Source organism: Oncorhynchus gorbuscha, linkage group LG24 (assembly GCF_021184085.1).
Source record: "Oncorhynchus gorbuscha isolate QuinsamMale2020 ecotype Even-year linkage group LG24, OgorEven_v1.0, whole genome shotgun sequence".
NCBI lineage: Eukaryota > Metazoa > Chordata > Actinopteri > Salmoniformes > Salmonidae > Oncorhynchus > Oncorhynchus gorbuscha.
Window position 1 is genome coordinate 6,792,188 of NC_060196.1, and position 117,399 is coordinate 6,909,586.

The 117,399-nt window shown below is 44.6% G+C and overlaps 1 long non-coding RNA gene across 2 annotated transcripts; it reads right to left on the minus strand.

The window, feature by feature from the left end:
• Positions 1–39,367: 39,367 nt before the first annotated feature.
• Positions 39,368–92,064, minus strand: LOC124012056. Of its 2 annotated transcripts, XR_006834647.1 has the most exons (5): positions 91,471–92,064; positions 90,881–91,051; positions 89,438–89,608; positions 39,938–40,018; positions 39,368–39,659 (listed from the first exon to the last, which is right to left on the minus strand). It is a non-coding gene; the product is annotated as an uncharacterized LOC124012056 (long non-coding RNA). The 2 variants fall into 2 exon arrangements; XR_006834648.1 differs by lacking the exons at positions 39,368–39,659; positions 39,938–40,018 and adding an exon at positions 54,446–55,090.
• Positions 92,065–117,399: the final 25,335 nt, after the last annotated feature.

Consider the following 117,399-nt stretch of genomic DNA (forward strand, 5'->3'; position numbering starts at 1 on the left):
ACAAATATTAGGCGAAGTAGAAGTGTTTAATGGTCGGCACTTATCTCCACCCTCCTTTTTTTCTCTGCTTTCTGCAGCGCCGCCCAGCCCAACCCTGATAAACAGGACAGGGGGCTCTGTGTTAATCAACCTTAGAACCTTTAAAGCCGCCAGATAAGGAATAATTTGGGATCTTTGTAAATTAGCTTGAGATGTGGCTAAGACTCTGGCCCCCCATCTGCCGCAGAGCGCTCACTCGGCCAGACTAGCAGAGGGAGTGAGGTAGGAGTGGAGGAGGGGAGGGGGGTGTTCGCGGTCTATCAGCGTAATAGCCTAGGTGCCATGGTGGATGGCAGTGGGGAAGTTTGGGAGTAAAAAGTAATTTTTTCTCCAACGGAGGAGAATAGAGAGATATTATTATTATTTTTTTTGCTTTTCTCTTGTGTTTTTCTTTATCCCTTCTGTGGGTTGACCTCCCTTGCCACCGCCCTGGCGATCAGCGCTCCTTATCAGTGACACTGGAGAGCCACCCGCTCGGCTGCAATCATCTAAACAGGAAGACTGGGAGTGGGTCGGCAGCAGGCGGCAGCCCCGCAGAGTGGCCTCTCTGAGCAGGTCAACGGGGGCCTTCACCCCTTTTAAGTCGGGCACAAGCAGGGGCAGCCCCGTGTTTATTTTGCAGATGAGGGGTTGCAGGAGAGAGTGTAGGGGAAGATAAGTCAATTGATCATTGCAGTGCCATTGGACCTTGTCAAAGACGTGCCCAGAATGTCAACATAATGTTCTCTGTGTTATCATCATCATTATGTTTTAGAATGTTTACTGTTCTATGTGTTATCATCATCATTATGTTTTAGAATGTTTACTGTTCTATGTGTTATCATTATGTTTTAGAATGTTGACTGTTCTATGTGTTATCATCATCATTATGTTTTAGAATGTTGACTGTTCTATGTGTTATCATTATGTTTAAGAATGTTGACTGTTCTATGTGTTATTATCATCATTATGTTTTAGAATGTTTCCTGTTCTATGTGTTATCATTATGTTTTAGAATGTTTCCTGTTCTATGTGTTATCATTATGTTTAAGAATGTTGACTGTTCTATGTGTTATTATCATCATTATGTTTTAGAATGTTTACTGTTCTATGTGTTATCATTATGTTTAAGAATGTTGACTGTTCTATGTGTTATTATCATCATTATGTTTTAGAATGTTTACTGTTCTATGTGTTATCATCATTATGTTTTAGAATGTTTACTGTTCTCTGTGTTATCATCATCATTATGTTTTAGAATGTTTACTGTTCTCTGTGTTATCATCATCATTATGTTTTAGAATGTTTACTGTTCTATGTGTTATCATCATCATTATGTTTTAGAATGTTTACTGTTCTATGTGTTATCATCATCATTATGTTTTAGAATGTTTACTGTTCTCTGTGTTATCATCATAATTATGTTTTAGAATGTTTACTGTTCTCTGTGTTATCATCATCATTATGTTTTAGAATGTTTACTGTTCTCTGTGTTATCATCATCATTATGTTTTAGAATGTTTACTGTTCTCTGTGTTATCATCATCATTATGTTTTAGAATGTTTACTGTTCTATGTGTTATCATTATGTTTTAGAATGTTTACTGTTCTATGTGTTATCATCATCATTATGTTTTAGAATGTTTACTGTTCTCTGTGTTATCATCATCATTATGTTTTAGAATGTTTACTGTTCTCTGTGTTATCATCATCATTATGTTTTAGAATGTTTACTGTTCTATGTGTTATCATTATGTTTTAGAATGTTTACTGTTCTATGTGTTATCATCATCATTATGTTTTAGAATGTTTACTGTTCTCTGTGTTATCATCATCATTATGTTTTAGAATGTTTACTGTTCTCTGTGTTATCATCATCATTATGTTTTAGAATGTTTACTGTTCTCTGTGTTATCATCATCATTATGTTTTAGAATGTTTACTGTTCTCTGTGTTATCATCATTATGTTTTAGAATGTTTACTGTTCTCTGTGTTATCATCATCATTATGTTTTAGAATGTTTACTGTTCTATGTGTTATCATCATCATTATGTTTTAGAATGTTTACTGTTCTCTGTGTTATCATCATCATTATGTTTTAGAATGTTTACTGTTCTATGTGTTATCATCATCATTATGTTTTAGAATGTTTACTGTTCTATGTGTTATCATTATTATGTTTTAGAATGTTATCATCATCATTATGTTTTAGAATGTTTACTGTTCTATGTGTTATCATCATCATTATGTTTTAGAATGTTTACTGTTCTCTGTGTTATCACCATCATTATGTTTTAGAATGTTTACTGTTCTATGTGTTATCATTATGTTTTAGAATGTTTACTGTTCTATGTGTTATCATTATGTTTTAGAATGTTATCATCATCATTATGTTTTAGAATGTTTACTGTTCTATGTGTTATCATTATGTTTTAGAATGTTTACTGTTCTCTGTGTTATCATCATCATTATGTTTTAGAATGTTTACTGTTCTCTGTATTATCATCATCATTATGTTTTAGAATGTTTACTGTTCTATCTGTTATCATTATGTTTTAGAATGTTAATAATAATAATATATGCCATTTAGCAGACGCTTTTATCCAAAGTGACTTACAGTCATGTGTGCATACATTCTACGTATGGGTGGTCCCGGGGATCTGTTCTATGTGTTATCATCATCATTATGTTTTAGAATGTTTACTGTTCTATGTGTTATCATTATCATCATTATGTTTTAGAATGTTTACTGTTCTATGTGTTATCATTATCATCATTATGTTTTAGAATGTTTACTGTTCTTATCATGTGTTATCGTCAACGACCCCCCCCCCTGATTGTGGCCTCCTGTTCTATTCATTCTATTTCTATCCCATTAATCCGATCCGATAGCTGAAATCTAGATAGATTACTATTGAAAAACGAGGGTACAGTTGAAGTCGGAAGTTTACGTACACTTAGGTTGGAGTCATTAAAACTCATTTTTCAACCACACTTCTTGTTAACAAACTATAGTTTTGGCAAGTCGGTTAGGACATCTACTTTGTGCATGACAAGTCATTTTTCCAACAATTGTTTACTGACAGATTATTTCACTTATATTTCACTGTATCACAATTCAAGTGGGTCAGAAGTTTACATACACTAAGTTGACTGTGCCTTTAAACAGCTTGGAAAATTCCTGAAAATTATGTCATGGCTATAGAAAATTCTTATAGGCTAATTTACATAATTGGAGGTGTACCTGTGGATGTTTTTCAAGGCCTACCTTCACACTCAGTGCCTCTTTGCTTGATATCATGGGAAAATCAAAAGATATCAGCCAAGACCTCAGAAAGAAAATTGTTGACCTCCACAAGTCTGGTTCATCCTTGTGAGCAATTTCCAAATGCCTGAAGGTACCACGTTCATCTGTACAAACAATAGTACGCAAGTATAAACCCCATGGGACCACGCAGCCATTTTCCGCTCAGGAAGGAGAAGTGTTCTGCCTCCTAGAGATGAATGTACTTTGGTGCGAAAAGTGCAAATCAATCCCAGAACAACAGCAAAAGACCTTGTGAAGATGCTGGATGAAACCGGTACAAAAGTATCTATATCCACAGTAAAACAAGTCATATATCGACATAACCCGAAAGGCCGCTCAGCAAGGAAGAAGCTACTGCTCCAAAACCAACATAAAAAAGCCAGACTACGGTTTGCAACTGCACATGGGGACAAAGATCATACTTTTTGGAGAAATATCCTCTGGTCTGATGAAACAAAAATAGAACTGTTTGGCCATAATGACTATCAATAAGTTTTTGAGGAAAAAGTGGGAGGATTGCAAGTCGAAGAACATCATCCCAACTGTGAAGCATGGGGGTGGCAGCATCATGTTGTGGGGGTGCTTTGCTGCAGGAGGGACTGGTGCACTTCACAAAATAGATGGCATCATGAGGATGGAAAATTACGTGGATATGTTGAAGCAACATCTCAAGACATCAGTCAGGAAGTTAAAGCTTGGTCACAAATGGGCCTTCCACATGGACAATGACCCCGAGCATACTCCCAAAGTTGTGGCAAAATGGCTTAAGGACAACAAAGTCAAGGTATTGGAGTGGCCATCACAAAGCCCTGACCTCAATCCTATAGAGAATTTGTGAGCAAAACTGAAAAAGCGTGTGCGAGCAAGGAGGCCTTACAAACCTGACTCAGTTACACCAGTTCTGTCAGGAGGAATGGGTCAAAATTCACCCAACTTATTGTGGGAAGCTTGTGGAAGGCTACCCGAAACATTTGACCCAAGTTAAGCAATTTAAAGGCAATGCTACCAAATACTAATTGAGTATATGTAAACTTCTGACCCACTGGGAATGTGATGAAAGAAATAAAAGCTGAAATAAATCATTCTCTCTACTATTATTATGACATTTCACATTCTTAAAATAAAGTGGTGATCCTGAATGACCTAAGACAGGAAATTTTTACTATGATTAAATGTCAGGAATTGTGATTTGTATTTGGCTGAGGTGTATGTAAACTTCTGATTGAACTGTATGGGAAGTGGGTAAACAGGGAAAGTGGGTAAACAGTATTCTATGGTGACCACTAACCACATGGTGGCAAGATATTGGAGCATCCAAATATACGTTTGAACATGTGAGCAATTATTAAAGGCCCAGTGCAGTCCAAAACAATATTTCCTGTGTTTTATATATATTACCACACTACGAAGTTGGAATAATTAAATTGTGAAAATGATGGAAATGTCCTTTTAGTGTAAGAGCTGTTTGAAAAGACCGCCTGACATTGCAGCCTGCCTGGTGAATTAGTTCATAGATTCATAAAAAAGAGTTCCAAATCTTTGAACTTGCTCTTTGCTAAGAAGCTATTTTTGTTTGTTTTTTAAAAAACTATTTGAATTGAAACAATCACAGTAAAGTACTTAATTGTTACCCAGAAAGTATTTGATATTGAGATGAAAACGGCTGCATTGAACCTTTATGACGACCCAGTGAAGTAGGAGCCAACACCAAACTACATCTAGTTTTCATTTACATGTGTTTGAGTTGTCAACTAACGTGAATTCAATGTGAAAGTTCAGTTCAGAATCAGTTCAGTTTTCCACACTGATTCAACACCATCTCAATGAATTAAATAAAGTGGAAACAACATTGATTCAACCATTTTTTTGCCCAGGTGGTATGGAGTTCTGATATTAAGGTATTATTAAATGGTATCGCTGTTTTACATCCTCTTACCTGGCTGGAACCAAAACACTGTCATCTCATAACCGTCTAGTAACTCTTGAGCATCACACAGATCAACCTATTTTTCCATACAGATCAACCCATTTTTCCATACAGATCAACCCATTTTTCCACACAGATCAACCCATTTTTCCACACAGATCAACCCATTTTTCCACACAGATCAACCCATTTTTCCACACAGATCAACCCATTTTTCCACACAGATCAACCCATTTTTCCATACAGATCAACCCATTTTTCCACACAGATCAACCCATTTTTCCACACAGATCAACCCATTTTTCCACACAGATCAACCCATTTTTCCACACAGATCAACCCATTTTTCCACACAGATCAACCCATTTTTCCACACAGATCAACCCATTTTTCCACACAGATCAACCCATTTTTCCACACAGATCAACCCATTTTTCCACACAGATCAACCCATTTTTCCACACAGATCAACCCATTTTTCCACACAGATCAACCCATTTTTCCACACAGATCAACCCATTTTTCCACACAGATCAACCCATTTTTCCACACAGATCAACCCATTTTTCCACACAGATCAACCCATTTTTCCACACAGATCAACCCATTTTTCCACACAGATCAACCCATTTTTCCACACAGATCAACCCATTTTTCCACACAGATCAACAGATCAACCCATTTTTCCACACAGATCAACCCATTTTTCCATACAGATCAACCCATTTTTCCCCATTTTTCCACAGATCAACCCATTTTTCCACACAGATCAACCCATTTTTCCACACAGATCATTTCCACACAGATCAACCCATTTTTCCACACAGATCAACCCATTTTTCCACACAGATCAACCCATTTTTCCATACAGATCAACCCATTTTTCCACACAGATCAACCCATTTTTCCACACAGATCAACCCATTTTTCCACACAGATCAACCCATTTTTCCACACAGATCAACCCATTTTTCCACACAGATCAACCCATTTTTCCACACAGATCAACCCATTTTTCCACACAGATCAACCCATTTTCCACACAGATCAACCCATTTTTCCACACAGATCAACCCATTTTTCCACACAGATCAACCCATTTTTCCACACAGATCAACCCATTTTTCCACACAGATCAACCCATTTTTCCACACAGATCAACCCATTTTTCCACACAGATCAACCCATTTTTCCACACAGGTCAACCCATTTTTCCACACAGATCAACCCATTTTTCCATACAGATCAACCCATTTTTCCACACAGATCAACCCATTTTTCCATACAGATCAACCCATTTTTCCACACAGATCAACCCATTTTTCCACACAGATCAACCCATTTTTCCACACAGATCAACCTATTTTTCCACACAGATCAACCCATTTTTCCACACAGATCAACCTATTTTTCCACACAGATCAACCTATTTTTCCACACAGGTCAACCCATTTTTCCACACAGATCAACCTATTTTTCCACACAGATCAACCCATTTTTCCACACAGATCAACCCATTTTTCCACACAGATCAACCCATTTTTCCACACAGATCAACCCATTTTTCCACACAGATCAACCCATTTTTCCACACAGATCAACCCATTTTTCCATACAGATCAACCTATTTTTCCATACAGATCAACCTATTTTTCCATACAGATCAACCTATTTTTCCACACAGATCAACCCATTTTTCCACACAGATCAACCCATTTTTCCTCATCCACAGACCATAGAATCTTGAGCAAAATCTGATTTATCCCCCTCATACATTTGAACTTTCCTCAAATGAAAAGCACATTGACTGAACTCGGCCCTACCTCTTCCACACAACCTTTCTCTCTCTCTCCTTTTCCCCTTCAAGAACATACTGTAAGACAAAAACATACTTCACTATTCACCAGTCAGTTGGAATGTATTGTAGTCTGTTTTACAGGTTAGCTTCGCTACCTTGTTCTGTTAACCTTCTCTGTTGTTTCCTTCCTGCCATTTGGAGAAAGGGACACCGGATTGAAGGTAATTACATTCAGACGTTTATCTGTGCTTGTGGTTTGGGACTTCACAATTGGGATTGGGGCCTGCTGACGATTTTCCCCTTAAAGTAGGCCACTGTGGAGCTACCTAGCTAGCAGGTTGGGTCCTGGGCCTGATACTGGGGCTATGAGGCTGAGAATGAGTCCAAAATGGCACCCTACTACCTACTGTACATAATGCACAACTGTAGGGCTCTGGTCAAAAGTAGTGCACTATGTACGGTGCTGTTTAGGACACAACCTGGTGCTGTAGACTGAGAGTGTTGCCACATGTTGGAGTCGGCCGGTGCCAGGAGCAAATGTGCTGAACAACGGGACTGAAACCATGAACTCCGTGCCTTGGCAGTGGCCGTGCTGCGGAGGCTACTCACAGGGGTAGACCAACAGCACTTACAGTACCAAGTGACGTGTGTAAGTGTGGGTGTGTAATTGTCTTAAGTGTGTATGTGTGTGTGTGTCCATTTGACCTGTGTCAGATTACTGACAGTCTGTCCCATCATCTGTTCCCTCCCATTCTTCAAGTCGTCTCCGTAAAAGTTAGAGCGTGACCCACACAGACACACAGTCTCAAAGCATGGACATCTCCACAGACGACATCTCAGCTCATGATGGGTCACACCTGGCTACGCTTCCTCCCTCCCTCCATCTCTCCCTCCCTCCCTCTCTCCATCTCTCTCTCCCCTCCATCTCTCCCTCCATCTCTCCCTCCATCTCATCTCTCCCTCCATCTCATCTCTCTCTCCATCTCTCCATCTCATCTCTCTCTCCATCTCTCTCTCCATCTCTCCCTCCATCTCTCTCTCTCCATCTCTCCCTCCATCTCTCCCTCCATCTCTCCCTCCCTCCATCTCTCTCCCCTCCATCTCTCCCATCTCTCCCTCCCTCCCTCTCCATCTCTCTCTCATCTCTCTCTCCCATCTCTCCCTCCATCTCTCCCTCCATCTCTCCATCTCTCCCTCCATCTCTCCCTCCATCTCTCCATCTCTCCCTCTCTCCCTCCATCTCTCTCTCCATCCATCTCTCTCTCCCTCCATCTCTCTCTCTCCTCCCTCCATCTCTCTCTCCCTCCTCTCTCTCCCTCCATCTCTCTCCCTCCATCTCTCTCTCCCTCCATCTCCTCTCCCTCCATCTCTCTCCCCTCCCTCTCTCACCCTCCATCTCTCTCACCCTCCATCTCTCACCCTCCCTCCCTCCGTCTCTCACCCTCCCTCCCTCCCTCTCACCCTCCCTCCCCTCACCTCTCACCCTCCCTCCCTCCCTCTCACCCCCCCCTCCCTCCCCTCTCACCCTCCCTCCCTCCGTCTCTCACCCCACCTCCCTCCCTCCCTCCATCACCCCATCACCCACCCTCCCACCCTCCCTCCCTCCATCACCCTCCCTCCCTCTATCACCCTCTCTCTCTTGTTCCCACACAGTCGGCATCTGGAATCTATTGTCGGCGAGAGTCACATGAAGCCATAAAGCCCTCAAAGGCCCACAAACGCACTAGGGGTGGAACGTCAAACAATGTTGGCTCAACAAGCTGCCAACAGACACAGTGCTCCGTCTCGAACCTGAACAAACTCCGACCGTGGCTCTTTTTTCCCTTCTCTCTCTCTCCTTTAGTTCTTCTTCTTCCTTCTCTGTGTTGTTGACCGACCCGCCACCTGGGAACTAGCTCGGGGGGGATTTTTACATTTTTACCCCTAAATGGAATTTTGTATCAGATCTGACTCTAGCCAGGCAGGGAGGCAGAGGAACCAGAAAGACAGACAGAGAAGGCCAGTGTTAGATAGATAAACAGCCGTAGAGGGAGACGAGGTCGTCCTCCTGTAGATTGGATTGGGGATTTAATTGGGGTCTTCTCTGACCCACGGTAACCTGCTACAACAACCCTCCTCGGCCCCCGGTGTCACCGCAGGGTTAATGGCCACCCGCCCGCCGTCGCTAGACAGATAATGTGACCTGCGCTGCTTGTCTTCGGTGATCTCATTGGTATGAAGTAAGCCGTTGTCACTGCGGCCCTTTTAGCCAAGTGGAGAAGTGGAGGGGGGTGGAGAGGCGGTGGTGCTGTCACAGCACTGTAATGCTCTATCGATTCTCCATATCTGTTACGGAGGCTGGGAAGGGCGACCCAAATTCGATATGCTTCTAAGGGGCCAAGAACTCCAAACAACGCGGTGAACGGGTTATCAAAGTGAAACGGAACCAAAGTACAATCACTCCTCCTCGTCAACCAATACATGACAGCATTAAAAAAAACTCCCTTTACAGCAGAACAAAGGAAAACTTGCAATTCGGTAATTATATCAAAATGGAGGTTTTGTAGTTTGTCTGGCAAGTCCCCAGCGTTTGTTTTTTCACTTCTCCCCCCCAATAAAAAGTGTGCTGGCCTACATGTAAGAGCAGAAATAATCTGCTTTCGGAGCCGAGTCAAAGCAGCACTTCATTGTTAACAATGTGCTGCATTTCATAACTGTCTACAAAAGTGCCATACTTCACTGTTTGTTTGTGCTGGAGTGCTGGAGGTGAAAACGAGTTGCTAACATTGTGGGAGAAAAGCTTGTGAAACATAACAACAACAAAAAAAGATGGCGGCTGTCTTTAATGTCGTGCAGGAGCCGGTGTTGTTTTTCCACTCATTAGAAACGGCTTTGAAGTGGGCTGATGAAACCTTAGCGCTGGGAAATTACACAGAGACAGGATTGCTGTGTGCACTTTCTTCTTCTCCAGAAACACAGTACCCACATCCTATCAGTTTGTGGTATAGTCACTTACCATATTGGGTGTAGCCTAGGCTGCAGAATTTGTCAAAGCATCAAGTTGTCTGGTTTAGAGCTGTGGTCTATATTGTATATAATTGCACTGCATTCAGTTTAAACATCATTAACACAAGAAGAAAGCATCCAACTACAAGTCTATTAGTCAATCTCAGAATAATTCAGCTCAGCTCCTTTCAACTGGTCATGAAGACTTAATGTGGAGGTAATGAAGAGGTAATGTGGCCCAGTGAAGAGGTAATGTGAAGGGAATGTGGAGTAATGAAGATGTAACGTGGAAGAGGTAATGTGGAGGTAATGTGGAAGAAATGTGGAGTAATGAAGAGGTCAATGTGGAAGGAAATGTGGAGCAATGAAGATGTAATGTGGAGGTAATGTGGAGCAATGAAGAGGTAATGTGGAGGTAATGTGGAGTAATGAAGAGGTAATGTGGAGGTAATGTGGAGTAATGAAGAGGTCATGTGGAAGAGGTCATGTGGAAGTAATGTGGAGGTAATGTGGAGCAATGAAGATGTAATGTGGAGGTAATGTGGAGCAATGAAGATGTAATGTGGAGGTAATGTGGAGCAATGAAGAGGTAATGTGGAGGTAATGTGGAGTAATGAAGATGTAATTTGGAAGTAATGTGGAGTAATGAAGAGGTCATGTGGAAGAGGTCATGTGGAAGTAATGTGGAGGTAATGTGGAGCAATGAAGATGTAATGTGGAGGTAATGTGGAGCAATGAAGATGTAATGTGGAGGTAATGTGGAGCAATGAAGAGGTAATGTGGAGGTAATGTGGAGTAATGAAGATGTAATTTGGAAGTAATGTGGAGTAATGAAGAGGTCATGTGGAAGAGGTCATGTGGAAGTAATGTGGAGGTAATGTGGAGCAATGAAGAGGTAATGTGGTGCAAATAATAGGTAATGAAGTGGTAATGTGGAGGGAATGAAGAAGTCATGTGGAAGTAATGAAGAGGTCATGTGGAGGTAATGTGGAGCAGCAGACTAAATTAATTGGGATGAGTGGACTGTAATGAATTGGGATGAATGGACTGTTGGGGGGCGGACCCTGTCCCTATTCTCCCTCCCTCCCTCCCACACACTCCCACCGTCAACCGCTAAGCCCGCTGTAAATCAGATAAGTACGCGGATGGCTTCTGTGGCCAATCGTCAGCGAGGATGGCATGGCTGGTATCGGGCAGCTGCAAATCCCTCATCAGAGGGACTACAAAGTACTCCGACTGGGCCCTGGCACCCCAGAAAGCCAACCCCTCGCCCTCCCCTGCACACCCCAGCCCCCTGTGCCTGGGTGATGTCATTATTGAAGTCTTTGGCGTTGATATCCGAGGAGTAAGTTGCCATTGACAGGTTCAGAGCCTCCCTGGCTCCCCCCGGAGGATTCTTGACTTTGAAGCTATTTGGACTTAAGCTGTGAATGATTCTTGACAGGCTTTCCCTCTACCTACGTCGCTAATCCCCCTCCCTCTCAACCAGGCCTGGACTACACCAGCGCTGCACACTCACACACATGCATAAACACACAAGTACACGCTCACTTGCATAGCAACTGAAACAAATACTCTGGGGTACACACACACACACACACACACACACACACACACACACACACACACACACACACACACACACACACACACACACACACACACACACACACACACACACACACACACACACACACACACACACACACACACACACACACACACACACACACACACACACACAGATTCCTTACTAACTCCTTCCTGCTACTCCCCTTCTTGCAATGTGTGGACCCACATAAAAAGGGTCTGACAGCCTAGACTAAACTACCATCCCTTCCTCTCCTTCTCTCCTTCAGTCCAGCCCAGTACAGAGGGCCTGCTCTGCCCCAGAGGTACATAGCTGTACCGGGCCCCACCACCCTCACAGCTCAGCCAGCCCTCCCATTCATTCCTCAGGCTTCATCAGCACTTAGTGGACATCTGTGCAGTGCCAGCTCTCGCCATATGCCACTGTGGTGGGAAGACAAACGACCATGTCGGTGCCGTGCCACGCCTGTGTGTCTGATGCCACCAGGGGCAGGTTGGGTGGGTGGGAGGGACGGGTCTAGCCAGGCTGGGAGTGGCTGGGCGTGCTTAGTAGCCAATCACGCAGCGAATGGGGCAATTAGCTATCTAAACTGGTAGACACGCGAGGCGCAGGACAGCTGCTCAAGCAGCTAATCCGGAGAGCAAAGTGAAGGAAACCACAGCAGACTGGCCCTGTAGCTGGGGCTCTTAAGGTATGACCTTGATACAGCCACTTTAAAGGCTACTTATTTGAGTCAAGATAAAAACCACATTTCAACCTTCATTCAACAGCACTGTGGTCTTGAACATTCACAGTAACGGACATATTTTTCGACCTCAATATCACTTTGATCTAAAAATCTCTAAATGATGATGCAGAGAGGGAAATATGAGAAGAAGGATTCACATGTTGGAGAGAATCTGATTCACGGGATCACATAAGGTTGGTTGGTGTGACTATTTGTATTCCGTCACAGACACTTCCAACAGGGTGGAGGTCTTTGGGGTGTAATGCAATGACTCACACACTACCACACGCACATGCTCCAAACACACCACGCTGGGTCCAACTCAAGCTGAGTGGAGAGAGAGAACAGAGAGGAAGCAGAGAGAGAGAGAGAGAGAGAGAGAGCAGAGAGGAAGCAGAGAGAGAGAGAGAACAGAGAGAACAGAGAGGAAGCAGAGAGAGAGAGAGCAGAGGGATGAGAAGAAGGTGTGTGGAAATAGAGGGGAGGAGGAACAGCAGTAATGCCCAGGCGCAGGGCTCTGGCGAAGGAACTGAGAGGTGTTTTTGGCTTGTGTTGCATTGTGGGGGGTTGCAGTGTGTGTGAGTGTATGTCTCCCAGGAGGAGGCTATAAAAAGACAGAGGAGGCTGGAGAGGCCGCGCGGAGCGACTGTTGAAAGGGAGAGAACACCCACTCCATAATCCAACCACCGTCACCAACCAGAGAGAGGAGACTGGGGGGCACACACACACACACACACACACACACACACACACACACACACACACACACACACACACACACACACACACACACACACACACACACACACACACACACACACACACACACACACCTCCTGACATTACCAAGGACAAGACTGCCACAGACGGTTTCTGACACATACACAAATATACACAGACAGACAGTGGTACAAACATATGCTGCTTTGATAGAATCTGTCCTAAACATGCTCTCCTGATTCTACCCAGAAATACCAGAGCCATGAGCTAAACTTGGCCGTCCAACACGGACAATAGGCATCAAATGAAGGCCTAAATTCCTGACGCAATACAAATCAAAACCAAACTAATCTAGACTCAGTTTTACCCCCCTCCACTCTGTACTAATCTAGACTCAGTTTTACCCCCTCCACTCTGTACTAATCTAGACTCTGTACTAATCTAGACTCAGTTTTACCCCTCTCCACTCTGTACTAATCTAGACTCTGTAATCAGTTTTTACCCCTCTCCACTCTGTACTAATCTAGACTCAGTTTTACCCCTCTCCACTCTGTACTAATCTAGACTCAGTTTTACCCCTCCACTCTGTACTAATCTAGACTCAGTTTTACCCCCTCCACTGTGTACTAATCTAGACTGTACTAATCTAGACTCAGTTTTACCCCTCTCCACTCTGTACTAATCTAGACTCAGTTTTACCCCTCTCCACTCTGTACTAATCTAGACTCAGTTTTACCCCTCTCCACTCTGTACTAATCTAGACTCAGTTTTACCCCCCTCCACTCTGTACTAATCTAGACTCAGTTTTAACCCCTCCACTCTGTACTAATCTAGACTCAGTTTTACCCCTCTCCACTCTGTCCGTCCCGCCTTGGCCAACACACCAGTCAAAACACGGGAACCTGATTTGAGTGAAAAGGATGAGACATCTGACAGGCAGAAAATTGAAGAAAAGAACAGATGAAAAAAAGATATTAAAAAACAATGTGCCACATCCAATAGTGAATGTTCTCCATCTCTCCCCTGTCTCTTTCTCCTCCATGGGAATGTAATGCTCTGGCCCTCTGCCTGCCCAAATGAGTTCTCTATGTGTGGACTCAGTCGCCCCGCTCACTTCTCCTCTGAGGAGAGACAACAGGCCAGCCCAGGTGTGAGGTGCCTTTGGTTAAGAGGACTTTTTATTCCAACACATGGTAGATGAGAGAGAGAGCCATAACTCTGTGGAGGAACCTGATCAATGTGTGGGAGGTCCAGAGAAAAGAGCTCCCCTCACTTCACCTCCCCACCCCCCTATTAAACGACTTTGGAACATTCTGACAACTGGTATGGAGGAAACTAAGCGTATCTGGGAGGGGTGGGGGTTCTTACCTGTATTGTGAATAGTAAACCTCTGGGTGTCCATGACCTGCCACTGCTCTCCCCTCAGGCTCTACCTCTCATTGTTCTGGGTTCCAAACAATCCTTTATTGGCCTATTATCCCGTTAATTCTACCAATCAAAGTGGAGCGGCTAACGCTAACGAATGCTAGCGGTTGGGTTTTATTAGCCCTTGTGTTCAGCAGGGCCCTCCTGGTGTACTGTGGTAGAGGCTGATGGAACAGGTTGTGGTCAGGCCTGTATGGATCAGGGCTGGGAGTCATTATCATTACACTGACTGCACACACACACACCATGTGAGCACACAAAGAAACACACACACAAAGCACTCACACACACACACACACACACACACACACACACACACACACACACACACACACACACACACACACACACACACACACACACACACACACACACACACACACACACACACACACAAAAAGCTCTCGCACACACACACACGTCACTTCACTGGAAGAGAAGAAGCGACGTGGTCCCTACTCCCTACATCTGGCCCTCTCAGTGCACTACGGGGTCTGCCAATTACACATGGTTGTTCTTTTTGACAGATAGTGTTATCGGTAATCATATAATTGCTGCTCGGCCCTAACCCCTCCAAGCACGTTTTTATTATAATGTAGCAGTGTTTTTGTGGGATCGGTTTCAAAAAAGCCCATCATCAAAGCAGACTGGGAGGAAAGAAAACCAAATTGGTTGTGTATGTGTGCATGTTATTTAAGTTGTTTTAGCTGCAGGTGTTTCTGTGCGATGTGATTCGACAAAGAAAGGGCTTGAAAGTGCATGTATACAAGTTACAGAACGGTGAGAAAGAACGCCGTTGGAAATTCACTGGGGCATGAAAATATTGTGGCTACTGGGTATCGTCAGCCAAATAGCCCAGCTAGGGTTATCCACATTCAATCAGCCAAATAGCCCAACTAGGGTTATCCACATTCAATCAGCCAAATAGCCCAACTAGGGTTATCCACATTCAATCAGCCAAATAGCCCAACTAGGGTTATCCACATTCAATCAGCCAAATAGCCCAACTAGGGTTATCCACATTCAATCAGCCAAATAGCCCAACTAGGGTTATCCACATTCAATCAGCCAAATAGCCCAACTAGGGTTATCCACATTCAATCAGCCAAATAGCCCAACTAGGGTTATCCACATTCAATCAGCCAAATAGCCCAACTAGGGTTATCCACATTCAATCAGCCAAATAGCCCAACTAGGGTTATCCACATTCAATCAGCCAAATAGCCCAACTAGGGTTATCCACATTCAATCAGCCAAATAGCCCAACTAGGGTTATCCACATTCAATCAGCCAAATAGCCCAACTAGGGTTATCCACATTCAATCAGCCAAATAGCCCAACTAGGGTTATCCACATTCAATCAGCCAAACAGCCCAGCTAGGGTTATCCACATTCAATCAGCCAAATAGCCCAACTAGGGTTATCCACATTCAATCAGCCAAATAGCCCAACTAGGGTTATCCACATTCAATCAGCCAAATAGCCCAACTAGGGTTATCCACATTCAATCAGCCAAATAGCCCAACTAGGGTTATCCACATTCAATCAGCCAAATAGCCCAACTAGGGTTATCCACATTCAATCAGCCAAATAGCCCAACTAGGGTTATCCACATTCAATCAGCCAAATAGCCCAACTAGGGTTATCCACATTCAATCAGCCAAACAGCCCAGCTAGGGTTATCCACATTCAATCAGCCAAACAGCCCAGCTAGGGTTATCCACATTCAATCAGCCAAATAGCCCAACTAGGGTTATCCACATTCAATCAGCCAAACAGCCCAACTAGGGTTATCCACATTCAATCAGCCAAATAGCCCAACTAGGGTTATCCACATTCAATCAGCCAAATAGCCCAACTAGGGTTATCCACATTCAATCAGCGTTGTTTTATGATGTGGGTAGAAAGGCTGCTCCAAGGACATGTTCCTAACTTTGACGGGAATGTATCAAGTTCTGCATAGGCCCATGTGTACGACGTCCACAGAGTATGTGGGACGTGTCAGAGGCCTGATGAAGCAGAGGGATCCCCTGATTCAACCATGTGGCTGCATACTGGACACTGTAATTACACTACATATGTTGTTCTGAACTCACAGAACCGATTCAATCCACAGAGTTCCTAAAACATCACGTGCATAATGCTGGTATTTAGGCTCAAAATGCCTGACATCCAAACATTATAACATCAAAACACTTCTATTAAATGTCACATCATACTAATATACTGTGGCGATGAAACTATAATCATCTAGAATTGACTTTATTTTCTAGATGAAGGAAAAACAAAAAGGCAACGCATTGGTCAAAGACCCAAACAGAGAAAATGATAGTAATTTGTTTGACAGAAAACAGACCTAATCCAATTGAACTAAAGCCACCTATACAAAACATTTGTGTATGTGTGTGTGTGTGTGTGTGTGTGTGTGTGTGTGTGTGTGTGTGTGTGTGTGTGTGTGTGTGTGTGTGTGTGTGTGTGTGTGTGTGTGTGTGTGTGTGTGTGTGTGTGTGATGATGTGCCATGTGTCTGCACCCAGGAGACGGTTACAACAGACCCTCTGTTCTGTTGAAATATGATGTAAATTGTCTGGAAGGAATCTGTTTATGGCCTAACGGCTTCATCTGACATCAACTTTAACCTAATAAAGATGTCCTTGTTACGGTGGGGGGGGGGCACAGTCTGATAACAGAGCACAGCCATTCCCCTGGCCTGATATCATTACTGTTGCTACTATAGTAGGGCCTGGTGGTTGGACAGAGCATAGAGGATGCCATGTGGCCCAGTGTTAAGACATTTATTTACACACGCGCTCGTATGCAGACTTGCATGTGTTCGCACGCACGCACACACACACACACACACACACACACACACACACACACACACACACACACACACACACACACACACACACACACACACACACACACACACACACACACACACACACACACACACACACACACACACACACACACACACACACACACACGGGTTTTGCTTCATGCCTAGATACAGTAGGAAGTAAGGCCTTGGAGGGGGTTGTCGTATCATGCATATAAAACAGTAAATAGTTTGTGTGTGTTGTAGTTTTTTGTCACTGCTTCCTGTTTGTTTGTGGTCTCATTAGTACCAATGCTGTTATAACCTCCCTCCTAGTCTCTCTCTCCCTCTCACAAAACAGCCTCCCTGCCTATTCTCTGCTCTCCAGATGAAATACATTAGTGGATGCATGGCAAGGGGCACTGAGGAGGAGGAGGGAGGGAAAAAAAGGAAACCTTCCCAGTTCCAACGACATCAGCATTTTCCCTCAAATTTGCAATTAGTCTTAAGGGCCAGCGTAAATTAGGTCTCCTGACAAATGAGCTACCGAGACGGGACAAGAAGTTTCAATAAATCTGAGAGCTATAGCCTCGCTGCTCCTCTGGCAGAGGCTCCCACAGCACCGCGGCAGTCCCATAAGACAGGGAGAGGGGGGGATACAACACAGGCAATCCCAGAGAGGAGCTCTCCACGTGGGGGTAAACTAGCCTGAGTCTCTGCCTCTCCTCCAACTAGCACTGTGGTGAGACATGGAGATGGAGAACACTTTGCCTTGAACAGGAAGTCAGAGTGGTGGGTCCTATTCAGGGGAGTCTGGAGTTACGTCTCATCAGAACCTAAACGCGTTAGGGAAGGGCCTGCACTGTTCCTTGATGTTACTTGATTTGATCTACAGCCCCTCGCAATAAGACGATCAGAAGATACGTTTTTACATTTTCAAAAGACGTAAAACCTTATTTAGTTTCCTACTGTATTGTAATTGATGATGCATCAACTTCCATTGGAAGGAAAGCCTTCTGGACAAGTAGCATAGGACAGCTAATGGGATCCTAACAGTCTCCTGAAACTATCTGGACCAGGATCAGGTACCAAATGGACTCCTGGTTACTCTGCGCTTAATGCAATTGGACAAACTAACACGCCACAATAAAGTGCTGCTTAAAGGTACCAGAAATGTGTTGAGGGGAGAAGACAAACTGATGACGAGGAGCGAAGCGAGGGAATGCAGAGACGGGACTCTGGAATAGCATTAAGGCTCCATTTGTCTGCATTAGGCTACCTGAAGCCCCGCGGAAACTTCCAGCGCTAGCTGGGGATGGGAGAATACTATAATGGCGTGGCAGTGGGGACTGCTTACTAGATTACACTGACATGTACAGTGGAAGACGCCAACCTGATTACACAGAGAGAGTAGATGGAACGTTTAAGAAGTCAACCTCAGGTTACACTGAGGTATACAATTACTGAGGGTACTGATGTACTGCTCAATTGTCAAATGTTCCCCCTGTACTTGTGAATCATTCAGCCATTTATTTATTAAACCAGGATAGTCAACTCTGAAACAAATCGGGCACTATTTTCCAGGGAGTACTTTGTCGGTATATCAGTATCTCAGCAGTCTGAAACTAGACCTAAAGCACAGTCATTTATAACTCAAGAGCTAGCTTTAAAAACTCCACGATCAACATGTCCCCATGCACTTCCCTTAGGGAACCATTCACTTTCATTGTGGTGATTTAGGGCTGATCTAAAGGCCTAGTTTTCCTCTGCACTACATCTGCCTCCGGTTTGTTGGTGATAATAATGCCGCACACACTTAGGTCAAGACAAGCAGCTGTGAGCCGGGTGGGGGAACGGCGGGAGGGAGGGGGGGAGAGAGAGAGACTTTTGTTTATTATCTAGTTCACTTGCGTTGGCAATGTTAACATATGTTTCCCATGCCAATAAAGCCCTTAAATCGAAATTTAATTGAGGGCGAGTTGGATGGAGAGAGAGAGAGGTGATGGTGGGGGGGGACAGAGAGAAAGAAAGGAAGTTGCAGAGAGAAGGGGGGTAGGTGGCGACAGACAGAGACACAAGGCATTATGATGAGTCAAAGACAATGGCGTTGTTTCTCCCTCTGTAGCACGGTGCAGCACAGCCTGGTGTTCCTGGATCTTGGCCGGCGTCGGAGGCGCTTGTGTTCCGCAGACAATACGGATTGACACAAAGTCAGGCTGATAATGAAATTACATGCATTGCAGCAGGGAACCCCGAGATACACCAAATCATTAGCAAAGGGAGCCGATGGAGAACAAACGAGTGAGCAAGGCAGCTCCATCCGATGGCGTTTTCACTCATCTTTCTGGCTCTATTATATTCCAGCTAATAAAGCTCAATGACAAGTAAAACATTAATGACCGGCGTGTTAAAAAGGAGGTTGAAGAAGACGAGGTCATTCCACATTAATGACCGGCGTGTTAAAAAGGAGGTTGAAGAAGACGAGGTCATTCCACATTAATGACCGGCGTGTTAAAAAGGAGGTTGAAGAAGACGAGGTCATTCCACATTAATGACCGGCGTGTTAAAAAGGAGGTTGAAGAAGACGAGGTCATTCCACATCCCAGTGAGCTGCACCTCAGATCTGTCCAGTCTTCAGCTCTCTTTCTGGAGTTGGATCCACTGATCCCTCTCTCCTTCTCGTGAGGAAGAATAAAAGGGGGGGTTCTCAAAATGTCAAGACGTTTCCACTTTGGCATTGGACCATCTATTATAACTATAAATGAGGTTGAAGCATCCCTTTGATGCGTGGGATCGTTGATATGTGCTCGTGGGAGCTGCACGACTGGCTATGGGAGCAGTCTGTCTTGGTGACAGCAACACATAGACCAGATCTACAGGCCTACACTCCTATCAGGGATCTGTTTAGAGGCCATTATCTCTTGGCTTTCTCAAAGTGGAGTTATGGTATGCTTCCAAATGGTTCCAGTCCATTTGTACCAGACTGTATATCTGTAAGGGCCATGTCTCTAGTCTGGTCTGGTCTGGTCTGGTCCCTGTCTCTAACACAGTCACCTCTCCTGGTTCAGTCCAGGTCCCTGTCTCTAACACAGTCATCTCTCCTGGTTCAGTCCAGGTCCCTGTCTCTAACACAGTCATCTCTCCTGGTTCAGTCCAGGTCCCTGTCTCTAACACAGTCATCTCTCCTGGTTCAGTCCAGGTCCCTGTCTCTAACACAGTCATCTCTCCTGGTTCAGTCCAGGTCCCTGTCTCTAACACAGTCATCTCTCCTGGTTCAGTCCAGGTCCCTGTCTCTAACACAGTCACCTCCTGGTTCAGTCCAGGTCCCTGTCTCTAACACAGTCACCTCCTGGTTCAGTCCAGGTCCCTGTCTCTAACACAGTCACCTCTCCTGGTTCAGTCCAGGTCCCTGTCTCTAACACAGTCACCTCCTGGTTCAGTCCAGGTCCCTGTCTCTAACACAGTCACCTCCTGGTTCAGTCCAGGTCCCTGTCTCTAACACAGTCACCTCCTGGTTCAGTCCAGGTCCTGGTTCAGTCCAGGTCCCTGTCTCTAACACAGTCACCTCCTGGTTCAGTCCAGGTCCCTGTCTCTAACACAGTCACCTCCTGGTTCAGTCCAGGTCCCTGTCTCTAACACAGTCATCTCCTGGTTCAGTCCAGGTCCCTGTCTCTAACACAGTCATCTCTCCTGGTTCAGTCCAGGTCCCTGTCTCTAACACAGTCACCTCTCCTGGTTCAGTCCAGGTCCCTGTCTCTAACACAGTCACCTCTCCTGGTTCAGTCCAGGTCCCTGTCTCTAACACAGTCATCTCTCCTGGTTCAGTCCAGGTCCCTGTCTCTAACACAGTCACCTCTCCTGGTTCAGTCCAGGTCCCTGTCTCTAACACAGTCACCTCCTGGTTCAGTCCAGGTCCCTGTCTCTAACACAGTCATCTCTCCTGGTTCAGTCCAGGTCCCTGTCTCTAACACAGTCACCTCCTGGTTCAGTCCAGGTCCCTGTCTCTAACACAGTCATCTCTCCTGGTTCAGTCCAGGTCCCTGTCTCTAACACAGTCATCACCCAGGTCCCTGTCTCTAACACAGTCACCTCCTGGTTCAGTCCAGGTCCCTGTCTCTAACACAGTCATCTCTCCTGGTTCAGTCCAGGTCCCTGTCTCTAACACAGTCACCTCTCCTGGTTCAGTCCAGGTCCCTGTCCTGTCACTAACACAGTCCCTCCTGGTTCAGTCCAGGTCCCTGTCTCTAACACAGTCATCTCTCCTGGTTCAGTCCAGGTCCCTGTCTCTAACACAGTCATCTCTCCTGGTTCAGTCCAGGTCCCTGTCTCTAACACAGTCACCTCTCCTGGTTCAGTCCAGGTCCCTGTCTCTAACACAGTCATCTCTCCTGGTTCAGTCCAGGTCCCTGTCTCTAACACAGTCACCTGGTTCAGTCCAGGTCCCTCAACACAGTCACAGGTCCCTGTCTCTAACACAGTCACCTCCTGGTTCAGTCCAGGTCCCTGTCTCTAACACAGTCATCTCTCCTGGTTCAGTCCAGGTCCCTGTCTCTAACACAGTCACCTCCTGGTTCAGTCCAGGTCCCTGTCTCTAACACAGTCATCTCTCCTGGTTCAGTCCAGGTCCCTGTCTCTAACACAGTCACCTCCTGGTTCAGTCCAGGTCCCTGTTTCTAACACAGTCATCTCTCCTGGTTCAGTCCAGGTCCCTGTCTCTAACACAGTCACCTCCTGGTTCAGTCCAGGTCCCTGTCTCTAACACAGTCACCTCTCCTGGTTCAGTCCAGGTCCCTGTCTCTAACACAGTCATCTCTCCTGGTTCAGTCCAGGTCCCTGTCTCTAACACAGTCATCTCTCCTGGTTCAGTCCAGGTCCCTGTCTCTAACACAGTCATCTCTCCTGGTTCAGTCCAGGTCCCTGTCTCTAACACAGTCACCTCCTGGTTCAGTCCAGGTCCCTGTCTCTAACACAGTCACCTCTCCTGGACTGGGGCTGCATGGTGGAGCGTCATCACATCACACGTTTCTAATTGACCCTCCTAGTTTAATAAGACCTCGACCAAAGTTATTCATTTTCACTTTGTCCACCATCTCTGTCCCAATTAGGTCCCCCGGCTCGGGCCGACGGGGCAGCTAACCCAATTACAAGACATGCTTATTAGTCTGGAGGGGAGAGGGAGAGAGCCTGGCTAAAAGAGTAGACAATCTACTGGGTGATTACCTGAAACATCTGCACATGGAGGAACATCTCTCTCTTCCCTCTGATTTCATAAGAGCACAGTTAAAAGTGTGTGGCGGCCGTGACTGATTCCACAGAACAGTTCCTGGCAACGCAAATCACCTGGCGACAGCCTGGCAACAGCCATTGGGCAATGTGTTAGCTCTAAACCGTCACTCAGAAGTGGTCTCATGACTTTTTTTCAAGACTTCTAAAATGTCAACACACTTCATCCTTGACATACTGGACCACTGATTGACATTGATGATGCATAATCCCGGACCTAGATGTTCCCTCCAAGTTGCACATGCCCGTTGAGACTGGTCAACTTGCCAGGGGTACGTCGGTAGGCTTCCCAGGGAAGGATACAGCTTTGGTTTAAGGAGGAGCTAAGGAGGTTCGTGCTCCATGGAGGTTCGCTGGGTGCCAGGAGCAATGTGGCATCACTCCCAGTCCCTGACTCCATCCTACAGCCCAGCTCAGCACCACTGAGTCTGCCGCCCAAATGACATCTTATTCCCTAAACAGTGCACTACTTTTAATTTAGCCCACAGGGCACTGGTCAAGAGTAGGGGCACTATGTAGGGAATTGGGTGCCATTTGGGACCCAGCCTGGGTCTGAATTAGGGGAACTAGGGAAGACGATCGGGCCCCAATTAGATATAATTGTCCCAGGTCCATCACGGATTGAAGATCTAACCTAGAGGTTTCTCAGTTTCACCTCCTTTTACTGTAGTATTTCTGGTGTCCTTGGGTGGATCGGAGATGTGGTTCAGACCCAGGCAGACTCTTCTGAGCGCGGTCAGACAGGGGAAATAAGGACACCACACTGTAACAATAACTTATCTATGCAGTGATCTATGGCAATTTATGGGTAATTGTACATTTCAAATATGTGTCAAAACTGTCTAGAAGACCACCAACATGTATGAATATTTAGTTCTCAAAACATATTTCAACTGTAAAAATGTCTACATAGTACATTACATTCAAAAAGCAGACTTAAGTACTGCAAGTCATTTGATTTCTGATTATATTTGTAATTTTTTTCTGAAAAGTTGCATTTTCTTATCACACAACATCGGTATGTACAGCAAGGACCAAATGAGCAGATTAGTACGGTGTTAAAATACCTCCACATGTCCCATCATCCACCACAACAGAGTCGACCAAAAAGTAGCTGATACTACTGGAAACACACCAGTGTCTAGTATCTTCAGGCATCTTTTAGTTTAGTTACAGTACTGTCATCCTCCAATATGTTGTGCATTAAAACAGGCCAACTCGACAGAAAAATATTCCTTAGATAGATAGCCCTGAGTACCAAAACACAACGCTGCTACTGCGCCCCTGGGGGACATTTTAATGACAGCAGCCCCTCAACACCCCCCCTTACTCATAATCAGAGGCAAACAGAAGGAGAAATACAAACATTTAGTCCAGGGGAAAACACGGGAGAGATTTGACACACTCAGCACAACTCCTTGTAGAGCTGTGGCTAGGGGCACTACGCTAGCCTGCTAGCTTCAGGCTATGCTAACCAGTCCAAAGTCCTACAGAATGAAGGGTGGGAGAGTAACAAAGACGTAGCCTAGCCAGCTACACATTTTACATCTGCTAGTGGCACATTTAGCCCTCAGATGTCGTAGACATGACAGGCTCTTAGATGACTTAATGCTGAGGCTACACAATTATATATCAAAAGGCTGTTTTCGGTCTTTCTTGCTACTTTTTTGTCAGCATATATGCCAATCGCTATCATGCAGAGATACATGAGAGGTGTTATGAGTGGTTGTGTAGTTTACACCACTGTTCAACTGAACACTGGTAATGTTAACAGATGTTCAATGATGAAAACGTCATCATTGTATCGCTGAACAAAGTCAGACATTATTACTTGCATTCAATCACATCAAATTGGGTTGAGTCACATGTGATGAATACAACAGGTGTAGACGTTACCGTGAAATGCTTACAAACGAGCCCATTATTACAAGGATGTCAACCTGGTTTTGAACTAAGATGATGAACAAATTACAACCAATTCAAGTCACACTGTGTGTGTGTGTGTGTGTGTGTGTGTGTGTGTGTGTGTGTGTGTGTGTGTGTGTGTGTGTGTGTGTGTGTGTGTGTGTGTGTGTGTGTGTGTGTGTGTGTGTGTGTGTGTGTGTGTGTGTGTGTGTGTGTGTGTGTGTGTGTGTGTGTGTGTGTGTGTGTGTGTGTGTGTGTTTTACTGGCAGAATGCTGGAGCTAAATATTTCTCTTATCTGATTTTCCTGGCACATAACAGACATGCCTTATATATGCTACAATTGATCATCTCCACTTTTCAGCACAATAAACGTAATAAACAGCCCCGCTCATTTGATTATTTGGTTTATTCATTCTAGGAAAAATAGATTTGGGGGGTTTCGGAGGTGGGGGTGGGGGGTAACAATGTCCTGTGAGGGGTCCCAGTGGGTAGTGACGTGTCTCTGTTTCAAGTCTTGTTCTGGCTCATTTCAAATATGATTAAGTGAAGGAGAAATAATAAGAGCTGAGCCCTGTGTTCTGCTCTCTGTGTGTTATCACCTGCTGCTCTCCCTTCTCTCTCCCTCCCTCCGGTCTCTCCCTTTCTCTCTCTGGCCTCTCCCTTTCTCTCTCTGGCCTCTCCCTTTCTCTCTCTGGCCTCTCCCTTTCTCTCTCTGGCCTCTCCCTTTCTCTCTCTGGCCTCTCCCTTTCTCTCTCTGGCCTCTCCCTTTCTCTCTCTGGCCTCTCCCTTTCTCTCTCTGGCCTCTCCCTTTCTCTCTCTGGCCTCTCCCTTTCTCTCTCTGGCCTCTCCCTCTCTCTCTGGCCTCTCCCTCTCTCTCTGGCCTCTCCCTCTCTCTCTGGCCTCTCCCTCTCTCTCTCTCTCTCTCTCTGGCCTCTCCTGCTCTGGCCTCTCCCTCTCTCTCTCTCTGGCCTCTCCCTCTCTGGCCTCTCCCTCTCTCTCTCTCTGGCCTCTCCCCCTCTCTCTCTGGCCCCTCACTCTCTGGTCCCTTGTTCACACTCTTCCCCCTCTCTTGCTCTCTCTCTGCCCCCTCTCACTCTTCCTCTCTCTCTGTCTCCCTCTTTATTGGCCTCTCTCTCACTCTGGCCCTTCTCTCTCTCTCTTTTACTCCCACTCTCTGTCTCTCTGAGCAGGCCAAGTACTGACTCTGGCTTGTGTTGAGCTCATTTTCCAAAAGGTTTATTAAAATATTTACCCACAGCTCTGTCGCTTCTCAGAAAATGAGAAGGCCCAATCAATAAACAGCAAAGTCCAATTATGCGAAAGTGCAAATTATAGATTCGGTGCGATGCTGAGGACACGGACACTTCTCTCGCGCACACACACACACATACGTCGTAGACGAGAAAAATATGAAATTCTAATGTTTTAAGCCACAAGCTATTTCAAGTTGTGGTGTAACTGCTGTGTGAGACTCAACATATTTAAATATGGAATCTTCAGTTTTTGGACACTTTTTTTTGTGGAAAAATGAATCTATTATTTCTTTATTTCAGTCGAACCCGTATTATAAAAGGTACACAAACAGACCCATTACAGAGAAGCCGGGATAAGTAAGTCTAGTCTTCAAGTTTTTTATTTCCATAAATTAATTGAGGTCAATAAAGCCGCTTTGAAGGAAAGTCAAAAGTTACGGGGAACTCAAACTCGACCATATGTTTGCAATGACCCTTAATTTCATGAAATGTGTCTTACACAATGCAGCGTGTTTGGAAGGTCAAGCTTGGTGATTATTCATTGAATCCGTCCCAAATGGCCCCCTATTCCCTATTTAGTGCACTACTTTTGACCAGAACCCATGGTCAAAAGTATTGCACTATGCAGGGAATAGGGGGCCATTTGGGACGCAGACATTCACTGCTAGGGAGAGAAGGGGAAAAAGACAGCTGCCTGCTCTGATTCTGACAGCCACATTCTCTCTCCGACCCTCTCTAGCGTTTCAATTTGTCTTGCAGCGAAAAGCCCTTCCGTTTTAAATATGAAGCAGGGCCTTGTTTCCCACACAGGTCCCTCTGAGGTGAACCAGCCCACTTTCTGCCACCACAACAGAGAGATACTGCCGGGGTCTTCAGGGGTGAATGTCTGCAAGGTTAAACATTCCACTGATGGAGGAGAGGAGGAGAGGAGGAGGGGAGGAGGAGAGGAGGAGGGGAGGGTCTCTAGTCTTTGACAGTCAGAAAACAAGTCCCTCACAGCACTTGGCACTCGCTGAAACCTCTGTTACAGCAAAAACACACAAAACTCCTAACAGCAAGTGCCAGGTGGTCACAAGATGAATTCATTGGGGCGATGCATTACGCAAAAGGCTGAGATTATCACATCCCAGCAGGCCGTGGGGCATGGCAGAACAGGCTGATTGGAGACATGGAAGGGGGCCCAAGAGAGTAGAGCGCGAGAGAGAGAGAGAGAGAGAGAGAGCGAGGCTTCCCTCTGGCCATCGGAGGAGTGTCGGTCCACTCCCAGGACACCAGGGGTTTCAGACTGATATGGTGATGGTCCACTTTGCTACAGGCTAGGTGTCCCACAGGAGGAGCCAGGCAGAGCACACACAGGCCTGCAGGCCTGACACTCACTCTCTCATACACAGCACGGAGAGAGAGAAAGAGAGAGAGAGAGAGAGAGAGAGAGAGAGAGAGAGAGAGAGAGAGAGAGAGAGAGAGAGAGAGAGAGAGAGAGAGAGAGAGAGAGAGAGAGAGAGAGAGAGAGAGAGAGAGAGAGAGAGAGAGAGAGAGAGAGAGAGAGAGAGAGAGAGAGACACACATAGAAGCACATACACACATGCAAAGCAACACACATGCACACACACACACTGCGCTCTCACTCCTCGCAGATCCTTGTTTCCTCAGAAAACCTCTTGCTTGTCAAGGGACTGCCGTTCCCAGCCAGCTAAGGGTTAATATCATACAAGATCACTGGTAAGCTTTGCCACTGTAACCCCAACTGTGTTGTTGTTTAATATTTATAGTAACTCTGCTAGTCTGCTGCTGCTACCAACGCTGTGAGGAGTTGAGAGGAGGATGGAGGAGGGGAGATTAGCCACCAACACCAACGCTCTCCAACTGAAGAACTGAGACTGTCAAACAGTAACCTACCAGGACATCACCTCACACCTAAAGGTTACATACAGTCACCAGTATAACTGACATAACACACCAGGTTATAAGTCACTGAGACTGTAACTGTTACAGTAACCTACCAGGACATCACCTCACACCTAAAGGTTACATACAGTCACCAGTATAACTGAAGAACTGAGACTGTCAACCAGTAACCTACCAGGACATCACCTCACACCTAAAGGTTACATACAGTCACCAGTATAACTGAAGAACTGAGACTGTAACCTACCAGTAACCTACCAGGACATCACCTCACACCTAAAGGTTACATACAGTCACCAGTATAACTGAAGAACTGAGACTGTAACCTACCAGTAACCTACCAGGACATCACCTCACAGTCACCAGTATAACTGAAGAACTGAGACTACCAGGACATCACCTCACACCTAAAGGTTACATACAGTCACCAGTATAACTGAAGAACTGAGACTGTAACCTACAGTAACCTACCAGGACATCACCTCACACATACAGTCACCAGTATAACTGAAGAACTGAGACTGTCAAACAGTAACCTACCAGGACATCACCTCACACCTAAAGGTTACATACAGTCACCAGTATAACTGAAGAACTGAGACTGTCAAACAGTAACCTACCAGGACATCACCTCACACCTAAAGGTTACATACAGTCACCAGTATAACTGAAGAACTGAGACTGTAACCTACCAGTAACCTACCAGGACATTCAAAACTGACAAACAGCAACGATGCCATTCAGTCACAGAATTCTCCAGTTCAATTCCTGGCCATCTAATCTCCCTCCACCATTGTTCACCCTCTCCTCCTCCCTGTGTCCTTCTCTTCACTTTTTCTCCACAAATGATTGACTGGTTCATTTGGTCTCCTGCCCCAGCGAGGCACTGCAGCATCGCCATGCCACGTAGTCTATTAGGCAGAGGGCGGTGACAGCCATGTTCCGGTGGTATGTGTGTACGTGTGTGTGTCTCTCATTCTCAGTTGCATTAGGCCTGGGAGCAAGACTGGGACACATCAACATCTTAATCAATACGCGAGAGTCAATTACTGAGGAAGCGCGTGCTTAAGCAAGATCTGATTATTGGGTTCATGTTCAGTCCACCAAATGGACCGAATCAATGCGATGTGATATGTGCCATATATCTCTACCCCCCCCCCCTTCCCTCTGTCTGTCCCTCACATTCATCTGTCCCTCACATTCCTGATGGACATTAGAGCAGGGTTTCTTAAACTATGGGTCTCGACCCAAATTGGGCCCTGGACATGTGAGAGGTGACTTGTGAGTTATGAGAAAACATCTACAGTTACACACTTTTCTTTCCATTTGTGTCGTTGGAGGATGAACTGGGTTACGGGTGGACGGTCAATTTCTCATTTGGACCTTGAGCGTAAAAAGTTGAAGAACGCCCAGAGGAATAAACACACACACTGATGAACACTTGAGGAAAGGAGGGAACGAAGGAGAGGCTGGCCCATCTTTGGACACTGTGCTACCAAACCTCCAAACGAGCTTCAATGCCATACAACTCTCCTTCCAAGGCTTCCAACTGCTTTTAAGTGCAAGTAAAACTAAATGCATGCTCTTCAACCGATCGCTGCCCGCACCTGCCCGCCCGTCTAGCATCACTACTCTGGACGGTTCTGACTTAGAATATGTGGACAACTACACATACCTAGGTGTCTGGTTAGACTGTAAACTCTCCTTCCAGACTCACATTAAGCATCTCCAATCCAAAATGACATCTAGAATCGGCTTCCTATTTCGCAACAAAGCCTCCTTCACTCACGTTGCCAAACATACCCTTGTAAAACTGACTATCCTACCGATCCTTGACTTTGTCATTTACAAAATAGCCCCCAACACTCTACTCAGCAAACTGGATGCAGTCTATCACAGTGCCATCCGTTTTGTCACCAAAGCCCCATATACTACCCACCACTACGATCTGTATGCTCGTCGGCTGGCCCTCACTACATATTAGTCGCCAAACCCACTGGCTCCACGTCATCTATAAGTCTGTGCTAGGTAAAGCCCCGCATTATCTCAGCTCACTGGTCACCATAGCAACACCCATAGCACGCACTCCAGCAGGTATGTTTCACTGGTCATCCCCAAAGCCACCACTTCTTTGGCCGCCTTTCCTTCCAGTTCTCTGCTGCCAATGACTGGAACGAACTGCAAAAATCACTGAAGCTGGAGACTTATATCTCCGTCACTAACTTTAAGCATCACCTGTCAGAGCAGCTTACCGATCACTGCAGCTGTACACAGCCAATCTGTAAATAGCCCACCCAACTACCTCATCCCCATTTTGTTATTTATCCTCTTACTATTTTGCACCCCAGTATCTCTACTTGCACATCATCATCTGCACATCTATCACTCCAGTTTTAATGTTAAATTGTAATTATTTTGCCTCCATGGCCTATTTATTGCCTTACCTCCCTACTCTTCTACATTTGCACACACTGTACATAGATTTGTATATTGTTTTATTGGCTGTACGTTTGTTTATGTGTAACTGTGTTGTTGTTTTGTCACACTGCTTTGCATTATCTTGGCCAGGTCACAGTTGTAAATGAGAACTGGTTCTGAACTGGTCGACCTGGTTAAATAATGGTGAAGTAATAAAACCATACAAATAAAAGTGACAAAGAGGAGGAAGGATTTATGCTACCAACTGGCCCACAGTAGAACCCTCCTATCCAGACAGACAGTACTGGTTGATAAAGACCTCTACCAACTGGCCCACAGTAGAACCCTCCTATCCAGACAGACAGTACTGGTTGATAAAGACACCTCTACCAACTGGCCCACAGTAGAACCCTCCTATCCAGACAGACAGTACTGGTTGATAAAGACACCTCTACCAACTGGCCCACAGTAGAACCCTCCTATCCAGACAGACAGTACTGGTTGATAAAGACCTCTACCAACTGGCCCACAGTAGAACCCTCCTATCCAGACAGACAGTACTGGTTGATAAAGACCTCTACCAACTGGCCCACAGTAGAACCCTCCTATCCAGACAGACAGTACTGGTTGATAAAGACACCTCTACCAACTGGCCCACAGTAGAACCCTCCTATCCAGACAGACAGTACTGGTTGATAAAGACACCTCTACCAACTGGCCCACAGTAGAACCCTCCTATCCAGACAGACAGTACTGGTTGATAAAGACACCTCTACCAACTGGCCCACAGTAGAACCCTCCTATCCAGACAGACAGTACTGGTTGATAAAGACACCTCTACCAACTGGCCCACAGTAGAACCCTCCTATCCAGACAGACAGTACTGGTTGATAAAGACACCTCTACCAACTGGCCCACAGTAGAACCCTCCTATCCAGACAGACAGTACTGGTTGATAAAGACACCTCTACCAACTGGCCCACAGTAGAACCCTCCTATCCAGACAGACAGACAGACAGTACTGGTTGATAAAGACACCTCTACCAACTGGCCCACAGTAGAACCCTCCTATCCAGACAGACAGTACTGGTTGATAAAGACACCTCTACCAACTGGCCCACAGTAGAACCCTGACAGACAGTACTGGTTGATAAAGACACCTCTACCAACTGGCCCACAGTAGAACCCTCCTATCCAGACAGACAGTACTGGTTGATAAAGACACCTCTACCAACTGGCCCACAGTAGAACCCTCCTATCCAGACAGACAGTACTGGTTGATAAAGACACCTCTACCAACTGGCCCACAGTAGAACCCTCCTATCCAGACAGACAGTACTGGATAAAGACACCTGATAAAGACAGACAGTACTGGTTGATAAAGACTACCAACTGGCCCACAGTAGAACCCTCCTATCCAGACAGACAGTACTGGTTGATAAAGACACCAGACAGACAGTCTACCAACTGGCCCACAGTAGAACCCTCCTATCCAGACAGACAGTACTGGTTGATAAAGACACCTCTACCAACTGGCCCACAGTAGAACCCTCCTATCCAGACAGACAGTACTGGTTGATAAAGACACCTCTACCAACTGGCCCACAGTAGAACCCTCCTATCCAGACAGACAGTACTGGTTGATAAAGACACCTCTACCAACTGGCCCACAGTAGAACCCTCCTATCCAGACAGACAGTACTGGTTGATAAAGACACCTCTACCAACTGGCCCACAGTAGAACCCTCCTATCCAGACAGACAGTACTGGTTGATAAAGACACCTCTACCAACTGGCCCACAGTAGAACCCTCCTATCCAGACAGACAGTACTGGTTGATAAAGACACCTCTACCAACTGGCCCACAGTAGAACCCTCCTATCCAGACAGACAGTACTGGTTGATAAAGACACCTCTACCAACTGGCCCACAGTAGAACCCTCCTATCCAGACAGACAGTACTGGTTGATAAAGACACCTCTACCAACTGGCCCACAGTAGAACCCTCCTATCCAGACAGACAGTACTGGTTGATAAAGACACCTCTACCAACTGGCCCACAGTAGAACCCTCCTATCCAGACAGACAGTACTGGTTGATAAAGACACCTCTACCAACTGGCCCACAGTAGAACCCTCCTATCCAGACAGACAGTACTGGTTGATAAAGACACCTCTACCAACTGGCCCACAGTAGAACCCTCCTATCCAGACAGACAGTACTGGTTGATAAAGACACCTCTACCAACTGGCCCACAGTAGAACCCTCCTATCCAGACAGACAGTACTGGTTGATAAAGACACCTCTACCAACTGGCCCACAGTAGAACCCTCCTATCCAGACAGACAGTACTGGTTGATAAAGACACCTCTACCAACTGGCCCACAGTAGAACCCTCCTATCCAGACAGACAGTACTGGTTGATAAAGACACCTCTACCAACTGGCCCACAGTAGAACCCTCCTATCCAGACAGACAGTACTGGTTGATAAAGACACCTCTACCAACTGGCCCACAGTAGAACCCTCCTATCCAGACAGACAGTACTGGTTGATAAAGACACCTCTACCAACTGGCCCACAGTAGAACCCTCCTATCCAGACAGACAGTACTGGTTGATAAAGACACCTCTACCAACTGGCCCACCCTCCTATCCAGACAGACAGTAGTAGAACCCTCCCAACTATCCAGACAGACAGTACTGGTTGATAAAGACACCTCTACCAACTGGCCCACCCTCCTATCCAGACAGACAGTACTGGTTGATAAAGACACCTCTACCAACTGGCCCCAGTAGAACCTCCTATCCAGACAGACAGTACTGGTTGATAAAGACACCTCTACCAACTGGCCCACAGTAGAACCCTCCTATCCAGACAGACAGTACTGGTTGATAAAGACACCTCTACCAACTGGCCCACAGTAGAACCCTCCTATCCAGACAGACAGTACTGGTTGATAAAGACACCTCTACCAACTGGCCCACAGTAGAACCCTCCTATCCAGACAGACAGTACTGGTTGATAAAGACACCTCTACCAACTGGCCCACAGTAGAACCCTCCTATCCAGACAGACAGTACTGGTTGATAAAGACACCTCTACCAACTGGCCCACAGTAGAACCCTCCTATCCAGACAGACAGTACTGGTTGATAAAGACCTCTACCAACTGGCCCACAGTAGAACCCTCCTATCCAGACAGACAGTACTGGTTGATAAAGACACCTCTACCAACTGGCCCACAGTAGAACCCTCCTATCCAGACAGACAGTACTGGTTGATAAAGACACCTCTACCAACTGGCCCACAGTAGAACCCTCCTATCCAGACAGACAGTACTGACAAAGACACCTCTACCAACTGGCCCACAGTGATAAAGACACCTCTACCAACTGGCCCACAGTAGAACCCTCCTATCCAGACAGACAGTACTGGTTGATAAAGACACCTCTACCAACTGGCCCACAGTAGAACCCTCCTATCCAGACAGACAGTACTGGTTGATAAAGACACCTCTACCAACTGGCCCACAGTAGAACCCTCCTATCCAGACAGACAGTACTGGTTGATAAAGACACCAGACAGACAGTACTACCAACTGGCCCACAGTAGAACCCTCCTATCCAGACAGACAGTACTGGTTGATAAAGACACCTCTACCAACTGGCCCACAGTAGAACCCTCCTATCCAGACAGACAGTACTGGTTGATAAAGACACCTCTACCAACTGGCCCACAGTAGAACCCTCCTATCCAGACAGACAGTACTGGTTGATAAAGACACCTCTACCAACTGGCCCACAGTAGAACCCTCCTATCCAGACAGACAGTACTGGTTGATAAAGACACCTCTACCAACTGGCCCACAGTAGAACCCTCCTATCCAGACAGACAGTACTGGTTGATAAAGACACCTCTACCAACTGGCCCACAGTAGAACCCCAACTGGCCCACAGTAGAACCCTCAACTATCCAGACAGACAGTACTGGTTGATAAAGACTATCCAGACAGACAGTACTGGTTGATAAAGACACCTCTACCAACTGGCCCACAGTAGAACCCTCCTATCCAGACAGACAGTACTGGTTGATAAAGACACCTCTACCAACTGGCCCACAGTAGAACCCTCCTATCCAGACAGACAGTACTGGTTGATAAAGACACCTCTACCAACTGGCCCACAGTAGAACCCTCCTATCCAGACAGACAGTACTGGTTGATAAAGACACCTCTACCAACTGGCCCACAGTAGAACCCTCCTATCCAGACAGACAGTACTGGTTGATAAAGACACCTCTACCAACTGGCCCACAGTAGAACCCTCCTATCCAGACAGACAGTACTGGTTGATAAAGACACCTCCCACAGTACCAACTGGCCCACAGTAGAACCCTCCTATCCAGACAGACAGTACTGGTTGATAAAGACACCTCTACCAACTGGCCCACAGTAGAACCCTCCTATCCAGACAGACAGTACTGGTTGATAAAGACACCTCTACCAACTGGCCCACAGTAGAACCCTCCTATCCAGACAGACAGTACTGGTTGATAAAGACACCTCTACCAACTGGCCCACAGTAGAACCCTCCTATCCAGACAGACAGTACTGGTTGATAAAGACACCTCTACCAACTGGCCCACAGTAGAACCCTCCTATCCAGACAGACAGTACTGGTTGATAAAGACACCTCTACCAACTGGCCCACAGTAGAACCCTCCTATCCAGACAGACAGTACTGGTTGATAAAGACACCTCTACCAACTGGCCCACAGTAGAACCCTCCTATCCAGACAGACAGTACTGGTTGATAAAGACACCTCTACCAACTGGCCCACAGTAGAACCCTCCTATCCAGACAGACAGTACTGGTTGATAAAGACACCTCTACCAACTGGCCCACAGTAGAACCCTCCTATCCAGACAGACAGTACTGGTTGATAAAGACACCTCTACCAACTGGCCCACAGTAGAACCCTCCTATCCAGACAGACAGTACTGGTTGATAAAGACACCTCTACCAACTGGCCCACAGTAGAACCCTCCTATCCAGACAGACAGTACTGGTGGTTGATAAAGACACCTCTACCAACTGGCCCACAGTAGAACCCTCCTATCCAGACAGACAGTACTGGTTGATAAAGACACCTCTACCAACTGGCCCACAGTAGAACCCTCCTATCCAGACAGACAGTACTGGTTGATAAAGACACCTCTACCAACTGGCCCACAGTAGAACCCTCCTATCCAGACAGACAGTACTGGTTGATAAAGACACCTCTACCAACTGGCCCACAGTAGAACCCTCCTATCCAGACAGACAGTACTGGTTGATACTGGTTGACAAAGACACCTCTACCAGACAGACAGTGGCCCACAACTGGCCCAGAACCCTCCTATCCAGACAGACAGTACTGGTTGATAAAGACACCTCTACCAACTGGCCCACAGTAGAACCCTCCTATCCAGACAGACAGTACTGGTTGATAAAGACACCTCTACCAACTGGCCCACAGTAGAACCCTCCTATCCAGACAGACAGTACTGGTTGATAAAGACCTCTACCAACTGGCCAGAACCCTCCTAGACAGACAGTACTGGTTGATAAAGACACCTCTACCAACTGGCCCACAGTAGAACCCTCCTATCCAGACAGACAGTACTGGTTGATAAAGACACCTCTACCAACTGGCCCACAGTAGAACCCTCCTATCCAGACAGACAGTACTGGTTGATAAAGACACCTCTACCAACTGGCCCACAGTAGAACCCTCCTATCCAGACAGACAGTACTGGTTGATAAAGACACCTCTACCAACTGGCCCACAGTAGAACCCTCCTATCCAGACAGACAGTACTGGTTGATAAAGACACCTCTACCAACTGGCCCACAGTAGAACCCTCCTATCCAGACAGACAGTACTGGTTGATAAAGACACCTCTACCAACTGGCCCACAGTAGAACCCTCCTATCCAGACAGACAGTACTGGTTGATAAAGACACAGTACTGGTTGATAAAGACACTACCAACTGGCCCACAGTAGAACCCTCCTATCCAGACAGACAGTACTGGTTGATAAAGACACCTCTACCAACTGGCCCACAGTAGAACCCTCCTATCCAGACAGACAGTACTGGTTGATAAAGACACCTCTACCAACTGGCCCACAGTAGAACCCTCCTATCCAGACAGACAGTACTGGTTGATAAAGACACCTCTACCAACTGGCCCACAGTAGAACCCTCCTATCCAGACAGACAGTACTGGTTGATAAAGACACCTCTACCAACTGGCCCACAGTAGAACCCTCCTATCCAGACAGACAGTACTGGTTGATAAAGACACCTCTACCAACTGGCCCACAGTAGAACCCTCCTATCCAGACAGACAGTACTGGTTGATAAAGACACCTCTACCAACTGGCCCACAGTAGAACCCTCCTATCCAGACAGACAGTACTGGTTGATAAAGACACCTCTACCAACTGGCCCACAGTAGAACCCTCCTATCCAGACAGACAGTACTGGTTGATAAAGACACCTCTACCAACTGGCCCACAGTAGAACCCTCCTATCCAGACAGACAGTACTGGTTGATAAAGACACCTCTACCAACTGGCCCACAGTAGAACCCTCCTATCCAGACAGACAGTACTGGTTGATAAAGACACCTCTACCAACTGGCCCACAGTAGAACCCTCCTATCCAGACAGACAGTACTGGTTGATAAAGACACCTCTACCAACTGGCCCACAGTAGAACCCTCCTATCCAGACAGACAGTACTGGTTGATAAAGACACCTCTACCAACTGGCCCACAGTAGAACCCTCCTATCCAGACAGACAGTACTGGTTGATAAAGACACCTCTACCAACTGGCCCACAGTAGAACCCTCCTATCCAGACAGACAGTACTGGTTGATAAAGACACCTCTACCAACTGGCCCACAGTAGAACCCTCCTATCCAGACAGACAGTACTGGTTGATAAAGACACCTCTACCAACTGGCCCACAGTAGAACCCTCCTATCCAGACAGACAGTACTGGTTGATAAAGACACCTCTACCAACTGGCCCACAGTAGAACCCTCCTATCCAGACAGACAGTACTGGTTGATAAAGACCCACCAACTGGCCCACAGTAGAACCCTCCTATCCAGACAGACAGTACTGGTTGATAAAGACACCTCTACCAACTGGCCCACAGTAGAACCCTCCTATCCAGACAGACAGTACTGGTTGATAAAGACACCTCTACCAACTGGCCCACAGTAGAACCCTCCAGACAGACATCCAGACAGACAGTACTGGTTGATAAAGACACCTCTACCAACTGGCCCACAGTAGAACCCTCCTATCCAGACAGACAGTACTGGTTGATAAAGACACCTCTACCAACTGGCCCACAGTAGAACCCTCCTATCCAGACAGACAGTACTGGTTGATAAAGACACCTCTACCAACTGGCCCACAGTAGAACCCTCCTATCCAGACAGACAGTACTGGTTGATAAAGATGAAAAGGCTGGTGGAACTTTGAGCTCAGAGTTGAACTTCAACGAGATATACTTGATTTATGAATGATAGGCATTTGGATTTGATTTTGACACTTCTAAAGGATTCATTCTTATTGCGTTCCACTAACTCATTGTGATTTTCATTGCATTATTTCACACAAAATGACTTAAGTGAGAACTAATTAAGCACAAGATTATATCCAGTGTTCAGGTCTGTATAAACATTTGTGTTTTTGATTGATCAACATATTTTATTTCTGTCAAATTGGACAACCAGGCTCTACTGGAGAATGTGAAAGAAATTACTGGGAATCATAGCAATATCGTTCTATTTTCAGTCAGTAAAACTCTTGTCTGTCTATAATACTTACATAATATCCTTTAAATCTTTAGTGTCAATGCAGGTTTGATTTCAGAGAACCTAGTCGTGCTATTGTAGATTTAAAGGCCCCTGGTCTTCACACAGAACCATTCAGTGTTAATCACACGTCTGGCCTCGCTATATTTTATCTGCAGATACAGTATCTACCTTGATCTCTGATCCATAGCCGATGCTGTGATTCAGCGAGCAGGGAGAGCAGATCCATTACTTCTCATCACTCCTGCTCTCCACCGTAATGATATCTAACATAATATCACGCACACAATAAGGGGTGAAACGTTACTGCCGAGACGTTGCCTTTCGGTTGTATTTTTCAGGGGCTTCATCATCCCATCTTTCAGTTGCAGATTTTTTTCCAGATTTGCTTTCATAGAGGATTCTGTTCGGTGTTGCCTCTCCAGTCTATATCCTGTCAGAGAGTCATCACGGCGGTGCCGTCGGCCTTGGCCCCAGCTCCAACAGACAGAGAGCCCCACCACACCGTGGCCCTTCCAGGCCCCGGTCCACACTGTCAGACACTCATTTATTTACCTGGCTGAAAAATTCAACCAAGAGAGGAGTCCCACAACAAAGGAGAGGAGAAGGGAGTGAGAGAGAGAGCACGATAGAGAGGTGAGTAGCAGGGTGGTGGTAGGGAGAGGACCAAACAACAAAAATCTATAGCCCAACAAAGTTTGGTTTTATTCTCTCTCTCCCCCTGTTTTTTTCTTTATCTCGTAAGCTGCCAAATATCACCAGTGAAACTTGCATCGAGGCAGCCGTTGCCAGAGGGTGAATCATAGCAATATTGATTTGATTATGTAAAAGCTCAGAGGAACCTCAAGCCAGATGCAGAAATAACTCCTCACCTAAGTCCACCGGGGTGACAGCACACTGGTTAGGAGAAGAAGAGAGGAGAGAGTGAGAGTTAAAAAAAAATATATATACATATATATTGTCCCGGATAAAAGCATCATTACTTCCCTCACAGCAAAATACTGTGGAGACTTTTATTCATCTCTTTCTCTCTCTGCTGCCTTTCTCAGAGCGGGACTGACTTGGACGTAATTAACAGTCTTCTACTGTATTGAGGAGAGGGGGTTTGACCTGCAGGGAAGGCCTTTATGAGCTTTGGTTGAGGCTGGGGTAGGTACCCACTCCCCTGGCTGGCGCAGCTGGGCTGGGGTAGGTACCCACTCCCCTGGCTGGCGCAGCTGGGCTGGGGTAGGTACTCACTCCCCTGGCTGGCGCAGCTGGGCTGGGGTAGGTACTCACTCCCTGGCTGGCGCAGCTGGGCTGGGGTAGGTACTCACTCCCCTGGCTGGCGCAGCTGGGCTGGGGTAGGTACTCACTCCAGCTGGGCTGGGGTAGGTACTCACTGGCTGGCGCAGCTGGGCTGGGGTAGGTACTCACTCCCCTGGCTGGCGCAGCTGGGCTGGGGTAGGTACTCACTCCCCTGGCTGGCGCAGCTGGGCTGGGGTAGGTACTCACTCCCCTGGCTGGCGCAGCTGGGCTGGGGTAGGTACTCACTCCCCTGGCTGGCGCAGCTGGGCTGGGGTAGGTACTCACTCCCCTGGCTGGCGCAGCTGGGCTGGGGTAGGTACTCACTCCCCTGGCTGGCGCAGCTGGGCTGGGGTAGGTACTCACTCCCCTGGCTGGCGCAGCTGGGCTGGGGCCGGTGGGTGGAGGGTTCTGGGTGGGTTTCCAGAGAAGAGGAGGATGATGAACAGAACCAGGAAGAGGAAGGGAGGAAAGAAGGAAGGGTAAGAGGAACGCTGTGGTGTGGTGTACCTAGGATAGGATAAGTAATCCCTCTCAGCCCCCCCCCCCCTTTAAGATTTAGATGCACTATTGTAAAGTGACTGTTCCACTGGATGTCATAAGGTGAATGCACCAATTTGTAAGTCGCTCTGGATAAGAGCGTCTGCTAAATGACTTAAATGTAAATGTAAATGTAATGGTGTGCTCACATTTTGATCAGTGGCACCCTCTTCTGGACCTCTTCTCTCTCTCTCACACAGCTGCTGCTGTTCCTCCAGCTAGACTCCTGCCTGACAACAAAGACCAGCACAGGAGCCGTATAATGAGACACAGAGAGGTCGTCTTTAACACAATGATACCGCAGGGCAAATGTGTAAGAAACAGGCTCCATCTTATGATTGGGGAGCTAGAAAGGAAAAATGAAATAGGAGAGATTTCGCTAAAAAGAAAAGCCATATCTTAGCTGAATTAGCCCAGGTAGGGATTTGGGCCGCTAATCACCCGTTGGAGCGAGTAAAGCCGGGTCGGACTCAACCGCTCGTGGGCAGGCACTAATTGGGCCACCTTTATAGCCGAGCATTATGGGAGAGCCAAGGAGCCGCTGCTACTCATCCAGGGTTCTGTCTTAACTGCCCGTAATTACCATTCCATCTCACTGAGCCCCGTCAAATGACTGGAACATTCCGCCAGGCCCTGCTGCTCTCCTCTCTCCACTCAGACTCATGGTTAGATGGGGCGTGGTTATCTAATGTAAAAATAAAAACTCAATCAGATCATAGGAATGATTGGCGGAGATAGCTAGACTCTTCAACAGGGCAGATAGAGGGTTTCAGTTGCTCTGACCGTGTGATTAGCTAGCCTGGCTGCGTAAACGGGGTGGAATAACAGATCTTGTAAAGGGGGAATGCTACTGCTTAGCTTCTTATTCCCTTCATGCCCATTTCCCTCTTCTGGACTTCCTGTGAATCTTAAGTGGGCGCTCTGCGTTTGTTGGTACTGTAATGCAAAGCAGATAGGCTTCCAATAACATAGCTAGGCTCTCTCTTCTTGTCTCACTGTAGCAGTATTAGGAGGCTATATGATAGATAGATATTCTCCAACCCCGTTAAATGTTTCTTTCATTTTCCTTTGTCTGTTATATTTTATTAATTTTGGTTACATTTCAGATTGCAGTCATGGCACTTCTGTATAGTTAGTCGACAATATTGATTTGCTTCCCCTAAAATACAAACACAAATCTGATATGCCTAAATATTGTAAAACATGCATTACCCCTCAAAAGAGGAATCTATGACATGGAACATAACCCTCTATAGAGGAATCTATGACATGGAACATAACCCTCTATAGAGGAATCTATGACATGGAACATAACCCTCTATAGAGGAATCTATGACATGGAACATAACCATGGAACATCTATAGAGGAATCTATGACATGGAACATAACCCTCTATAGAGGAATCTATGACATGGAACATAACCCTCTATAGAGGAATCTATGACATGGAACATAACCCTCTATAGAGGAATCTATGACATGGAACATAACCCTCTATAGAGGAATCTATGATGGAACATAACCCTCTATAGGAATGGAACATAACCCTCTATAGAGGAATCTATGACATGGAACATAACCCTCTATAGAGGAATCTATGACATGGAACATAACCCTATGACATGGAACATAACCCTCTATAGAGGAATCTATGACATGGAACATAACCCTCTATAGAGGAATCTATGACATGGAACATAACCCTCTATAGAGGAATCTATGACATGGAACATAACTATGACATGGAACATAACCCTCTATAGAGGAATCTATGACATGGAACATAACCCTCTATAGAGGAATCTATGACATGGAACATAACCCTCTATAGAGGAATCTATGACATGGAACATAACCCTCTATAGAGGAATCTATGACATGGAACATAACCCTCTATAGAGGAATCTATGACATGGAACATAACCCTCTATAGAGGAATCTATGACATGGAACATAACCCTCTATAGAGGAATCATGGAACATAACCCTGGAACATAACCCTCTATAGAGGAATCTATGACATGGAACTATGAGGAATCTATGACATGGAACATAACCCTCTATAGGAACATAACCCTCTATAGGGAATCTATGACATGGAACATAACCCTCATAGAGGAATCTATGACATGGAACATAACCTATGACATGGAACATAACCCTCTATAGAGGAATCTATGACATGGAACATAACCCCTATAGAGGAATCTATGACATGGAACATAACCCTCTATAGAGGAATCTATGACATGGAACATAACCCTCTATAGAGGAATCTATGACATGGAACATAACCCTAGAGGAATCTATAGGAACATAACCCTCTATAGGAATCTATGATGGAACATAACCCTCTATAGGAAATCTATAACCCTCTATAGAGGAATCTATGACATGGAACATAACCCTCTATAGAGGAATCTATGACATGGAACATAACCCTCTATAGAATCTATGACATGGAACATCTATGACTATGGAACATAACCCTCTATAGAGGAATCTATGACATGGAACATAACCCTCTATAGAGGAATCTATGACATGGAACATAACCCTCTATAGAGGAATCTATGACATGGAACATAACCCTCTATAGAGGAATCTATGACATGGAACATAACCCTCTATAGAGGAATCTATGACATGACAGGTTGTGTTCTTTTGTATTTTTGAATTGTGATTTCTGAACAATTAAAGGTGGGTATAGATTTAATGCCATCATTTTAAAAACGAAATATAATATGATATCAAACTAATACAAACTAAAATAAGGAAACTGTATTTTTCATTTTGTAAAGTACACAACGTTACCTATAACAGCTTGTAATATCTCATTTTGTGCCTAATTGTCTCACACGTCTCTTAATTTGAAGCATAACTGCAGACATTTAGCCCCATATAAAATATCTGATTACCACTATTTTTTTTAAAGTTTGTCACTAATAAAAATCTCTTTCATCCTGCATTACTAGACTTTAATGTGATTTAGTGTGAAAGAATGCATGGTTTCATTTCTAAATCGAATCGACGACTTTGAGAGTAAACGTCAATTCCAGATGCAGATAATTATATTACTGGGACTAATGCAAATTGATCCCAAACCAAGTCAAACGGAAGAAAAGGTCACTTCCTGAACAAAAAGTATATGACCCTGGTAGCTAAGCAACAGCACACAGAATCTTGTACAAAAGATTGGTGGATAAAATGGATTGTTAAAAAAAAGACAAATACACACTTGAGATATTTTGTCGAATATCAAAGGCCTACATTTGAGCAAACACACCCATCTCATTGTTCTTACTCTGTGTCTAAAAAAGACCTTCTCCCCCATGTCAGACAACAGTTCTTCCCCTAAGTTTCCTAATGACATTGAAGGTCTTAATTAGCTGCTCTTTCTCCCCTCGCCCCTCGCCTCTATAAGCCCTCTGTCTGAATAAAGATAATTCCTATTCATTCTAAGAATCTCTTAATGATCACTCCCACCACTGACTGGCTATAGAACCTTCCAGAATAATAGGCTCACACCCTTCTATATCAGCATATTCCGCAATCAATTCCGTTATGGATTTCCTTTGCGGCTGATTACTTTAATAACTTCCAACATATCAATTAGCAAAATGTGTGTGTGTGCGTGTGAATCTTTGCGATGATTATCATTTAAGTATGGAGATGGTAATTAAATTACGGGCCAAATATTGCTTTCCTCAATTATGGCCTTTGCAATACATGCCTCAATTTTATTATCTTAATTGTTATCCTTGGTTATTTTCATAGCGTTTAAATACTGCGCGGTTTGAAAATAAATCAGGGAAAGGAAATGAGTTGAATCCCGATGTCGCTTGAAGTTCTTCTTTATAATGACTGTATTAGGCGTAGTCGTGTTTTCTCTGAGTGGATTATTTAATATGTCTGACACTAACTCCCTACAGAGGTAGCAGCCAGACTAAAGAGCGAAAGATTAAAAGTACTATCGCCCTCCCTTTCTCCAAAAGGTTGCCGGATCGAATCCCCGAGCTGACAAGGTAAACATCTGTCGTTCTGCCCCTGAGCAAGTCAGTTAACCCACTGTCCCCCTCTCTGATTCAGAGGGGTTGGGTTAAATGTGGAAGACACACCTCTCTGATTCAGAGGGGTTGGGTTAAATGTGGAAGACACACCTCTCTGATACAGGGGGGTTGGGTTAAATGTGGAAGACACACCTCTCTGATTCAGAGGGGTTGGGTTAAATGTGGAAGACACACCTCTCTGATTCAGAGGGGTTGGGTTAAATGTGGAAGACACACCTCTCTGATTCAGAGGGGTTGGGTTAAATGTGGAAGACACACCTCTCTGATTCAGAGGGGTTGGGTTAAATGTGGAAGACACACCTCTCTGATTCAGAGGGGTTGGGTTAAATGTGGAAGACACACCTCTCTGATACAGGGGGGTTGGGTTAAATGTGGAAGACACACCTCTCTGATACAGGGGGGTTGGGTTAAATGTGGAAGACACACCTCTCTGATTCAGAGGGGTTGGGTTAAATGTGGAAGACACACCTCTCTGATTCAGAGGGGTTGGGTTAATTGTGGAAGACACACCTCTCTGATACAGGGGGGTTGGGTTAAATGTGGAAGACACACCTCTCTGATTCAGAGGGGTTGGGTTAAATGTGGAAGACACACCTCTCTGATACAGGGGGGTTGGGTTAAATGTGGAAGACACACCTCTCTGATAGAGGGGGGTTGGGTTAAATGTGGAAGACACACCTCTTTGATACAGGGGGGTTGGGTTAAATGTGGAAGACACACCTCTCTGATACAGGTGGGTTGGGTTAAATGTGGAAGACACACCTCCAATTTGTAAGTCGCTCTGGATAAGAGCGTCTGCTAAATGACTTAAATGTAAATGTAAATGTCTCTCTGATTCAGGGGGGTTGGATTAAATGTGGAAGACACACCTCTCTGATTCAGAGGGGTTGGGTTAAATGTGGAAGACACACCTCTCTGATTCAGAGGGGTTGGGTTAAATGTGGAAGACACACCTCTCTGATTCAGAGGGGTTGGGTTAAATGTGGAAGACACACCTCTCTGATTCAGAGGGGTTGGGTTAAATGTGGAAGACACATCTCTCTGATTCAGAGGGGTTGGGTTAAATGTGGAAGACACACCTCTCTGATTCAGAGGGGTTGGGTTAAATGTGGAAGACACACCTCTCTGATTCAGGGGGGTTGGGTTAAATGTGGAAGACACACCTCTCTGATTCAGGGGGTTGGGTTAAATGTGGAAGACACACCTCTCTGATTCAGGGGGGTTGGGTTAAATGTGGAAGACACACCTCTCTGATTCAGAGGGGTTGGGTTAAATGCTGATAACACATTTCAGTTGAATGCATTCAGTTGTACAACTGACTAGGTATCCCCTTTCAAATACACACACTTTCTCTTAATTAAAGCTACTCGTCTCGTACCCTATATGTAGATGTACAACTGCTTATTATTGTTAGAATTACCAGTGTAACTACGGATCATCTGAAAACGTGCATAAATGCAGACTTTTAGAATTTCTGCTATTTGTTATAGTCTGCACTCAAGGGAACCACATGAAACGTAAGTCTGCTAGCAATTAATGCAATTACCTGCTTTTAAGCACACAAGCGTGTTTTTATTCAACTCCTGTAGTATGATATTAGACACGGATGTTACTACACAACTTTGAAGCCGAGTGATTTTTGCAAGAGTCATTGTTATGGTTGGTTACTAAACACATCCAACTGGCATAAAATCACTCTCTCACACACGCACACGGTTCATTGTTCGTCATTCTCGCCAATAGAAGCAACCAGTGTCATAAAAACTGCATTTGTCATGACACATTCTGATTTGTCAAAAGGCCATCATTCACAGTTTCTCTCCATCCCTCTCCGTCTCAATTCAATGGGCTTTATCGGCATGGGAAACATGAAGCCAGTGAAGTAGATAAACAAAAGTGAACTAAACAAAGCTAACAGTAAATATTACATTCACACAAGTTACAAAAGAATAAAGACATATAAAATGTAATAATATTACATCTCACTCTTCTACTGTTGTTGCTACTAATGTTACTACTACTACTGTTACTGCTACTACTACTACTACAGTTACTAATGCTACTACTGTTACTACTACTACTGCTGATACTACTACTACTGTTACTACTACTACTGTTACTACTACTACTACTACTACTACTGTTACTGTTAATTACGTGTAGCAATCTGTTACTACTTCTACTACTGTTACTGTGACTACTACTACTGTGACTACTACTACTGTTACTGCTGCTACTACTACTGTTACTGCTGCTACTACTACTACTACTACTTTTGCTACTACTACTACTACTACTACTACTACTACTGTTGCTACTACTACTACTGTTACACCTGCTACTACTACTACTACTGTTACACCTGCTACTACTACTACTACTGTTACACCTGCTACTACTACTGTTACTGCTGCTACTACTACTGTTACTGCTGCTACTACTACTACTACCTCTGTTGTTACTATTACTAACTGCTAATACTATTAGTTACTGCTGCTACTACTACTACTAGTTACTGCTGCTACTACTTACTACTACTAATACTACTGTTACTGCTGCTACTACTACTACTGCTACTGCTATTACTACTGTTACTACTACTACTACTACTACTACTACTACTACTACTACTACTGCTGTTACTACAACTAACTGCTACTACTATTAGTTACTGCTGCTACTACTTAGTGCTGCTACTACTACTACTACTACTACTAACTGCTGCTGCCACTACTACTACTGTTACTACTACTGTTACTGTTACTACTACTACTACTACTACTGTTACTGTTAATTAAGTGTAGCAATCTGTTACTACTTCTACTACTGTTACTACTCATACTACTGTTACTACTACTGCTACTACTGTTACTACTTACTGCTGCTACTACTACTAGTTACTGCTACTACTACTACTAGTAGTTACTACTGCTACTACTACTACTAGTAGTTACTACTGCTACTACTAGTTACTACTGCTACTACTGCTACTACTACTACTGTTACTGTTACTACTACTACTGTTACTACTACTACTGTTACTGTTACTACCACTGTTACTGTTAATTACGTGTAGCAATCTGTTACTACTTCTACTACTACTGTTACTGTGACTACTACTACTACTGTGACTACTACTACTGTTACTGCTGCTACTACTACTGTTACTGCTGCTACTACTACTACTACTACTTTTGCTACTACTACTACTGTTGCTACTACTACTACTACTACTACTACTTTTGCTACTACTACTACTGTTACACCTGCTACTACTACTACTGTTACACCTGCTACTACTACTGTTACTGCTGCTACTACTACTACTACTACCTCTGCTGTTACTACTACTAACTGCTAATACTATTAGTTACTGCTGCTACTACTTAGTGCTGCTACTACTACTACTACTACTACTAGTTACTGCTGCTACTACTTACTACTACTACTACTACTGTTACTGCTGCTACTACTACTACTGTTACTGCTGCTATTACTACTACTGCTGCTACTACTACTGTTACTGCTGCTACTACTACTGTTACTGCTGCTACTACTACTACTACTACTACTACTAACTGCTACTACTACTAGTTACTACTGCTACTACTAGTGCTGCTACTACTACTACTACTACTAACTAACTGCTGCTACTACTAACTTAGCTGCTGCTACTACTACTACTACTACTGCTGCTACTACTACTAACTGCTGCTGCTGCTACTACTAACTGCTGCTGCTGCTACTACTAACTGCTGCTGCTACTACTACTACTAACTGCTGCTGCTGCTACTACTACTAACTGCTGCTGCTACTAACTGCTGCTGCTGCTGCTACTAACTACTACTAACTGCTGCTGCTGCTACTACTACTACTAACTGCTGCTGCTACTACTACTACTAACTAACTGCTGCTGCTGCTAACTGCTGGCTACTACTACTACTACTAACTGCTGCTGCTACTACTACTACTACTACTGCTGCTGCTACTACTAACTGCTGCTACTACTAACTGCTGCTGCTACTACTACTACTAACTGCTGCTGCTACTACTACTAACTGCTGCTGCTACTACTACTACTACTAACTGCTGCTGCTACTACTACTACTACTACTACTGCTACTACTAACTGCTGCTGCTACTACTACTACTACTACTAACTGCTGCTGCTACTACTACTACTACTAACTGCTGCTGCTACTACTACTACTAACTAACTGCTGCTGCTACTACTACTACTAACTGCTGCTGCTACTACTAACTGCTGCTGCTGCTGCTACTACTACTAACTGCTGCTGCTACTACTACTAACTGCTGCTGCTGCTGCTGCTGCTGCTACTACTAACTGCTGCTGCTACTACTACTAACTGCTGCTACTACTAACTGCTGCTGCTACTACTACTACTACTAACTGCTGCTGCTACTACTAATAACTGCTGCTGCTACTACTAATAACTGCTGCTGCTACTACTACTACTAACTGCTGCTGCTACTACTACTACTAACTGCTGCTGCTACTACTACTACTACTAACTGCTGATGCTACTACTACTAACTGCTGCTGCTACTACTACTACTACTACTACTAACTGCTGCTGCTACTACTACTACTAACTGCTGCTGCTACTACTACTACTAACTGCTGCTGCTGCTACTACTAACTGCTGCTGCTGCTACTAACTGCTGCTGCTGCTACTGCTACTAATACTACTACTAACTGCTGCTGCTACTACTAACTGCTGCTGCTGCTGCTGCTGCTACTACTACTACTACTACTAACTGCTCCTGCTACTACTAACGGCTGCTACTACTAACTGCTGCTGCTACTACTAACTGCTGCTGCTACTGCTACTACTACTAACTGCTGCTGCTACTACTAACTGCTGCTGCTACTACTACTGCTGCTGCTGCTGCTGCTGCTGCTACTAACTGCTGCTGCTACTACTACTACTACTAACTGCTGCTGCTACTACTACTAACTGCTGCTGCTGCTGCTACTAACTGCTACTAACTGCTGCTGCTACTAAGTGCTGCTGCTACTAACTGCTGCTGCTTCTACTAACTGCTGCTGCTACTACTAACTGCTGCTGCTACTACTAACTGCTGCTGCTACTACTAACTGCTGCTGCTACTACTAACTGCTGCTGCTACTACTAACTGCTGCTGCTGCTACTAACTAACTGCTGCTGCTACTACTACTAACTGCTGCTGCTTCTACTAACTGCTGCTGCTACTACTAACTGCTGCTGCTACTACTAACTGCTGCTGCTACTACTAACTGCTGCTGCTACTACTAACTGCTGCTGCTACTACTAACTGCTGCTGCTGCTGCTACTACTACTAACTGCTGCTGCTACTACTAACTGCTGCTGCTACTACTACTACTACCACCTGCTGCTGCTACTACTACTACTACTACTACTACTACTACTGTTACTACTACTATTACTACTGGTTCTACTACTACAGTTACTATTACTACTGGTTCTACTACTACAGTTACTACTACTACTGATGCTACTACTACTGTTACTACTACTGCTGCTGTTACCACTACTACTACTACTACTACTACTGCTGTTACTACTACTACTACTACTGTTACTACTACTACTACTACTGTTACTACTACTACTACTACTACTACTACTACTGTTACTACTACTACTATTACTTTTTATTTATTTCACCTTTATTTAACCAGGTAGGCAAGTTGAGAATAAGTTCTCATTTACAATTGCGACCTGGCCAAGATAAAGCAAAGCAGTTCGACACATACAACGACACAGAGTTACACATGGAGTAAAACAAACATACAGTCAATAATACAGTATAAACAAGTCTATATACAATGTTACTGTTACTACTACTGTTACTACACTACTACTACTACTTACTACTACTACTACTACTGTTACTACTACTACTACTGTTACTACTACTAATTATACTGCTGTTACTACTACTGCTGCTGCTACTACTGCTGCATTACACTAGATACCCTCCATCTCCACTAATCAGCACCTTGGTCCAGAGAGAGGGCCTGTATTAGTCAGGTTAAGGGTCTCTCCAGTCCAGTTACTGGATTAACAAGTCCTCTTAGTGGGGCTTACCATATACACAACAAGGGAGACCTAACCAATACAGTACAATATGTACCAGTACAGTATGTACCAATACAGTACAGTATGTGTGTCTCTCAAATGGCACCCTATTCCCTTTATAGTGCACTACTTTTGACCAGGGCCCATAGGGCTCTGTTAAAAGTAGTGCACTACATAGGCAAAAGGGCGCCAGATGGGACATAGCCTGTGTCTTTTGTAATCGAGTGGGCTTTTCTGGTGGGGTTCTTGCGCATAGATTTTTCCTATATCTGACCTGTGGTCTGTGGTCTCAATGTGTTCCTAAATCTTGGACAGATGTAATTGTTGTAACGTTGGCTGAGCGTGGCCTGTTCTTGTACTGTATATGACACATCTCATTAACTGTCCCACACAGACCACCAGATACACAGTCATGTCTCTGAATCAAATGATTTGTTATTGTTAGCCAGCCATATCACTTCAGATCCTAAACAAAATAGCTCATGAGATTAATGTCACGGCTGATGCGATTCATCTTATCTGTGGCCTTTGTTGAGAAATAAACATGCATTTTGAGGGGTTCCAAGGATGAAATACATTGGACTGAAACTATGAATTTGTAGGACGAGAACACTCCTTTTCTGTTCCAGGTTTCTTTAAAAAAAATACAAATGAGCCCCACGTAAAGGCTCCAGACCTCGGGGAGAAAAATTCAGAACTATCATTATGCAGCTAACACGAGTAATGAGCGGTGAATTTGAAAGGATTTTACAAAAGTCCGATATTATTTTGTCCTAAGACTCTGTTAGAGAAAACCCCATGGGGGGAACTTGAGACTGGACCTGCGTTGATCTGTTGGAGAAACTGTGAGGGTCAACCAAGGTACAACCGACCAGTTTTCCCCCTTGACGCATACAAGCATTTTGAGAAATTAAGGCACTAAAAAGGGAAAACAAGTAATGCGTTTAAAAGCCAGTCCTATAAAGAAAATAAAAGCACTGTACGAAGAGTAGTAAACCTGAGATAATGACCTGGGGATGCCAAAGCAATATTTTACCCCCCTTTTTAATTGTGCTTGTATTCGCCCTCACCGTTTCATGTTATGGGGGCCGAAAGTTTTTAAACTTTTCACAGCTGTGTGTGGAAGGGGACAGTGTCCTGAGGCAGTTGCAGGCCCCGACTAAGGAGTCACCGTGCCAGCACCGAGGACTTGGATTCATTAAGCTGCTTTAGCAGTGCAAACATTACCTTAAATGGCGAGGCCATGTTCTGGCAAGGACTCTCTCACGCCTTGTTTCAATTAAATGGGAATCAAACATTGCAGGTATGCTATGTGCAGAGTGTCTTTATTGAAAGGGGGATGAGGGAGGGATGGAAGGGGGGTGCAGAGCACTTGTGTTCCCCTCCCTTGAGAAAAAGCTAGGTTTGTTTCATTTATGCCGTTGTAAAAACAAAAGAAAGTGGCATTCTGGCAACCAGTTTTCATGTACAGTAATAATCCGGGTTTCTGTTTTTCAGAGCTGTGCTAACTACCAGATGCCTTGTTTTATGGAGGGTTCCTGACTTTGATTTTATGTGGCATGTCAGACTTGTGAAACAGTCTGAAGAGATTAGGCTGTATTACATATGTCAGTCCCCTGCCATGTATGTGTTTCATTATGGGACCAGGCCTGGTCCTGGTAGATCAGCCTCAGACATTCCTGGTTGTATGGTTCACAGCTCTAGTATCAGTGACTGTCTTCAGGTAGTGCCAACAACACAAGGTTCTGTATCTTAGTAACACTGCATCTACAGAAGTAGGATCTTAATTGGATCACTCTTTTCTTGCTGAGAAACTTGTAGTGTATTTAAGTTTTAAAAAGGCTTCTAAAGTTTGATACTTTGAAAAGTATCAACCTCTACAATCATTTCCATTTATTATAATTCACATAATAATTCACAGTTCCTGTTGCTGCAGGATTATTTCCCTGCTGTAGAAAACTGGCCCAAATTAAGATCCTACATCTGTTTATCACTACAAATAAACAACCACACTGTGCCTACAGGCACTATCAGGAGGCAAGAAATATAACAAGTAGATGCTGATTGAAAAGGGGACTCTAACGACCCAAAATGGCGGCAGGAGTAGATCCCCGTAATATATGAATAAATGCATCGACACATATTCAGTCACAGTGGACTATAATAACACAGCGTCGGTCCTCTCCTACCTGCACTAGTGCCACTATCTTGCGTAATCACCAGAGCCGGCGCGCTCAGCTTTACGATTCACCGCCTGCACAGTCATCTCCCACTCTAACTAATACTCCACGACTGTGTTCATTTTATGTCGGTAAAGTGCAGCTTTGACACGGTGATGTAAAAGTTTATAGAGTGTCCTGTCAGCTTTTTAGCCACATCACTTATACCCGTCCTGCCTCGTCGCCATCCCGACCAGGCATCCAAAATCAATACAATATTTTTCTCCCGATAAATAATGTAAAAAGGTCTAAATGAACGCGTCGACAGTTGGCTGCAATTAGAGGTGCAGCCGCGCGGGGTTAGTGTGGTGACAGATGACAGTCCCCCCCCCCCTTCCCTTACAGATCAGCACAAAATGAAGATGTGGAGGAGAGCACTTTGTCACCGCCAAGGGGTTGCAACCTGGTAATGGCTTATAATGGAAAAAGGGTTTTTCACAGATACACTATCTGCTGCTTCAAGCACTTTCTCTGGGCCGATGGGCGAGTCCGAATGGGTTCTCTATTTTCTTTATCTAAGCCTTTAATATCCTCCTGGGCAGCGGACGGCGACCGCGCCGTGCTGAGGTCAGGCCGGCTGGACAGGCAGACAGACGGGGCTGCAGCAGAGAGAGATTGGGAGGCAGCAGAACATTCTATTGATCCTGGCCCCCCATTTGGTGGAAGTGATAAAGGTAGTGTTGTGATCGCTAAACTACAGAGAGATGAAAGGAGGGAGAATTAAATAGAAACGGGGGATACTGATAGTAACTGTTGCCCCACAGGGGGTTTTCCAGACATTTTATCTGGCTCCTGTGGCTCCCAAACATATTGCCCATGAGGGGATTTTAAAACTCACCATTCAATGGCATTGGGAGATATTTTGAGGAGGGAGATAAAAGTTAAGTACCGAGCAGTCCCAGATTACGAGTGAGGAGGACTTGTAGCCCCATTCACGCAGCCAGCTGAATTCTAAAAACAGTAGTATGACGACAGAGCTTAGTAAACAAGCTCTCTAACAGAGTTGGTGGGAACAGAGAAAGACGGTGGAATAGTGCCCCCTGTGAGTGTGTCACTGCAGAGTATCCCAGTGATGGAGAGGGCTCGGGGAAACATTTATATCCTCAAATCCACTTTATCGACCGCGCCCCTGTCAGCGAGGGTGGAGGGGATGAGTGCCCCCCCCCCCCCGAGTGCCTCTTAGCTCAAACACTGACTGCTGGAGGAGAGGAGTCTTCCACTGAATGTGGAACCTCTTTATGGTGATTGTTTTATCAGCGTGTCTGTCCATCCCCCTGGGAACAGCTCTGCACCGGGGAGGAGAGAGGAGAGGAGGATGACCCTCATTTTCCGAAAGCAAAGTGTTCAGTATTGATCAGCGGGGATGTGCACGGCTGATGACACGGGTTCATTTACTAGACACAGGGAAAGTTCATTGTTTCCTGTCACTCCAAGACTCACTCGTGATCTTTACAGCCCTGGTCACCCCCCTCGAAATGTCTCCCTCCTCCGCCACACAGTTCTTCACCGAGGAGAGAGAGACCAATCCCTATACGCCATCCAAAGGGGAAAAGGACACCCTGTTTTTTTCCCAAGCTTGTTTGACGGTGATCCACAGCACTTAGCTACAGGTACCAACAGACATAAGTAGAGACACACAAGACAATCAAAGCTAATATGGCTAACAACAAAAACACCCATTAGCTACTGTGGCACAGTGCAAATAATAATCTTCAACCTGGAATAGGTTGAACTAGTCCGACACATGAGGTAGACCCTCACGTGATCATTTACAACAGCATTATCAATTCATAAGTAGGAAGAGAGGTGCATAATTAACAGTTAGCTGGCTTAAATAATTAATAAAGGTTAGTAAATGAGATGAAACGCTGTATCATACATGGATGCTCAGCTAACGGTCTTTATACAAATGAACCTTTCACCGCCTATCACAACAATATGTCGTCATGCAGTCGAGTCAATCACAGTTGTGGAGAGTTGAACAGGGCTGTTTCACTGGCCTTATTCCAAACCAAAACACAATCAATACTAAATACATAACCGGTACTCACACTGCTGAAAATGACAGGGGTCAGAGGTGCACGTCTGGGGGTGAAAGGTCAATTTAGTTACACCTAAAGGTCAAAGCCATCTTGTGAGGCTCAATTATCCGACTTATTAGGGGCACGGCCTAACAACCCAACTGTCACTTGCTTTGTGTCAGGAAAATCATAAACAAATGGTAAGAATTTGGCTAGTGATTTAATATGCATAAGTACATGTTTTTATAATTGTGGTTTGATCTTTGAGTAACAAAATACTTATGTATATTGAGAACAACAGGATGGAATCAGATGAATTTGTCAGATTTTTTTGTTAACAGTAAATACTTTTAATATAGCTACTAAAATTCTAGTTTTCTAGTGATTCATTTGAATATGTTGGACCTAGTTCTTCATGCTAGATTGAGAGCAAGGTATATTTTATAATGCACATTCAAGTCACTTGTAATATTTTCCTAAAAGGAAAATGTTTAATAAACATTCATACATAAAAGCCCAAATTCCAAACTTTCTAGTTTTGAAAATAAATGTTATGCAAAATAATCATCTCTAATCTACACAGAAATTCAGAACAAAGGCAAACTAGTGTTAATCTTAATTTAAAGAGGTGTCACTTGGCACAGTGTGTGTCGGGCTGGCATTCCAAACATTTGCCATGTTTGTTTTAGAATGTTGGTTAGTCTTATTTATTTTGCCTGTTTTCTGGCGGTTTGGGGCTTCGTTGACGGCTTGCAGGGGGGCGGCTCGGCCTGGAAGATTCCGAGGTAATAAATCTGTGAGGTGTCATCTCTCTCCCCTCCCCTTTCCTCAGTGTCTCCGAGTAGCAACGCCACTTTTGATTAGCGGGGCCCTCCCCTCCTGGAAACCTAGCAGACAGGAACAAACTGATTACTGCCCATCTTGAGGGGATTGAAGACACCGAACAGGAGGATTAAATTAATATATTAACAGCAGCTCCCTCACATACACTCCTCTCACTATCAATTCCCTGTTTAGTTTTTTTATATTTTGGGATGGATTTTTTTTGGGGATAATTTTTCAAAAATAAATAATGGTTAACGTTTCCCCCCGTCGTTTCATGAGGTGCGGTATCTGTCATCTGTCATCGGTGAAGAGGAGACGGGGAGGCTTTGAACTTCTCACACATAAAAGGCGCAAATAAACGCAAATGCATTCTTTCAGCTACTCACATGGAATTAGGGAAGGGGATGGAAGTTGGCCTCCACACAGCAGCCACACCCAATCACTCTGACGGTGGAAAAGAGTTCAGTGTCTCCGCTCTACTGGGACCGAAGTTAGGGCAGTAAGTGGGAAAGGAGGGAAAAGTCTTTCATCTGCCTCAGCTACTTCTCACCCGTTTTTTTTAACAATGCTGAAACAAAACAAAGACAAAACTGGCAAAGAGAGCGAGAGAAGTTGCCACCTTCGCGAATCGATACCACGGAACGGGAGAAGTTTGAGATTGTTCCGAAAAATTGTGGATGATGTCGACTGACTGGCTGTGCGATATCTTCACTGTACTAAAAATATAATAGAATGATCCTATATGGATCAATTACAAGGGTAGGAGTAATGGTACTCCAATGAACCGCTGAACTGCCTCAACTCAGGGTAGAGAATCACACAGAGACAGTTATCAGAAGTGGTGGAGACAAGAGGGGCCCTATAGACCTCACAGCATTATTTCAAGTGATGCTCTTCACTAAATGATCTCTAGCAGCCAAAAGAGATATAGAGGACATAGAGGTTCTGAAGAACCGGAGATTTAAAAATGAACGGTCGAAAGGAAAGGATTTGTCTTTCGTGTTCCTCCAACTTGTGAGCAGAGCGGAGCACTCTTACGTAAAGAGTTTAGGAGACAAATAGCTTTTAGGACAAAGTGTTGGTGAGAATGAAAAAACAACGGGTGAATATTTAATAGGTGGCCACAGTCTCCTCACAAACAAATCAATATGGTGATGCAGAATGAACGGTGGTAGGAAGGACTGACGCAGGCAGTAGTGGCATATAGAGGCAGGAGAGGAGGGGTACTAGTCAGCCGTACTCCTTCAGTTTAGGAACATCCTGACATTTGTGAAGGTTAAGGGATTGTAACTGTCTGTCTGTGTCAATCACCTGGCTCAAAAGGTCACACCCAGTCTATTTTTCATTAATTATACCCTCAAAATATCTCCAGGATGCAGTCTGGGTGGACACTGCTGTAACACACTCCTCCCCCCAGAGAGAAGGTTGAGGTCTCACAAGGTCTCACAAGCTAAATGGAAAGAGGATAAATCATATCGCCAATCTGTACTAATTTGTGACCATGGCATGAATAGCATCCTCAAACAATGCATCTAAAATTGCTCAATTTGACCATGCTGCTGCTTGAGGTTGAGTAAGTCAAGAGGTGGCCTAAGAGGTTCATTTGAGGTAGCCTAAGAGGTTCGTTTGAGGTAGCCTAAGAGGTTCGTTTGAGGTAGCCTAAGAGGTTCGTTTGAGGTAGCCTAAGAGGTTCGTTTGAGGTAGCCTAAGAGGTTCGTTTGAGGTAGCCTAAGAGGTTCGTTTGAGGTAGCCTAAGAGGTTCGTTTGAGGTAGCCTAAGAGCTTCGTTTGAGGTAGCCTAAGAGGTTCGTTTGAGGTAGCCTAAGAGCTTCGTTTGAGGTAGCCTAAGAGCTTCGTTTGAGGTAGCCTAAGAGGTTCGTTTGAGGTAGCCTAAGAGGTTCGTTTGAGGTAGCCTACGAGGTTTGTTTGAGGTAGCCTAATTGCCATGTTATTTTATTATTTGAGAAGAGGTCTTTGACGTCTTCAATGAGGACAGGAAACATTTCCCTTGTCCATTTCCCATGATGCTGACCTCTGACCTGTTCCAGAGTACTAAATGCTTTTCTTGTTACACCACTAGGCGAAACAAGACTTTACACAACAACAACAGGTCTCTTCTGCTCTGGGGCACGATCGCACGCACATGACTCGACCTGAAGTGGAACAATGGTGTGTCGGTGCACTCAGAGCAGCTCTCAAGGCACTCCCACAGCAGCATGCTGCTCCGCTGTGACAGACCCACCCCTAAAGTAGAGCAGTGGTCTCTTCTGAGGCCCATGAAATAGTAATACCATCCCACTTCAGTCTCCCTGCGAGATGGAGGGGGAGGCGGGGGGTTCCATTGTCACCGTCCCCCAATATCTCAGAGACTCTAATGGGCAAGACAATAGGGCCCGGCCTAAAAAGGCTTCCCCATGAAAATTTTATCAATGACTTTGTTTCTCTCTCTGTGTGTGACGCTGTGCGTGTTAAATGACTACAGGGACAAGTAGCCAGCGGCACTCAGAACCCATCTCCCATTCCCTCCCTTGTTATTCCTTTAGTTCCTTCCTTCTTTTCCCAGATTTCTCATTCTTCGGAGAGTCCTTCCTCTTTCCCCAGGTGTCGCTCCCAACCTTCCACGGCACTACACAGGGAACTGGCTGGAAAATGTTCAGGGCAAATTGGATTAACACCGCAAGACCCCAGGATGGGGCACTTAACACACAGATGCACTTTGGGGAGCTCAGTCAGCCCTCAGAATGATTTGTGACTGAACAAAGAACAGGAGAGAAAGGAGAGAAGAGTCTGGGCAAAGACCACAGAGATGGTGTAATATGTTCTTTACCGGCAGAGCCATCACCACCAGCCCAAAGTTATCATACTGGAAAGCGCCCTGAGCACTGGTGGTGTGTTTAGAAGTGTCCGGAAGTGCTTTTGTCTCTCGACTGTGGCTGGTGGGGGCAAATAATGTTTTTGCGTCCGGTTGGAAAAGCTTTCATGTGCTTGCTGATAAGGTCTTGTCCGAATAAAATAATTGCCTTTGAATTTTAAAGTAATCAAAATATTTTTTTTCCAAAAGGTATCTGTAATCTGATTACAATATTTCTGCTGATAAAGTAACTGATTTTTAAAAATCAGATTACATGCAATCAATTACCCCTCAATCATGCATGTGATATACATGCGTTCATTCATACAGTATCAATGGAACCCATGTAATGCACTACCACTGCTCAAAGCCACTTCTTCCCTGACGTCTCCAAGGGAGAAAATGTGTGGTGTGACAGTTATTTATTGGTGAGCTGATTCACTTTACTGCCTCTCCCACCACAAGACTACATCAGCTGCAATACGGCATCTTAGACGGCATCGATTCAAATGAACATCAATGCCAGCTGGGATCTGAGGGCCACGGCGTGTGACGATACAGCAAACTAGGGTTACGTCCCAAGCGGCACCCCTTTCCCTAAATAGTGCACTACTTTTGACCCGGGCCCTAGGGCTCTGCTCAAAACTAGTGCAATAAATAGGGAATAAGGTGCAATTCAGGCCTCAGAGGGTTTCAAATGAGTATTAGGTCTGGGTGGTACATCTCTACATACTGCAGAAAGACCTGTGTTTATATTACTCAAATAAAATAATAAAATATCCAGCCCATCTGGTTTTTTGGTCTGTTTTTTGGGATCCTCTGATAATTACCCTCTAAAAAGTTGTTGTTCTTGTCTACAACTTTCATATCTGTTATGATTTCCTTCTGGACCAGCGAGTGCCACAACAAATCGATTGGCGAGGTTAATATATTGGCATGGAAACCACGTAGAGTTACAGCAGGAAAGCCTGACCCCAATAAACCTCGAATAAATTCCTATATTATGCAGCTGTGGCCTGCTGCAACGGAGAGATTCCAGTGGAGAGCTAGCTCATTATGAACCTGTGTGTGTGTGTGTGTGTGTGTGTGTGTGTGTGTGTGTGTGTGTGTGTGTGTGTGTGTGTGTGTGTGTGTGTGTGTGTGTGTGTGTGTGTGTGTGTGTGTGTGTGTGTGTGTGTGTGTGTGTGTGTGTGTGTGTATCATATATTCTGATTAGGTTTTTATTACTATTCTTAAAATGTTCAATAAAGTATAAAGAAATGCTTGCTGTGCCCACACGTCCTTGATCGGGATCATGTTATAAAATCTGGAAGGGCAGAGGGCCGAGGAAAGGTTTTTCAAAACTATAAGAAGTGGAATGATGATTTATAAGCGGAGGCTCAATGCACACCATTAATGAGGTACAGTGTAAATGTACGCACATATTATTTTAGCAAGAAGTTTCATTTAACCGCTCTCTTGTCCTCGGCACTATTTGAACTCCTCGTTTATTGCCCTTCTACTCAGTATTTGTCAGGAAATAAAACTTCCCAGTAAATGTTGTTATGACAGAGCCATATTGGTTTCATTTAGTTTCATTTGTTCATTTATTTCACAGCAGCAGCGATGTTCTGCCATTGATTACCCCTCTATGCGCTTTTAATTGTTTCTTCAAGGTCCGTGTGGAATAACGTACGGAGGTGAGGTTCCATTTTATAGATCTCACGCTAATTAGGGACGGGCAATTATTCACGGGAGGATCACGCCTGACAGGTCGCAAACAATGACATTACGTTGGGAAAACGCTTCAGCCGATCGATACTGTAGAACAACCAAATGAAGTCAAAGGATCGGGGGAAACAAAGTTTTCCCTCAACGCGGAGCTGGAGACAGAGTCTACTCTACAGAGGCCAGGTGTCAAGATCGACGACACACTCCGCACACTTAACAGGCCTGAGTTCCTCCTCCCTCTCTGGGGCTCTCATCACATGGAGGAGTGATATTCCGTAGGGGTGAAGGGGAGGGAAGGAACTCTGTACTGTTCCATAGGAATGGGTTTATGGAAATGGGGGTTAACCGGAGCGCCGGGAACGTCCTCTGATAGAGAATCTATGAGGCGCTGACATGGCGATGGTGAACCTGTGTTACATGAGAGGGGGTCACCGTGCGCCCTAATCACGGACGTGACATGACATGCTGTAGGTTGGCCCCTCCGTGTTAAATATTTATGTCAGCTCTGACTGCCGTGCCGCTGCTGCCTTGATGGCTGTCAGATGATCTTGACACCTCTCTCTCCCCCTCTCTCTCTCCCCCTCTCCCCCCCCCCTCTCTCTCCCCCCCTCTCTCTCTCTCCCCCCTCTCTCTCGCTCCCCCCCCTCTCTCCCCCTCTCTCTCTCCTCCCCCAATGCTCACCATTAAAATGCAATAGAAATTCAAAGAGAGCAAAAAGACTGGTTTTATTTCTGACAACAAGCAGGTGCAGTGGTAGAGGAGTTGGGAGATTGACGTATTCCTATATGATGTACAGTAGGTTCTGTGTGTGTCAGCACAGATGTAGTTAGGGAATGCTGAATCTCATTCATACATTTAGCCTAAAGCAGGAGCAGTGTCTAGCCCTACGCAGTTCCCCCATCTATGCCATTAAAAAAAAGAGAGAGCGATCCCATCACTGCCATCTACATAAAACTAGGGTCACTCAGCAGTTTGATTTGGGGGCAATCAGGATCACCGGAGAGAGGAGACACATCCCCACCACCCACCGACTCTGACAAGTGACGACCCCCAATGATGGGTGTGAAAGATATTCTAATTAATGTCAGAATACATTTCAGGGCCGTGCTTCCGCCCCTGCACAAACCACTGGAGTGACCGTCCTTATGGGGCTGCCAAGCCCCCTATTCACCCCCCTCCAAAACCCCCACCATGTTCTAGCGGTTTAGAAGATTAATCAATGTCAATGTCTGCCCCCATTCCCCTTTTGAAGCCAATAAAAGGTACTAGACTGTCTGGCCGTGCCCAACAGAAAATCACTTTGTACAGTCGCACGGCCGCCTCGGCCCGCTTGTCAAAGCCAAGGGGGGGGTTGCCTTGCCTGGTCATAGCCTGAGTCGGAGACTGCCTTCCCTTCCGGATAGCAGCTCTCAGCTCCAGCTTCGCCCTGCTTGACCTTTGATATTTGACCAGTCGGGTTGCAAGACACTTGCTCTTTCGAGCTGAAATGTCACTGGGGCATCTTGTCAGCTCTCAGACACCTCGGCCTGACAAGCGATTTTTACTTCTGTGTGCTACAAGGCAGAAAATACAAGGCCATGGCCTTGACGTGAGGCGCACACCAGACTGTCAGATGCGGTAGTCACATTACTGAGTTTCTGCAGACAAAGAAAGAGATGGCTGGACTGGGGCAGAAGTCCCAGTGCTAAGTCACAGTGACTGATCATTATATTCAGTTAGGATGAGCCACAACACAGACAGAAGGGCTACGTGGTGGGATCATTGATAAGATGCTGAATATGGATACCACTGTACGTATACAGTGCCCATTCACGATGAGTGAGAAAGTTAGACGCACAAATATCATACCCCCAAGACATACTAACCTCTCACTCATCATTATTCATGATTCATTCAGGATTATACGTAATCATGGTAGCATCCACATTAAATGTAGAAGTATTTAGAAACATATTCTATTCTTATTTACAATAAAAGTAACACCAAAATGACACAATACACAATTTACCATTAATTTCTATTGGGCACCAAATAATCTAATACACAACCAAAACAAACAGCAAATGTATCCAACAAGTTTGTACAGTCTCCAGCTTTACATAGTCATTGAGTGCTAGGAATATAGGACCAAATACTAAGCTTTTTACCACTTTAATACAGATAAAGTGAATTTGTCCCAATACTTTTGGTCTCCTACAGTTGAAGTCAGAAGTTTACATACAGTAGCCAAATTCATTTAAACTCAGTTTTTCACAATTCCTGACATTTAATCCTAGTAAAAATGCCCCGTCTTAGGTCAGTTAGGATCACCACTTTATTTTAAGAATGTAAAATGTCAGAATAATAGTAGAGAGAATGATTTATTTCAGATGTTATTTCTTTCATCACATTCCCAGTGGGTCAGAAGTTTACATACACTCAATTAGTATTTGGTAGCATTGCCTTAAAATTGTTTAACTTGGATCAAACGTTTCGGGTAGCCTTCCACAAGGTTCCCACAATAAGTTGGGTGAATTTTGGCCCATTCCTCCTGACATAACTGGTGTAACTGAGTCAGGTTTGTAAGGCCTCCTTGCTCTTTGTCAGTTCTGCCCACACATTTTCTATGGGATTGAGGTCAGGGCTTTGTGATGGCCTCTCCAATACCTGGACTTTGTTGTCCTTAAGTCATTTTGCCACAACTTTGTTAATATGCTTGGGGTCATTGTCCATTTGGAAGACCCATTTGTGACCAAGCTTTAACTTCCTGACTGATGTGTTGAGATGTTGCTTCAATATATCCACATAATTGTCTTTCCTCATGATGCCATCTAGTTTGTGAAGTGCACCAGCCCCTCCTGCAGCAAAGTACCCCCACAACATGATGCTGCCATCCCCGTGCTTCACGGTTGGGATGGTGTTCTTCGGCTTGCAAGCCTCCCCCTTTTTCCTCCAAACATAACGATGGTCATTATGGCCAAACAGATCTATTTTTGTTTCATCAGACAAGAGGACATTTCTCCAAAAAGTAAGGATCTTTGTCCCCATGTGCAGTTGCAAACTGTAGTCTGACTTCTTTATGGCGGTTTTGGAGCTGTGGCTTCTTCCTTGCTGAGCGGCCTTCCAGGTTATGTCGAAATAGGACTCGTTTGACTGTGGATATAGATACTTTTGTACCTGTTTCCTCCAGTATCTTCACAAGGTCCTTTGCTGTTGTTCTGGGATTGATTTGCACTTTTCGCATCAAAGTACGTTCATCTCTAGGAGACAGAACGCGTCTCCTTCCTGAGCGGTATGACGGATATGTGGTCCCATGGTGTTTATACTTGCGTACTATTGTTTGTACAGATGAACGTGGTACCTTCAGGCGTTTGGAAATTTCTCCCAAGGATGAACCAGACTTGTGGAAGTCTACAATTTTTTTTCTGAGGTCTTGGCTGATTTCTTTAGATTTTCCCATGATATCAAGCAGAGGCATTGGGTTTGAAGGTAGGCCTTGAAATACAACCACAGGTACACCTCCAATTGACTCAAATTATGTCAATTAGCCTATCAGAAGCTTCTAAAGCCATGACATAATTTTATGGAATTTTCCAAGCTGTTTAAAGGCACAGTCAACTTAGTGTATGTAAACTTCTAACCCACTGGAATTGTGACAGTGAATGATAATTGACAAAAATATGTCTGTAAACAATTGTTGGAAAAATTACTTGTGTAATGCACAAAGTAGATGTCCTTACCGACTTGCCAAAACTATAGTTTGTTAACAAGACATTTGTGGAGTGGTTGAAAAACTAGTTTTAATGACTCCAACCTAAGTGTATGTAAACTTCCGACTTCAACTGCATGTACAAAAAGTGCTGCAATTTCTAAACGGTTCACCCGACATGGATGAAAATACCCTCAAAATTAAAGCCGAGAGTCTGCACTTTAATAGTCATGGTTTGATTTCAAATCCAAACTTTTGAAGTATACATTCAAAAGAATTCAAAATGCAGAGGGCACTGTATACTATGTATAGGCATGCTGAAAACAACCTTCACGGTTTGGTGGACAAGTTGAAATCAACTGATAAAATGGGACGGACTGTTGCGGACATTGGTTCAGGTCAACTGATAAAATGACTCCTTATCATTACTGATGTTTATAACATAGATTCTGAGAACTACAGTACAGGTTCAAAGGTCAACAGATGACCCCTGATCTTTTCTTCATACAATATCAACTTGACTCCTGAGAAACAAGAGGGAACTCTTCTCTTTTTTGGTATCATTCTCTCTCCTATTCATCTGAGCTTCCCCACACCTATCCAGCCCCATCCCTTATTTCTCTTGGCCCTTCTTCCTCTAAAATCAGCATGTTCCCCCTGTTAAGAGTGGGGGGGGGGCAGACCAGACCCCCTATTTGACCGCGAGTGACATTGGGCAGTGCGGTGGTGTAGCTAAGGGAGGGGTTGTCAGGGAGGTGAAAGAAGCAGCAGTCACATCATTTCGGGTTTGCGCGAGCGGCAACCTGCTCAAAGTTTGCAACTAAATGCTTGTCTTCAGTGGAGCTGACAAGGGAGAAGTGGGGAGCTCAGTGAACCATGGCCGGGCCTGCCAGGAAATGACAGGAATCATTGGCATACATTTCAACCAGCCTGGCGCTACCCTATTAAAGTGCCACGTCCCCGCTTTAAAACAGACAGGGAGGAATCCGCTTTGATAGATAGAGACTAAAATGGCTTATTGATTTTTCTTACCCACTTCTTCTTCCCTTTTCTTTGTTAACAACTTTGGGGGAAATTACAACCGACCCCAAACGTATCAGTGTCTTTTTACAATTGAAAATATATGAGATTATTTATATATTATTCATAAAATCAGCAGATGTGTTTATTATTGGTCTTTGAACTGTAAATGAATGAGTAAAAAAACAATATCTAAGAATATCTCCGATTCAGTCATCCAGTACAACCAACAGGCACAGTAACTAAAGGCCTTTAAAACAGCAAGTCATGGAGTACATATTATTACTATAGGCCTGGGTGGCACTTTCTGATCAATTATTTTGACGATTGCTTAAATAATATAACATACAAGGCTTTCGAACAGTACCCTATACCATAAATGTGAATTAAAAAGTATTTAATTATTCCAGTTCTTTTCAAGTTGCGGATTTCGTCCTCTGAAAACAAGTGCTGATGGTGTTTTAAGTGTAACCATAATGGTTCAGGGTGTGTGGTAATGGGCCTATAAGCAGTTTAGAGACCTACTCCCAGAACAGGAGGAACGGCCCAAGTAGAGGAGCAGACAGGAAGCATCCTGACAATGAGAGAAATGCTGCAGGAATTTGATTTCCACAGCTTTAGGTGATTGGATTAACTTAAGGAGGTGAATGTGAGTATAAAAACTTGATGAAATACTGATATGGTTGGAAGTAGAACTCACTGTACTGTAGGTGTCTGAAGATCCCATCGACTGCCTTAGCAGTCGGCTACAGCACTTTCAACCAGCAATCTTCTTTAAAATGACAGTTTCATGGGTATCGCTGGAACTTTAAAAAAGAAAAAAAGAACAGTTTGATTAAATGAGATGCGTTTGCTTGGTAAATATTGCATTGTTTGCAGAGATAATGATATTAATATAATTATATCTCGACATTGCCCAAGGCCAGTGCTTAATTCATTGTCAAAGGGCCTGTGTCTCGCTGCAGGGCTGGTTTTTAATCAGACAAATCCTCATGCTTGGATCAGCCGCCTCAAATCGTGGAAAAAAATACATCATGCATCCTGTCATTTTCAGCCCAATTTTTCCCTTAATGAATGAATAGCCCTGACTTAATCTCTCTAGTCAAAAATTAAAGCCAACTAAAGCTCAATTCAATGCGGTTGCCTACACCTCTTCTCAGCAGTACCAGCCTCCCCAATCAAAGGAATTAGCCTAATCGACGAGCGGAGCGTTGGCCTGGGCAAGGTCCTAACAACCTTGTCAAATGCTTTGTGCGACACAGAATAGAGACCCTGCTCTGGCCCATCAGTTTCATAAGGCCTCCATTATAGAGCAGTTGAGTGTGTTGAGAAGCCTGTTGAAATGGGGGAGGGGGGGTATGGGACTGCTGCCTGGGTCCATCTATCCCAACCAACCGCTTCCGTACAAATATCATATCACAACCCCAGTCAGACAAACGTGGTGTAAAACACAATGATCTACTGTCCTGGACGGTTGGGACGGGTCCCATTTCTTCACTTCTCATCTATCATTCAATCCGATCTGATTAGGGTCTATTTTGTCGTTTGAGACGAGGGGAGGAGAGGAGAGGAGAGGAGAGGAGAGGAGAGGAGAGGAGAGGAGAGGAGAGGAGAGGAGAGGAGAGGAGGGAGAGGAGAGGAGAGGAGAGGAGAGGAGAGGAGAGGAGAGGAGAGGAGAGGAGAGGAGAGGAGAGGAGAGGAGAGGAGAGGAGAGAGAGGAGGGAGCTGCTGAATATCACTTCTTCATACTATCACTTCTTCCTCTGAACGCTACAAAAGCGATCGTCTCATTTTCCTCTGTCAGCGGTGAGGCAGATTGGATGTGAGCTTTAGGAAGATAAATGGGCAGAGTCCCCGACCGGGCGGAGCACTCACACACTATCTGTGAAGGCACGGTATCCCTCCACCCTGGGGAATCTGTCATTTAAAGAGGGAACAAGTGGGTTCTATTTACATTGAATACGTCCTATTTAGGTAGGTCCGTATGTGTTAGGAATATAGCGTTACAGTGTGGAATATGTTCAAATAGGATTATTTGAAGTCTAACTAAAACTAGCCAAATCCTTTTTGAACACTTTTCTACATTGTTAATGGGTATTCTTGACGCGTTGTTAATACTCTTATTTTTTCTATTACGATTTTTATAATTCCTATATAATTTGTTTGCATGTAAAGCAGCACAGAAAATGAAGCCTCAAATCTAGGTGTATATAACAACATCATGGAGTTTGATTTGATTAAACTCAACACTTCACTAAATAACTGTGAATCAGCGTAGATAAACAAATGGCAGTAATTTATCAACAACTGTCCATTTTGATGTACATACACCATTTTTGAAAACAACACCTTTAAAACCCAAGTCTAGGAGGTATACGTTGTTGTTTTCCCCTTCCGTTAAGCATAGGTGATTTTCCTCTTCCGAGTGTGATGGGGAATGCTGCATTTCATTTTGCGGTATGGGCAATCTCTAGCCGTGCGTCAGACTCTGGGGCTGACGGAAAGGGAATGTGTTTGTGTGTGGCGTGGGGGGGCTCTCTCTCACTAACAGCCCTGGCGGCCCTACGGCAGACCTAGTGACAGCGTTCTGTCTCTCAGTCACACTCCACTGGGTCCTGCTGACACTCAACTGTCAAGCCGGCAGGCCTCAACCACGGCCCTAACATGCTCTACAGCTCCACCCAATTAACTTGCTTTCACTTGACATCGTGGCAAAGAGCTTCATAATAGGTGGTCAAGGTGCAGCATGTCTCGCGGCTCGCCCCGACTGAATACTATCCTCCATCTCCTCTACACACAGAGACTTAACGCTCCCTCTCTCTCTCTCTCTGTCTCTCTCAATGCCTTCCATCTCCCCCCTCTCTCTCCTTTTCTCTCTCTCAATGTCTCCCCCTCTCTCAATGCCTTCACTCTCCACCCTCTCTCTCCCTTCCCCTCTCTCAATGCCTTCCCTCTCGCCCTTTCTCTCTCCCCCCTCTCTCAATGCCTTCCCTCTCCCCCTTTCTCTCTCCCCCTCTCTCAATGCCTTCCCTCTCCCCCTTTCTCTCTCCCCCTCTCTTAATTCATTCCCTCTCCCCCTCTCTCCCCCCTCTCTCAATGCCTTCCCTCTCCCCCTCTCTCTCTCAATGCCTTCTCTCTCTCCCCCCCTCCTCCCTCCCTCTCTCAATTTAAAGGGGCTTTATTGACATGGGAAACATATGTTTATATTGCTAAAGCAAGTGAAATAGATAAACAAAAGTGAAATAAATATCAAATGTACAGTAAACATCTCTCCCTCCGTGGGTCTGGCAGGGCTCCCTTGGCTGCCTCAGCCAGCTGACTGCCCTGTGACAGCAGGAGAGCATTGATCCACACAGTGGATGTGCTGGGGCACAAACATCCCTTATATGGAACCTATGTGCAATACAGTAACTCTGTAAACTGTTCATTGCACAGGACTGAACCTCCCCACTATCATTCGCCTAACCTAAACCTGTGTTTTGTTGGGTGTTTTGTGTGTGTGTGTATAGGGGTCTGTGTGTGTCTTTGTGAGAACATGTGCACGCCTGTGTGTGTTTAAGGCAATCCCTCTCTCTGTTAGAGATTCAGTAAGTTGGAAACAAACACTGCCCACAGCCGAGGAGAGGAGAGATAGCTACTTGACCCCCGACAGCGCGGCGGGCAGCCAGGGAGGAGTGTCTATGAAGCGTGTCAGCCTCTCAGGCTCCACTTCCTCTCCATGTCGTTTCCTATTTTTTCCCCAGTGCCCGGCCCAAACTTTGAAAACATCCACCTTAATAGGACTGGGTCGGCGAGAGGCTGCTCGTCCATCGATCAAACTGTGATCTGAGGTGTCAACTCAGCCCACTCCGACAGAAAGTCTCCAAACGAACACCTAGTATAGGCTACACTGGTAATGCTTCCTATTCCATCACCAAGCACATTCTCCCGATCGATGGAGCCGCTCTCAGCCTCACTACATACAGTCTTTTCTCCCTGGTCTGCCTGCTTGATTTCAGCTCAGAGAACACAGTGTTGGTAGTCCAGTGGCTTGACTGACAAGAACCACGCCGCTAATTGTCTTGTTGACCATTTACGGCAGGCGTGGATGGAATAGAAGTAAATATAATAGAATTGTGTGGGGGTTGATTTACTACAGAAATATCTCAATGGGAACTATGCCTTCATTGTGATGAACAAGTCAATGCTGTGAATTCTCTATTCTGCAACCTATAGATCACGGTCCTAAATGCAGCAATGTTGTAGCTAGTGTTCAGTATTTGTCCCTACCTGGAGTGTGGTTTGACCCCCATCAAATACCTCTTCCCCTAAACTCAAACTAGAAAATACAGAAATAATGAACAGGAGATCTAAATAAGTTCCCGACAAGACATTCTCCCATCACACTACAGCCGCTCTTCACTCCGACAAGACATTCTCCCATCACACTACAGCCGCTCTTCACTCCGACAAGACATTCTCCCATCACACTACAGCCGCTCTTCACTCCGACAAGACATTCTCCCATCACACTACAGCCGCTCTTCACTCCGACAAGACATTCTCCCATCACACTACAGCCGCTCTTCACTCCGACAAGACATTCTCCCATCACACTACAGCCGCTCTTCACTCCGACAAGACATTCTCCCATCACACTACAGCCGCTCTTCACTCCGACAAGACATTCTCCCATCACACTACAGCCGTCTTCACGCCGACAATACATTCACCCATCACACTACAGCCATTCTTCACTTAGAATAATCTAATCCGTAGCTGTCAGTGCCTGTGGCGGCCAAAATGTGAACATTATTGATCTGGGAGGATATTGACCATTCGCCAGACGCAGCTTGCTACTTCATAAGCTATAGTAGTAGTGTGCTGTGGAGAAATAACATCTGCCCCTCTGATTAAACAAGGGCCTCCCCAATGATTTGGATAGGTAAGTCAGGAGGGAAAGGGTGAAATCTACTGTTGAGTGTAAGTTGATTAAAATGTGCACACAGTATGGCAGTAACTTCCAACAGCAATAACGACGATACAGTCAAATGAATGGTGGAATAAATAAGATCCATCTGTTTGATCACGTGAGTCACTAAACATGTGAAAACATGACGTCTAATTGAATGATTCAGTCATCGCCGGAAGAAAGGTTGCAAAATAAATGCATTATATTCCAAAATATCAAAATATTACGTGGTATTGATCAAAGTACATATACCGTATGAAAACTATTTATTTATTATCTACAGTACATGACGGTAACACAAAGCATCAAAGCTCTTTCAAAACACAATTTAATTGTCCAGTAAAAAAAACGAACATATTTGGCGAAACCTCCAGTATATTTCATTACAAACAACAATGATCGAGTGAAACTGGCAGCCTCCCATGGGATCGGCAGTACAAACACACTGAAAGGGTGTGAAAGAAAGACAAGGGAAAGAAAAAGAGCCTGTTAGAGTTGACCTGCCACTGACAGCCTTCTGTCTGATATTATTATTATGTTCAGGTCCCTGATCTCAGTGTTCAGTATTAATATGTAGCCCAGGCCGGATTAAAGAGGTTTAAAACTACTGCTCTCTGATGACTACCAGAGACGGGACTTTGTCCCATAAATTTAAAATAACACGGCCCAGCCAGCTTTGGATAAGAGTCTCTTCAGCGCCCCAGTCCATTTTCAGGGAAGGGAAAATAAAGAGGTACATTTCACAGGCAGTATGCCCAGGAGAGGGGGATGGAGGGCGGGGGGGCTATACCCACTCCACCATGGGTTTTGTAACAGCAGTAGGGAGTGAGTGTACTGGTGGTCCTGGACTGGTCTTGTCTGGGGTCCAGTCAGGGCCCTGTTTTGGCCTGTGTATGTGTGGAGTGGTAATGGCTGCCAGTCCAGGGCAGTTTGTCATTCAAATTGTATGAAATTATACCGTGAGGTGAGAGCTCTTAAAAAATCTACAGCCCTCCAGCTACACATTGCAGACTTCCAAAAGCACCAGTTGATTATATATATATATATATATATATATATATATATATCTCCTTCTCTCTCCCCCTCTCTCTCTCCTTCTCTCCCCCTCTCTCTCTCCCTCTCTCCTTCCTTCTCTCTCCTTCTCTCTCCCCCCTTCTCTCCCTCTCTCTCCCTCCGCTCTCCTTCTCTCCCCCTCTCTCCCTCTCTCTCTCTCCCCTGCCCTCCCTCTCCTAAGATGGCTACACTTGCCCCTCTAACCATTATTGAGTCAACAAACCAGTCGACAGTCAGTCCTTTTGGAAGACGTCCCAGTGGTTTCCCAAGCTGAAGCCAGCAGGGCCTGGTACACACGCAGACACACACACGTACAAACACCAACCAGCCGCCCCAAGGACACTCATGCGGTTTCACAGCTAGTTGTCCACAGAAAGGAGCCATTTAGGTTCTAACAGTTCATTATAACATCAGCTCCAGAAACAGGAAAAATACTGACAAAATATTAATAACACTTAATCATTTCCTTTAACCCAAATGATTTCTTTATGGGTCTGTGGAAACAGTAACCAAAGTAATGAATCAGGTTAGGCACTGGCTGAGTGTCAGTACAGGCATCATCAGAGCGTGCACACACCCACACACACCCACACACACACACACCCACACCCACCCACAGAAATATGCCCAACCAGCTTTGGTTCGTTTCGTGACTCTCAAACCTGAAATATGAGTGCATCCTCTTTAAGGTGTGCTGAATATTCATAATGTGGCTATAAAGAGTAATGTTAGGTTTCTCTTAGTCCTCTCAAATATATCGCAGTTTCATATTTCAGGGTCAATTCTTTGCCATGGCTTGTTCTGTTTTTGACAGTAAACTGTCCATTCTCAGGCGTGCCATTAGAAAGAGGTGTATTTTTGTTTAAAGGGGGAAAAAATGTCTTTTGAAATCAAGCCTTCGTTGTAATGGTAGATCTAGCCACAGAGACAGACAAGGCAAAGACCCTGTTATTCATCTAAGGAGGTTGTGGTTGAGTAACGGTTAACGAAAAGTCAAGTGTAGTTCATGTGTGTGTGGTCCAAAGTCTCACATTTTAAAACGTCTTTCAAGATCCTTATAAATTGCTCTGGTTCGTCCATTAAAGCAAAATGTCATGTCCGCCCAGGTAAAGGCGTACGCCGAATAGACTTAACAATAACAGTACAGTTGTGTAACAGATTTTTAAATACAGTTAAAGTCATGTGCGTTTGACGTAGACTGTTCAGAGCCACCGGCAGACAGGAAAGCAACAGCACGGCAGTCGTGGAAAAGGAATTAGGTCAAGAGAACGGAGAGAAAGAAGAAAAAAAGGAGAAATGTGTATTTTAATGCCTCCTGTCACCACGTGATGTCCTCAGTAGGACAAAACGCTGACCCGGTGGAAACAGGAGACGACTTTTAGAAAATCCTCCCTGGCTGAAACAACCAGACAACCCTGGGACATATCCCTGGGTTATTCCAACTGAAACACATATAAATCTGTTGGGTTCCCGTCCAAGTCCCCGGCTCTGAACCCTTCCCAGACCACGGCTCCCCAGGGCCAGGGGCCAGCGAGTACAGTACATTGTAACACACACCAGGGACAGCAGACAGGTCTAGGCCCTTGTCTAAATTAGCCAGGGCTAGTCTAAATTAGCCAGGGCTAGTCTAAATTAGCCAGGGCTAGTCTAAATTAGCCAGGGCTAGTCTAAACTTGTAAGCGCTATGGTTGTAATAGGATAAGGATAACAAAGGCTGTCCAAGCTGCTAGGCTAGGTGTCAGAGCTCGGCTGTGCTATCGTGTTACCGCTTTGCAGAGCTACATTAACATCAAATTCACTTAGCTACATTAAACGGGGAACAGCAGCACATTTGGGAAATTTGTCAAAGTACCTAAACCTCTGACTCAGTGTTGGAGTGTCTGTCACAGTGCGCATCTCTTTCACTCAGGGAGAACGGAGGTCAAGCTACGTCACAGTCTCGTTACAAGGGAATTCTCCATGAGTAATGTAATCTCCATGTGTAATGTAACCTCCATGTGTAATGTAACCTCCATGTGTAATGTAATGTAACCTCCATGTGTAATGTAAACTCCATGAGTAATGTAACCTCCATGTGTAATGTAATGTAACCTCCATGAGTAATGTAACCTCCATGTGTAATGTAAACCTCCATGAGTAATGTAAACTCCATGAGTAATGTAAACTCCATGAGTAATGTAACCTCCATGAGTAATGTAACCTCCATGAGTATACTGTGATGATCCTCCTTCCATAACCTGCATGAGAATCTGTCTCCTCATCACCACTGTGTCCCCAGGGCTGTAACCTGTAACCTCCATGAGTAATGTAACCTCCATGAGTAATGTAACCTCCATGAGTAATGTAACCTCCATGAGTAATGTAACCTCCATGAGTAATGTAACCTCCATGAGTAATGTAACCTCCATGAGTAATGTAACCTCCATGAGTAATGTAACCTCCATGAGTAATGTAACCTCCATGAGTAATGTAATGTAACCTCCATGAGTAATGTAACCTCCATGAGTAATGTAACCTCCATGTAATGTAACCTCCATGTGTAATGTAACCTCCATGTGTAATGTAACTCCATGAGTAATGTAACCTCCATGTGTAATGTAACCTCCATGAGTAATGTAACCTCCATGAGTAATGTAACCTCCATGAGTAATGTAATGTAATGTAACCTCCATGAGTAATGTAACCTCCATGAGTAATGTAACCTCCATGAGTAATGTAACCTCCATGTGTAATGTAACCTCCATGAGTAATGTAACCTCCATGAGTAATGTAAACTCCATGAGTAATGTAACCTCCATGAGTAATGTAACCTCCATGTGTAATGTAATGTAACCTCCATGAGTAATGTAATGTAACCTCCATGAGTAATGTAATGTAACCTCCATGTGTAATGTAACTTTCATGTGTAATGTAAACTCCATGAGTAATGTAACCTCCATGTGTAATGTAATGTAACCTCCATGAGTAATGTAACCTCCATGTGTAATGTAACCTCCATGAGTAATGTAATGTAACCTCCATGAGTAATGTAACCTCCATGAACCTCCATGTAATGTAACCTCCATGAGTAATGTAACCTCCATGTGTAATGTAATGTAATGTAACCTCCATGAGTAATGTAACCTCCATGTGTAATGTAATGTAACCTCCATGAGTAATGTAACCTCCATGAGTAATGTAATGTAATCTCCATGAGTAATGTAACCTCCATGTAATGTAACCTCCATGAGTAATGTAACCTCCATGAGTAATGTAACCTCCATGAGTAATGTAACCTCCATGAGTAATGTAACCTCCATGAGTAATGTAACCTCCATGAGTAATGTAACCTCCATGAGTAATGTAACCTCCATGAGTAATGTAACCTCCATGAGTAATGTAACCTCCATGTAATGTAATGTAATGTAACCTCCATGAGTAATGTAACCTCCATGAGTAATGTAACCTCCATGAATGTAATGTAATGTAACCTCCATGAGTAATGTAACCTCCATGAGTAATGTAACCTCCATGTAATGTAATCTTCCATGAGTAATGTAACCTCCATGAGTAATGTAACCTCCATGTGTAATGTAACCTCCATGAGTAATGTAACCTCCATGAGTAATGTAACCTCCATGAGTAATGTAACCTCCATGTAATGTAACCTCCATGAGTAATGTAACCTCCATGAGTAATGTAATGTAATCTCCATGAGTAATGTAACCTCCATGTAATGTAACCTCCATGAGTAATGTAACCTCCATGAGTAATGTAACCTCCATGAGTAATGTAATGTAACCTCCATGAGTAATGTAATGTAACCTCCATGTGTAATGTAATGTAACCTCCATGTGTAATGTAATGTAACCTCCATGAGTAATGTAACCTCCATGAGTAATGTAATGTAATGTAACCTCCATGAGTAATGTAACCTCCATGAGTAATGTAACCTCCATGAGTAATGTAATCTCCATGTAATGTAACCTCCATGAGTAATGTAACCTCCATGAGTAATGTAATGTAATGTAACCTCCATGAGTAATGTAACCTCCATGTAACCTCCATGAATGTAATGTAACCTCCATGAGTAATGTAACCTCCATGAGTAATGTAACCTCCATGAGTAATGTAAACTCCATGAGTAATGTAATCTCCATGAGTAATGTAACCTCCATGAGTAATGTAACCTCCATGAGTAATGTAACCTCCATGAGTAATGTAACCTCCATGAGTAATGTAAACTCCATGTGTAATGTAATCTCCATGAGTAATGTAATCTCCATGAGTAATGTAACCTCCATGAGTAATGTAATGTAATCTCCATGAGTAATGTAACCTCCATGAGTAATGTAACCTCCATGAGTAATGTAATCTCCATGAGTAATGTAACCTCCATGTGTAATGTAACCTCCATGAGTAATGTAATCTCCATGAGTAATGTAACCTCCATGAGTAATGTAATCCCCATGAGTAATGTAACCTCCATGTGTAAGGTTGCTACGCTTTACCGAACATGGAGGTGTGTATGGGGCCATGTGTATGGGGCAGCAGGTAGCCTCGTGTTGGACTTGTAACCGAACGGTTGCAAGATCGAATCCCCGAGCTGACGAGGTAAAAATCTGTTGTTCTGCCCAGGGGACAGCGTGGTGACAGGTCTGACCCTGCCTGCAACTGGGTAACCTCCATGAGAAATGTAACTAGGAGGAGAGGTAATGAGTATTTTACCTACTCTGAAAGCTGGGGTAATTTGTAGAAAAGGTGAACTGTAGAGGACTAAGATTACTGTGTGATCTTGTTTCAAACACTAGTTAATAACTGGAAGACCGTGCCACAGTCAGAGAATCACTCTGCCATTGGCCTCCACTCACACACTGCATTCCAAACCACACCATGATTTGTTTTTCATTTACTTTCGCTTCACACTGCTTACATTTTCTCTCCATTTTTCATCTCATTATTCTGTGTGTGTGTGTGTGTGTGTGTGTGTGTGTGTGTGTGTGTGTGTGTGTGTGTGTGTGTGTGTGTGTGTGTGTGTGTGTGTGCTAGTGTGTGTGTGCTAGTGTGTGTGTGTGTGTGTGTGTGTGTGTGTGTGTGTGTGTGTGTGTGTGTGTGTGTGTGTGTGTGTGTGTGTGTGTGTGTGTGTGTGTGTGTGTGTGTGTGTGTGTGTGTGTGTGTGTGTGTGTGTGTGTGTGTGTGTGTGTGTGTGTGTGTGTGTGTGTGTGTGTGTGTGTGTGTGTGTGTGTGTGTGTGTGTGTGTGTGTGTGTGTGTGTGTGTGTGTGTGTGTGTGTGTGTGTGTGTGTGTGTGTGTGTGTGTGTGTGTGTGTGTGTGTGTGTGTGTGTGTGTGTGTGTGTGTGTGTGGACTGGTTTTGTTTGTTTTTTGTCAGTGAATCGCACGCCGGCGAGCTAAGCAGTAACCATCCGTTTTGTATAAACAGGCGAGAAACACCCGGGTCTGAGGGAAGACGAGAGAGAGAGAAGGAAGGAGGTAGGAGAAGAGAGAGAGGGGAGGACAGGAGTTCTCCTGAAGCTCCTGCCAGGATTGGGGGTCATGGCGACAGGGAACACGGCCTCTGTTTCCCACCCGGAGCTTGTCGACAGGAATTTAATGTCGGCTCTAAAGTCTGAACTGGCTCAGCGGGGGTGGGAGGTGGGGGGTGGGGGTTAGCCACCGTGGGAGGAAATACTTTCCCTCCATGTCAAAGCCCGGCCTGTTTGCGACCGCCCCCACCACGCCACCTAAGGGACATATTAACATCTTCTGTTCAACTCCAGTCCTCCACAATCCCCCACACCCTCTCCTTTCCTCTCACCCCCTCTCCTTTCCTCTCACCCCCTCTCCTTTCCTTTCCTCTCACCCCCGCTCCTTCCCTCTCACCCCCTCTCCTTCCCTCTCACCCAGTCCGCCTCCTGAGCTCACTCTGCCTCTTTGTTGTCTAGCGTCCCCGGCCGCCCCAGTTGCAGGCAGGGTCAGACCTGTCCCCACGCTGTTGCCACTTTGGTCCCAAGCCCAGTAAAAAAAAATCCCTTCCCCTCCTGATTAAATCAAGCTGGACATTTCTGTGGAGGTGGGCGGAGGGAGGAAGGAGGGAGGGAAGGGACTCGCTGCCAAACGTTGAAGCAGCGACACACTGTTCCAGTCAAGTCACACAAACTTATGTTCCCCCTGCCTCCCTCCTCTCCACTCCTAGAAAAAAATATACAAAATTCGAAGAAACTAAATATCTGTGGAGCTGAGAGGAAGGGAAGGTGGAGGGGAGCAGAGAGGAAGGAGGCACAGTGGTGGAGAAAACACACAAATCTAAATTAGGCCTAAGGACATGCTGAGAGGATTCTGGCCCTGTTAACACGTGCATGGTCACATAACACTGCCGTGGCGATGCAGGGGTCAGGGAATGTGAAACGCCATCCGCCAGCTGACTACCGGTAGCCACGGTGTTTGGCCACGCTAACAAATCTGTTTTACTGACAAATGTATGCAGCCAGCCCAGAGAAATGAACCAGAGAAATAAATTAACATTATGGGTTAAAGATGCACTATCCAGAAATTGCTTTGCCATTTCATGATTGCTAAAATGTATATATTTTGCCTAATTTAATTTTATGTGATAAAACAAGCATTGTACCATCTAAACCGCTGTGAAATATATTTTCTATAACCAAATATATTGTATTTCCAGATGTTTGAAGCTGGTCTTCAAAACCGAAAGTAAAAGACACAAAACTAAACTTAAAATTGAGAAGATCTATAACGCGCATTTCTTTGTGAATTTTGTCAGGTCGCCCAAAAAGTGACATATTGCAGCTACAAGCTACATTGACAACAACACCATGTCAATGCCTCAAACGTTTTAGGCTAAAATGACAACCCCATTGTAGAAGTGGAAGTGTACTTATCTTATCAGCACACTATACTTGTGATGAATAAAACTACTATACAGATGGTTTTTCAAAACCTAAAACCCGAAATACCATCCATGAATGCAATATGAAAAATCAAGCAAAACAACCCACCCAGTCTAGCTCCTGCATCAGGCTTCCCCACTCCTAACATTTAGTGTTCCAGATCAGCACAATGCTTGGAGGGTAGTGATGATTCAGAGAGGGAGAGATCAGGGCTGTGGCGGTGGGAGCCACATGCAGCAGCAGCGGCGGTGGTTAGTTTGCGGGGACGTTTAGGAAACAGCAACGTACTGTACGTACCGACCGAGGCCTGCGCTCCATTTGGAGCCCAAGTCCCACGATGATGACATCATGTGAGCATCCCAAATGGCACTCTAGTCCCGACACAGGGCCACTACTTTTAACCAGGTCCCATAAAGCTCTGGTCAAAAGTAGTGGACTACATAGGGAATAGGGTGCAATTTGGGCTGCACCCCGTGACACAGTGAGTAGGAGGCGTTAGAGGAGAAGAGCAAACAACATGAATTCCTCCCCGTCAACCTCACAGCTCTGCAGTTATTAGTACAGAGTCCATTGATCTTCCTAACCCACTAAATGACAGAGGCACACAGCCACGTTCAGGACGAAACCTCTGAATAATAGCATTAACACACACGAGCGCCTAGGAACGTATACGAAGAACACATACGTACAGTGGGGAGAACAAGTATTTGATTCACTGCCGATTTTGCAGGTTTTCCTACTTACAAAGCCTGTAGAGGTCTTTAATTTTTATCATAGGTACACTTTAGATGGAATCTAAAACAAAAATCCAGAAAATCACATTGTATGATTTTTAAGTCATTAATTTGCATTTTATTGTATGACATAAGTATTTGATCACCTACCAACCAGTAAGAATTCCAACTCTCACAGACCTGTTAGTTTTTCTTTAAGAAGCCCTCCTGTTCTCCACTCATTACCTGTATTAACTGCACCTGTTTGAACTCGTTACCTGTATAAAATACACCTGTCCACAAACTCAATCAAACAGACTCCAACCTCTCCACAATGGCCAAGACCAGAGAGCTGTGTAAGCACATCAGGGATAAAATTGTAGACCTGCACAAGGCTGGGATGGGCTTCAGGACAATAGGCAAGCAGCTTGGTGAGAAGGCAACAATTATTAGAAAATGGAAGAAGTTCAAGATGACGGTCAATCACCCTCGGTCAGGGGCTCCATGGAAGAAGTTCAAGATGACGGTCAATCACCCTCGGTCTGGGGCTCCATGCAAGATCTCACCTCGTGGGGCATCAATGATCATGAGGAAAGTGAGGGATCAACCCAGAACTACACGGCAGGACCTGGTCAATGACCTGAAGAGAGCTGGGACCACAGTCTCAAAGAAAAACATTAGTAACACACTATGCCATCATGGATTCAAATCCTGCAGCGCACGCAAGATCCCCCTGCTCAAGCCAGCGCATGTCCAGGCCCGTCTGAAGTTTGCCAATGACCATCTGGATGATCCAGAGGAGGAATGGGAGTCATGTGGTCTGATGAGACAAAAATAGAGCTTTTTGGTCTAAACTCCACTCACCGTGTTTGGAAGAAGAAGAAGGATGAGTACAACCCCAAGGACACCATCCCAACTGTGAAGCATGGAGGTGGAACATCATTCTTTGGGGATGCTTTTCTGCAAAGGGGACAGGACGACTGCACCGTATTGAGGGGAGGATGGGTGGGGCCATGTATCGCGAGATCTTGGCCAACAACCTCCCTCAGTAAGAGCGTTGAAGATGGGTCAGGGCTGGGTCTTCCAGCATGACAACGACCCGAAACACACAGCCAGGGCAACTAAGGAGTGGCTCCGTAAGAAGCATCTCAAGGTCCTAGAGTGGCCTAGCCAGTCTCCAGACCTGAACCCAATGGAAAATCTTTGGAGGGAGCTGAAAGTCCGTATTGCCCAGCGACAGCCCCGAAACCTGAAGTATCTAGAGAAGGTCTGTATGGAGGAGTTGGCCAATTTCCCAGCTGCAGTGTTTGCAAACCTGGTCAAGAACTACAGGAAACGTATGATCTCTGTAATTGCAAACAAAGGTTTCTGTACAAAATAGTAAGTTCTGCTTTTCTGATGTATCAAATACTTATGACATGCAATAAAATGCTAATTAATTACTTAAAAATCATACAATGTGATTTTCTGGATTTTTGTTTTAGATTCTGTCACTCACAGTTGAAGTGTACCTATGATACAAATTACAGACCTTGACATTTTGTAAGTAGGAAATCCTGCAAAATCAGCAGTGTATCAAATACTTGTTCTCCCCACTGTACGTGCACACACAAACACACTGGACATGCGCGCGCACACACACACACACCCCCCCAAACATGTGAAAGCTAATACCAACTAACAAAAGCTCTTCCAAACAAACATACTGTACACACATACTGTACAGTTCAAACAAGCAAACACCAAACTATTTCCCCTTCTTAGTGCCGGTGACAGACAGTACTTGACCTGTCCATGTAAGTGCCTGTGAGTGTGTGAGAAAGTAGGAGGAGATACGATGAAACAACTAAACAGACCCCATTGTCTGGCCCCTTACTCAGGAGGCCTTCAAATCATTTACACACCAACTTCTTCCACCTCTTCACACAACCCATGATGTTTAAATTAAAGAGGGCCGGGATTGGAGAGGAGGGGTTTTCCTGAACATAGTTGAAAATTATTTTCTCTGGACAGTTTTAAGAGTCTACATCCTGTGTTGGAGTTCTCTAATCATCACCAGCGCAATTTACAATCAGAACACACAGCAAGACAGCCGGTCCAGACCAGCTCATCTGTTGACATTGGCCCTGGTCCTCCTCCGTCTCGCTGTGCTGGGGCTATGCTGCAGCTGCCATTTGAGTGGGGGACACGGCACCGGGCCCTGACAAGGGTGGGGCCCCACCTCTAAGGGCACCAAAGCAACCGCACACACACACACACACACAGTGTACATGCAGAAGGATATGTGCGGACACACATGGAAATGCACTTGTGCACACATAAGCCCAATGCACGATTGCTCACTTTATAAACACACACATGCAATGCACACTAATACAGCAAAGGCACACAATATCTCATACATAACTGCATAAACACTCAGTGTTACCACAAGAACACAAACACACAAGACCTGCTTCTTCTCAGCATCTGTGCTGTTTTAGTGTGGCCCTAGTTCAGATACTGTGTATGTGTGTGTGTGTCAGGATGCTCTCCCACCCACAGTTCCCAGCTGGCCACCATCCCAGGGCTGCTGCTGCGCCGCGGGGCTGAACAGAGCTCACTGTGTGTGTGTGTGTGTGTGTGTGTGTGCTCCCTCACAGCCCCAGACTGTCCTGACCAATGTGCTTCTGATTAGGTGGCTTAATTACAGCTGTAAAAACAATGTTGAGATAAGCCTCAAAATTGCACAGTGTGTCAGATACTATTAGCCAACCTTGGACGGCAGCCATTGGTATCCAACTCTTCCAACGAACAACCCCCCCACCCCACCCAGAGGGGAGGGGGGGTTGAGTTTGTCTTGGTCTCCGCTACAGACAGGAAAGGCAGAGAGGAAACCTGGTGGAATGTTCACACGTCGAAAACGAGGGTGAGAAGAGAAAAAAAACGTCCCCTCTTCAGCTGGAGCAGGTGTGATTTACACTTCATTAGGATAAACGGCTCTTTAAACCTGGGCTGTTGTCTTTTTGGGGGAGTGGAACGGCCAGCGCCGGCTCCATGGGTAAGCCGATATTCTATTAGCAAACAGACTGGGAGAGAAGAGGGAAGGTTTCCAGGTCTGGGAGCCTGGAAGGTCAGCCTGTGTGGGTGGTGACATCAGACAGTGTTCAGGTCTTTGTGAGTCAGTGACAGTGACTAAAGTACAGGAGGAAAAGGTGTGCCAGAGGCCTCTTCATGGAGACCATGTTCAGAAAGAAATTACAAGAAGTAGAGAAAACCTCTTGCACACAAATCCTGGGTGGTCCCTAAAACTGTCAGACCCGTCCAAGAAAGAGCCAGTCCTTTTTCTTCCCCCCCTGTATCCCTGAGGTTCCTTCAGCCCCAGTGTTTTGGGGGAACCAGGTGTCACGGGTGAACGGGGACATTCATCAAGCTCACTTACAGCTCATCAGCTCGGCTCAGACGACCGATGGGGCCCGCTGGAGAAAGAGAGAGACAAACAGAGAGGGCGGGTTTCAATTTTGAATAAGCGGAGCTGGGACGCGTACGGGCATGTTTCCAAACCTCGGCCGGGCCTACACCGTGGCCTCCACCGTGGCCTACACAGACACGGCAGTATGCCTCTCCACAAGGCTCACATGGCTGTCACAGTCCCACGCAAAGAGAGAGAGAGGGAGGGAGAGAGAGTGTGAGAGTGCGAAGGAATAGCGAGGGAGAACATGGGACCGAGAGAGAGAGAGTGGGCCAGAGAGCAAGTTGCCACCGCCTATATTGATTACTGAGGTCTAGGCCGAGTTGGTCTCACTCTCTCCACTTCCCTTCCTCCTGAAAGCCCCTTTGCCGTGCGTCGCTATAGGTGGAGGCTATCTGCCATCGTTTGAATAATTGATGGCTGATTCAAGGCAATCAGGTCCTCACAAGACAATACACTCCTCCCCTGGGGAAGAGAGAGGAGGGAGAAACGGGCCTCTGTGTGTCCCGGGCACTGTGTTAAAGCTAAAAGCTTTTAGGCAGCTCAGAGAAGTCCAGCAGCAACTCTCGTTGCATAACGGGCCAGTCAGAGTGGCATTCCCATAAAGACAGAGGCAGAGAGAAAGAGAGAGATGTGTACGGCATTCAAAGTGTTTCAGAGAAAGACAGAGAGAGTGTGTGTGCATGCGTGCCTGTCTGTGTGAATTTGTGTGTGTGTGTGTGCTCGCGCTCTGGTATGCGAGACCCCTTCCACCAAACAGGAAACCTGTACAGTTAATAGCGCCACAACCCTTTTCCTCTTGTACAGTACAGGGTGACGGCGGACAGGAGAAAAGGGAATCTAAGCCAATCTGATCCCAAATCAGTCTATGTACACACAGAGGCTGCATTTCGACAGGCAGCACCAATTCTGATCTTTTTTTTCCTTTCACTAATCAGAAAAGATCTGATGTGAAAATATCTGATGTGATTGGTCAAAAGACCAATTAGTGGGAAAAAAAGATCAGAATTGGGCTGCCTGTGTAAACGCAGCCAGAGAGAAACGGATCTAATTTCCACTGGGTAAAACACAAGGCAGCAACAGCAGTGTGAGGCCGGCCAGCCACATATGGAAATAATACTAGCCATCACCTCATTACTAATGGTCATGCTTTGCTATCTGAGAGGTTGTACTGAAGCACAAGGCAATAGAATAACACAGGAATTAGACACTTCTGGGTAGAAGGCCAATCTCGCTCTCAAGTTAAACAGATAATTAACAAAAGTGAAATAAACAATGAGAAATGAACAGTCAACATTACAGTCAAAAGAATAGAGACATTTCAAACGTCATATTGAGTATAGTGCTGTAACAGTGTCTCCCTGGTCCTCATCTCTACATCTCATGAGTGTTTCAGTTACTGGATGTTGTTGCTCTAGGAGAATAAGAACGGCCGGGTCATCAGGTTGGGTTGGGAGCGTCGCTGTCTCTTGATGTGGGAGTTTCACTGGGGTTTACTACTGCTGTCCTGTCATCACTTCCTTTAGTGGGTGAGAGTGTTGGCTGATCTCTGAGGACCACCAACATGGTGTCTTTGTCTGGGAAAAACAGGCTGTTACGGACTGACTGACTGACTGACTGCATATAGGTCTATGCATCACTCTAGACTACAGAGAGCACACAAAGCTTTACCCACACACCACACACACACCCACCCAGTTAGAGAGCCATCTCTATGTTTGCTTTGCATGGTCCCGTGCCTGTCAGTCCACCCAGGTCCTCTCAGACTGACCTCATCATCACACACACTGAGGAACCTACAAACAATTCAGAAGTTCGACACAGGCCTAGATCTACTGTATCTACAGGGGTGTTCAATGGCAAAGACAGAATGAAGGTTCATTCAGGGGGGGGGGGGCACAGCTTTGTCATTGTAACTTAAGCTTTTCTCAAATGAACAAAAAACACACAAAAGACAAGTGTTGACTTAAGTCACAACACAACACAACACATCCCAATCCATTTCTAAACGGTAAAAGACCTCTCAGTACTTGAATTAGATTCAAAGTGCATTAAGCTTTGTACTGTGTACGAAAGTGTTTGGGCTCATTTCAATATCAAAAGACATGTGTTTGTTAATTTGCATTATAGGGGGGGGCAGTTGCAACAGACCAAGTCTGAAACCAAGTCCCCATCGGGCTCAATCGAAATATTGACACAATGTAAAAAAAGAAGATGATATAATTTAGAAATGTTTAAATATTATATCATACATACTACCGAGATGAAAAGGAGTCAGTCCAATTAGATGCGTTACAAAAAACATTCTTACTTTAATTTTCACGTCATTATTTTGTTACAAAGCTGTACTGATTTACTATCTAGTGATGCAACCGACACGGAACTTTTCCTTTTCTACTGGATCATTCTAAAACTGTTGAAATAAAAATGAAATGACCTGAGAGTCATAATGAAATATGCTAAAATTGTCAACACCACCAACCTAAGATGGCAAAATTGCTTATTTTAACTTTCAGCAACATCAACCGGTTTTCCTTTGTTCCGATGTAGTATGGAGGAAGCTATCTTGCATATTCATGGCCTGCCTGTTTTGAGGGCTTGTCACTGTGATTGCTGTCTCCGACCCTGCCTGCCTAGCGCTCAGGACGCCGTCAGCACCGCGGCGAAACGCTCTCTGCCTCACACTTAACACAACCCAACTGACATAACGGAGCGCTTGAACTGACGGCAGATGGAGTCGGCCCCGCCGCTCCCGGTGAATCAACGGGACATGATAAACCACTGACTCAGAGGTCACCATCACCTTCTGGGAGAGCCTCTGTCGCTGGGTGGGAGCAACCAACACACACAAAAACAAGGAAATGTACGCACACACACACAGACCGGCGTACACATCTTCTCACTTCCTGACTTTGGCTGGGTTAAATACATCAAACCCCCACAGCCTGGCGTGTGACCTGCCTCCCACCTCAGCAGTAAAAGGGAAGAGACAGCCGGGGGGGAGGAGGGAGCCCTATAGCTTCTCAGTAAGAGAGCCAGTATGGATTTAGGACTTAAACTTGGGTAGTTATAAGGTCGATATAATATTGAAATGCATGGGAATAATTCCCTTTTGCTGTGGACAGGTAGCTGGGTCAGTCTGAAGGATTAATAAAACAGCTAGCAGTATTTTGCTGTGATGAAAGTTCTCATTGAGCCTGTATCCCCCTGTAGCTCAGTGAAACAGAACAGGAGCTCAGTGATTGATTCATCAGCAAGGCCAATACGTACAGGAAGGTCGTGACCTCAACATGCATACAGTACAGTGGTGGGTTTAGACACTGCGAGGGCCGTTGTAAGGTGTGTGTGTGTGTGTGTGTGTGTGTGTGTGTGTGTGTGTGTGTGTGTGTGTGTGTGTGTGTGTGTGTGTGTGTGTGTGTGTGTGTGTGTGTGTGTGTGTGTGTGTGTGTGTGTGTGTGTGTGTGTGTGTGTGTGTGTGTGTGTGTGTGTGTGTGTGTGTGTGTGTGTGTGTGTATTCACTGCCTTCAGAAACTATTCCCGCCCCATGACTTTTCCCCCCAAAAAATGTTACAGCCTGAATTGAATAAGTATTAAATGTAAATGTGTCACTGGCCTACACACAATACCCCAAAATGGACAAAAAAGGTGGAATAAAAAAAGGAAGAAAGAAATTGAATCCAAAATGAACTACTGAAATGTCTTGAGTCAGTAAGTATTCAACCCCTTTGTTACGACAAGCCTAAATAAGTTCAGGAGTAAAAATGTGCTTAACAAGTCGCATGGGCTCATTAAGTTGCATGGATTTTGAAATGACTACCTCATCTCTGTACACCACACATAGAATTATCTGTAAGGTCCCTCAGTCGAGCAGTGAATTTCAAACACATATTCAACCACAAAGACCAGAGAGGTTTTCCAAAGCCTCACAAAGAAGGGCACCTATTGGTAGTTGGGTAAAAATAAAATAAAAACTGACATTGAATATCCCTTTGAGCATGGTAAGGTTATTAATGACACTTTGGATGCTGTATCAATACATCCAATTACCCAAAGTTAGCTAGATGGAATCCCCGAGCTGACAAGGTACAAATCTGTCGTTCTGCCCCTGAACAAGGCAGTTAACCCACTGTTCCTAGGCCGTCATTGTAAATACGAATTTGTTCTTAACTGACTTGCCTGGTTAAATAAAGGTTCAATTAAAACTCAAATAAATACAGGCATCCTTCAGTTGCCGGAGAGGAAAGAAATGGCTCAGGGATTTCACCATGAGGCCAATGGTGACTTTAAAACAGTTTAATGGCTGTGATAGGAGAAACCTGAGGATGGATCAACAATGTTGTAGTTACTCCACAATACGAACCTAAATGACAGAGTGAAAAGAAGGAAGCCAGTACAGAATTAAAATATTCAAAAACATGCATCCTGTTTGCAACAAGGCACTAAAGTAAAACTGCAAAAAAGGTGGGAAAGCAATTTGTATTCAAGACAAAAAGTTATGATAGGGCAAATCCAATACAACACATTACTGAGTACCACTCTCCATATGTCCAAGCACAGTGGTGGCTGCATCATGTTATGGTATGCTTGTAATCGTTAATGACTGGGGAGGTTTTTAAGGTTAAAGAAAAAGAAACGGATGGAGCTAAACACAGGCAAAATCCTAGAGGAAAGCCTGGTTCCGTCTGCTATCCACCAGACTCTGAGAGACAAATTCACCTTTCAGCAAGACAATAACCTAAAACTCCAGGCCAAATCAACACCGGAGTAGCTTACAGCGAGGACAGTGAATGTTCCTGTGTGGCAGAGTTACAGTTTCGACTTAAATCTACTTGAAAACAGTTGTCTAGCAATGACCAACAACCAGAACAGAACTTTCTAAAGAATATTGGGGAAATGTTGCACAACCCAGGTGTGGAAAGCTCTTAGAGACTTACCCAGAAAACTCACAGCTGTAATCTCTGCCAAAGGTGCTTCTACAAACTATTGACTCAAGTATGTGAATATGTGAATATGTGAGTATGTGAATATGTGAATATGTGAATATGTGAATATGTGAGTATGTGAGTATGTGAGTATGTGAGTATGTGAGTATGTGAGTATGTGAGTATGTGAATAGGTGAATATGTGAATATGTGAATATGTGAATATGTGAATATGTGAATATGTGAATATGTGAATACGTGAATATGTGAATACGTGAATACGTGAATACGTGAATACGTGAATACGTGAATATGTGAATATGTGAAAACTTAAGTCAATGAGATAGTTCCGTATTTCATTTTCAATAAATTAGCAACCATTTAAAAAAACATGTTTTTCCCTTTGTCATTATGATGTATTGTGTAGATGGGTGAGATTTAAAAAAAAATCATTTTTGAATTGAGGCAGTGACAACAAAATATGGAATAAGTCAAGGGTATGAATACTTTCTGGAGGCCCTGTACACACGCCAGCGCATCGCTCTGCTGCTCCAACCCTCTACACTACCAACAACACACTACAAGCACGCTGGTGCCGATGTAAGCTCACTATTCTGTGTGTGCATTCCCCGTGGAATCTCCATGTCAGTACATTACCGTATAAGTGGCGGAACTGACTGTGGGGACTCTTTCATACACATACATACAGTACAAACACAATTGATCTTCTAGCAGCATGCTCCGAGAGAGGGGAGGCTTGCAGAGAGGAAAGATCTATACATTTACAAGTAATAGATCACAGGCACTCATACGGAAATAATAACTCTGCATTGAAGGGGACAAAACACCTGTTTGATAAGGATGTGACATGGGTCCAATATCTCCCCAGAACATTAAAATATAGTGTATCATATCAGCCATTGAACTGTAAAGATGTTTATAGTAAGTAATATATACTATTTTATGAACAGAGTACCATGTAACATTTTGATTCGTTGTAGATTGGCCATTTCTTTTGTATTTAGGCATTTATATATTTTTCTTCACGGACACATTATCCCCTTCGGGATGATCAAATGCTGAATATGTCGTCAAAACATTTGTACCTCAATCAAATGGTGTTTATGTCAATCTTGTGTTTGTGTTTGTAGCAGTAGTTCACTGTGGACACGTCAGTGGGAGGACGTTGTCATCTACTATAAACATGAAGGTTTCAGGAAGCATGGGGACTCAGAATGATAATGCTAGGGTCACTCTTCACATGTTCTGTTAAATTAAATCAATAAACAGATATAGATGTATATTTTCAGCAGTACAGAGGTTGCATACTTCCTTGTTAGTAAAGGGAATTATTTACAAATTGGGGTTTTTTCAACATTAAAAAAATATATATATATATATATATATGACTAATATTGGCTTTGCAGCTAATCGATTCTCCCCATGTATATTTCTGTTGTATAAGAGTGAGGGCATTAGTTACTTTAAAATAAACACTTTCTCTTAGATCTTGGTTGAGGCTGCTGTGCACTCAGACAGCAGTCAATGATATGTTTGAAATTAAAATAAATGGACTGAAGAGAGTTGATCTGTGTCTGTGTCTGTGTGTGTGTGTGTGTGTGTGTGTGTGTGTGTGTGTGTGTGTGTGTGTGTGTGTGTGTGTGTGTGTGTGTGTGTGTGTGTGTGTGTGTGTGTGTGTGTGTGTGTGTGTGTGTGTGTGTGTGTGTGTGTGTGTGTGTGTGTGTGTGTGTGTGTGTGTGTGTGTGTGTGGCATTGCGTTCGTGCGCGCTTGTCTGTGTAGTGAAGTGAGTTGCTCTGTGAGAGACTAATGAGAGTGATCACAGATGCTGAGAGACCAAACAGTCTGAAACAGAGAGGAGCTTGTTCTCTCCCACTGAAATAGAGGAGCCTTTAAAGAATATTATCTTTAAAGAAAGAAAAAAACACAAAGGGTGACAGTTAAGAATAATGATGGAATTATATTTCCTTTAAATGTAGAAACACCCTAAACTACTAGTACTGCGACTAATTCACCATTCAGCTATGAATTGGTTGTATTATATTGAGACCACTGCACATTTTACTGAATGCTTATACTGTTTAATGTACAGTAACAACACTATGCATTGTGTTTGTGTGGTTTTGATCTCTACCCCATCTACAGTAAAAATTTTGTAAGGTACAGTAACAACACTATGCATTGTGTTTGTGTGGTTTTGATCTCTACCCCATCTACAGTAAAAATGTTTGTAAGGTACAGTAACACTATACATTGTGTTTGTGTGGTTTTGATCACTAACCCATCTACAGTAAAAATGTTTGATGGAGAAGACGAGGTCAAAGTGCATACAGTATGTTGTTAATGTACAGTAAAGACAATAATATGGATGTTCAGCAAGTACTGTAGATAAATGAGAGAGAGAGACAGAGAGAGAGAAAACTAGTTGGTCTATTTAAACTCTTCCCCCGCAGGGTAGAGTATTTACAAGGAAACGGTTATCATTTAGTCTCTGTTGCGGATCAAGATGTCAGGCTCCACAGAGAATCTTCCCAGTGCTGTGAGGGGCAAAAGTGCATTTTAAGAGCCTCAGGATCTGAAGGGGAAAAAATTATTTGCAAATGTCCAAATATCTCTAATTGACCTGGACTGTGGCCTGTGTGCAGGAACTGCTTGAAATCGATAGCGAGTGCGTTAATGTGCTTTTTCCTGAAGAAAAAGTATTGTTGCTGCTCAAAGGAAGAGGGTCATACAGAAAAAGCACAACATATCATTAAGTCACTGTGGACCGGATGATGAAGAAGCCTATAACTACCTCTCATAATGGAGGACTGGAGAAGTCTCAATTGCTTGTGTTGAATGAATTGCGATTCCTTTTCCCCCACCAATCAGACAGGGAGTTACCTACTGCTACTCGAGTTGCCTATTCAGTGTTCAGTACTGTGTACATACTATACATGTCATTTATGATAGCGTACACAAACACATTAGTCCCCACTGAAATCCCAGTAAGCTACCTCAGAGTCAGGTGTATTTGTTTCTTTGTGTGTTTAGTGAGATAAATCAATGTGCCGTATTGCAATGGATGATGGGATTCACAATTAGCCCCAGCACAGTGAATCCCTGAGTGTCCGTGGGTGGGTGGTGTGTGTGGATAATGACTTACAGTCAAGCTGACACTCCTTCACTCTTCCCCCTCTGGCCCTCCTGCCTGCGGGTCCCTCTCCTGTCCAGGTGCCTTGTGGAGTAACGGCCAGCTAGGCGAGCTAGGCCAGGTGGGCGAGGAGAGCCCCTCCCTGGTGGCGCTGGGGCGTGACAGCTCGACGCGCTCTTTGACCTGCAAGGAAGGCAAAACAACATCAATGGTAATTCCCCTTCAAACACATTAACTGGGAAGAACCGAGTCCCACCGAGCCCCTCTGAGTGGACTCGCATTGATCGCCCAGACTCCAGAAATCTATGAATAAATTTAGCACTAATTGATTTTTTTTCTCAATTTTTTATTTTCTCAACAGAAAATAAATCTAATAATTCTCTGAATGGAAGCGATGAATGTCAAAGATGGGAAAACTGCCTTTTCTTTACTTAAAATTATGAGGGAAATACAATCTACGAGCAACAATAAATCCTACGAAATTCTGAATAGTAGTGGCCCAATGGCCAGTCCCCTAGACCGGTTTATTTTTACTAGAGCTAGTAATTTTATTATATTGAGACTTGACAAGAGTCAATAGAAAGTCCACCTTGAGCTTCTGTTGCCAAGTAAACAAACAAAGAGAATTCATTGTATCGGCTGCCGTGGCAACAACCCCAGAAATTAACCCATTAGGGTCTTAGGATTCAGCTACCTTTTAATTGCTTTCAATGGGGATTGGAGAAGCCTGATGGTTAGAGGGGAAACAGTGTCACATCTGCATTACAAGGGTTTTCCATCCCCTCGCACCCGCGAGTTGGAGGAGTGATATTGTCAATATTGAAAGAGAAACATTTTAAAAGGATCCAAAATCTCAAGTGTACGGTTGTACATTCTGGCACCAAAGAGAGAGCATTGTTTTTTAAATAATGTTCAGAATCTTTAGAAATAATATATTTCAACATAACATGATAAAGAAGCGATTGATTGAGAGAGCAATATTTTTTTTCCCTGAAAATTACATTGGCAAACAAAAATCCCTGGTCTCAAATACTCTCTCTCTCTCCTGTGATTTCATATTACGTTAACAAAAATACAAACATTCAAATGGTTGTTGAAATGCAGCACACAACTGACAATTGGAGTCCCAGAAAAATAATACTAATTTCTGAAGACAGTTGACCAATATCAGAAAAATACAAGTGTACAGTAAATCAACTTTGGACATCAATGCAGCACCTCAGTGTGACATACTGTCTACATATGTAGTACCCAAGCCTTACTGAGAATACATTAAAATATGAAGCTTTGTATAGTGCTATAAAACTAGCAGAACATAATACCCGTTCCAGCCTTCTTCCAAGACCTACAAATAAACATTCAAACATGGATTGATGTTCTGAATGTAAATTACTACACTAAATAAAGACTGGACACAAAGAGATTGCGCATGTGTGAATAAAAATATATCCTCACATTTTATTCTGATCTTCATTTTTACCCATTTAGGTATTCTGATGGTGAGGTTGTACTTTGCTGTGGTATAAACTCGGCAATCACCAAATCAAAGAGACTGCTTCTTCTAAGACTGTAGGACTCATGGAGTTGAGCTGCAATACTGACCAGATTCAGGTATCATACTGCCACCTGTTGGTGACAAGGCAGAACAACAGGAGAAAAATGATTTTCTTTTGGGGGGGGGGATAACTACCTACAGTACAGAATGTATTAGGATACAATAACTGTGCTTATCATAAATAGCTGGTAAAACACTTTGAATTGCAGGAGACTACTATACTAAGTAGTCACTGTAGGTAAACTGAGATCCCTGGGTCCCAAGCCCCACTGAATGAAACACGTGCTTCTGACAATGGTACCTTATTCCATGTATAGTGCATGGACCCAGGTCAAAGGTAGTGCACTACATATGGAATAGGGTGCCATTGTGGACACACCCATGGGATACATGTGGGTATACTCTCATCATCAAGTGCAAAGAAAGACATCTCCCTGATCGTTCCTCTATGTTTGATGGATGAGTTGTGCATATAATGACTGGACATTACCTCTGTAAATAAACAGGCTTCCACATCACAATGCCCCGACAAGCAGAACATCTGGGGGCGCCATGGAGACAGGATCAAAGGGCTTGTAGAATCTAGCGTCCTCCCCGGGTCTGACTGTACCAGACATGCATGGTGACATCATTCCCTTCAACAAGCAGCTGCAGTGTTTTCCTATCTAACTTACAAGTATGTCATCATCGACTTCATGCTAGTTTGTTAGTCATCAAGGTCTTGTTTTTTTGGATCGCAATTTGTTCATATTGGTTGTCAGACTGTTTAGTGATGTTGTAGCTGCTGGGTTGAAGTGGTGCTGATATACACCATACTGGTCAAACTGAGTTGAGTTCAACATTCCAACACTTGAGGACAGGTTCCCTTAGTGTGGCTGGATAGGGGACACACAGTGCTGTACAGAGAGGCCAGAGGTTTGACATGGGCCTATTTATTCTCCTTTAATCCTGACAGAAAATGGCTGCAAGGATCCAAGAAGAAATACGAATGTTGCCGAATGTATGATCAATGCAATGACAACATACAGGCAGCTTACAAAATAAGGAAAAGTGGACCGAAGAGGAAATAATGACAACTTTTCAACTGAGAAATACACACGATTATGCCGAAACGTTGCTGTAGCCAACACAGTAAAATGCTTAGATACGTATAATACAGCAACAGCACATACTGAGTGTTGTCCTCACCAGCACTTTCCAACTGTCAAATCCAATTGTCAAATCCAACTAACAAATCTCACCAAATAGCAAGCCGATGTTCTTCTGTACTGTTACAATGTGGGCCACAGAACTACACCACGCATTACAGATGTATGATCTTAATTTGAGCCAGTTTGCTACAGCAGGAAAAGAAACCTGTAGCAACAGGAAATTTGAATGATTTTGTGGATTATAATTCATGGATATTTTTGTAGGGGTCGATACATTTTCCGTAAGGGAAAATCAAGTCTGAAATTTCAACGTGGAAATAAAAAACTTCAGAAGCCTTTTTAAACCTCAAATACACGACACATTTTAAAATGTCCTGCATTGCAGGGTGATCAAATTACGATCCGACATATGTACTCTGGGTTGGTGTAGAACAAGTCGGACAAATGCTCTAGACCTTAATCAGTCAAGCTGTATTCACACAAGTGATTACAGGGCCGTGTAAAGTGGTGAGCAAGAGCATCTGTCACTGGGGTTGAAATTATTTCCAAACCAAATAGATGTAGTCTACGTACCTATCTGTAGGCTTTTACTGGGATGCAGTATTACATAAAGAATTTCCTAACAGATAACAAATAAAGTCACCATTTCAAAGCTCCATACCACACTTAAATCTAAATATTTATTGAATGACACATGTTTTACTACAGAAATGTGTTTAATCTGTCTTGTGTGTCAACTAAAGCAATACATCATCTTTCAAACAGTCTTTCAGATCAAACATAAACGTGGTGAAGTATGAATTGGGCTTAAATCATCTTTTCACAGAAAAAGTATTTTGAATTACTGCAATTTAGCATGTGTTGGGGAGAAGGAAGGACTAAATAAACCTAGTTCTGGGAGAAACCAGGCGTTGGAGGGGAAGGACTAAATAAACCTAGTTCTGGGAGAGACCAGGCGTTGGAGGGGAAGGACAAAATAAACCTAGCTTTGGGAGAAAACCAGGCGTTGGAGGGGAAGGAAGGACTAAATAAACCTAGTTCTGGGAGAGACCAGGCGTTGGAGGGGAAGGACTAAATAAACCTAGTTCTGGGAGAAAACCAGGCGTTGGAGGGGAAGGCCTAAATAAACCTAGTTCTGGGAGAGACCAGGCGTTGGAGGGGAAGGCCTAAATAAACCTAGTTCTGGGAGAGACCAGGCGTTGGAGGGGAAGGACTAAATAAACCTAGTTCTGGGAGAAAACCAGGCGTTGGAGGGGAAGGCCTAAATAAACCTAGTTCTGGGAGAGACCAGGCGTTGGAGGGGAAGGACTAAATAAACCTAGTTCTGGGAGAAAACCAGGCGTTGGAGGGGAAGGCCTAAATAAACCTAGTTCTGGGAGAGACCAGGCGTTGGAGGGGAAGGCCTAAATAAACCTAGTTCTGGGAGAGACCAGGCGTTGGAGGGGAAGGACTAAATAAACCTAGTTCTGGGAGAAAACCAGGCGTTGGAGGGGGAAGGACTAAATAAACCTAGTTCTGGGAGAGACCAGGCGTTGGAGGGGAAGGACTAAATAAACCTAGTTCTGGGAGAAAACCAGGCGTTGGAGGGGATGGAAGGACTAAATAAACCTAGTTCTGGGAGAGACCAGGCGTTGGAGGGGAAGGACTAAATAAACCTAGTTCTGGGAGAGACCAGGCGTTGGAGGGGAAGGACTAAATAAACCTAGTTCTGGGAGAGACCAGGCATTGGGGGGAAGGAAGGACTAAATAAACCTAGTTCTGGGAGAGACCAGGCGTTGGGGGGAAGGAAGGACTAAATAAACCTAGTTCTGGGAGAGACCAGGCGTTGGGGGGAAGGAAGGACTAAATAAACCTAGTTCTGGGAGAGACCAGGCGTTGGGGGAAGGAAGGACTAAATAAACCTAGTTCTGGGAGAGACCAGGGTTGGGGGAAGGAAGGACGTTGGGAGAGGGGAAGGAAGGGACTAAATCAACCTAGTTCTGGGAGAGACCAGGCGTTGGGGGGAAGGAGGGACTAAATAAACCTAGTTCTGGGAGAGACCAGCCGTTGGGGGGAAGGAAGGACTAAATCAACCTAGTTCTGGGAGAGACCAGGCGTTGGGGTCGAAGGAAGAACTAAATAAACCTAGTTCTGGGAGAGACCAGGCGTTGGAGGGGAAGGAGGGACTAAATAAACCTAGTTCTGGGAGAGACCAGGCGTTGGGGGGAAGGAGGGACTAAATAAACCTAGTTCTGGGAGAGACCAGCCGTTGGGGGGAAGGAGGGACTAAATCAACCTAGTTCTGGGAGAGACCAGGCGTTGGGGTGAAGGAAGAACTAAATAAACCTAGTTCTGGGAGAGACCAGGCGTTGGGGGGAAGGAGGGACTAAATAAACCTAGTTCTGGGAGAGACCAGGCGTTGGGGGGAAGGAGGGACTAAATAAACCTAGTTCTGGGAGAGACCAGGCGTTGGGGGGAAGGAAGGACTAAATAAACCTAGTTCTGGGAGAGACCAGGCGTTGGGGGGAAGGACTAAATAAACCTAGTTCTGGGAGAGACCAGCCGTTGGTTGCCAGGTACTTGAGTTTCATTGTGTTTGCCATCTCTAAATCTCCCCAAGGCTATGCATCTGGGGCGGTAGGAGGGGGGGCAGGATGTCACTTTGGTGAACTAACCGCGGAGGGAGAGAAGGGAAAATGACGGCATCATCAGAAAAGTGGTTTGCGTGGCGAAGCGATCCGGACTAATGAGGGGCAGGTTGGGAGAGGAGGGAGGGAGTAGAGGGGGGCGCCAGCGACGGCAGATGTGTCTCAGTGTCACTCCGCATCCTGAGCCGAATGAATCACCCAACAGATGTTTAACGTCAAGGCCGGGCTGTCACGCCAGCCAAACACACACACGGCCAAGCCACAAGTATCCATGCAGCAGTATACACACACGCAGCACAATTTACCACTACGATAGGGAGAGTGGCTCCGCGAGGGGACAGGTTAGGCCCGGGCACTTCACCTCTATGTGACTTTGACTGGGGACGCCCAAACTAACTCAAAACATATCACACTAGATAAAAGAGTTTCTGGTAAAGGAAAAGAAGAGATACCGCAGCTACCCTTAAAAACAAACATGTAAGTCTTGGACTGCAGAACCATTCAAAGGGCTTATTATTAACAAACATGCCTTGAGCCGAGCAACAATGTAATCACAAAGAGAAAAGTCCTCTTCATCTTCTGCTTGTACCATGTGTCATCCTCTTTCAAAAACAAACAGTCAATATTGAAAGATATGAGTCTCTTTGATAACCTCACACCAAACCTCTTCACAATCTTGTGTCTTCTCCTTTCTGGTCTTCTTTTCCATTCTGGGACGTTTCATGTCAGAGGCAGTGTAATGATATTTTTGTCAATACCTATGGCCAACCAACTTCTGTAGCCCCCTTGCCCGTGTGATGTCATTTTCATCACCTCGCTCGTGTTCGCTGCTGCTGTGCTGCTGTCTTCTGCATTGCCACTGCCATTAAAATCGGAAGAATACACTCTCCTCGGGAAGACGGCTTGAGAATGTGCAGCAGCTAAGGTAAAGCAGGGGGGTTTAAAAAGAGTTGCTGCGTGTTTGAGAATATTCTTGAGGCCCCTTTTCTCTCTGTTGGAGAAGCCCAGGCAGATAAAAGGAATCACTCGAGTGGATTAAAGTGCTCAGACTATATCAACATCAAACCACCAGAGTTTTTGCCCTCTCCATTTTTCAACCACAGTCAATAGATCTAAATATTTTACTGTGCCCCGGCCAATTTATTATTTGATGTTTTAAAAACTCGCGTGGAATGAAAGAAAATTCGTTAAAGCGGAGGGGGCCCCTGAACGAGGCCGTATGCGATCAGCTTTGAAAGTCGAGTTTAACTGGGATATTGATCATTCTCTTTCTTCTGTGACAAAGGCCACCAGGGAGACCGCCGGTGTCGGAGGATGAAGGCAGAGCTGCCAATAACCGCCAGACAACAATGTACACACCGTGTTGTAGGTGAGACTGGGAATAACTGATCCCACCGCTGACGCCAAAAGCTCCACGGAAGCCAATACTCTGGGAGAGGCCCGGGGAGAATGTCTGACCAAACACACAGCAACACATACTTGACTCTTTGTTGTGTGGTCAAATGAAGATCAAGTACATGTACTACCTTGGATGCAATAAAGGACTCTTGGGAGTTAACGTTTGAAATACAGCACGGAGGAAAGAGTTAGGTTTCCTAGGAACTCATTAGGTCGGTTTTGGACGCTTCTATAGCAAGAATGACACATTTGACTGATCGAGTGATTCAGTTATATTTTGGAGGTTTTAAAATGCTTTACTTTATATTACGGTATACATTTACAGTTATTTTACAAATATGACTGTTTCTATCACATTTCTATGAAATGGAGACTTTTTCAATGTAAGACATTAATAATTCAAACAACACAACCTCTTACATTACAAAGCTCTTTTAATTTCCTATTATAGTGAAAGTTAAAGTTAAAGTTTACGGAAAACTCTAAACCTAATGACTAGAGATGTGTAGCAGAAGGGGGGGAAAGCTACTTTCTGGACACATTCCTCACCAGCCAGGCATCAAAAACTCCAGCACAAAGAAAACAATGGCTCTTAAGTGTTTCCCTCTTCAACAATAATGTTGTGTGCGGCTGGTGGGCATGAACCTAGAGCCCTGGGAATGAGTTACAATCATCAAAACAAAATGCCCAAAGTGTGTTTATTTGTAGGACTTCGTCTTCTGACATACTTTTGTAATGACCATGAAATGTAATGATTTCCATTCCATATTCATGAATCAACAACCAACTCACCAGATTTGTTTCTAGTGATATTAGAGAGAAGGCTAATTCAGTCGCTGGACTCCAGACATGCTGTTTGTTTCAACGTCTCCAGATGTTCTTTGCATTCTTGTTACTCACTGACAAATGTGTGTCTTTTCATATTTGAAATATTAACCTACATAAAGAGTGTAAAAACAATACACTGTTTAAACCTGGAATACTGATCTCGTGTTTTGTATCATTTTACCTTTATTTCGTTTTAAAAAACAGACTGAAATATTGGTGGGGCATTTTATTTTTTAGGCTCTTGCCATTGTATTGACTAAAATGGCAGCAAAGAGGCAAAATCACTGACTCTCCTTCCAATCCAATACCCCTGTCCAGAGGCCTCTTCACTCTTCACTCCCTGCCCTCTGTGCCCCCTGCCCTCTGTGCCCCCTGCCCTCTGTGCCCCCTGCCCTCTGTGCCCCCTGCTCTGAGATATAATTACAACCCATGGCTGTTTCAGCAGCTTGGTGACCGATGCCGTGCATTAGCACTGTGTCTCCCGTTGGCTGGGCGGCTGACGGCCCACTTGATGGCTAGATTGGCCTGGCTCCTGTCCACACACCGATCACCTCACCAAGCTCAGAGCAACGGAGCGGGAGCCTTTCTCTCTCTTCCTCCCCTCTCCCCCGTCTCTCCCTACTCCGCCTTCCCAGCTCCCACAAGGTTATCAGGGGGAATTACCATTCAGCGGACTGACGGTCGGTAGGTCGAAAAGGAGGAGGCAGGAGGAACCGCTAGCTGGCCAGAGGTGAGAGACACTTCCATCGATGGATACGCAGGCAGGCAAGCAGACCAGGCAGACCTGCTGGGCCACCAATTCCCCCGGCCCAAATCAAACCTCTCACCCAGGGCAGAGTAGTGCTGGCTGGTTTCTTTCAGCTCCTATCTTACTGTCAGTTCACCATGGCAGGTCTGGAGAGAACAGAGGGGTTGAATTAAAGAGGGTATGTGTGTGGATCCAGGACACATAATGTGGTAGTGTGTTGTAGTGTAGTGCACCCTGGGTCATGTCATACTAGTCTGTTCAGAAGAGACTGACTGAACACCTCTCTGGTTAGCAGCACATTTGTACAGTTGAAGGCAAACTACATGAAATATGGTGTTGATTCACAAAAGGATGACCTATCATATGAAGTGGCTAGAGGTTTGGAGTGGGCCAGGACAGGATGATGTGGAAGAGAAGGCTACACATGAACAATGCTGGGAAAAATCAAGTCAAGCCTTCTTCCTGAATCATATGGTTCATGCATGCAATGTTTAGTTCATGACATTTCCTCTGGTTGGAGCAGGTCAGAGCAAATTCAATGTGCAATCTATTATTCTACTTATGGCTAAGCCATCATTTCTAACATTTTATAATACAATGTAAGACTCGTCAAAAAGTTTCATTGAGTATGTATAACATGTTTGGACTATCTAGCTAGGCTCCATGTATCTGTCTGACCAGTCAAACTACAGATGATGACCTCTCCCCGTTAGTTAAAATAATATGTTTTCAAGCTAGCGTGGATAGCTAGCTAATTGACTGAGCAAGTAGAATAGTAGTAGGTATTGGCTGGCTAGCTAGCTTCAATGTGATGCTACTTTGTAACATGTTAAGTAACGGCGGCTAAAAACAACAACCGACCAACAATATATGGTTCACTGTTACCTTAACTCCACCAGAGGAGGCTGGAATTCGACATTACTTGCCAGGGAGCTGTTTCTCGTAACTGCTGCACTGTGCCAGTGCATCACTAGCATTAGCAGTGCCGCTGTCAGTCACTGGCAGCTAGGTGGCGCTAATCAAGATTAATTTGTCGCAATGGGGAGAGAAAAATATCCGGGATCCTTGGTACGTCCTTACCCCATTGAAGTATACATTTAAAATGGTTAAGGTTAAATTAGGGTTAGGTAAGGGTTAAGGTTAGGATTAGGGTAGGGGTTAAGGTTAGCTTTAAAATTAGGGTTAGGTAAGGGTTATGGTTAGGATTAGGGTAGGGGTTAAGGTTAGCTTTAAAATTAGGGTTAGGTAAGGGTTATGGTTAGGATTAGGGTAGGGGCTAAGGTTAGCTTTAAAATTAGGGTTAGGTAAGGGTTATGGTTAGGATTAGGGTAGGGGTTAAGGTTAGCTTTAAAATTAGGGTTAGGTAAGGGTTATGGTTAGGATTAGGGTAGGGGTTAAGGTTAGCTTTAAAATTAGGGTTAGGTAAGGGTTATGGTTAGGATTAGGGTAGGGGTTAAGGTTAGCTTTAAAATTAGGGTTAGGTAAGGGTTATGGTTAGGATTAGGTAGGGGCTAAGGTTAGCTTTAAAATTAGGGTTAGGTAAGGGTTTAAGGATTAGGGTAGGGGCTAAGGTTAGCTTTAAAATTAGGGTTAGGTAAGGGTTATGGTTAGGATTAGGGTAGGGGCTAAGGTTAGCTTTAAAATTAGGGTTAGGTAAGGGTTATGGTTAGGATTAGGGTAGGGGCTAAGGTTAGCTTTAAAATTAGGGTTAGGTAAGGGTTATGGTTAGGATTAGGGTAGGGGCTAAGGTTAGCTTTAAAATTAGGGTTAGGTAAGGGTTATGGTTAGGATTAGGGTAGGGGCTAAGGTTAGCTTTAAAATTAGGGTTAGGTAAGGGTTATGGTTAGGATTAGGGTAGGGCTAAGGTTAGCTTTAAAATTAGGGTTAGGTAAGGGTTATGGTTAGGATTAGGGTAGGGGCTTTAAAAATTAGGGTTAGGTAAGGGTTATGGTTAGGATTAGGGTAGGGGCTAAGGTTAGCTTTAAAATTAGGGTTAGGTAAGGGTTATGGTTAGGATTAGGGTAGGGGTTAAGGTTAGCTTTAAAATTAGGGTTAGGTAAGGGTTATGGTTAGGATTAGGGTAGGGGTTAAGGTTAGCTTTAAAATTAGGGTTAGGTAAGGGTTATGGTTAGGATTAGGGTAGGGGCTAAGGTTAGCTTTAAAATTAGGGTTAGGTAAGGGTTATGGTAATTAGGTTAGCTTTAAAATTAGGGTTAGGTAAGGGTTATGGTTAGGATTAGGGTAGGGGCTAAGGTTAGCTTTAAAATTAGGGTTAGGTAAGGGTTATGGTTAGGATTAGGGTAGGGGCTAAGGTTAGCTTTAAAATTAGGGTTAGGTAAGGGTTATGGTTAGGATTAGGGTAGGGGCTAAGGTTAGCTTTAAAATTAGGGTTAGGTAAGGGTTATGGTTAGGATTAGGGTAGGGGCTAAGGTTAGCTTTAAAATTAGGGTTAGGTAAGGGTTAAGGATTAGGGTTAGGTTAGCTTTAAAATTAGGGTTAGGTAAGGGTTATGGTTAGGATTAGGGTAGGGGTTAAGGTTAGCTTTAAAATTAGGGTTAGGTAAGGGTTATGGTTAGGATTAGGGTAGGGGCTAAGGTTAGCTTTAAAATTAGGGTTAGGTAAGGGTTATGGTTAGGATTAGGGTAGGGGCTAAGGTTAGCTTTAAAATTAGGGTTAGGTAAGGGTTATGGTTAGGATTAGGGTAGGGGCTAAGGTTAGCTTTAAAATTAGGGTTAGGTAAGGGTTATGGTTAGGATTAGGGTAGGGGCTTTTTAAAATTAGGGTTAGGTAAGGGTTATGGTTAGGATTAGGGTAGGGGCTAAGGTTAGCTTTAAAATTAGGGTTAGGTAAGGGTTATGGTTAGGATTAGGGTAGGGGGGGTTAAGGTTAGCTTTAAAATTAGGGTTAGGTAAGGGTTATGGTTAGGATTAGGGTAGGGGTTTTTTAAAATTAGGGTTAGGTAAGGGTTATGGTTAGGATTAGGGTAGGGGTTAAGATTAGGGTTAGGGGTTATGGTTAGGATTAGCTTTAAAATTAGGGTTAGGTAAGGGTTATGGTTAGGATTAGGGTAGGGTTAAGGTTAGCTTTAAAATTAGGGTTAGGTAAGGGTTATGGTTAGGATTAGGGTAGGGGCTAAGGTTAGCTTTAAAATTAGGGTTAGGTAAGGGTTATGGTTAGGATTAGGGTAGGGGCTAAGGTTAGCTTTAAAATTAGGGTTAGGTAAGTTATGGTTAGTTAGGGTAGGGGCTTTAGCTTTAAAATTAGGGTTAGGTATTATGGTTAGGATTAGGGTAGGGGCTAAGGTTAGCTTTAAAATTAGGGTTAGGTAAGGGTTATGGTTAGGATTAGGGTAGGGGCTAAGGTTAGCTTTAAAATTAGGGTTAGGTAAGGGTTATGGTTAGGATTAGGGTAGGGGCTAAGGTTAGCTTTAAAATTAGGGTTAGGTAAGGGTTATGGTTAGGATTAGGGTAGGGGTTAAGGGGGTTAGGTAAGGTTATGCTTTAAAATTAGGGTTAGGTAAGGGTTATGGTTAGGATTAGGGTAGGGGCTAAGGTTAGCTTTAAAATTAGGGTTAGGTAAGGGTTATGGTTAGGATTAGGGTAGGGGCTAAGGTTAGCTTTAAAATTAGGGTTAGGTAAGGGTTATGGTTAGGATTAGGGTAGGGGCTAAGGTTAGCTTTAAAATTAGGGTTAGGTAAGGGTTATGGTTAGGATTAGGGTAGGGGTTAAGGTTAGCTTTAAAATTAGGGTTAGGTAAGGGTTATGGTTAGGATTAGGGTAGGGGTTAAGGTTAGCTTTAAAATTAGGGTTAGGTAAGGGTTATGGTTAGGATTAGGGTAGGGGTTAAGGTTAGCTTTAAAATTAGGGTTAGGTAAGGGTTATGGTTAGGATTAGGTTAGGATAGGGGGGGCTAAGGTTAGCTTTAAAATTAGGGTTAGGTAAGGGTTATGGTTAGGATTAGGGTAGGGGCTAAGGTTAGCTTTAAAATTAGGGTTAGGTAAGGGTTATGGTTAGGATTAGGGTAGGGGCTAAGGTTAGGGTTTAGGGGTAGGGACGTCCCAAGGACCCCAGATAGCACTGACCGAAGTACTGTAGACCTATCTAGAAAATATATAGATTCTTTGCATTGCTGTGTATTTCAGTGTATTCCTCTCTATATGAAATGCTTTAATGTATTCATATTTTTAGTTCACACTTGAACTTTCTTTAACTGACATTTATATTATTGATAATGTAATATAATGATATAATGTGAGTTTTCAATGTCAGTTCTTCCAATGAGGGACAGTAACTGTATTCTTGCTCTCAATATTGTCCTTTTTGCAGGAGCCGTCTTTCCGCCTGCATTCACCTCTCCTTTGAATAGACACAGCGGGAGGGGAGTCGTGTTCTGTTATTCTTTTATTGACTGACATGGCTGATGAGAGAGCCCGTCCAGGTCTCTGGCAGGAGAGGGGGAGAGTGAGCTGAGCCGCTGAGGTGGTGTCTGGCCAGGAGTGAGGTGGGACGACACCGCACCGCCACGGCACCACGTCCGTCCTTCATAGATATTCTGTACGCGGCTTTACCCCCGGTTGCCCTGTCAAGGTCTCCGCCCCACGCTCCCCCCAGAGGGGGCTGAGACAGGGTCATAGATGACACAGAGCGGTTCGCTTGCCAGACGTGACGGCACAGCTGGTGGCTTAATGACAGAGGGGCCCTCCCCGGCACACACCTGCCCATCCCAGGCAGGGCAGGCAACCCCGTGAGCTGCCGTGCCACGTTGGACGGGCAGATGTTGGGTCAGAGAGAAAGAGACAGAGACAGACGCACTACAGGGACCCCTCTCCGGTTCTCTCCTCCCGCCTGTAATTGAAAATCATGTAAGAGGTCAATTGTGTTCAGCGAGCGCTCAGCTGTCCCTCTCTGGTCGTATCCTTCTAGAGAAAACATGACAAGAATAACGCTCTCCATCAAGCTCAATGCATGACAGCTTTTGCCTCAATTACTGCCCATTAAATATGGACGACCATATACCATAATGGCCATGTAATGAGAATATCTGTAAATATTCTGCGCGGCATAAATCTGCATAGTCGAGTAGGTGCAGCCCATCTGTTGGAGGCCATGGTTACGGGGTCCCAAAGAAAGCCCTAATCATTGGGTACATTACTGAGACGTTGTTATGACATTGGGTCTCCGGGTGGAGGATGACTGCATGCGAGGGGGCCTGGAAATGATAACAGTCTCAGGTGATTATAAAATGGAGGCCAACGCCAGACCAATACAACAGTAAACCTGTCCAAGCTAGTACAGTGTAGTGTGGACCAGGCCAGCCATCACCTAACTGTCCTGAATGCTTTCATCAGTCAGAGTGACCTTTGGGTCCGGGTCTTTCTCTGATGAGGAGTGGCAGGGTTCTGGGTTCTAACCCCCCCAGGGCCTTTCTGTGTTCATGGTTCTTTTAAACAGAACCAGCAGTGGACCTGTCAGACACTATCAGCTTCTCCACATGTCAGGAGAGACAGTCTGGAGACGCCTGGAACTTCACTGGGTGCGGGAGGATCCAAACAGCCTATCAGGAATCATTCAGGAATACCAAGTTCGGTGATTTGAGGTAAACATTTGATTCGAGCCCACTTTGCGGTCTGTTCGAAATTTGGAAGTGCACTTTGAAAAATATTGGAATTCTGACAGTATGTTTCAATAGGTTCTGTCTTTATTTCGCTCGGGTTGAAAGGCAAGGTTTCTTGGGAGTTGGATTCGCTGTAAAAAGGTTCAATATTTCTGAATACGAGTCTCCGAAAGAAATATGGTTTCAGGACAACACAGTCGAAACTATGTAAATTGAAGACATACCCCATCGACGGTGACATTTCATTCTGGTTTTATTTCAATAATTCATGAGGTTTGAAAAGACATTAGGCCAAACGAGGAACACATGAGGCTAACGCTCAAACATGTGGTTCGGGAGAGGGGGAATTTTTAGGACTTAACAAAAACAAGTGCTGTGACGCGAGCGCAGAGCGCAAACAGGAAGGAAACAACACACTCCATAAACTCTCCCCAAATGAGTCTGTTATCAATAACACTTGTGTCTGAGGGAGAGACTAAATGTAGCCGCGTTCCACAACGTGTGTTTTAGGTTTGACTGCCGTAGCCTTTGCCAATAACAATGTTACCCGCAATCACTATCCAAACCGCACTGCCTTGGCACCGTCGTCTGTCACAAATTATGTTTTGGTTCTGACCGAATGCTACAGCTTCCTGTCTCGTTCTGTTTTCTCTTACTGTCTTTGTTATGAGCCTCAGCCAAAGACAGGCTTTTCCACTTTAGCAGGGAAGGAAATGCACATGGAAACAGTTGGCGCAATGACAAATGTGAAATATAGGTCTACATATCTTTTTATGTTGACTAAACGGGGCATGTGACTCAAGTCATTATGATATCTGATGACGTGCGTGCTGGTGTATGATGGCCCATTGACCCGAACACCACTTAAACAATTGTAACAATTTACATCACTTACGTATTTACCACTGGGCACAGACGTTAATTCACCGTCTAGTTTTGATTTACATTTGGTTGAGTTGTCAGCTAAACGTGAATTCAACGTGAAATCAACAAGAAATGTCACAAGGTCATTGGATTTAGGTTAAAAGTTTTTTTTTTATGACTAAATGCCTTTAGGTTGATGACTTTTTGCAAATCAAATCAGTTTTCCACGTCGATTCCACATCATCAAATAGATTTGTCGGGGTTGAAATGACATGGAAACAACGTTGATACACACAGTTTTTGCCCAGTGGGTTGGGTTACCACCTTCTGAAAAACAAAAAGTACGTACAGTTTTAGGTTTGTCATATCTAAAAATCTCTTCTTCTGTAGCCATTTTCTCACTCTCTTTGTGACTGTGTCTGTGTGTGAGAGAAAGACAGTGTGTGTGTGTACCCGCTGGTGAGTGTGTGTGTGTGTTTGTTTCAAATGCGAGACAGCTCCTGGGCTTGCTGAACTTTTGCTTGTTATCAGGAGCTGGGAGAGAGATGGAGAGAATTGATCTTTTGTCTGCTGGAGGTGCACTCCCCTGGGCCGGACCAGCTCTCTCTTCCTTCCTCTCTGTCTCCCTCCCTCTCTGTTGTTCTCTCCATCCCTCCCTCTCCCTCGTTTTCTCTCACTCCATCTTCCTTTCTCTCATTTTCTATCCCTCTCTCCCCCTCTCCAACCCTCCATCTCTCTGTCTCTGCATGGCGGCTACCTCTCCTCCAGCTGACACTTGTCCTGCCGTTGCTGAGAGGAGAGATGTGCGCTGAGCGCCTGACACCAGGATTGATCTGATCTCGCTGTCTCCCCATAAGCTCCATCTCATCCCTCGCTCCCAGAGACTCCGGAGGAGAGCAGTGATGGAGGAGAGAGGAGAGGCTATTGTCAACCCTTATCCTAGCGTGTCAAATTAGAAATGTACTGTGGGCACAGAGTGAGGATTCCAGAACACACGGAAGTTAATGACAGGAGAGGGGTTGCAACACAAAGCTCATGAGACTGGGCTGCAAGAGATGGGAGTGACATTCAGACAATCCAAGTGGATGATTATTATGAAATCCTAAACATCACTTTATACCAGTGGCTTGGCACCTCTTAATCGTTCCCTGAATCCATGCAGAATGTATATTTCAGTACTGTGGGTGAACCTCTGACCTCTTTTATTGAAGAGAACTAAGAACGGTATGTCAAATGTTATTTTATTGAGGTGAAGTGAGAATGTAAAAACCAATGAGTCCTATGTTTCTGTAAAAGACATGCCTACCCACAGTGAATAACAAATCCCAGACATTTTCTTGCCTGGGCAAGGATAGCAGCTATGTATTTCTTCCATCGGGAGAAAAACTCCAAGCTACAGTGTGCTGGCCAGATGTTGGTGGGAGTGAGAATGTTTTACCGAAGCCCACTAAATGTTTGAGCCCACACGCACACACACATGCACGCACACACACACACACACAGAGAGAGAGAGAGAAATCAAGACTTCACTCCAGGCCAGAAAACACAGCACAAGTAAACTGTATTCATCTGATAAAACTTTATTTTTCTATGGATTTGTACTGGAATCAACATAATATTTTCTGATGGAACAGAAAACACCAAGGAGAAGGGTGGGAAAAACCCCTCTAAACACCAGATAATGTTGGAGGGCTGCAGAGATGGAGTGAACGTTAGGGCAGCCTCCTATCCACTCTTGTTATTGTCCTTGTGTTTCTTCCTACTTTTGGTGTGAGTTTCTTGTCTTTGATTCAAACACTCTCACATATTTTTACATATGATTAGTGACATGGAACATACTTGTCAGGGTAGATTAGAAGAAAAGTACACTAAGCCAACTCTGACATGTAGCCCTCGCTCCCCCAACATACCTTGTTCAGAGTTTATTGTGTGCCTAGGGTATATTAGTTGCTATAGTAACTAATATACTATATAGCAACTCCAAAATAATTATTGAAAAAAGTGAAAACCTAATTCTGGCCCTCGTCCAATTCTGAGTGAATTATGTAGGCAAGTTAATCACAAAATGTGTTTCTTAAAACCAACAGTTAATTTTAAAAAATGCTAATTTATTTAAAAATCTAGGGGGAGGAATAAACATTTTTGCTCACACTTGTGTATTGACGTCTCGTCAGAGCGCAGGGTGTAAGACTTTGTCACATATGAGGTTCTACATTTAGTTCCTCACACAGTAGCTGGATTATATTTGCAGACCTTGACCAAAATAGCTGACAACAGTGTGGTAAAATGTCCTTTCAAATGAACATAATGGGGCAAACGAACATAATAATGCAAAAGTGAGAAAATAGCTTATGGAGAATTGCACTAATACAGTACAAACTAGTATAGCCACATACTCAGGGGGTGGTTTGGGCACATATTAAAGTGACAGCTATATCTGACTGCCAGCAGAGTGCCGTTGACAGGGCTGTAAGCCATCCAAAGTGCATAATTAGCAGGATCATGTCATGTCGTATTGCCAGACTTAGGGAGATACGGTGGTAACGTCTCAGTGCAGTTTACCCGCTTCAAAAGGGGATCCATCTGCTGCTGCTGCTGACAACACTCACCTTGCCATGCAGGGGAATAAGCTGTCTATGTTAGCTTACTTCAGGCAGGCGCGAAGTTGTGTGCTTGAGAATACAACGTGGTCCTATTTACATGTACATTTTAGTCAATTAGCAGATGCTCTTATCCAGAGCGAGTTACAATACAGTTAGTGCATTCATTTTAAGATAGCTAGGTGGGACAACCACATACAGTATCACAGGCATAGGAAGTACACTTTTCCTCTATAATGCAGCAGAGTCACTGTTAAGAAGGGAGGGGTCAAGTGTTGGTTCAGGGAACTTTGTATATTTATTTATTTTTTTTTAAATCTTATTTTCTTATATATATATTTATTTTTGGGGGGTCTAGGGGAGGAGGGGGATTATTTGAAGATGTAAAATATGCTAGCTTACTTTATGGTACAGTCAGGTTTGGGTAGGTTACTTTCTAGATGTAATCTGTTACAGTTATTGTAATTGGTCATTTACTTTTGGATTACCTAAACTCAGTAACATAATCTATTACTTTCAGTTACTTTCAGATTACTTTCCCCTTAAGAGGCATTAGAAGAAGACGAAAATAATCCATTAAATGCATTTGGTGTGTCGTCATAGTGGTTCCTGACTTGTGGTCAGATTCGCTCAGGGGGAACAAACTAAAACTTGTGCTTTTTTTCAATGTTGAATTGAATGTAATTGAGAACTTCCTTTCTGAATTCAAAAGAAAACCAATAAGTAATCATGAAGTTTTTCGAAAGAATCTGTAATGGGATTAAAATATGTTAACTGGTAATGTAATTTATTACAGTTACATTTGTTTCTAATCAGATTACATGTAGTTCATCTCCAACCCTGGGTACAGTGAAATAATGTACTTCTGGACATTAGAGGGTCATTTAGTAGATGCTTTCAACATATTTAACCTGTGTTTAGTATATTCAGTTTAGGTGGCCCACGTGGGGAAGAAGTAGCCAGCTCTCTCCTACAGAAGCCTTAGTGGAGCGGACTGATGATCTTTAACGTTATTATTGTGTGTTACTGGCATTGGGAGGAGAGGGTGATGTAATCTATTGTATCTATGTTAATCACCTCTTTTTGATCCCAAACAACTAGTGAAATATAACCACCAACACCAACACCAAAATCAAAAAATCAAAATATATATAGGCCTAGCCTATTAAATATGGAATAAAGATATTCTATTTTTTGAACAAAAAGGAAAAAAGAAGCAACTGAGCAAGAGATGAATCAAAACAAATGTCTGTAACTCCTGAAAGAGAAAAGTAACAGAGATATGTTGTTAAAAACAAAGGAAGGAAGAGAGAGGGGGTGGGTTGGGAGATGGGTTGGCTGCTTTTTACCAGACAGGTAGCAACTGCTAACATGATCACTTGCAGGTTAGACAATTTCGGGAAGGCGTGATGCCCCGTTACCCTCCGCAAGGGTCCAGGGGAGAGAGAGGAGCAGAGCAGGGATGGATGAATCAAGTTTAATAACAAAGAGCTCTAATTGTCCCCCCCTACCCTCTCTCCACTCCCTCTCTCCACTCCCTCTCTCCACTCCCTCTCTCCACCCCCTCTCTCCACCCCCTCTCTCCACCCCCTCTCTCCACCCCCTCTCTCCACCCCCTCTCTCCACTCCCTCTCCCACTCCCTCTCTCCACTCCCTCTCTCCACCCCCTCCTCCACCCCTCTCTCCACTCCCTCTCTCCACTCCCTCCTCCACCCCCTCTCTCCACTCCCTCTCTCCACTCCCTCTCTCCACTCCCTCCTCCACCCCCATTGAAATCTAATTGCGGGCCAAGCTCTCCACACTGTCACGTGATATTAAGTTGTTGAAGAGCGGCGAGCCGAGATCATCGATAAACACTTTAATTTTGCGGAGGGAGGGGGGAGACGGAAGAGAGAGAATGAAGAACAAGAAGAAGAAGAACCAGCCCCTCCCTCCTTCCTCATCATACCCCTGCCGTAACAGTGGGAACCAGCAGCACCTAAAGCCCTCCTGCGTCCATGAGAACGCCGGTGGGACGGCCCGGGAATGATTGCCGAGCAATAATCCGGAGCGTGAGCTCCCAGGCCCCGTCGAGGTCTCCCAGGGGCCCACCAAGCGCTGGTGCGTCTGAGAGGGAAAGGTGAACACGGTCACTCTAATTACAGGCCACTCACACACACATTCTTTCAAAGACACACGCACACACACACACACACACACACACATTCACACATACCACCGGCATAAGTAAAGACAGGCCAATTAGGCCGAGTGGGAGATAAGGGGAAGTTTTATTTGTATACTAATTAAGACCCTGATGAAATTCAAAAAGGGGGGGGGTGAGGTGGAGGAGAGGAGCGAGCAGCCGGTAATTGTGTCTCGGAGAAAAGGTTGCTTTAGGTGCTGTTATCTGAGAAGCACAGCCTTGAGATAGTTGCCCCTAATCCCGTGCTAGAGCCCCGGTGTTGCACTGCAAGGTCTCTCATAATTTGATCCAGGCCCTTATGAAATTGCTAGAGCTTTGACAGCGGGATCATCGACTGTGTTTATTGTCTATTTGGTCCTTGTTAGTGAGTGTGGGAGAGAGGAGACAGAAAGGAAAGTGTGAGATCACACGGAAGGTTTATTTTTACCTGGCGGTGTGAATGAAGGAGCGGGAATCTCAAGACAATGGATGTGAACTTCTGGCTGTCCCCTATTAGTGCAATGAACCCTAAAGCTGATTCATTGAAGAGACCTGGTGTTATTAATCATAATTAGTAGCGAGCGTGCCAGTACATGTGTAATCACCTCAAAAGGCGTGACCATTAAAGCACTGAGTGGTCAATGGTCTCCTATTCACAAAGCTCTTTAATGAATACAGACAATAGATCATGCTTAGGCATAGTGGAAGTCAGCACTACCAATACACTGAGGGCCAGATTAAACCTAGTCCTGAACTAAAAAGCATGTTCAATAGAGAATCTATGTTGAAACAGCTATTTAGTCCATCACTATGCATAATATCTTTGTCCGTGAAAACCAGCCCTATGGGTAGGCCTAGAATTCTCTGTTATGTGTGTTTAAAACACAAGGAGATGAAGTTGTCCTGGTCTGGTAGACGTGGCTGTGTGTTTCTAGCTCCAACTCCAGCTAGGCAACAGCGAAGATGATCAAGGAGTTTGGGCATAGGCCTCTTGAATCTCAACTCGGAGTCATTGTGTTCAAAGAGAGTTGAAAAGGACTGAGAGTGAGTGTGGAACTAGTTGAAGTAGCGAGCCCTCGTAGGTTGATCATCAGTGGGGTAATTCCCCCCACGGTAGCAAGTACCTCCTCGGATCAGAAAGTGAAGCACATAGATCCAAAGTGCAAAGTACTCCTTATCATTAGGCTACCCGCTATTTACTCCAACGCTCCTCCGTCTTAAAAGGGAGTTTTTTCCCCCTGCTAAAGATCAACCTGGTTGGCTCTAAAGCCTCATCAAGAACCGTTTCATCCCTTATTAGAGATTAGGCTCACAGAGACCCCCTGCGACGCGTTGTCACAGTAAGCCGTGTTGCCCGGGAATCAAAGCAGGTGCCCCACCGAGCGTAGAGAGAGAGAGAGAGAGAGAGAGAGAGAGAGAGAGAGAGAGAGAGAGAGAGAGAGAGAGAGAGAGAGAGAGAGAGAGAGAGAGAGAGAGAGAGAGAGAGAGAGAGAGAGAGAGAGAGAGAGAGAGAGAGAGAGAGAGAGAGAGAGAGAGAGAGAGAGAGAGAGAGAGAGAGAATCAGTAAAGCTCCGTTTTATCGGCCGAGTAAAGAAGATCGCATGTGGCAGGATCTTAAAAAAGTCAAATAATCTGGACGATTTGACAACTCTCGGCAGTGGAGGGGAGCTTGTTGCTTCATTGGGGAGACCGATTCTCGACCGATTTGGAAAACCCTCGGCTTCAAATTGAATTAGCCTGCGAGACGGAAATATTAATGACGTAGTAATGCGTCGCTAGCAAAGTCAAAAGTTAGTATAAGCGGAGAAAGTGTGTGATGTTGAAGTGATAAAGAGAATTCAAAATGGACCCTCATCAGTGGAGAAGACATAGCTTCACACTCTTGAATCTGAGGGCAACTTTTTACAGTTGCATCATGGCAAGTCCAAAATTGCATTATTTTTCTGGGGAATTGACTAAAACTATTTAATTTGTATCTCTGCAGTGGAAACAAGTGTTAAGACAAATACCCTTTTCCATTTTGAGATGGCAAATGTATCATTGGTTTATCATTGGTTTATCATTGGTTTATCATTGGTTTATCATTGGTTTATCATTGGTTTATCATTGGTTTATCATTGGTTTATCATCGGTTTATCATTGGTTTATCATTGGTTTATCATTGGTTTATCATTGGTTTATCATTGGTTTATCATTGGTTTATCATTGGTTTATCATTGGTTTATCATTGGTTTATCATTGGTTTATCATTGGTTTATCATTGGTTTATCATTGGTTTATCATTGCTAGCATGGGAATTTGTTTGTTGTTGATTTTATCTCATCATTTCAGTTTAGTGAAGCCAGAGAATATCAGAGTGTTTTGTTGTTCCCTCATTTCTCAACAGTCCAATTAATTGAAATCTAATTTGGATGAACATTCACTGGGATGATTGAGCTGAAAGAAAAAGTGATTAAGGATTCAGAAAACGTAAAAGAACACTGTGAGTGATTAAAGAACACTGTGAGTGATTAAAGAACACTGTGAGTGATTAAAGAACACTGTGAGTGATTAAAGAACACTGTGAGTGATTAAAGAACACTGCGAGTGATTAAAGAACACTGCGAGTGATTAAAGAACACTGTGAGTGATTAAAGAACACTGTGAGTGATTAAAGAACACTGTGAGTGATTAAAGAACACTGTGAGTGATTAAAGAACACTGCGAGTGATTACACTCGGCCACGGTCGTCCATTCACGTAGTGAAAGATCTTGACCAGAGAGAGGCATTAGCAGAGATATTTAATCATGTATTCCCTTTAAGCCCATTAAGAACATCTATGTGGACACTTTTGATTGCTACAGAAAGTGTATCATCTAGGAATAGGCTTTACCTTCAAACCACATCTCACCCTTTCGTCTCTTTCCCCCCGAGCCACAGAGATCAACTGGACCGGGCTGTAATTGTTCAGAAGTGAAGGAACACCAGAGAGGTGGGTGTTACAGAGGAGCAGGTATCAGCTGACCTCTGTTGGTCTGTTAGTGCTGCTAGGGGTTTTAAAGGTGTCATTGACAACGTGAAGACAGGGGCTGTAATGCAACGGTCTGAATGGCCACAGCACTGCTGGTTGTCATGATTAGGGACAGATTCAGACCTGGGACACACCAGGTGAGAGGGAACTCTATGGACAATCAATCACTTGAATTGATTTTTAAAAAACAGCAGTACTTCAGGCCACATGTGAATAGTTCTGTCATGATCTATATCATTGGCACTTTGATGGAAGACCTTTGATAATCTAATATTTAAAAAATGATTTTATCTCAACTTGATAGTAAATCACTTGATAGCCCAAAAAAACAGCAAGGATTGCATCTTTTTCGGTTTATTGATTAATGCAACATTCATTTTGTTTACTTGTTTCCTGCTCACACATCAGTCCGATCTCCGTCCGTCCGGTAGGTTTCCCTTCTTGAATTTGTCTTGCAAATATTTATTTGGAGGTGATGCAAGCCATTGCAACTGTGAGAGGGGTGGTCAGCATGGGGTTGTGGGATCACTGCGAAGTAACCCACGTATCACCGATACCACTCCCTGTGCTCCACTGTGAGTTGAGGATTAGATAAAGAGCGTGCGCGTCCGTATTGGAATGGACAGTAATACAACACAACAGCTTACATGTCATGGATGCCAAACAATAACAAATGTTAGTTTGGTTGGTGCATCCCTTGACGGGAAGAACTATCAAAGCCTGTTTGCTTTTACTCCGTGATCACTTCTCTCTTCCAAGGCTACGTGTGCCTTTTATTTTATTTTGCGTAGTTCTGTCTTTGAGCTGTTCTTGTCTGTTCTTGTCTGTTCTTGACTTGTCTGTCTTTGAGCTGTTCTTATTCTTCATGTTTTGTGTGGACCCCAGGATGAGGAGCTGCTGCTTTTGCAACAGCTAATGGGGAACCTAATAAAATACCAAGAGGAGGGATTGTCTAGTCTACAGAGAAAGAAAAAGAGAGAGAGAGAGAGAGAGAGAGAGAGAGAGAGAGAGAGAGAGAGAGAGAGAGAGAGAGAGAGAGAGAGAGAGAGAGAGAGAGAGAGAGAGAGAGAGAGAGAGAGAGAGAGAGAGAGAGAGAGAGAGAGAGAGAGAGAGAGAGAGAGAGAGAGAGAGAGAGAGAGAGAGAGAGAGAGAGAGAGAGAGAGAGAGAGAGAGAGAGAGAGTATAAACCTTGAATTAAACCTTGTGACACTAGTGTTTAGGGTTATACATTGCTGCATCACATCATCCTACACAGAGAGAGAGAAAGAGAGAGAGAGAGAGAGAGAGAGAGAGAGAGAGAGAGAGAGAGAGAGAGAGAGAGAGAGAGAGAGAGAGAGAGAGAGAGAGAGAGAGAGAGAGAGAGAGAGAGAGAGAGAGAGAGAGAGAGAGAGAGAGAGAGAGAGAGAGAGAGAGAGAGAGAGAGAGAGGCCCATTCACAATCCACCCTGGGGGGGTCTGGCTGGTCTGAGTGTCTTCACCGGGGATGGGGCTCCGGTCTGGGGCTCGGCTTCCACCGCTCCTGGGCCCGTATGTCTGGGTGGAAGATGAATCTGGTCCATAGTCAACCGTCAACCTCCAGCCCCGAACAGACCCCCAACCAGCCTCCAGCCCCCAACAAACCCTCAACCATCCTCCAGCCCCCAACAAACCCTCAACCATCCTCCAGCCCCCAACAAACCCTCAACCATCCTCCAGCCCCCAACAAACCCTCAACCATCCTCCAGCCCCCAACAAACCCTCAACCAGCCTCCAGCCCCCAACAAACCCTCAACCAGCCTCCAGCCCCCAACAAACCCTCAACCAGCCTCCAGCCAACCAAATGGCAGGGGCTCATGAGGGATAATTGTGTGTGTAAGTAATGTTGTTTCTTTAACCATTGCAGCTCTAAAGCCCCTCAACACTTGCCAGGCCGTCATTGTAAGTAAGAATTTGCTCCTGGATGAATAACAAACCAAATAAAAAGCAGAGTGTAGGTCCTTGTTTAAGGACTCTGTCAGGGGTTGGGGGGGGGGGTCTATAAAACCACACCGACAGGGGGTAAACAGTACCGAGTCAACCCCGGCGACCTCCACAGCGACGCCTTCACTGTGTTATTAGCCCGGGGCCCTCTGGGGAAGGAGGCTTTGGAGAGCTGCCCACGCTAATGCCACGTTAGACAGACAGACAGGAAAACTGGCTGGGAAGCACAATGAGGCCTAATTAGCACAGAGACCTAGCAGCGTTAGCAGTTCTCGGCTACGCGCTCCCCTGGATAGCTAAACCCCCGGCCCTTCTTTTCATTTACTCTACTACTCTCATCCATCCATCCAGTGGCGTACCACATTTTGTGGCAGAGAGAAAACTGAGAGAAAACTGTATAGTTTTATAATTAATCTCAAGTTATTCTACAAATTTTACAATGAGGCTGAGAGAGTTTTGCATTTTTAAAGCACATTTCCTGCTATTCTACACAAATTTTGCCATGAGGCTGAGAGAAAATACTGCAGTTTTACAGCTAATTTCCTGTAATTGTAAACATTTTTGCCATGGTTTATGACATGTTCACATGCCTTGCCAGGGCTGCTGGGGTGTGTGGTACACCAGTGCATCCATCCATCCATCCATCCACTGAATAAAATGTGTGGGTTAGTTCACATGTGGGAGAGCAGGGAAATAGGAGAGCACCAGCCTCCCATCCTATCTCTGGCCCCAACGTCAAGCCTCAGTCTGGGCATCAGTAGGGGGTAGAGGTGGTGGGGGTATATTGTCTAAGGGTGTCGTTTAGCAACAACCCACACCATTTATGTCTAGAAACAAGGTACTGTAATTTAGAATGCGTTTCAGAGCAATTAAAATTTTACAGGCACAATTACTTATTTCCCCACTGGGGCAGCCACAATCAGAGAGTGTTTGTGTGTGTGTATGTGTGTGTGTGTGTAATGGGTTTATGGCCTTGACGCCGTGGCACAAACATGTGATGCCTATCGCCCAGCTCGGCCGGGGCTTCTCTCAAGGCTACGGACCTGCGTTTATTAATTGTGGCTAAAGTTGATAAATAAAATCAGCTGTTTGCTCTTATGCTAATTAGTGTTAGAGATCAAATTTATGATTTCATAAGCACATATTTCTCCAAAGGCTTAAGCCGTATGCCCCCTATCCATCGGTCATATGCTGCCTTGTAAGTAATGTATCTGTTGGGAGAGGAGAGGGGCCGAGAGGGGAACTTGGACGAACACAGGCAGTAAATACTAATAGTACTTAGTGGGTACTTTGAGACTTGAAGTATTTCAGGCGATTTATTGAGCTAACTGGGCTTCTAAAGTAAAGATGCTAGAATGAAGGACTAACACACAAAATATGACAATTTGTAGAAAAACGGAGCATCACAGGCTAACTAGCATTTAAATAAGATACCTATCTCACAATCAACACACAGAAAATAATATAGTGTGAGATTAGGCGTCACATCTATTGAGCATTTGTCTAATTGAATCCTAACCATTTCCTCTTTTGGGTTTTCTCTCCCTTATTTGAGGTAGAGTTACGGGTTAAGATCTGTATAAAGCGACCCGTAGTGGTTTGAGAGATTCTTCTAACATAAAATGTGAAAAAGCCCTCTGACAGAAGCCCTCTTCCTCGGGTAAACCCAGTGCACCAGCTTCACACAAACACTTCATCTGTTTTTAACATCATAGCATGTCGGTGCCACCGGGCTCCTAGTCCGATTATCGATCCAAGTCACGACATCAAGGTGTAGCGTGGACGCCAGAGCCCGTGAAGAGTACCACAGTGGGACCATCCTGAAAGTGAAGACAACGTCCACATCTCTAGCCTCTAGGCCAGAGCCCGGAAGAGTGACAAGTGCAGAAACCACTTCAATGGACTTCACTGTGCCCCTAGCCCTTTCTAGTCCCTGCTTCAAAGCCAAGAGGAGCCTCTGGCAGTTCCCTCTCTCACTCTCTTTCCCTCTCTCCCTCACTTTCTCTCTCTCCGGTCCTTTGGGGTGGCTGGTCCTCCTCTCCTCCTCTCAGGCCTGTCAATGTCAAAGCCTGACTGAGTCCAGTCAAAGTCAGCTACCCCGCTCTCTTTTTCTCTCTCTCTCTCTCTGATGCTCCAGTCTCTTCCCCTCTGCATGGCTGGCCCTATCTGACAAGTGGAAATCACAGAGATCCTAGCTCCTCGCTGAGCGAAGAAGACTTCTGAGTGCCGACTACCCTACAGCGATCAGTTGTCCTGAACCTTAAAGATGACACAGAGTGCATACATTTCCCTGTACTTCAGAAACTACTTGCAGTTTGAGTTTCATGAAAACATTTGAAAGAGGGCAAGGGATATAAAAATGGTCTGCCTGCTACTCTGCTCGTGATGTTTTTTTTTTTTACTTTCTAGGATAAATAGAGAGGGAGGAAAGTGGGGTGAGAGAAAGGGAGCTTCACTTGCCAAAAGGGACCTTGGGTTTTGCCCTGTGGGCATGGCAGCTTTCATTTTCCTCTGCCTCCATCACTATTCCCCCCCGGTTTCCAGAGGTATGATTAAGTTTCACATATTGGAGTTATATCTGGCAACACGTCTTGTTTATCTGCTGGGCTTGATAACTGTACTGGTCTAGGTCCGAACGGGGGTAGAGAGAGAAAGAGAAAGAGACTTGAACTCAATCTCTCTGTTTGACTCATTGATTTAGCCAGAGTTCATTGGCAAACCTTTCCAGCCACTTGTTATCTCAAGCTCCAGATTGGACCCGGGTGGACTCCCCAGGACCCTCAGACCCCCAGGCTAGCTGGGCAAGAGTCTGGTGATCAAGGTGGACATTCTCTGCCCAAGACAGGGAAGACAGTTATTCTGGGTGACATGAAGGGTTTTACTACCGGGTAATCACTGTTTGTTTGTGTGTTTGTTTATTTCAATTAAAGTCCAGCCCTCAAAGTTACTCTCCTGATGTCCCCTATGGGACTTGGTGGGGCGCACTATGGTTCAACTTTTTTTTTTTTAAACAATATCCATTTTTAATAGGAGAGTCTAGGCTTTTTTTTAATCAATACAAACGCTATGAATTATATTCTGCTCAAATCCCAGGACAGTATGAGGGCGAGGAGGGGGGGGGGGTTCTTTGGCAGAGGGTTGTAGGATGGAGAAGGAGGGAAAGGGAGGGGGGCTGTGGAGAGACAGGAGGGACGATGGCAGCCCAACTCAACTCAGGGATCATTTCACCAAAGCGGATGGTGCCACGTCTCCCAGACTTCTCTTATTGTCAAGGATTAGATGTGTCCAGCCGGACAAAGAGAAAGGAGAAAGAGAGAACGAGGGAGCGAGAGAGAGAGAGAGAGAGAGAGAGAGAGAGAGAGAGAGAGAGAGAGAGAGAGAGAGAGAGAGAGAGAGAGAGAGAGAGAGAGAGAGAGAGAGAGAGAGAGAGAAAAGGGTAGAGCTGTGCTTGCTGGA